General features: G+C 47.2%; 2 protein-coding genes across 4 annotated transcripts; one reads left to right on the forward strand and one right to left on the reverse strand.

Moving 5' to 3' along the window:
* Positions 1-14,867: 14,867 nt before the first annotated feature.
* LOC121602380 (hemicentin-1-like) lies at positions 14,868-106,963 on the forward strand. Of its 3 annotated transcripts, none has more exons than XM_041931157.1 (11): positions 14,868-15,127; positions 49,569-50,448; positions 75,061-75,177; positions 82,569-82,769; positions 95,453-95,593; positions 95,728-95,859; positions 102,035-102,132; positions 102,665-103,045; positions 103,885-104,093; positions 105,483-105,541; positions 105,980-106,963. In XM_041931157.1, the coding sequence occupies exons 2-11, from the start codon at positions 50,085-50,087 to the stop codon at positions 106,108-106,110; spliced, it is 1,833 nt and encodes a 610-aa protein (XP_041787091.1). In that variant the 5' UTR covers positions 14,868-15,127; positions 49,569-50,084; the 3' UTR covers positions 106,111-106,963. The 3 variants fall into 3 exon arrangements, with proteins under 3 accessions (XP_041787091.1, XP_041787103.1, XP_041787095.1); XM_041931169.1 differs by having other exon boundaries at positions 102,668-103,045; XM_041931161.1 differs by having other exon boundaries at positions 14,868-14,982.
* On the reverse strand, positions 37,190-39,773 carry LOC121602371 (retinitis pigmentosa 1-like 1 protein). The gene is made up of 3 exons (XM_041931148.1): positions 39,644-39,773; positions 39,312-39,561; positions 37,190-39,242 (listed from the first exon to the last, which is right to left on the reverse strand). Exons 1-3 carry the CDS (start codon positions 39,686-39,688, stop codon positions 37,279-37,281), a joined length of 2,259 nt encoding a protein of 752 aa, XP_041787082.1. The 5' UTR covers positions 39,689-39,773; the 3' UTR covers positions 37,190-37,278.
* Positions 106,964-144,179: the final 37,216 nt, after the last annotated feature.

Below are 144,179 nucleotides of genomic sequence, written 5' to 3' on the forward strand. Positions count from 1 at the left end.
CTACAAGATTTGATGCATGGCTGAGTTCTGCTCTTTCGCCCAATCAGTTTGTGTCTTTGATGTTTTCCATCCCATCTTCCCCTTCCATCCCCTTCCTGGCCGGTTGTGCCGAATCACGCCACAAGCAGAGGGCAGGGGACAAACGGGCTAGATGGACAGGGAACACTTCTGCCGATTCCCGCTCTACCGATGTTCTGGGCAATTAGATTAATTATACATTCCTCGGTGGTATCGGGTTTCCTTCCGGTCCGGAGAGCACATCGATCGAGCGCTACTAGTTGGAAAATTCCGATGAAAATGCATCAGCATCTGTAGATTCGCACAGTAATACAGGCAGTGTGAGGGTTTTGTCTTCTGGTTATAAAATGAGTTATAATTTTCAGCTGAAATCGCTAATAAATTTGGTTTGATATTCTCTATAAATGTATATATTTAGAAACGTAATTTAATTTACCGAATGGATGTTGGAGAATGAATAATGTTCAGCTAATTCAGGCCATGAACTATTCGATCATTCTGAGATGCGTTGCTGTTGCCATGCATGTGACGATGGCTGCATTATTCAGAAGCCAAAGAAAACTTGCCAGAAGAACTCGGTGCGGAGCAGTCCGTGGTGCATCGTTCACGTTCCGCTTCGTGCCAGCAAACATGACGCATCTGCACTGAAGTGTTGCTAGTTTGCAGCAACAAACGAGAAGAACACTCACTCACACGGGTGGACAAATTTCTTGCATACACACCCACAACGCTTTCGTAGAAGAAGCAACGAGAGAATAGGAGAGAATGGCTGTAAAATGGCACTAAATAATGTTTTCCATTCGTTTCCTCCCCGGAACAAGCGACAACGCGCTTCGAGGGGGGTTGCGCCGAGGTTGCCTGCCTGATGACTGATGACGACGACAACAACGACGACGACCAGAACGATGTTGATGCCGCCGCTGGTCGGTGGGAAAGCGTGCAGATGCAAGTGTGAGATAAATTTCTATTTACATGGGGCAGCGATTGCAGTGCCTTGTGTTGTGTGTTGTGTTGCACCGATTCATTCTAAAGTGGGGGGGAACGAAATTGAACAAACGAGGTTTGATGTGGGGCGGTGAGGTGGCATTTGAATGGACAATAAAATTATTTACAGCGTTAATGAAGTGTGGCGTGATTTGTTTTTATTCGGCATCATTAAGTATCGGTAAGTGATGATTATTACGTGCCGTGTTTTGATTGCACCAAGCATCGTCGAGTGAGGTTGCAAGCGTAGCTATTAAAAATCTGTCATGTAATTGATATATGTTACGATATCGAGAAAACATGCATTCCAGTCGTGGTTTATGGTTTTTAACAATAAAAACGAAAATCTGTTTTGGCCGTTCAATCGCAACGGCCACGGCTAAAAAGTCTTTCGATGTAATGCAAATTGCATAGCTTTGGGCGTTATGTTCAGGAAACTGCCTAGTCGTAAAACATATTCGAATCGTTTTCAGGATACTGTTAACAGCTTGTTCATCCCATCCCGTTGCGCGCGATCGAAACAATAGAATGCCATAAAAACGCCATCGTCAAAATATGATTCTACACGTATTGACCGCAATAAAACCGTCCGTATTTCAATCACCGACCATCATCGGTCCGGGGTGCTTTACGACGTTGTGTTGTTGTGTTGTTTAAGATTAACTCTCCGCGCACCGATTGTCCCGATCAAATCGTCAATCACTGTGTTCGATCGTTGTAACGCCTGACCTTCGTATATATTGTACCCTTGTTGATTTATTTACCTCGCCAGCTAAACCATGAAGGATCCGTTGCTTGCAAAAGCAGGCTTTATGGGGCTCCACGGCAATAATGGGACCGCTCATGTTTGACGAACCAATCCTACACTTGTTAGTGCAACTTCACTCAACGTCAGCAGAAGCTTTCATGCGCCAGCGTCTCAGCCGTGCCTCTCGTGGTAGTCATCTAGCCGGGATATAGTTATCTATTCATTCGGGATGTATTTCCCCGAAGGACACTTCCTTAACTGACCGTCATCTTGAATGATGTCCTAATAAAGCTCACTGCAGCGAAAGGACATTTGAGAAAGAAAGCAAAAAAAAACCCTCGCCAAGCTAATGTAGCGCGCACGATGATGGTGTCCTTTTGGTGCGAAGAGAAAATTATTACCCCAATCCGTTCGTCCTGCACCGCACTTTTCTCCCGCCGGCATCTCGGTCACCATTCGCGTTCCGAGGGGAAGGAGCCAGAAGCTGACACCGGACTAATGGCAGGACAGGAAAATGAGCCATACACGGGTGACGCCATGGTGATCGTGATTTATTGCATTCTTTTCGCACGACAGATCGTTTCCCTTTCCGTTCATCGACACACGCACACATACACCCATTCCGAGAGTTTCGCAAGCATTCGCAAAACTTAATTTGTCGTTTGCCGTCTGTGGCTTCACTCCCGCTCCGGAAATTGGCCACCGATTAGTTGGATGTCACACAGCTTCCGTCCAGCGCTCGCTCGGCACAACTTCAAACACTCGTTACGACAAATCAAATACGCGCTGCTTCTTTCTCTCTGGGTGTGTGTGTCCTTGGATTCCTTCTTCTAGGCGCTAATGACTACCGTAAAGCGAGCTGGGTTGCAAAGTTCCGACGCCGTAAAATATGCGGCCAACTTTCATTAATGCAGCCACTCGTCACTGTCAAACCGAAAGGGACCCGCTCCCGGCAATGGTCATTGTAAATTATGCATCTCGTTGAATGGCTGTGTATGTGCGGACGGGTGCGTGAGGCTGTCCCGCCATCAAATGGTTTCGATACGTTGCCGTGACTTTTCACCGTTCAAGGCTCATTAAAATCCTTCTCGTCCCGGCTCGAACCGGCGTAAGTCGCGCGAAAAGCTTGATGGGAAAATGGAAAATGGCTCGTTTCCCTTGACGACACGACAGCCTCTGCCCGAGCGCGGTCGGACGAACACGGGGGAGCAAAGAACGATCATTATCATTGCTTGTGTTATCTCATTAGGGCCCCCCTCTTTGCGCGAACGCTCCGATAGTTCCCAGCGCGTACGGTGGAAAAGCGCACCCAGTGGGTTGGGAGCCCGAGCGTTGGGGCAAAGAAGGGCAGTAGATTTCTTAAAAACCTCGTCCCTTCTTTCACTGGCTGATGGGGAAAGGGGAAGGCAACGGAAGGGAAATCGAGAAGAAAATCAAGTACGGAAAAAGTCGTAACTAACGACGAACTATCGTCGCACGCGCAAGACATTGTGTGAGCTTTGGTAGATAAGGGTGGGAGACAAAAAATCGCTGGAAACTGGCAAAAAAAAAAAAACACGTATCGTTTCATGGCGCACAGAGAGAGGATTTTATCAGCGCCCTTCGCCATTGCTACACCGCCGTTCCCCTCGTACCAATGTCGACGGAAGCTCAACCATTTCTTGAAACTTCACTTTACACGCAAGGTATGGTAGAAACGAGCACGAACGTTGCCTCATTTCTACAGCGATACAACGAACCGTTGCCCCTATTTCTATAGACACCAGCACATTACAGGATTCTATTTCCCTCTGTACAGACAGTAACTATCTTGCTGCACACTGCTGGGTGGTGAAAGCTGCATCGCACCCGGTTGCACCCGGGCAGAAACTGCTGCAAGCGATTACGAGTAATTATCTTCCTGTTGTGAAAGGATTCCGGGATTTTCTGTTTGCATCCCACGGCTAGTCTGGGGCGGCGAACGCCTCCTCCCCACGCCTGTACGAGCAATCCAGGGGTGCAGAAAAGCTGCACTTGCCGATCGATGGCGCACGGTGCGGGAAAAATCCGGTGCAAATTTAGCTGCGCTTCGGTTGTCACCCAAGGCAGGATTTATGCTCGACCAGGTGCTCAAATGAAGCACCTGATGAATCACACTCACTCACACACATCAAATGGGCGTAATAAATCAACCCGAAGTGAGCTGATGAAATGGAGCCTTTGTCGAGGGAAATCGAATAAAATGCTGTTTTTACTTGTAGAGAGGCACTGTAGACACTGTAAATGATTTATTCACTCTTTTAACAAGTTTAAGAACGTTGAAAATGCAGTAAAAGACGGCAATCCGTTTCTATATTGACTGAAGCAAACTGCTAAACGCCTAAAGGTATGCAAATTGCTGCTTTTTGCTGCTGCTTGTTGCTGCTGCTGTTATGCCTTCCGATATGATTTTTGAACAATTATTAAAAAGGTTCGACTCGAACCTACCATAACTTAACCATTCAAAGTAATGCATTCCAAGCAACGTTTTGCATGTTGTACATTAATCTCCACACTGTTGTTGCCGCATCCCTTTAAGCCTTAAGCCGTAACAACGTGCTTTGCATTGCTCGATTTCCTTCCAACAGTGGTAATCTCGCTGAACCTGAACACGTCGCCTCCATCGAACGGTTCTGGCAGGTGAAACTGAACCATCAACCTGCCCAAGGAGTGTACATGGTATTGTATTTTTTGCAGTAGTTTTCCGAACGCCGGAACCGATTCGATCGCATGCAGCCGCACAGAAAACTCGCAACGGTCACGGGGTAGTTTTTTTTTTCCTGCTCATCGGAGCTTCTTTTCGCGTCCTGGACAGATGATGCCGTGTGCGACCATTGCCATTGCACGGACAGGAGTAAGGAGCATTTAACCGGTACAACGACCGCTGTTCCATTGTTTTGAAGCACACGGACGCCCTGTTCGATTTGCCGTTGTGGGATGCCGTTGGGCACGGATTAGCATCGGATTAGTCCCGCCCTACTTCTCTCCCGGCTTTATCGGTGTCCATTTTCTCGTGGTTGTTTTTTGTTTTTCTGCACACCATCGATCAATTTTCTCAGCATTTTCTCGGTTGACCAGGGGCTGTTGTACGCGCGCCGGAAGCGAAACATGCCAAAAGTGGGAAATGAATTGACGTTAAATCGAATCGGTTAGCGGTAGCCGTTGCCCATCCGCGTGGTCATTTGTCACAATCCGATTAGTTTGTTGGCAAACTGGGCTCGGCTAACCACTGGCGGCTGTGGTTTTGCTTGGCTCTCTTTCTCTCTCTCTCTCTCTCTCTTTTTCTCTCTCTCTCTCTCTCTCTCCCCCTCTCTCTCCAATTAAAGGGCACGCGAACCGTCATCCTGCACTAAGCTTGTCATGTACAACATCGGATCGCTTCTTGTTTAACTTGCAACCGATTCTTTGGCGGTTTGTATGAAGCATTGCCTTCATTCAACTTTCCCATACGTACGAAACAGATATTTCAAAATTGCCTTACACATTGACACGGGCCTTTGTGTGCGTGTGTGGCGTAACCAGCCGGAATCCGGCATAATGGGTGCATGCTCGGGCGCAACGATTGTTCCCACCTGCCGGGAGCTTTTGTGTGAAACGGCATCGCCGAACAATTATGATTGAATTTTGCAGCCCTCAAAAGGATCCCATCGCCTCGCCAACTCGAAGAAAGACTTCTCCTCCACAAAGCGATCGAGGGCTTGCCAGTTAGCTACAATGCGAGCAGCGGACAAAAGCTCGACTTGATTGAGAAAATGCAGTGTTGGAGGAAAAATAGGCGAACAGCCGTACCCCCGAGGGGACACGTGCGGGCTTGCTCGGTAGCAAGTGGTTGGGAAGGAAAGGAGCAGAGGAGCAGAGGTGGGTCTTCCCCTCCCCCCCCGCTTCCCGCCCAATCGAACCAGCTTTTCTTTAATAACTTTCGCGGAACGTGCTTCATCAGCAGCGAGCCGGTAAGGTGACGTTCGCGCATTGGGTAGCGAACAAAGTTGCACATTTTAGCATAATACCTGTATTGTGTAGCTGGTGTAGAGCGAAACTTTGCCGCGGAAATGGTGTGACGCCGAGGCTTGGAGCGCGCGTCATCGGGGCCACACGATGACGATGGGGCAAAAAATTGACTGCTCCGTGGTGACCAATGCGAACTTTGTAACGAGTGGTTAAAATATTAAGTAATGCATTGCAAAAATTAGCCATTAGATCGTTGGCCTTGTTTTTCGAAGCTGAGGCTTTTGTGACTCTCCATGTTGCGGGACTTTCAACGGGCATTCTTTGGCAGCTGCCAACTTTTTCCGGTATTGGGAAATGATCGATTCAAACCGTGTACTTCGGTGCTGTTGATTTGGGAAGGAGGCAGCGACGCGATGAGTTGGCAAAAAGAAGGCTCGCCATTCAGCTGCTTCACCCTCACAGTGGGGGAAACAAGTTTTTCCTTGCTTTTTCTGCTGCAACACAATCACACCCTGACGGGAACTCTTTCCCGTATTTTATTATGTTTCGAATTTTGTTTTTCCGCTTCAAAGAAATTGTTTAAGTTTCGTTTCCACCGAAAAACGATGCTGAGTTGAGCATTATGTGAACAGTTCTTAGAAGCTCGTTGGTAAAATACTTCTAACGATTGGGGTGAATGTATGCTTTAACCTCGTTGCAGCTAAACGAGAAGCTTCGCCCGTTTTCGATTCACGACCAATCGGTTGCGGGACAACGCCGCGGTAAAGACGCGTATTTATGGTCTCCTAATTCTGGCGTGATTTTTATTACAGCTGATTTATTCATGACACTTTTGCTGCCCTACCGTTCGGTCAACTCGAGAGTGAAAATAGCGAAAGTGCAATTTTTCCCCCAGCCAAAAGGGAAAACATTGATGAAACACCGAACGAGAGACGCCATGAAACTCCATCACTTTGCGCTCATAAAATATACACACTGCACACTGTGTCTCGGTAGAATAAATCTCGATTTGATGATTGACGAGATTTATGTAGCGTTCTGGCTGGTTCGTTGTTTGGTTGGTTGGGTGGCATTGAAGCAGCGATTTGTTCCGTTTGCGAAGTAATGGCTGTAAAATTTTCAATCTGCACCCCAGTCTAGTTCGGTTGCCATTTCGCTGGAACCGAATCACCGAGCATTTAATGTGGCGTTGGCACGCATTCACTGTCTAGTTGCGGCTTGTTTTGCAGCAGTCGTTTGCTATGCTTAAAAAGCAAAACGCTAAACTTCAGACTGATTTGCATAATCCTTTTGATTGGGAGCGGGGTGGAAATACAAACAGCAAATCAATGAACACGAATAAATCCATCAAAATAAAATTCCTTGCCAGGAGCTTTGCAGGGATGAAAGCGACAAATAATAGTCGAACGTTGTTGGATTCAAACCTATGGATGGGTTTCGTAAGGAAATTGGAAAAACAAGAAAGAAAATGCTCGCTGCAAATACCACTAACCACCGACGCTAATGGAATGCGACAAGCAAATTAACTGCTTTTTATTTGAATGAGGATGAGATACATCAGTGAAGCGAAAAAACATCGAATAAAGGCTACGCGTTGGTTGGTGGATATTCTATTCAGGACTCGCAATAGTGTTAAAATAAAAACTATTTTTACAGCAAGTCACCTTCCAGCATAGACAGTATAGTCAGTCGGAGCAAACCGCCATCAATGTATAGCTTTTAACCATATATTTTGCTCCAATGTCTATCAGCTTACCAGGCGCTGAGATAGAAGCCGCTCAGGCAGGCACAAACTGGAAACCTGTTCGACGTATTATGCTTCCATTGCATCCATTAGCGAGCTATTGTTGCTCTGAAGGACTTGTAACAGTGTACTGAAATGGGATAAAATAGATTTCCGATACATTTTTTAATCCCATTTTGCATTTGTTTTATACGACGCTGTGGGCTCTGAGGTATACCTTACCTTTTCGCATTGTACTACGCTTTCTGGAATGCATTCATTTGAATGTTCCAACGTAAGTGCGTTGTTGCTAATTCTTGTGTTTGTTTATAGCATAAAACAGTGGCAGCTTGTTGATACGGTTTTACTATATCAAACTACGTCTGAGAATATGAATTAATTTAGGAGTGAAACAATTATTTGTAACTACATTAATAAGACGCTTCCACCGCTGCAGCTCGGAGCTCAAGTTGTTTTCCGCAAACATCACAAATGCATCTGGCTTCCTGTCTTCAAAGGATTTATACTGACTTTGGTCCATATGGACTCCTCGTCATTGGCACTAGGTACTTTTTCCAATTAGATTCCAGTATTTATCTTTTCCATTCTAGAAATGAGAAGTAAGGCCTACATGGATCGGTAGGGATGGGATGGCAAACTCATCACAAGATGATATAGCAAACTAGGATCTTTTTTGCTTTAAACATCGCATTAACAATAATGTAAGTTGCTCTTGCTCTTGAATGTAGAATAGTTGCTGCATTGATACCAATTTTAAAAATATATATGTTTCCCTTGCACGATGTAAACAAAATACGGAGGACAGATCGGCTGCCGGATAGGGGCAAGTACAATAATAAAATTGATATCTAGGTCATTTTGACAATTTGAATCGCTGACAGTACCGTTAAAACACGAGCTTAGCAAACCATTTTGCCAAGATCTAGCCGATTTCGGAATTATTTTTAACCTATCTTGTGAAACTTTTTTAAGTTTGTATGAATCCAAACACATAGCGTGACAACTAGACATTACATCAGCTAGTTTTACACAATACTTATCTGTGCAGCTTTATCAAATTGTAGCTCACCAAAGGAACTATCCATCATTTGTTGTCCCATTTTTGCTGTAAGCACCAAAACAGTCGCGATACTACACGCTTTCAGCGGGGCGATTCAAATCCGCCCAAACCGTTCTGTCACGGTGTCATGTTTTTAGCGCAAAATGGATGTAAAATAGACCACCAGAAACGATCGATTTGATCCCGAGATATTGTTTTTACGTGACGAGATTTCTATCTTCTTCCCCCTAGCATTTGTCCCCACTCAAGTCGTCGCCGTACAGAGCAGCTTCCCTCAAACCCTGCCATCTAACCATTTACCTTACCTGAAATCGATCTGTGAACATCATGCACTTACCTGAAACGGCTATTACGACCCTCACGTAAAAATTACACCGTCCACGAATGTGTGTGTGTGTGTGTGTCGCGGTTTCAAATGACTGCCAAAATAGAGGGAAAGGAGAGAGAGAGAGCGAAAAAAGAAAGAAACATAACGAAAGTTGCACACCAAAACAACGCAACCGAAGCAAACCGATGCTGAACGGAGCACTTATGTGGTTGAAGAAGGCACCGACCCCTATAACCACAGGCAACACTCCCTCCCCCCCCCCCCTTCCACCACCAGTTCGCATCGGGTGATGTGGAAAATATTGAAAATTCATGTACTAAACAACTTTACCGACGGGAGTTTATTGTCGTCACTTTCGATGCAATAAAGTGTGCGAAAACGGTGGGCTGGGTGAGTGGAAGTGATGTGTCACACGGTGGTGTGGGGAGGGGGGGGAGGGGGGATGGGATGGGCGTTGCGAGTGTGTTAGCATAATAATAACAATGATAATAAAATAACACACCAACAACGTGCCCCATTCGGGGCGTAACATAACCATTGAACGAGGGAAGCATGAGGGGAGAGGCAGCATGAACGGAGTGGGGCAAGGTGGCAAAAATAATAGTAATAATACTAAAAAGTATGTGTAGCACACTCGCGTGCACCGTTTGCGTCACGCGGGGCAGGCGGTACAAGAACGCGCCGTTTCTCGGGGATGGTTTTCAATTTTTATAGGTTATGTTTAAGCTCTATTTCCGCCCAGTGCTTGGTTTATTTTCTCTCACTCGCTCGTTTTCGGCTCGTTCTTCTTGGTGGTTGGTGTTTTCGTTCTTAGCGACAATAAAGCGTCTTCTACATGGTGTTTTTCTTTCTGCCAGTACTGTATTTAAGCACTTGTTTTGAGCACTTTACCTTTTCCCGGATCTATAGTGAAGTCGTTCCATTGGAGGAAAAAATTAAAAAGACGAAAAAACAAAACACACACACTCTCAAAACCTACGCAAACAAACAAACACACACACGCACACCGCACCGGAAGATAAGGCCGCCCCAAATCCATCCCATCGGAACGGTTTTACGGTAGGTGAAACATTAATGGCTCATTTGCAATGACTTTATCATTATGGCGAAGCAGCGAAGTCGATTTAAACTTTGCACCAGCCGGATGTTAAGGAACAAAAAAACTCCCCGGAATAAAAAAAAAAAACACACAGACGACAAGTTATTTGTTCAGTTCGAGCAGTCGCGACAAAATTGGACAAGCGGGCGGTGCTGCAAACAAAAAATGGATAATAAAAAAATAACACCAGCAAGATCGCAGCCCAAACTTCATTATGTAGCGTTGAATTTGGGTGTCCGACTGGGTGGGAAATTTGTAAATGAGATTTAGGTGTTGTTGTTGTTGTTGCTGTCGGTACTTTTTTGAATTTGAAACTTTCCCATAACTTTACTTGTTGCGCCATAAGAGTTGTGTCATCTTCCGGACACTGTAAAGCGCTACACGGCGCGGTTGCCATATCACATCAAACACCATCGAGCGATGACAAATTGTCGTAAACAGCAACGGAATTGTGCCGCTCCAAGCTCCAGGACCGCAGATAGGAGAACGTTTCACAAACATTCAACAGCAGCAGCTAAGGAGTAAAACTTTTGCAAAAACAAACAAGCAAAAGAGAGGATTTATGTAAAGCACCTAAAGGGGAGGCGCATTTTTTCATCTTCGGTTAAATAAAACCCTCCAAGCAAAGAGTGCAAACGGAATGTCGGTCTGTGTGCGTGTGTGTGTGTTTGTGTGTGTGAGAGAGCGCATAATGTGTTTATTGCATCATAAAAATAAATTGGTAATTGCTGGCGGAAAGAAAAACGGCTCCGAAAGGAAATGTTTTGAGACAATGACACCCTGCAATGAGGAGAAAAGGCGGCAAACGCGGTACGCGCGGCTGAAAGGGGATTACCGTTTGTCGCGATTGTCTCTGCGTTGGAGAGGCTAGATTGGAGACGATCTGTAACTGTGTGTTGCTTCGACGAATGATACGGCGTCGCTAACGAGCCTGGAGGGGCAGCAAATGGTGGAAGCAACAGCAACAACTCAAATTTCGCTTTGCCGCTGCTTAGCTGGATTGTTGGGGCGTTTCGGAATCGATGGAAACAAATTCCACCGCTCCACCGCACTCTTCCCCATTTTCAGGCCACCACCAGCATTCAATCATTTCTTTGCACGCACTTTCGAAGAGTTATGCTTTGGCAGCAACAGCAGCAGCATTAAAAAAAAAGTACACATTTTATTGTTTTACTACCTTTTTTGGCCTACCAGCCAAAACCATTCAAACGTTCCTTTGGCGGTGAATTTTTCACTCGCCCCTTTCGCCTTTGCTTTTATGGATTAAGACGAAGCATACCGATGGGCGCATTTGGGTAGATGAAGATGGCGAGCAGCCGAAAAAGGAAAACTGGGGCGGGTGCAGAAGGGGCAGTAAAAATGAAATCGAAAGTTGCTTATGATTCATGTTGGCAGTGAAAATTTGTTCGGCTAAACATAAAGCCACGGTACGATTAGCGGCGGCGGTGCAGAGCCCTTGCCCTGGGGAGGAACGGGCTTGGAAATAAAAGACGAAATAACAAGAAAGAGAAGAAAAAAACAATCATACACACCAAACCGAAAAAAGAACGCTAGCAGCCGAAATGTTTCGCATGTTTTAAGGCTTTGTTTTGCGGGCGTGATTTATCCCGCTTAGCCGCTAGTTCCGTTTCCCGTCCGGGCGCATTTTTGAGGTGAAATCAAAGCCGAAAATCATTGACGCTTGCCGTAAAGCCGGTTGGTGTTTGTTGGCCAGTTTTTCCACCCACCACTCGAGGGGGAGGGGAGGGAAAAATTGGGAGAGCGCTGGGAGAGGGAAGAAAACGCTAGCTATTAAACGATTTCGGATAGAGGCAAGAATTTATTGCTCCGGGTACTGTTAGCATTCCGGACGAGATATCCGTTAGCCGGGGAGCGAGAAAGCGACCGAGGATTGAGAAGGAATTTTAGAAAAAGTTTTCCCCCAAAAGCCCGTTGATTCGTGCGAGCCAGCTTCGGGGGGGTTTTGTTTTATTTCAAGCCAAAGCGGACGGAGCGGCATCGGATTCGGGCAGGAGTTGATAATGTTAACGCGTTTATTGCCGGTCGGCAGGAGCCGGTGGATGATAAACTCGAGCGCCCATCTTATCCGATCGGGATAGAGCTCAGCAGGATAAGTCAGGTTCTGATTTTCTGATCCCGGCCCTGCAAATTATGTTGTGTTGTGTTGTATGTTCAATAATAAACTAAACCAACTGTGTGAAGACAACAATGACTCTTGAACGTGTAAAATGAGGTTGAAAACACTGCCCATTTACTTTTCATGCAAAAACCACAACCATCATCGATTACGCACACACACATCATGCGCGTTGTAGAATCGTTTAGGCACAGGCCAAACCTGAAACCACCGTTTCCAATACTCCGTCCAATCGACCGAACAATGTTTCGACAGTGAAATTGACTGTGGAAAATATTATTTGCCCAAACAATAATACCCAGCCGCACCGTTTCCTTGCGCGGCGGTGGGGCGCCAGAATTGGTGTTTGATTTCGCGTGTAACTTTGCAACTGCCGCACTTCAAACCATTGCATCAACCCGTCGTCGGTAAAACAAAGCGTGTCAAACAAGAAAGAGCACACAAAAAGTACGGTTCGAATAAACAAAACCCATCGCCCATCAACGGGTGCCGGGGTTGTTTCCATCGGATGGTGGTGTGCCTTCGGTGCGTTTGCTGCCGCTTTGTTTGCGCGCGTTTTATTTAGCCAACATCGCTCAGCGGGTAGCACGCGTTAACGCACCGATTTATGCTGTAGTGAGTGATTGAAAGCGTGTGTGTGTGTGTGTGTTTTTTTTTTTTGTTGGTAGCACCGTGTTGTGAACAATGCTCGCCATTTGTGGTTTCGCCGCCACTGTGGTTGGAGTTGATTCTCTAATGCTGGGCACGTTAGGCGGTTAGGTGCGCGGCAAACCAAGCTCATCGATGTCAGTCAGTGGGTTTAGTTTGGTAAACATCGTGCGGAAGAGAGAAAAATAAAGAACGCGATAGTGTTTCGGTGCGGGCGTGCGAGTTGTGTGCAGCTCGAGCCACAATATTAACGTTCGCCGGACGCTGTCGGTCGGCGCTTTGTTTGCGATGCAATTTAAACTAAATTCAATTTCTAGCAGTGCTTCGGAATTTGGTTGAATATATTGAGCAAGTAGGAAAACCCATGCATTTATGGAGTACATGTACGAGGGCGAAGAGGAAAAATATTATTTTGATGAAGCGCAAAAGCAAATCTCGAAAATACGCCCAAATGTATGCAATGAAATATGATTACAACTCGTTAAGCACAAACGTGCGTAATTTTATCTACCATCACTTGGGGGGCCAACATTTTACATCTTTTTCAAACACTTCGCTCAGATATAAACACAGCACCGATTGATTGTTCAAGCTTCGAGCAGTTTTTGTTTGGCTCCATAAAACACCAGGCTGCTCCATCGCGCGCCGTCGCCGCGCCTGTAGAATGTGACACGGGGTACATTACCAATCTACTTGTGCGATGATCAAACAAAGCTTTATCGCATGCAAAATGGCAATAAAAAGCGGCCACCAATCAGCACCAGCGAGGGAGGGAGGGAGGGAGGACGGTGGATGCTGGATGCCACCCTGCCAATGAAAATCCACCGATAATGATCAATGTGTGATCGGCGTTAGCTCACCAAAAAACCGACGCGTTAAGTACCGCTGGCGGCGGCGTGGAGAGACACGCAGAAAAAGGACAGCGAAAACACCTCTCCCCTTCCCACTCCCCCGGAGCTTACACTATGCAGGGATTTAAAGCTTATTTATTGAATTATAAAATATATGATGCATGCGTTTGCGTTTGCACTGCACCGATGGTGGTGGGCGCGCGCGCGTGTGTGTGTGTTTGCTTTCGTCGCGTGTTTTATGGCCGCTGTTGGCACGGCGATAGCTGCAGTGTGGTACGCAAGCAGCGGGTGAAAGGAGGCGACGGCTTGTTTGCTTTATCAGATTGCAAGCTGTGATTGAAATTATTTACTCGTGTTCGTAAAAAAAAAGTCCCACTCCACGCTTCGTCCGGCTGAGCGATAAGCCGCGAAAGCCGGCGGGGATGAGCGAATATCATTTAAAGGAATGGGGTAGTATGGGAAATTCTTTTTTTTGCGACGCCCAGCTGTGATGCGGATGCTTTCTTTCGCTGCCGGCTCAGTGTTGATGGGAGGATTTGCGGTATGTTCAATGGGAACATCGGATTAAGAGAGAAAGGGAGAGCGCACCGAGTGGCGTCAGATGCTGTTCTTAACCGCACGCACGGTGGCTATAATGATGCTGAGCTGCAGATAAAAGTGGGAGATTAATTTAAATTAAATGTTACCTCGAAAGAATACCGCGAGCATTCCGCATTCATGTACATTAACGGCGTATTATTTCAACTCTTTACGATTCTCTGGCTTTCGTACAAAGCTATTCCATTTTACACACCACAGAACCAAAGATAATGATGCAAGGGTTCAAGATTGATGCAACCCTTATCAAAATCGACCGTTCACTTTCCCCTTTTTCGAACAGCAAGGAATGAATCGTTCCGTCCCGAAATGAATCGTTCACCATTCCGATTCTTCTTCCTACACCTTGCGGATGAACCAAAACAAGCGAAGGACAGGCAAACGCTTCCCGAACGGCATGCGCACATTTTCCGAAGCGCTCAGTTTTCCGCACGCCTCGCCATTCCGGCTTCGGCTTTCGCAGAAGCAAAATTCCAGCGCGTGAAGCGTTTCGCTCTCTCGCGTGCTCCGTTTTCACCGCGACAAGTGGACTCTCACGTCACACGCGTGAGCCACACACACACGCACAGCACATCGTGCCGTGTTCGGAAAAATCTCTTCCCTTCGGGTAAAAAAAAAACACGCACCCGACACGGGCCACTGGCAGTGGGTTGTTTTTCCTCCACCAGCTGTCAGTTGACGTCGAAACGTTCGCCGATACGGTTCCGCCCGCGTCAGTGCGGTCAGTGCACAGCGAAAGCCATTTTTTCCAGACGGCCCCGTTCTGGCCCCCCCTTCGGACACGGTCCACTGTTGGCTAACGGTGTGGTACGCGTTCCTCGCCATAAAGTGCGCCCGCTGTGGCGTCTCATCCTCTATCCTTTGCTCGTTCTAATGTATCATCGCTCTTGCTAGGGCAGCTAGTAAGCCGATTTTCTCCGAACACGGTAACGAGCTGTGCAGTGCCGGTAAGTGTGTGTGTGTGTGTGGTAAACGGTGAAAAGAGTGTGTGCGATACAGCGAACAACCCTAGCCCAAAAGTCGCATGCTAGCAAACGCTAACACCACAAACGGACACGGCAGGCAACAGGGCGCAAGGGTGGTGAGCGGTACTCTCTACTCGGGCACAGGAATAATACGGATTAAGTGATTAAGCAAAGTGTTGCTTCGGTTTGGCAAAGCAAGGTGGGCGGGGGGGGGGGATTTGTTTTGCCTTTCACCCGAAAAAATGGTACCGTTTGCGTGCACGAATGAGGGCTGGGCACTTACGGGGTAAAATAGGAGAGAAAAAAACACGCAGAAAGGTAGTTGCTTCGCGCCAAAGAAAAGTGGAATATTTACGGATGGAAATCGAGTCTGAAGTGGCGATGAAAATCATTTTCTTTGTACCGTATTCCTTACTTTATTGTGCATGTGTGTGTGAGTTTGCGAGTGCGAGAGTGTGTAAATCTGTGTCTGCTAGTGCTTTTCCGGTAGTTCATAATTCATCTGCTCCGTGCGCTTTCTGCTAACAAAAACACAGCCAGTGCGAAAGCCTCCGAGGAAAACGCGTTACGCGCAATGCGAGAGAGGGCCAGGGCCGCAAGACCCTTTTTTGCAACGGAAACCAAATTTATCAGGATGTGTAGCGGTATGTGCGGGAGAGAGATTGTGTGTGTGTGTGTTTGTGCTGTGCGTGATTTATGGAAGGAACGTGTCCTGCGGTCGCCGACCATGCATCGGTGGTGTTGACGACGAGCGTGGGACCCGTCGCGTGAAGTGAATAAGTGAACCCCATTTTCCAACGCACGTGGAAAAATCTGTCAACACTCCAGCTCCACTGCCGGCGGCGGCCTTCGCACCGTGCACCCGCTCGTGTAAAGCAATTTTCATATAAATCAGTCCCAGGACCTGCTGCAGGACCGGGAAGAAGAACCACCTTCCTTCCAAGTTTGCTTTGTCGAGGTGGGGCATGATACGGGCATGATATTACAATAAATTTCCGACAAAACAACAAGCTTCCAACTGGCGGGTGAATAAAACATGCATCGGCAGAACATTCAACGCAACCAAGCGCGAGGTGAGCATTCCCAGTGCGTGTGGAACCCAGGGAACAAAATGCCTCTGGAAAAAAAAAACACTGGAAAACAGCCGTGCCTTGGCGCGGTTTGCACGGCAAAGTGAAAGCAAATAACTTGCCGAAAACCATTAAGCACACTTAAAACGACACCATCCGTTTTGGAGAAGAACACAGTACACCCGCGCGCCTCGCTGTGCCTGTGCGCTGTTGCGCCGTTGCTCCGTAATGATGATAATAACTTGCCGCACGGACCATTTGTGGTGGTGGGAGTAAACCAAAAAAAAAACAAAAGAAATGTTTGAAGTGAAAAGTGGAACCGAAATTAAAAGAAAACAGCTCAAACAGGGACCCGAGTCCCCAGCCCTCTCTCTCTCTCTCTCTTGTGTGCGGTCGCGTGCCTTCGCGTCGGCCCCGCAGCGCACAACAAAAAAACAGAAACGTTCGAAACGGGCGAAAACTGTAAGACACGCAGTGGAGTGTAAAATTTCATCGCAGTAAAGCGGTTGCTGTTGCTTGCAAGCTGCCAACCTCTCCCCTCAACTAACGCGCACAAATTGTTGCGCGAGCGACTGTGCCATTTTGCGTGTGGCTCTGTGTGGCTCGGTCATCAAGATCGTTAGCATAAACAAAAGTGCCCCCCCCCCGTTTAGTGCGTGTGCGCGCGGGTGAAATTTGCGAGCCGAGCCGGTTCCACCCCATCTCCCTCCTATCGTCCTCGTTGAATTCGAAAGCCTCAAGGAAAAGGGGGAAAACAACCTCAAGCTTCCTTTCCCATCCCCAACGATTTGCTGCCCAAAAGCGCTGTTCGTTAGTGCGTGGCACTTTCTTTCACGCTTGTGTTTGTGTTTCGGTCGCGTTTACGGTCCGTTGCGTTTTTGTTTTAGTTTAGTATACGTACCGTCAAGTTTGCGTTCCTTCATCCCCTGCTCGGAGCGTTTTTGCACTGTTGAAGCCAGCCAGCCTGCGTTCGATAGCGCTTCAGCCGGGGGGGGGCGATCGATGCGATATGCCAGCGGCAGCGTTTTCCTCGAGAGCAGGGGGACAATCCGTAGCGCGGAGATTTGATTTCCGGTGCTCCAGCGACAAAAAGTCATCACCATCGGCAGACCGCAGGGTGGAAAAGTGCAAGCAAAAAAAAAGGTTAGTATACAAAAAGCGTGAGCTGTTCGATTGAATGAACGGGCAGAAACAATTTTCTCATTACAAGATCGGTCAAATATGCGTCTCAAAATAGCTTGCGCATGGTTCGAAGCAATGGGTATGGGGGTGACACTTTTCCTAAAACTTTCAACAAAGTTTCAAAAACTGGTTCCAATCGGGTTTATTTTCTTTTGATTTGTGTCGTTGCTCTGCTGCACAATGATTCGCGGAAGGTTAGGCTAAAATTACACCGCTTTCCACTCAACTCAACCGGAAGCGGTGCGTTAAAATAGATATTTGTTTTTTTTTTAAGGGGGCGGTCGTTTTAACTGGAGCAATGAAAACGTGAGAGCGCGTGGTGCGGATTGCATACCTCAATCTGGCACCTGTTGTTGGCTGCACGCTTGGGGCACGTGAAAATGGTTCTATTTTCGTAGATACTCCACCAACCTGCTTGACACGTTACGGAAACTGTCTTCATTAGCATCAAACGGGAAAGACTTCTCTTTATCTCTCTCTCTTTCTCTGCTTTTCTCTCGTGACACAAACCCGCTTGTTTACAAAGCGACGCTGTGCGCCGAGCCAAAGTCAATTCGTTACTGGCATGTTCCGATCCTCCTCCACTAATCGCTCAATTTCACTTTCAAAGCGGCTTCCCGAAGCGCTGAACAACAAACAAACAGGCGCACGTACAAAAAAAAACAGAGAAGGAGAAAATAACTTTGCTCCATCATTGCGCGCCTTGATTGTTGTGGGCAATGGGGGGAAAGGCAAAAGTTTAAACAGATTGCCTTTAAGTCGGATACACAGCCGGTACGTCGGGACAGATAGCGATGGCGGTCCGGTTGGTGGAGAAGAAAGGGCCAAAAAGTTCACCTGAGCAAGCAGCGAAAATGCCAAATGCGGGACACACACAGGCACACACACACACACACAAAGCACTCCTACACAGTGTTGAGTCGCTGAAAAATCAAAAAGCCATCGGCTACGGGCTAAGCGAGGAGGCGCGCTTGAGATGATGATTGCTCCGCTTGCAACTTGTTGTTTTGTTGCCTCGCGACGACCGAGGAAGCCATCAACTTTGGCCGTAAAATCAACAGAACACCACAGGCAGCTCAGTGTGCTCACGGATTGGCTTCACCGGTGACCGATTTGCCGTTTGCTTTCGCCATTTTTGCTGTCCCTCAACGCTGAACAATGATTGGATTGACGTGCGTTTTTGGGTATGGACGCGAGGGCCATAAAATGTTGTACTCTTTTCGTTGGAGCGCACTTTAGTGTCCGGGCTGTGTAGGAAGGCTTTTAAGGATAAATTTATGCGAGCAAGTTACTTTGGTCTGCTTTCGGTTGCGTATTGTTTTATGTAACCACTTTCGCAAGACGAAAAGCGCCCACTTTGCATAAGCTTTTAAACAAATTGAAGTATGATTTGAAGGAATCAACATTTCTTACTTTTTACATTGGTACCTTCACTTGCCACCGGATTTCGCTACAGGTGAACAATAATTAGAGACAAACAGTGTCTTGAGCCTCGACACGCATCATTACCGCCGGTACAAGGGCATGCTCCGACACCGATATCTATCATGGCGCTGCTGGCATCAAATCTAAGGCACGTGTAGTTGTAATGGGAACGAAGGCATCACAGTTCACCCCCCCCCCCCATCCCACCTACCATTCGTGTCGTGTTATCTCGCGAGCAGAACGTGAGAAAATGGGTTTTCTTACCCAACCCACTCCGCAACTGCGCAAAGATAACACGCCGAGTGTAGACGGCGCCCTGACGGCTCAACGAGGGAAGCCTGAGCAGGCTGCGAGGATGCTAATTGAAAATTGACATTTAAAATCATCAGCCTTCGTGAATCAACAAACTGCCAAGCATCCGGCCACCGCACGCCGTGTGCTTCGTAGCGAACGTTTTCGGTCGCAGGGACGTAATCGGGAAAAAGTGCCACGCAAGTGCTGGAGGCTGTATTTGGGAGCGGTGAGGAGTGTGGGCGACCTAGGTTGCGCCCAAGTGGGGCGGACATGTTGAGAATATATACGCGCAGGGCTACGTTGCTTGTAGGCGAGCTTCGGCGAAAGTTGTCGTCTGCCGTGCTGCTTCATCGCGTGCGGCATGGCGCGATGGCTCGAGGCTTTCTGTGAGGAGTGTTCTTGTGCCTTCTCACTACTTGCAGGGTGAAGTGGTACGGTGTAACAACTATGACGCTGCCTCCAGACGGCCGGGATGACGTACGGGAGTGATTTTGTTGTTTTTGTTTTGGAGTTGCGATGGGTTAGTTTGCACGCAACACAAAGAGAACGGTGGTGCTGGTGCTTGCTTAAATCAAGCATAAAGACGCTCAACCGGTTATACTGAGAATGGCAGCATGGTTATGGTACAATTTCGGTAGAGATTCTTCGCCACAGTTCCGATTCAATCGAGGCTAGGGCAGGAGGTGTGTTGAAGGAAGCGGTTTTTGGCAGCATGACAAAACTCCAAAACCCGCCAGGCGCGAGTGTAACCTGTGCCGTGTATGAATATTATGATGACGTGGCTGGTATGTTGTGGCATGCTGTTGCGCGCTTTATCGTACATGGGCATCCGATTCAACCATGCTTATGTTACTTGTATCTTCCATATTCTCTTGTTTTCGAGGCATTGAAAGCATTGATGAAAACATTTCCCTTCAGGGCAGACTGTGTTTAGTTATGGAGGGAAAGAAAATGAATGAATTTACAGAGAGTTTTAAACTACGATGGATTTTGTTTCAATTGGCACATTGCTCAACACAACAATAGAAAACAATTGGCAATATTTTGATGGGATTAATGTATGGTGCAATTTGTTTAATTCAATACAATGCTTCTTCTTCTTCTTCTTTGGCACAACAACCGCTGTCGGTCAAGGCCTGCCTGTACCCACTAGTGAAGTGAGCTTGGTTTTCAGTGACTTATTGTTACCATAGCAGGATAGTCAGTCCTACGTATGGGGGCACGGTCTATTCGGGACTTGAACCCATGACGGGCATGTTTTTACGTCGTACGAGTTGACGACTGTACCACCAGGCCGGCCCAATACAATGCTTAACAAAAGAAAAAAGGAATGCATACATCACCATATTGCGATTGAAATGAAATATGCATTTCCAAACACTTCCCGTTTTACTACTGAATGCTTCTCATTAACGAAAACCATACATTTTTCCTGACAGCTCTGACGTAGCCATAATTATGGTATTGCTTCGTTAGTTAAGGTATTGTACTTCTACATTGATAGTAGTCATGTAAACAGGGCGCAATTCGAATGGAACTGAGTTGAAAAGCCTGTATGAATTGAGCTGCATTGCTTACTGCCATGATATCGAATTTTTAAGTTACTTACTTGTCAGATTTTCATGATTTTGATTGATGATAATGCTGAATGCAGTGCTGAATTTTTATGATGACTTCAGGCTATTGTGATTTTACGTCGTTTTTTTTTGAAACTCAGGTAGGCAGGAAGATTTTGGCCCTTTGGTGGTAAAATGATAACATTGAATGTATTTCTGGTGCTTGTTTATGTGAAAACAATACGAGTGCTCAAACATACAATGAAATATTTTTTTTTTATTTATGGTGATGTGTACTGATTTCATGACTATTGCCACTGCAAAAGCGTACATGTTTTCCGAATCTTTTATGCTGCCATAAAAAGGATAAAATACAGACATGTGCCAATCAGGTACATTTCATTTGGGAAGAAAGTAAATTGATGTAGCTTATTGCAATACATTTACAGTGTTTATAAAACATGTGTTCTATTTCCATAAAATCTAAGCACACATTAAACAACAGACTGTCGTGTTTTCGGTCGTGTATTAACAGTACATAGAATGCACTTGATTCGTCATGGGTTCAAGCCGCGAGTTTACCGTACCTCCAATACGTAGGACTGGCTATCCTGCTATGAGTAATTAATGAGACACTGAAAGGCAAGCTCACTAGTGATATAAGCAGGCCTTCACCAACAATATTTGTTGTGCCAAAGAAGAGAATACTAATAATAATAATAATAATAATAATAATAATAATAATAATAATAATAATAATAATAATAATAATAATAATAATAATAATAATAATAATAATAATAATAATAATAAGAAGAAGAAGAAGAAGAAAAAGAGAGGAATTTAACTGTAAAATTTAAACAAATAATCGTGCGGCAAGTTCTTTTTATGAATTACAAATCACCATTGTTATGTTAACCTCGGATTGTTGAACACCCAAGCACAAAAACAAATAATAATTTCAAGCGACAATACATTCAATATGAAGCATGAACTCTAAGGCTCTCTTAGAGTCTTGTGACATAAATTCCGAAACAAAATTTGCTAGTTTGTTACAGGCAATGCCACGAATTCCAAAGGTTTGCAGGTTTATTTTGTATTTTCTCTGAATATCTTCGACAAAACATTCCTTCGTGGTCAAAAGGATATCAACAAAACTGTTGTTTCAATCAAAATTCTCACAACGCCCCGTCGATGTGCTTCTGGGAAAATGTGGAAACTAAGTAACTAAACTACATTACGGTAGCATTTTTACGTATAATCCTACGGGTTTACATTATTTGGTTGTGGTTGTGGTTCTGTGCGTAATAGTGTAACAATTTCTAATCGCAATAAATTGAAACAACGTTTCCTACATTCTACCCCAGTCCGCCCTCACGCATCTGTAATCGCTCATCGGCCGCATAATCCTGGCGCCGCACAGCTCCCGTCTATTGCAGAAGGTGCTGCAAAAACCGCCCGACAAATATTTTGCATTTAATCCCCATTCGTATGAAATCTCAATCAGCGGCCGGAACACCAATGAGCACCTAGTTTTGCCAGCTGGCACCGGATAAATAGCACCGTCCAGGCGATGGGGGAAACAATTTCGCATGTTAAAACTTCCCCACCAACGCTTCCCTGGCCACGGGGCCGCACAACCTCCCTTTACTTCGGTTCCTTTAATATTTTTTGTTTTGCTTGTTTGGTGCATCCCTCACACAAACACATATACTCTGACGCATTCCATATTTCCGGACAAAGCGCAGTTGCAGCGATTTACTCACCAGCCCGGCGATTAAACACGAACCGGCATTACGATTCGGTTCTGTTTGTTCGCCAGATAATGCGAGCGTGTGTACACACGGCCGCAACAGCGGCTGGATGCCCGCAGCGCGATGTGTCGCTGGCGGATGTAACCGGGCTTAAAACGCAACTGAGCAAAACGCGGATCGGCTGTGATCGACACTGCTGTGCCTGTTCCTGTTCCACGCTGGTCAACAGGCACATGCATCAACAGGCCCCCATCGGCGCAGGTGCAGCGTGTCGCTGCGTTGCCGTTCCTGGCCGCTTTCCGTTCGCGTCTAGAAACAGAGAGGGAGAGATGTCATCGTATATCAAACATAAATATCACCCTATCCGGTGGTTTTCCGCGGAGTGGAGCGATGGCTAGTGGAAGTGTGCATGTGTATGTTTCCGGATGAGAAAAACATTCACACATCGCACCATGAACGTTGTACCATCTACATGCGTGCCGTGCGTTTTTTTTTCTTTTCTCCAACCCACATCCGATCGTTAGGGCGGCAGAATCGTTCTTTAACGGGTGGTACATTTTTTAAAACATTCGGTTTTTTTGCTCCTCTTGCAAGGGGGCTGTGTTCAGATTGGACAAAAATGTTTGTTGTGATCGATAACGTCCCGCCTTGGTGGGGTTGTGTTTTTCCATCCTTCATCCGTACAACAGCGACACCGCAAACACGCACAGACAAAAAAGGGCGAACATCAAGCCAAACAGCGACAGAAAACATAAAACATCACACTGGTGGGCGTAGAAACCCGCTTCGGAGGAAGGGACGTAGAGGATGAGATGAGGGAACTTCTGCCGGGGAAGTTGCTATTTTCCCATCAACCATCAACAATCAGGCAGGCATCTTCCTCGTTGCGTCCGTTTCCCCTTGCGAACAAGCATCAGCCGGTGTCCTCGACTCTCGCCCTTTTTTTTGCGTGGCATGTTGCGCTTGTGGTTGAGGAAAGCACAAGCTCGGGAACATTGTGCTACCCATGTAGTCAATTGCGGCACATGCCTTGTGCGAGCTTTTTACAGCTTTTGCCGTTCCTTGCCCTTCTTTGCCGGTCTTTCCCGCCCAAAACGCTGCCGGCGATGTTTGATGTAATCAATCAATTTTAATTTTATATATAAATTTACAGCACCGTACCTCATTAATCATTCGATGCTGGGACCCGAAAATGTATCGCAGGAAGCAGGCAAAAGCGATGGGGCGGTAGACCGACGAAAGAAAAGTGCGAAAAGACACGGGGAAAAGGAAAAACAACCACGTAACGCGTGTTGTAGCGCGGTTCAATGTGTTCGGCAGCGATACATCGATTAGTGTGAAACTTTTTACCGTACCTTTTTGTCCGTTTCATGTGTTTCCCTGTTACCGAATAACCGAAACGGAAAGCTTCCCAGTTTGTTTTACCTTTTTTAAACACACCACCCTATTTGGGGTGGAAAATTTTGTGGGGGAGGAAGCCAATCCATCCAATATCGATGTCGAACTTCGCTCCCCCCCCCCCCCAAAAAAAAACAGTGGGAGCAAACGAAACGGGAGGCTGGAAAATATATTCAATTAACACGCACCGTAAAGCAATCAGCTTGGGGCCGGCCAGTAGCTCATCAACGTTGTTTCGGGGGTGTCGGAAATGTGTTGATCGGTGTGTGTGGGGTACACATTTACCCAGTGATGTCGATTGGAAGTTGATTGGAAAGTACACCTGTTGTAGGGTAACGCAGCGAATCAACAAGAGTGCTTTTCTCCCCGGGTCCTATCAACACACAAACTCTGTACACGTTGATTGATCGATTCGATTTGGTTCGAGTGTGGGGTGGAAGCTTCTCTGCAATATATATATATATATATATATATATATATATATATATATATATATATATATATATATATATATATATATATTTTGCTGCTTCCGGTCATTATGTTTCTTGGAATTCATCTTCTCACCTGCGATCTCCAAAAAAAAAAAACGATACACAATCTTACCAGCGAAGCCAACTTTATCAAAAAGCACCCTAGACGCCCACGAGCTAATCGTCTGGACGATGGGGCAGAAAAAAAAGCACACAGCAAAATTCGCTTTAAATTGCTAGCCCAGATGGAGCCACGTCTATCGGGGCCGATTCTGTGCTTGATTGATCGACGCACCGTTCGAAGCTGGTTCGGAAAACAGGATAGACGGAGGGTTTGGGTGTGAGTCGGTAGATAAGAACATTCGATGGCCAAAAACCCCAGCTAGTTTGCTTCGTGAAGGCAAGTCTGTTGAACTATTTTTTCCCCCTCTAGAGTGTGTGAGTGGCTACTTTGGTGAAGCAAAAATTCAAATTAATTTCAAACCATGGTCGATGGTACAGCAGGTGGAAAATGCAGGTGTAGGAGGGCGAGAGAGGGAGCAGAAAAGAGCGCTTGTTTCAAAGCGAAAAGTTCCCAAGACAGGCGCCACCAGCAAACAACCAACGCGTCTCGGGGGAAGGTGCTGTGTACGGAGCTTTGTCCTGTAAGTGAGGGAGGACCAAGTTTTGCTGCGTCCAGCACCGACCAGCTCGGACTTTATTGAATCGTAACGAAATGAATATCCCACCACCATATTGCCGCGTCGGAGCAAAGTGGTCGGCAAGCAGCGGTTAGTCGCTCTTCGTCGGGGTCTTGCTTACCGGGGAGGGGAAGGTCTGCTGCTCCACCGTCCCCAATCGTTCGTAGCGGTGGTGGCTAAAAAGGGCATGACAACTTTCGGAGACCCCGAACGCCCCGAACTAATAAGCAAGAATTTTAGTGAATGCTTAAGTTGAGCCAGTTGTGCAACAAATTAGGAAAGTTTCAACCGATACGGTGGTGCTGGGAGGGAAGCAGTAGTGGCGGCGGTCTGGCAACGGGGCAGCAGAAAGTGAGAAGCGGTGGTTTTTTCAGTGGTCAAATTGGTAGTTCGTTTGAATCTTTTCTCTCTCTTTTCTCCGTCGGTAAAGCATTTTCCACTTTCGAAGTACTCTGGGCGCAGGACGTGAAGTGGTCAAGCATAGTTGTGGGGGAAAGTTTCGCAAACGTTCGATTGAAGTGTGTGAAAGATTCGGAAATACTGAAAGCACTACAGTACGAGCTGTATTTCGTTTATCAAAAGTTTCTAGTAATAAGATTTCTTCAGCGCTCCTCGCAGGAATGGTCTCTAATGCGCCTCAAAGTATGCAAACTGCCAAACATACATCTCCTTGGGCAATAGCAAAGCCTGTTTCCATTTCATAACTGCACCGTTCGCATTCTGAACGACTTTATTATTATTTTTATTATATTTCCTTTCTCTTGCTTCTTTCTGTATCATTTCTATGAACTGAAAGATTCTACAACAGTGATAAAAAATGTTCCTCACTCGAATGGTATTATATTTGCCTCGGGAAAAATGGCACGGTAAAGCTTCGTTACCCAACCGCCGCCAGCCGACGGCCATTAACGCCAATGTTGATTTAGGAACCGGAGAATGGAAATGAATCGTACCGTGCGCGGGCCCAAGAAAAAATTACCCAAAATGTATACATGTTGTCCGCTCCTCTTCTTCCTGCAAGCTCAGCCGAGTGATTCATCTCGTTCTTTTCATCGTGCAGAATTTTAGGTGAGTGACTCATGCATATTTTTTCCACTGTTGTTTGCTGGCATTATGCATTATGAAATAGACAAAACAAACTCAGAAAGCGTACCGCAGCAAAGGGAGTGAAATAAACGACGAAGCCACTACGCCCGCCGCTTTTGCCTGGTTTATTAATTAATCTCGAGAAGATGCAGCCATGGCCATCTTGCTCGTTCGGGCAGGTTTCGTCGTACGTATGTGTGTGCTTCTGTGTGGCCATAAGCATGGCCGGATCGTACGAAACAATGCACCGAGTTGGGTTACATCACGGTCACGGGACGCTATCCTGCCTTTTTGTATGTATGTGCATGTGTATGTACAGCAAAAAGTTTCCAAAGCTGCACGAAAACCAGCCACGGTGAAAGCCATTAGCCCGGTAAGCCTTGCTTGCCGCGGACCCCGGTTCGGAAAAGCCCGAGCGGGGGCCGAGCACGGAAAAGCTTAAGCCTTAAACAGCAGAGTTTTGCGGTTCAGCAAGTTTCGTACACTTTGTTCCGCCCGGCTTGTGGTGCAAAATTCTTTTTCCTTCCTGCTGCTGATGGTGGTAGCAAATCTCCCGACCAGAGCAAAGCTGCACGAAGAAACAAAGTAAAAGCACTGCCAGGGAGAAGGGATCTCACGTTAGCTTTAATACAACGCGGAAAGCCTTCACGCCTCCGTGGTCTGCTACTATTGCTGCTGCCGGCGGCGATGATAATGATGATGATGAAGACGGTTCCAATGCCGTGCCGTACCGTGGTGTCATCCGTTATCAGCGCCGGTGTCTTTGAGCGCGAGGCACGACCGGCGGCCCCAGTAAATCAATCAAAGTTCGGCTAATGAACGAACGATGAACTGACAGACAGATGCGCGCAGCCCAGTCGTCTGCATTATGAAATATTAATTACCGTCCCGAGCGCGTCGGCCAGCGTGCGTCGTGCGCGTCAACGCGACGGTTGGGCTCCATTAAGGGGTTCCCTGGGCGGCTGGGCTGATGATAGATGGATGGCATTTGCGATCGCACCGTCCTGCCGTCGTCCGATAATGACTTCGCTTATCAAGGTGCGTTCGGTTTTGGGAGGGACACATGTTCGGGAAATGCCGCGGAGCACTCGAAGCTCATTAATGCTGCTTCATTGTTTGCCCGCTGCAGAGGGCTCTGATTTGTGATGCGCGCGCGTGTGCGTGTGTGTGTGTGCGCGTCAGAAGTGAATGCCTTTAGGGATTTGCGAAACGCAATGTTCGGAATCTCGTACCCATTTCGGTGCTCGTACCCATTGTACAAATAGAAAAAAAAAAACAGCGCGCTCTCGTCTCCACTGTCAGTGGATTAGAAAGGCAAAAACGATGGAAATCATATAGCCGCACAGCAACAGGTCCAACACGGACCTGCTCTACCTTGCGGGCAGCGCTAGCAAGCGCTCCTTTTAGCACGAAACAAAGCCGATAAGTATAGATTCCATTTATGCTGAGCCTCCCGTGAGCAGCAGTTGCAGTTGAATGTGAAACGAAATTTTCGAAATCGTACTCGAACGATGAGCGTATTATCGCCGCCATCGCTCGAAGCAAATCTGCGGCTGACCCAAAAGTGAAGTGAGCAGCCTGTGCAGCCTTAAACTCCCACTCAGAGGATCTGATTATCACGCCATTAAGCTGAGCTGGCTGAGGTGGAGTCGCTTTTAAGCTTTATCTTGAAGCGATTTTCCAACGCCAGCACGGCCGATTACTGCTTTGGCGGGGTATTTTTCCACTCTAAAGCCGATTTTCCCACCTCCCAATGGCACTCGAAGCGCGTAATCGGGTTTTCGCAAAAACCGAACTCCAAATCGATCTGATTTCGTGTGCGAGCCTTTTCTTACAACCGCTGATTACATTTTGTTGTCAAGTTTTTTGGAGGGTCACAGCTTCCTTTTGGACCAACAATCATACAAACACAGTAACGCACGCGTGTGTATAGCTGTACCGTGTGGGGCCCGGTGGAGGCCACTTAGTCGTAAAATGCCCACGCCGAAATCTAATTTCCTTCCATCAGTTAGATCACGCCCGTGTCGTCCTTCGGGATGTGAACCGAGAATTGTGGCCCTGTGTGTGTGTGTGTGTGTGTATGTTTGTGTACCGAATCGTACTCACACGCGCGTCGTAAACGTACAGGCAAACGTAGGCGAAAATATTGGCGCAAAGGGGGGGCTGTACGTACGTTCACCCCAGGGAAGGGTAAAATTCAATCAATAAAACCATCCCCCACCATATCGGTTCGGCCACCCGGTTGCTCGGGCGGCTTTATACTGTAGCCCATATAAAGTAATTCCATTTTATTTTATAGCAAAGCCACCAACCCAATAGAACCAGCCCGCTAGCCCGAGCTGTGTGTTTGTGCGTGGGGTGGTTTGTTGTCGTTGTTGTTGCTTTTCTTTCCTTTCACGGCAAACCGGGCCGGGCAATGGACCGGAAGTCAAAATATCGTTCCGTTCGGAAGGAAACGAATTCATAAAGTGAAAATGTGAATAAAATAAAAGACCCTTTGCTTTCCCGTTTTCGCACACGGCACAACACAGGGGAAGGGGAACGGGAAGCAAAAGGAAAGAAAAAAAATACCGTCACCCCACAACACACAAAGCCGCCTCAGCCGAAACGGGGCGCAAACCCGGCTCGCACGGACCTTCGCACGAAATAGGAACGTTCGAATCGAACGGCATCTTGGGATGCCATTTCGGCGTGAAAATGAAACGCTCGGCTGCTGAAACTGCTGATCCAAGCGAAGAATGTCGCACCATCCCAGTCGAAGGCGGCTATATCGATGGCCGCACGACAGCAGTGACGACGACGGGGACGGACTGCACAAAGCTCTCGAATTGCTGCTGCAAGAAACGGATTCGAAATCCGAGCCATCCTTCACAGTACAGCGCACCTCCTCATTCGTGCTGCCGCAGCCCGCAACCGGTGGCACGTTGAATGGCAAAGTGCGAAAATCTAGACAGCAAATTTATGGTAATGCTCGCTCTCCCTCCATTTCGTTGGCGTTCGGTCAGTGCGTTCCGTTCCGGCGTGGTAGTGGATTACTCGCCCGCCGATGGCGCAAGTGGATCGGGTTCGCAGTTGTTTTATCTCGAGATTGCATCGCATTTCCGGGAAGCATTTCGTGTTTTTTTTTTTTTGCACCAGCCGGGCTTACTGGCGCACTGGGGCATCGGGTCGATATGTGTTGTGCCGGGGATTTTGGACCGTACGCATACAGCTCACCGCCAACCAGTCCAGTCCACAGCGACGCTGTGCGCAGTTCATTTTATATCGCACTAACTTACCAAACCCACAAACCCACACATGGGAGGGATTTTCCGACACACATGCGGCACTAGCGAGGGGAAAACCCATCGCTGTGGAAATGGTGGAGGGTGACCAGAATGTAGCCCTCGCTGTCCCCTGTTCCTCTGTTGCCACTCTCGTCAACCCGCTTTTGTTTCTACCCAGCGCCGACCGGGACGGAAAATCGTACAGAAAATATTTACGAGCGTGTATATTGGCAACATAAACATATTTGCCGGTCTGGTTGTTTTCCGGTTAGTGCTACGCGCAGTGATGGTTGCTTTTTCGGTGTTCATCCTAGGGCCCGGCTACCCCGGATCTTCGCTCCCTGTTGCCCATTGGTTCACCGCTGACCATTTCTCATCGTTTGTCGGTAAAACCCGCTAAAGTCAGTGCCGAGCCTCGAGAATCGGCGTGGAAATGGAACGGAACCAGCACGTTTTCCCTATCAGCCGCATTCCCGGCCCGGCGTCGTGCAAAGAGCAGTGAACTTTTGACCCCTCCCGTGGGGCGCTGGGGGAGTTCCGGGCACTCCGGGGGGGGAATGGAAAGAAAAAGAAACCGCCCTTCCCTTCGGGAGCGTTGCACGCCGTTTTCTTGCGTCCGGAATGTGGCATCAACGAGCAGAGCGATTGCTTTCTTGCATCGATGGTGAACTTCTGCTGTCCCTCCCCTTATCCGGCAGAGGAATTGGTAAAAAGGGGTGCTAAATGTAAGGTCCCCATTGCTGGCTGGCCAGGACATGTCCTAGCGCTCTACCGAACGCAACTATGTGCGTAATTTCACCGTGCCGTGGACAGCGGGCAAATGGGGTTTAATTTATGATGATTTCGGCATCACTCGCGTATAATTTGATTGATGGAAGCAATTTCGGGCAACCGATAAGATGATACGACTCCGCGTCCTCTGTTGCCTTTCGATCTCATTTCGTCGTGCCGGATAGGTTCGGACCTCCGTTCGAAAAAACGGTCGCATCCGGCTGCCGCATGTCTAAACGTTTCATTTCACCCTAATGACCGAAATTGAATAAGTTTTGATGGATGGTGGGGAGGGTTGCAAGTCACAGGGAACGATTGATCGTGTGGTGTTGGCTGCAAAGGGACGGCGTTAGTGCTGAGTACTGAGTGACGAAGGAGACTAACACTGCCGAGAAATAGCCCGTCCATGGAGGAGGCGACACGTACTCTACATCGACAAAAGGATATCGGGTGTGTGTTGATCTAGCTTTGTCTAATCGGAGAGATACATGTTTTCGAGATGTTATGACTCAAGTAATGTGATCTTTTTTCTTTGATTCAGTCGTAAATGCACGGCATACATTCAGGCGCTTGGAAGTGAATATGTAAAATATGCGGAATAAATACGGATGAAACCTAAAGCGCTTGAATTATTTGGCTCAGGCAGTGGAAAATTCGCTGAAAACACTACCTCAAGTATGATGGAATTGAACACAAACACACATACCCATGAATAATTGAAATCGTGATCAAATATGATAAGACACTTAACCACACCTGCTTGCCAAAATGCACCCCCCCCCCCCCCCTTTCTGCATTCACACATGGAAACATTCGGAGAAACACAGCCAACCGTTCGCTGTTGGGTAACCTCGATTCCGTTTCGGAATGGCTTTGCAGCCACAAACTTTTCCCGCTTGGGTGGTAAGCCATTTTCGCCCTACCCAAACGACACTCACACGCGCACACCTTTTTGCATCACAAACTTTCCACCATCGTGTTACTCGCCCGGCACCAAAGCTCATCAAACTTCGCAGCCACTAGCCTACCGCTTGCTGCTCCTTCTCGACTGACCGTCGCTGCTATTCTGCTTCTTCCGGGAAGTGTGTGACCCCATAAGTGCCCTCGACCCCTTTTCGACGTGGCAAATGTGACAAATTTTGCGGTTTGCTCCAGCTCCTGCTTCCACAACGTTCCAAAACAACCCGAAAACCTCCGCCCCTGCTATCCTATTCCCTATGGTAGCTGGAAAACTCGTTCAGCTACTAAGCCGTTTTCCAACTCGTACGCTCAGTTTCTGTGCGTGTGTGTGTGTTTGTATCGAAGGGGCGGAAATAAAATTATATTTTCATACTCCCAGTCCATGCATTATTCAGGCGTTCGGAAGCGACGGGTCACTCTGGGTTGGGGGTAGTGGCCTACCAGCGAGCGAACCGAGTGGGCCTGCAAGTGCCAGGGCGGGAGTCCTTCACCATAATCCAATTTCAGTTACACATCGCTGAATTTGAGAGGCACTCACTAAACAAACAATGAAGCACAATGCCTTAGACACACACGCGCGCGCGCCTGCATGGGGACCGTATGCCTGTTGCCCTGCAGGGAATGGCTTCCGCTCCGACCCGCACCATCGGGTGTGACCGTGCGAGTGTATCATTTTTACTTCGTCCTTTTTTTCATTGCTTGCGCCCTGGCTTGGGGGACACCACCATCACCACCGGAAGACAGGTTTTCCGCTTATGTATCCGTTTCCGCTTCCGCTCGGTCGACCGTTCCCCACCGGCAGATGATTGGCGTATCCATCGGGAGGCGCCCAGGGAAGCGAAATGCGTTTCTAATCAAGCTGACGGTCGCTAGGGTGCCGCCGCACAGCCGGATGATTGTGTCCTGCTTCCAGGAATAGAAAGAACACACAGCCCAAGGCCGCACCAAGTGCCACCGAGTGGCGTACGGTGTGTAATCCAGTGTGTGAAAAATTCTAAAAGAGGACCAAAAGCCACACACACACGCGCGCGCACAGCTACGGAGAAAAGTGAGAACAAGAAAAAAATCCCGAGAAAAGCAAATACCCTCCGACGGAAACGGTGCCGCGCATCTCCGTTTTGTGACTGTGGTTTCAGGCCGTGACCGCATTCGGGAGCGTCTTCAATCGTCGTTCGCATTGTTGACTTATGCTCGCGCTTTTGCCCCGATGTGTGTGTGTGTGTGTGCGTTGGTGCGTGTGCTAAGCAAATCCGCCTATTTGTTGTTCCACTTTGTGCGGTATGCGGTGTCACTTCGACCGCTTCTTGCTCGGCTTTTTCCCCATCCCGTAGCACGTTTTGTTTGCTTTGGCAACTGGGAACAGCTTTTCTCTGGTGCCGTCCCCGCGGCCACTGATTCGTGTCCGTGCATCCCTCGTGCCCCTGCAAGACGACACAGGCTCTTGGGTGATAGGATAGCACTGCTGACGCAAGCAGACACGCCGGCATATCGATCGGTAGCCGCTGAAACATCATCGGATTCCTGTTACTGAACCGTAAGGAAGGGCATTCAAATAAGACAAAGTGTTCCGCGGAAAGGTCAACTGGCTCTTGTAGTGTCACGCACGACGTCACAACGCATGAATTTAAAATGTATTGATGATACTTCTCCTCGGAGTTTCCTGCGGTCGGCTACATAGTGCGTTGCTGCACCGTTTGTGTTATTTTAAATCATTTCCAACTTAACTATCGTACAAAGGATCAAACGATTTTCCCGAAATAATTACGATTGGAAAGGGCATTCGTGTTATCCTTTGGGGAAGGGATTTGCTTGCGTTAACCGTTGTCTTTCAATTAGATTTTATGCCCCACCCCCATATTCATGACCTTTTTGTCGTAGTGGCTTACAAACAAAGAGCCACCACGGGTGCACTCGCACAAACAAATCATATTTCATGGCTGACGGGTAGGAAAACACGGAACGATGGTTATGCCGCTAGCTACACCACCGTAACTAGCATTATCCGGGGATTTCCTGTGGACGCTCGGTGAAAGATAACACAAACCCTTCGGCAACCGTTTCGCTTTACCACGGTATCGTTTTGCTATCATGCAAAAAAAAAACGATGCGCACAGTGAGATAGGTTTCAGAAAAATCAACCGGTTGGGTACAGTGGCCGGCAAAATAAAGTGGCCACTACATACAATTTAACATGTTTTAATTTTTTTTCTGGCAAAAATGAAGTTATTGTACTGCTTTATTTTTTGAAACATTGTTTGTGATATGCTTAAGAATGCGCAGTACCATAGCATGACAAAAATGAGAAGTTTGCTTCAAGAAAAAATATTTTTTTCAAAATTGATCGAAATCATTGTGCCAAAATAAAGTGCCCACTTTATTCATTCTACAGAAAATATTTTTATGAACAAATATAACACCAATTTTATAATTTATATGCATTTCTCTCGCATTATTTACATGTTCGAGGATCTTTGACGTAATTTATTTTTTTTTATCTGCACATATTTGGCATTGGTTCTTCTTAAGAGCATTTCAGAGCTTTAACATATTTGGTATTTCTTAATCACGTCATTTTCACCACATTTGGATCAAAATGTGCACACTAAATCTCGATAGGATTAAATTTAAGACTAAGTGAGAGCGATTAAAGGAGTTTTATTCGATATGATTAAAAAAAAAATCTTCGTGTATAACTTGAGTCGTCTTCTTGTTGTAACATCAATTTATTTACTGACTCCGTATTTTTCACAGAAAACAGATAAATTCACATAGTATGCTTATATAGGTATTAGCTTTCATTACGCCGTCGATTTAAACCATGCTCCCCACTTCTCGTATAGGAATCCCTCCCTGGTCATCACATTGCACTTTTCATACATATTGGTTTGTTGGATCGCGTCTAGATATTTTTGAACATCAGTTCTAATTTGGACTCATCTGTCCAAATATCAGTTTTTCAACAATTTAACGATATATCTGCATGTTCTTGATCATATTGAAGCCAATTGGCTTTGTTAGTCTTGCTGTAGATCGGAAGAGGACCTTGAAGGACGCCACATCTAACGGACAGTAAATTACGAAAATGGCAATGTGATAACTAGGGGGTGTTCATCTTTAGGAGTAGCGGGAAAACTGGTATGAATCGAAAATACAACTATGGCTGATAACTATTTTAACATTCTTCATCAATACTTTGGGAAAAATGGGTTTTGGAAACTAAAAACATGTTCCTACAGGCTAACATCTCAACACACATAATCAATACAAAAAACATTTCTCAACTAGTATCGTAACAAACACCTTGCATGTCCTCCATAAAGTCTAAATCTTGGTGCCATCGAGAATTTGTGGCAGATTATAGGTGCGAAGGTGGATAAAACTGGTGTAACAAACAAATAACTTTAAATTTAACACACTTGATAACGCTTGAGAAGAATCTGCTGCAAAAACTAGATGCAGAACTAGATAAACCATTAGAAATGGAAAAAAAATACGCCAAAGATCCTCGAACATGTAAATAATGCGAGAGGAACGCATATAAATTATAAGTTGGGTGTTATATTTGTTCAGAAAAATATTTTCTGTAGAATGAATAAAGTGGGCACTTTATTTTGGCATAGTGATTTTTATCAATTTTGGAAAAAATATATTTTCTTGAAGCAAACTTGTCATTTTTGTTATGCTATGGTACTGCGCATTCTTAAGCATATCACAAACAATGTTTCAAAAAAATAAGGCAGTACAATTACTTCATTTTTGCCAGAAAAAAATTAAAAAATGTAAAATTGTAAGTAGTGGCCACTTTATTTTGCCGGCCACTGTATATGCTCATTGTTGAAATAAGTTTCAGTGGTTTAGCTGGGAAGGTAGTACATGTTGAACAAAATTCAGCACACAATAGTATGAAAAAGGGCTGTATAATCAAGCATATAACCGTTTGCGCCTAAATGCAGGCAATGGTTAATACTTTTTGCAGTTTTTAAACCCAACAAGCATGCTTTATATATTTAGTTTGATCGTGTTTTATATTATAAGTAATCCTAAATACGATCCAATCCTGTTAAAAAAGCAAAAATCTATGTGGTTTAAATAATACTAAACAATGATGGCTGGAATCAAATGGAAAAGGGTAAAAGCTCTAGTACTTCCACGAAAGTGATGTAAAATATTATTTATTTTCATCAATCCCACCCTCTTCGCCTTATCTGCCTTCACATTGCGATGGCAAAACACCTCGCCGGATTGCTTCATCCCACCTTGTGTGTGTAAAAGTGATTGTGTCCCCGAGATGAATCGTAATTGAATTTCACCGTCGCTAAAGTTTGAATGATTTATTTAACATTTGTATTTTGGCTTGCCCGTGTGCGCACCGGTACACCGCAATTGTCCCTTCGTTGATCCTTTTAAGCAGGGATGTAACCGGGCAACCGAGAACCGGAAAAGGGTGGTGGTGGTGGTGTTTTTTTTTCGTACGACGTACGGCGCGTGCACGGTTGAACGGTTCGTTCTTTCAATCCTTCATCAGAAATCCCTAGCCCCAGCGCGCGGAGATACGATTCGGTGTGCCAAAGTTTCGTCGCGTTCCTTTGGTCGTGTGGGATTATATGGCCCCGTACATCACCTCCTTACACCACTCCCTGCCCTTTACCGTGGGATGGTCTATTCGGGAGAAGGCAAAAACAATTCCAACGCGAGCTCTACCCACGCCGGAGGATGGATTCGGCAGGACGCGAATTATGATGTTTTGATTGGATTTTGTTTTTCCCAGACAAAGCACAACCGCAGGGACAGTAGCGTGCGCGATGGTGTCGATGGGTAGTTGATTTGATGGAACCATATGTAGTACACTGTGGAGTGGAGTTTCGGGTGTCCCGCAGGTGTCGGGGACAATCAACGCGCATCCCTTCGCAGTGCCGCGGATGTGGTGTGTGTGTGTGTATGCTGGCGGCAGTACGATAACACCAGTGCAGTAAACATGAACTTTACAATCGCGCCGTGGGAAAATGTTTACCGAGCATCTAATTGGCTGTTGGGGGCTTTTTTATTCGTTATAACGGGGGGTTTTTATGCTTAATTTCACCTTCGCTATGCATATGCGTTGCGTGATTATTGTAGGCAATCAATTTAACGTTTTATTGTTCGTTTTAAATTCCAACGCACGCTGATGGGCTTGTCTGATAAAAAAAAAAACACACACACACATAAACAAAAAGAAAGTTATCGGAGAGAGCAGCGATTGGGGCGATAAGAAAAAACTGACACAAAACGGGTGAACAAACTGAGCAGCGGGAAACATATTAAAACAACAGCGCTACAACAGGCGACGGGAACAAGCGTAAGCATCGAGTCCGCCACGGCGATAAAATACACAATCAATCGTGAGGGCGGGTGAGAACGAAACAGAAAAAAACACATCACCCACACGAACAACCGGTCCAATAATTGTCATCCGATAGATTGAGGTTATTTTGTTTCCATTAAAATTAATTAAAAACACGCTTCATCAAATATTTATCCACTGCACGCGGTGGCGCTGACACTGCGCCTGAATGTTTGCACACCGCTAGAACTTTGAACGCGTGGAGCACGGTGCACGATTTTTGTTTCCCATCGCCCGCGCACATACCGTGAGTACACACGTTCACACGCTCGTTGGTGGCAACACTTCCGGGTGAGTGATTGCAATTGTGGTGTCATTTGCAAGTGCACTTTTATCACACCATATTCTCCCGGGTGGGGGTTTACGAGGGGTTGGGCTGGGTGGGGATTAGAAGTGTTTGAAGTTTTATCACTTTTATCTAACACTCTAACCTCAGGCATTGGTTGCCGCTCCATTCGCTCTCAATCAGTCGCAAATGTGGCGTAAAATTAATGTTTGCCATTTGCGCGTAATCACCTGACGAAATTGTTGCACTCGACACATACCCTCGGTCGGATAATCGATTAATTGAGGCGAACAGTTACAAATTGAGTTGTTCGGCACATCTGCTTGTTTACGGTGAGCAACAACAATGCGCTCAATTCACGGCCGAATGCCCTCCAAACGGCAACACCCCGTCATCAAGTGGTTTGCGGCAATCAGTCAAACAATCAGATTTGTCGCTGTTTTTTTTTTCTAACTTGCCTGGGTTGAAAATAAATTGATAAATACTTTATTCGTGTACGAAACCATTGCCACTACACCGTGCGTTTAACTGGAGCTGCCATCCGCTTGCGAACTACTCGCACAACGCATCTAGGTCGGGAACGCACATGCCCATCAGCGGATCGAACCGCTCGCCGGCAGCGCACTTGAACTTGCTCTTCTTGAACTTGTCCAGCTTCTTGAGCGTGCAGACGAAGTAGCGGCCGCAGTTGTTCGGATCGGCAAAGGTGCCCTCCTCCAGACACTGGAACTTTACCTTCAGCTTCGGTTGCTCCTCGGCTACCGGGGTGACGGGCTCAGCCTCCGGTTCCACCGGCTCCACCGCACTATCGACTTCCGCTGGGTGCGACTGCTCGGCATCTTCAGCCGCCGCTAGCTCGTCGTCCAGCTCGTCAAACGGCAGCGAACGTCCGGCCACCGCAAAGGCACACCGTCCGCGGAACGCATTGTACACCTGGCCCATCGGGCACTGCATCTTGTACTGCAGGTAGCCACCGAACATGTTCCACACGCACCAGAAGTACGAGGTCGGATCGGCCGGATCGGGGAACCGACCCGGGCCCATGCACGTGAACTGTCCGGGGAAGCAAACGCTCTGGTCGGCCGTGCAGCGTTCCAGCGACGGATTGTACGCGTACCCGGCTAAACAGTTCTGCTCGAGACTGTACAGTCCGAAGGGCAGCCAGAAGCAGACGTAGTATTTGTGACAGTCGGTCGGATTGGCGAAGCGACCGGCAGCCGGACACACAAACTCGCCCGATCCGGGTGCTTGCGGGTGGACGGTGCTAGCCTCGTTCGATTCCGCGCCCGATTCGGCCGACGGGGCCTCGGTAGAGTCTGGCGATGCGTTGGAGCCTTCGTTCGAGCCCGACTCCCCTCCGTTGGACGCTGAGTTGTCCTCCTCGGTGCCGGTTGTGGTGGGTGCGGTTGACGTTGTTTCGGTCTCGGTTACGGCTGCAGTTGTTTCGGGTGCGGAGGTGACTTCAGGAGTCTCTGGTGCCTCGGTGCCCGTGGGTTCAGTAGCCTCTGGCTCCTCCGATGGTACGACGGGGGATTCAGGAGTCTCCGATTCCTCAGCCGGTTGAGAAGTGGGCTCAGACGCTTCGGGCTCTACCGATGGTTCGGAGCTAACTTCCGGAGCCTCAGTCTCCCCAGGCGATGCTGGTGTCGATTCCGAAGCTTCAGGTTCCACGGATGCTTCCGAGGTTACTTCCTCAACTTCAGCTTCCACCTCAGGCTCTGATGGTACCGTTTCGGAACCCGTTTCCTCTTCTGCCTCTGGGAGAACTGGTGCTTCGGTTTCTTCCGGAACTTCCTCCGGTGTCTCTGTTTCACCCTGCTCTGTTGCTTCTGGAACTGCGGCTGTAGAAGCGTCCTGCGAGACTTCGGTCTCAGCAGCTACGCCCTCCGTCGATTGTTCGGACTGTACACTTTCTTCCGTCGTGACAGCTTCAGAAGCGTCCGTGGACGATTGTTCTTCGCCTTGCTGCTGAGTAGTCAAGTCCGGTTCCGAAGCTTCCGTCTGTTCCGTCGCTACAGCCGATTCCGTGTTTCCGCTAGCTTCTACCTCGGCTGCTTCCGTTGCCACTGATTCCATTCCGGATACGCCTTCCGATGGTGGCGCTAAGGTGGTTGATTCTTCTACTGCCGGCGAATTGTTTTCTTCCGGCTCGAACGGTGCCACCGTTTCGGCGGGGGACTGTTCCTCTTCCGCATTGGTTGATTGCGCCGTTGTCTCTGCTTGGGGGTCCGATGTTGACGGTGCAGCTTCTTCCGTCGGTACGGTTGTTTCCGACTGTTCCGGTAATTCAGTGTCTTCCGATGGTGCAGCTGCTTCTTCTTGCGGTACCTCATTAGTCTCCACTTCTACGGCTGCCGTTGACGGTTCGGGTGCAACCGTTGTGTTTTGTTCCTCCACTGGTTCGTTTGCTGCTGGCTCGCTCGCTGGTGCGTTTGCCTCTTCTGGTTCTTCTGGCTCCTCTTCTACTACCACTGGTTCATTTGTAACGAGCTCTTCATCCTCTGGCTGTGCCGTAGCTGATGTTAAAACAAAATATCAATCAAATGGTTTCTTCTGTGCTGAATTTGCAAGCCCTCTCCACCTACCTTCCACTTCCACATTAACGTGCGGCTCAGCAGTGGTCGACAGTGCTACGAACGAGTCGCACTCAAACTGTCCACTGTTGCTGCAGAACGTCCCGGCCGGGCAGAGCTGCACCTCATCGTTAACGGTCGTCGGTTTCCCGTCACCATAGTCTACACAAAGTTGAAATCGGACATCGTCCAAACACAGGTAGTCCTTGCCGTGGCAGTCGGTTCCTCCGGTTTGCGGTCGTACACCTGACACCAGCAATCCCTGTAGCAGATAAACAGAGAGCAGCAGAAACTGCCTATAGTTCAAGACACTAACACGCCATCCCGCCCCACCGAACACTTACGAATAGAACGAACTGCAAAAAGAACACCCTGAACACAAAATCCATTCTGCACGCGGTCGTTGTTGAGGTCCAGATCCCAAAGACTTGACTGTGGGCTCGGGGTCGTTTCGTTACTGATGCTGGCCGGGTCTAGGTCGTGCTTATTTAAGCGCGCTGTTGCAACTTCCTGCCACCGCAATCGCTGCGCCGTCTTCTCGGAAGCTTAATCCAGGGCCATCCACGCGGGCTTAACTTGGTGGCAGATAAGGGCCTGGTGATAGTTTGCTGCACGAACCTTGCTGCTACTACTAGCGAGATAAAACGCTCCAGTTGGTGCAACCGAACGGAACTATCCATTGTTTGGTTGTGGAATCTTTCCTCTAATCTCTCTGCAGGTGTTCGAGAACAGATGACTCAATTGCCGAGCCCAAGACTGATGGAAACTGCCACCGGGCCGGTATGGCTTTCAAGATGAGATGTGTCTGATATTGGAAAGTAGAATTCTGCCTTCTTATCGACTATCATTTCTGAAGAGTATACAGAAAATAAGCCATTATGCTAGATCGGCTTTCATCCCCAACTGCTCCATTCCAAGAAAGTGGCACACTCACACAATAATCTCCTAATCTCTAGCCGTGCATCTTCTCATCCGGTGACGGAAGGTAATGAATTGGATGTGAGAACCGCCTCTGAAAGCTTATAATCAAATCATAACAAATCTGTTTCACTAGAAAGGAAGATGAAATCAATTTCGTCGGTATTTTTGATTATCTACGCATTGTAAAAGGGGTCCGTATTCGAATTGCTTGGGACACAATCTTATTAGGAATTCTTAAATGCTTGAGAGCAAAGAAATGAGTCTTGCGCTATCTGATCCCCGCTCCCCAATGCGAGTATAACGTAAATAAGTGACAATCGCTTCGGATCTTTGCTTTGGAGCGGAAAAATACGCCCAGCAGCCGGTGAAGCAGAACCGGGGGAGTCTAGAAATCGATTTCCTTTCACTCCATTTCATCGGAATCGGTTGCAAAAACCCGAGGACAAACGGTACCAGGCTTTCTGCTCACGGCAGTCAACCCGTTCTTCGCCTTGGTAGAGCAGCTTTTTTTTCCTCTGCCACTACAGTTCCCACACTTTGCCAATAGTTTAATGGAAGTGCTCCGTTTAGCAGTTGGCGAAACGGTAAAAATAGACCGTTCCGTACATCCGACCGGGGGTTTCCAACCCATTCGGAGCGCTGTAACTATTCGATTGTCCTACCCAAACCGGCCTGAAACGCATCGTTGGCGTCTGTGTCTATGAAACCCCTGTAAAACACCTCGAACCCCCAGGGCGGTGGATTCCGGGTTTGAAGGGTTTCGGGTCCACTGTCGACCAGAATCAACGCAGTGGAAAATATCGATGATGAGCAAGTTAAATAAACTGCCCCGAGAACCGAGAACCGGGACTGCTTTCGAAAGCCGGTGCAAACGACACGCTCGAGTGGAAAGTATTTTAGCTGAGTAAGCGAAAATCGGTCCCTTCTTTTTTCGTTCACATCGGGGCGCTCGCGAAGACCGGCAAAAAAGCGGAAAGTGTCTTACCCTTTTTGTGGGGCGGGTTTTTGAGTAATGATGCGAGAAAAGTTTTCCGCAAAGAAATTCCAAATGCGACACTTGCAGGAATGTTTCGCGAGTATTAAAGTGGAAATATGGAAGGAGGAGGGAAGGAGCGATTGTGCCTTACTATTGGTTGCTGAAACTGATGTTGCTGAGCAATTGGACTGCAATCGTGTTTAAGGTGTGTCAGAAAATGATTTAAACGGATCTTAAAGCCTTCGGGAATAAATTGAGCGAATGCGAATGGAATGAAACTGAAGAGCATGATCAAGGAAAACACAAGCAGAAGAAGGTTAAAGAATCACTCCTCCCTTATGCCCCTCAGTCATGAAACTCATCTGGCAAAATCCAATTCAAACAATCGCTTGTCATTCGATCTAATTTGAAATTCAGCTCTATTCCGGCGCGTCACTCCTTCTTGTATCACATTCCTAGTAAACTGGTACGGGTTGAAATGCCACCCGGAGATGTTGTTGGGCGGTTTCGAACGCTCGTCAGACAATTTAAGCTTGTCTTTTTACTTGTTTTTCCTACCTTTTCTCTATCGTGTCTCACGATGGGGATTGATTATGTGTCCTTACAAGCACCAACGACTCAAAACGGGGCTTACCTAACTCGACTCTACACCAACTCGCCCACAAAACGTGTACCGAGCACTTACATTCAGGTGCATGATACTTCCGATGAGTAAACGAACCGCCATCGTAACAGTTTATCCCACTAGAGCTGGAGGAATCAGGACGGAACGAGAAATCCGAAATCACAACCCTTTTTTACTATTTCCACCAACCTGTCGACACGATTCTTCATCGTGAACAGTGAACCAGCTCGTGATTGCCGTCCTACCAATTGCACACCGTTCGATTTCTCAGACTGTGATCCCCGCTAGATGAGTGTAAAGTTTACCTGATGCATTGGTTGTGCAGCATCTCTGCAGCACGTCTGTGCAAATGCAACCGCTCGCAGGAAGTAGCTGTAGTAGCTGCTGAACAGAAGTTTACTGTTTGAGTGCAATCAACGATCGATCGGGCTATCGCTTCGGAATCGGTGTCTCTTTGGCGGTTTGTTTGAATGTGCTGCACACGCTGCACACACATACACACCCGGCATGGTCGGCTCTTGTTCTCGGATGTTCTTTGTAATTCAGAACCTGGTTCGAAAACATGATGATTGAATTACGGTCCGCTGCTTGTCTAGCTGCACCCAACATAACGAGCAAATCAATACCAGAACTGTTCGGTGCGTTTGAAACATGAGTTGCATACCATGTGGGGCAGATTCCCAGGAGTTACTTTGCTTTTCTGCTTATAATAGCGAAATCACATCGTTTTGAAAGTTTGAGCACTTCCTTCGCAATGGAACCACATGTAAAGTTTGAAAAAGCACGAAAAGAACGTTTTGTTGTGCGTTGTGCAGACTTTTAGGCGCTCAGCTCTACGGTACATTCGGAATTATGGGTTTTTCACAAATGAGATGTTAAAATAGAAATATTGATTGATCTTACATCCGAGAACTACCACCAAAACCTAGACAGTGAAAATAAACAGTAAATTTCATTTCGATTCAAGTCGAAAGGGATATATTTCTTCAGAAAAGGTCACTAAACAAACAAACGATTCATATCCACAGAAACCTCATGTATCGATTGGAACCTTCTGTAACTCCTTTCCGAGCCGATATTCGGTCCGAGCTGAGAAAACCTCGATGAGTGAAATTATGGTTCATCTGACTCAAGCTGCCAGCAGGCTCTTGCGATACATCCAACCCATTTCGTAACCAGCCCCATGTTCCTCGAAGGCTACATTTGCCTCACTCAGCATAAATGATGGAAGAAAAATGCACTTAAAAAAATTACTTACACCTCTCCAACCGCTTCTTTTGTTGCACTCTCCTTGCCGAAAATGGGGTCTTCTCTTCCTATCTGTCTTTGTCTCTCGGCTTGGCAAACTCGTTCCAAAATTTTCGAACATGAAAATGGCATAAAACTGTCGTCCTCGATCTCCAACACACACACACACACACGCTTACCAGACAATGGAAAAGTTATGGTTGTTGCGGTTTATCGGTAAACAATAAAATTTTACGAATTTGCTGCTTGCGAAGCAGTTTACGTTTCGAAACGACTGTCCCATTTTGCGAGCGTAACGGCAATGGAACGTCTTTTACTGGATCGGATAAAAACAACGGATCCCTTTTTTGCTTGTTGCCTTCCCGAAGCCACAGCTGGGTCAAGAAGGGCTTTAAGGTTTTAAAATGCCCTTTTCACTCACTTCTTTTCCCTACATATAACCTCACCCGCAAGGGCAACAGATTCTTGTATTGGCATTTTGTCGTATTTCCTCTAACACGCTCAATGGATGCCACGGTGTTGGTTATTCCAGGAGGCTTCCATAATGCGGCTTGTCAAAACCCATGCTCAGAAGAATTGTTTTTCATATGCGGATTTTGTAAAAATAAGACACCGTGTGTGATTGCGTCGGAGACGGAAAGTGGCTGGGAAGGAAGCGAAAAAGTTTGCAATTAATAAGTGCTAATGGAAATTCCAACGTTAGAATGTTCAATCGAGGCTGTAATTTGAGAAATTCCATCATGGTGCAAACCGCTAACCCTTTCAAATACCATCTATTTTATTGAATAATTTACAATTAACGTACACAAAAGCGGTCTCTGTATGTACGTCTGTTTGTGTTTGTGAAATTGGTCAACGGATTTTACATAACTGAGTGCCAAATGGGGCAAATAATCAACATTCCAATAGGATTTCCACACACAATCACAATCCGGTCGATAGCCCCATTTTTGTCGGTAAAGCATGCTTTTTAGGAATGCACAAAGTGTGCGATCGTTTGTGTTTGCGTATGGTCTACACTAGTGTGTGTGTGTGTGTGTGTGTGTGTGTGTGTGTGTGTGTGTGTGTGTGTGTGTGTGTGTGTGTGTGTGTGTGTGTGTGTGTGTGTGTGTGTGTGTGTGTGTGTGTGTGTGTGTGTGTGTGTGTGTGTGTGTGTGTGTGTGTGTGTGTGTGTGTGTGTGTGTGTGAGTATGTGTGAGGAAGGATTTTGCAAGCGCATACCAAAACCGCACGCTTTGGATCATATTTTTATTTTGCGCTCCACTTCACACCGTAATGTAATTAGTTCTCGGGGGAAATCAAGCTAATGCTGGGGTTGGGCTCGCCAGCAAACTTCACCACGATGGCTTTAGGGGAAGGGAAAATCCTGCCAAACGCTTACAACGCAACTAGCGATGCTTTATTCCGTGATATTCGTCAATACCTCGAGGGAAAATAACACTTCACCAGGGTTTTGTCTTATGGTTGCCTACTGGGAACGACTATGCACGGACAATGGAGTATGTGGATGCATTTTCCCTGTAATTTATTGCCTTTAAATTAAATCTGTGAAACTTTTGAAACTTGCCGAACGTTATTCAAGATGAACTCATGATCGTTTTGTTACAAAGATCCCTAAAAACATAAACATAGGTAATAGACTATAAATCGGGTCAAGAAACCCCAGACGAACACTTCACACAATAAAAGAGAAGGATATAATCTACATAAAACTAATCACTGAATCTTATTTTTTATCGCTCCTCACTAATGATGCTTCCGTCAGTAACCCCTTAAAATCCCCTAAAAGATTTCCCCTTCAACTCTATCCCGTTTCAGTATATTAGTATTTCCGCTTATAACAAAAACCAACACAAAATGATTATTACGCAAACATTAACAAAAGCGAGAGGAAAATAAAAAAAAAAAACGTTCCACTTCACGGTACAATTTTTCCATCCCGTGTAGTGTACTAGCGTGAAAACACTAGCACTTCGAGCAGCTCGATGAGCGAGATCCGGATTCGCTCGAGAGAAGGAAACCGACCAAACAAAAAAAAAAAAAACGGAAAAATTCGACCGAGCGGAAGTTGAAGAACAAAAAAACCCCTCAGCACAAAAACATCCATTTGAACAAAAGCGCTTTTCCGCTTTAACAAATTCAATTAATTATAAGCCGCTCTCCCACGCTTCCGTGGCCATATTTGTGACGTCGTCTGTGGCTGCTGCTGCTGCTGCTGTATGCTGTATACTGACCCGTACTGAGCCCGAGATCGAAGCGAGGCGGAAAGCAGCGGAAAATGAAACATTAGAACGATGGACCCACGCCATCTTCTGCTGCTGCTTGTGCCACCCCCTTTCCGATCCTTCCCGCAGGTCCGTGAGATTCTTGACCTACTAATTTTTGTTTGCAATTATCCTTCGTCCGGTGCGCGTCAGGCGTCGGAAACCTTCGATTTTGATGTTCGCCCTGTTTTGCAGCATGTTTTGTGGCGGAACACGGCTTCTTAAAGGAGCATGTTTTGCGTGGAATTTTTGTTTTTATTTCTGTCTCTCTGTATGTGCACGCTTTTTTTGGAAGCAACAAAATGAAAAATGACGTCGTGCGCCCGCACAGAAGGGGTTAATATTGAACCGACAGCAAAAAGCGAAGAAAAGATTTGCGTCATCATGGCCCGTTTTGTTCGCATTTTGCTGTGGGGATTTTTATTATGTGACGGGAGAAGTAAATGAAATAAATATCAATCAAAGAGGGGTTTTTTTCTTTCATCTTGCTCTCGGTAACATCATCCCACGGAGAGGGTTTATTTTAGAAAAATTGCTGCAAGTGAGCTACCAGCTGCGGCAAGGGTTCTTGCAAGCAGCGCGCTTGTCTTTGAAGCTGCTTTATGGTCACAAATTTCCAGCATGAAAATATACCCATCCGTCCAATAGGGGCCGGGCAACCGCCGGGCTGGGTACGAACGAATGGCTCCCTGGTGGGTACAATTATGCTGACCCTTTCGTGCAAGCATGTGTGCTGGTCAGCTTCATCCTTCCGAAAGTGGCTCCGACTGTAGATGTAGAGCCGGCTAGAAAGCGAACGCCTCCGAGCGAGCGTCAGCGCCGAACCGTTTCTTTTTTATTGACACAAATTAATCCCCATCGTAAGATAACGACCTTCTTCCAGTACATAAATCACGAACCTTCGGTTCGGTGCCATATCATGGCGTGTGTGTGATCTTCCATTTTATTTTTGAAATGGCTTTTTCAGCACACACACACGCACACACACCAAGACACGTAGACACATGTATGCCAGCAGGACACGCTGCTACTTCGGTGAAGCCAAAGTGTGGAATAAATCTGACCACCACTTCCCGGGCCATCTGGTAAGCGGGGATCATAAAACCTTCCAACCGGATAACTTTCGAGAATGTTTCACAAGTTTAGAATGCGTTGCTTTTCCGGCTTATCAAAACATTCGTCAGCCGTCGCTTTCCTGCCTTCATTCCGCCTCAGCGTGCTGGTGTGCTCTTCTGTCCTGCCTGGTGCGAGTGTATCATTTCCTCCAAAAACATTGTCACACGCCTCAAACGACCCGGGCATGTATATGTGCATGTGTATGCGAGTGTCACAATAAAAGCGACGATACAAACGATACAAAAACGATCTGCTCCACCATTTGTTGAAGTGTTTTTGTTTTGCCAAAAACATTAGACGGTCGGTTTCATTGCTCGTGAGCAAACGCTACCGTAATGAGACGTAGCCGTATCACGAGAAGCTGCACACTTTCCCCGGAGGTTGTTGATACCCCAGCTGTACGCTCTGTGCAAACGTTCTGCTGGTGGTGTGCGCTGGCCGAACCGGAAGCGACAACAAAATATTTATCATCACAACAAGTGCAGCTAGCAACGTCTTAGCACAACGGGAAGGAGAGATAGGCCACAGTTCAACGCTTTGTGCTTCCGAAAGGTGGGCCACTGGTCCCGGGTAGGGAGGGAAGAGAGGAAGAAACCCATCGGTGAGTGGCTGCAGTGCAGTCTGCTGCTGCCAGTTCTAAGACCCAACTTTGCACAGGCATCAGTGGGCAGGCTTACGAAGCGGAAGCGTTGTACAACAACAACCTGCATGACGACGACGACAACGGCGACGACGACAACGGCGACGACGACGTCATTGAGCGATGGTTGAGTGGATGTTGCACTGTTACTAAGAAGAGGGAGGCTGACGGGAACACCCGGTGCAACCGAATCCTCCATTAACCCTTCGGTCGGGATGCGGCAAGATGCTCTGGCCCTGGGCTGATACGAGAAAGTTCGAGCCGTTGTGCGTGTGTATGGGTGTGTTGTTCTCTGACGCTTGAAAGGTGTTTGTTGATGTTGCTTTCAAACACCAGGCACAGGAACATCGCTCGCAACTGAGACGGCAAAGGTTGAGATGAGTGTGTGTGTATGCTTGTGTGTGTTTATGTGCCTGTATGTATTTTGTTGGGTGCTGAAGCACGCTGAAAGGCGCTCTAGAGAAAATCGATGAGCCAGGACACGGTGATCGATCTAAAGCATAAATCCAAACGAAAGTGCAGCTACGAGTTATAATGAAAATGTTCTATCCTACTGCTTGGTTCATTCATGAAAGGCCTTTTGTTATTAGAATAGCATACTTCTAGGCGTTTACCCTAACATGCATGATGTTGCGTACCAAAAACGCCTAGAACGTATGCTAATAGAAAACAAAACCTGACTTCTTAGTAGGCGTCCACACACTAAAAATTTCAAATTGTGCAAAAAACGTGATTTGATCTAAAAATTATCGCTAATACCAACAGCACGGCCGGTCACCTGCGCCCGCAAGAGGGTGGGTTGCGGGTTTCATCTTAAAGTTGACAAATTTAATCACTGACCCTTGTCACCGTCACGTACCCTCGTAATCGCTTTTCGGTGGTTTCCCTTTCAGTGATTTCTACAGGTTTGTGAAGGAAGGAAACGCAAACCTTGTTCTCCGACACATTCTCGTACCAAAATTGAAGCTAGAAAACACGCACGCAAAATAGAAAGCTAAAAAGAGAGAGAGAGAGATGAAAAAAGCAAGCTCGATCCAATCCTTGTGGCAAGCCGTCACGAGCATGGATAAAAATTGAATTTCAATTTTCATCGCTCTTCCTTTGGTGCGGGATTGCATTCTCGGTTCCCGGCACTGAACTTTGATGGTGAAAAATAGACCCATCGTGCTTTTTTGGTGGGCAAGGTGGCAAAGACGAGGATCGGGTAGAGAAGTTTTGCTTCCTGCTTCCTCCAGCTTCCTCATCGATACGGAACGGAGAATGTATTTTGCTTTCTCTACCAGTTTTTGAAACTTTTATTCTACCTTTTTTTTTGTTTGTTCAAAGACGGATGTTTTGTTCAGCTTGGTTTCATTCTTTCGGCGCTTTTTTGTGTGCATGTATGTGTGTGCTGCTCATACGCTTTTCAACTCATCTATTCTATTCTACCCTCTTACTCTTTCTTACATTCCAGACCATTTGCGCTAGAACGTTCAGCGGTTGATATGAGCGGGTCGATCTGCAACCGGGCACTAACAGCGAGTTGCAGCCAACGTGAAGAAGCAGAGCACCAAACACAAGCTCAGCCTTCCCATCGACCAGGCCCCGCGCAACCCGAAAGCAAACCGAGGAAAACCAATTATGATGTGAGAAAAATCTAGACCGGGTTGGCTGATTTCCTTTCGCTCGCCATTTTCTAGTTTTGTTTTTCGGTGGTTTGTTCCACTCCGTTTTGTTTTCCGTGTGGCCTGCGGAAAAATCGCGCACGAATGAAATTTTCAACCAAAAATGATCTCATTTTTTGTGCGCAGTGCACTGTGCTGAAGGGTGGAAAAATCGCACAGCCAGCGCAAGCTTCAGCCGGCTACAGCGAGCAACGAAGCGACGGAAGGCAAATAAGGACGAAAGGATCCAAAACGGAGAAGGGCTCAAAAATGCTGAAGCAAAAACCTTTTGTTTTTTGTTCGTTTTTTGGTTTGTACTTTTCTTCCCACTCCCACTCCCTTTGCTAGCACAGTCATTGTGTTCCCTTTTCCTGCTCCCCGCATCAACAATTTCCACCTTGCCGCGGCGAAACTTTATGTAAAATGGATTGTAACGAGTAGAGCAATTAGATTTGCTGGCTCGTGAATAACATCACCAAAACCCTTCACAGTGCTGAAGAGAGGGAGAAACGGGCAGCAGGGACGACAAATGCGCCAACGCCCTCGCCACGACCGTCGCACACAGAAACATTAATTCTTGGTCGTTAAACTCGTGGTCCGGAGCGGCAAACGGCGGTTTGGCGCAGTGCCTTCAGCGCCAGCGGAGATTTGTTGTTACCCTTGTTGCCGACGGATTGTCCGTGTGCGTGAGTAGTTTGTTTAAGGCTAAAACAAACCTCAACCCCCATCAACCGCTGGCGAATAGTGTTTATGTGCGGAATTCACCTTGAATTACAAGCCCGAGGCTGTGTGCCATTCACACCCCATTTGGATTATCAACGTCTTTCTTTTTCCAGCTGATGGTGATGGATTTCCAGTTCGATGTTGCGACGGGCTTCGGAAGTAGCGGGCCAAAGCGCTAGCTGATTTGTGTTTCTGTGTGTGTGTGTGTGTTTGTGGGTGTGCAGTGAGTGGGAATGTTGATTTGCTAGGCCAAAATAGAAGTGTTACACAGTGATTGAAGTGTTTGCTGATTGTTCTCCCCCCAGCGCGTGTGACGACGATAGGCTAAAAGTGTACCGGGCACAAAACGATTTCCCTCGTGCCGCTCGCAGTTAGTAAGTTTTATGACCGTTTGAGCCGGTCTCCCTCCTTTCTCCCCGCCATTCACAGCACGTCACAACAAATGCTTACATTTACATTAGTGGCGAGCGGCAAAACGCACCAAATCAGTGGGTGAAAAAGGTAACAAATCACGGACCCCGTTAATAGCCGAGGTGCGGCGACGTTCGCCGGTCGTGCAGGTAAACCGAAAGCAGGTGCGCAGCATAAATAATCCATTCTCGGCAAGTCGGGGCGTGGCACGCGGCAGGATGGAAGTTTACAACCGCCGGCGGTTCGGGGCCGCTTCCGCCGCGCCGGCAGTGTGCGAACCAGTGGAGGAAGACCCGACGGCTCGGGATGGGCGCGGGGCGGCACCGGCAGCAACGGACAACGGATGGAGCGGAGCGCAGAGCAGAATCAACGGCAGTGCTGGTGAGGAGATGGAGGACGAACAGGCACCCGAACATGGCACACGCAGTACGAAGCCTTCCGCACCCGAGCCGGCCTGCACAGACAGTGCGGCGAGCCGGTGGAAAATTCGCGGAAGGACCATCTACCATCCCCGGTCCCACCTGCACCTGTTGCTAGTCGCTGCCGTGCTGCTGACACACATGCTTGTAAATATTAGAATAGGTAAGTGGCATCTTTCTACGCCGGTGTATGATTAAATGATGTACACGGTGGCTGGCTTGTTTGTTCGGCCGGTTGGATGTACGGTGTAATTGGCAAACCGTATGCGAGCAGCTCAAGCTATACGGGTTAGGGCGGGGGGGGGGGGGGGGGGCAGTAACTGACGGGTTAGTTGATGGAACAACGTTCATAGACGATCATTAATAGATACACTCGACGGTTTGTTAACACTGGCTCGTGCAACGGACGGTATTAACATCAAACACGGTAAAGAAACTTTTAACAAGCTTAAACAGCTGCAACGGTCGAGTTGGTTGCATAGATTCAGGCGCACATCAGTACCAGCTGATACACCTCTACCAGCTGTAAGGGATTTGTTTAACTTTTTAGTCTTTAAATCCCTGTTGAAGGCTTCCAACGCTTACAATTCCTCAACTTATATCCCATTTAATAGAAAAAAGCTGCCATCCAATTAAGTCCATCAACTCATCCACACCGAATCCAATCGAATCGACAAACAGCCCCATATCACTTGCCGACATGCAAAAGCAATTATTGTGCCGTACAAAAAAAACGTGCCCCATCACCCATCATCGCGCCACATCAAAATTAACCAGCTTTGACACATGCCAAAAAGCGACCGCCACAAACGGTTTGCCATCAATTTTGACACGATGCCACCCTCGAGACTCCCAATCGTGCTGGCTGGCCCGATGCCACCGACGCCATTCATCGCACTAATTCGCGCTTGGCTCGTTTGCATCAAAACTGTCATCACATGCCGTTTAACCGGGCCGCACCGGGCCGGACGGGGGAGGTGGTTGAACAAACGCTAGTACGACGTGAGTGATGCGATCACGAGGGAGTCCTTTGAATTCACATTCATAACCCTTTCAGGCGGAATGTTATACACCCTTCCACTTCGATCTCCCACCACTCGGACCAAACCGAGTGTTGGTTGTGGCGATGAATTGGGTCGGTTGGGCAAGTGATTTCGCGCCCTGACACCTTGATGGACGTGAATTTGTCCCGAATATTTTATGACAGTGTCGTTAGTGATATCAGCCGCGGCGCTATCTCGTGCCATCCGGTGACTAATATTCAATTCAACATCGCTCATTCACGTGGCCGCTGCTGTCGTGATTTTGCACCACCCGGCTGGGAAGGAAGCGTCTGTCTGGTTGAGCGGTGTAAAATGGAGGTTGAAGAGTACGAGTCACGAGAGGCTGCCTTTGTATTAACATAGTTTATAGGTGTGTTTGTGTGTGTATGGGTGTGTGTGTGTGTGTGTGTGTGTGTGTGTGTGTGTGTGAGTGTGTGTGTGTGTGTGTGTGTGTGTGTGTGTGTGTGTGTGTGTGTGTATGTGTGTGTGTGTGTGTTAGGTGGCGTATTAGAACCAGCTCGGCAACAAATGTCCTTTCCTAAGCTTTTCTCCGCACATGCAGACGCGCCTTTTTGCCGACGCCCATCCATCATGCTGCGCCATCTCCAGGCGGCCTACCGAAGCATCTTTACGCGCATACGTTGCGCACAAGGAAACTGTGCACATTCAATTAGGAGATTGATGGGTATGATCACAGCGAAGATATTTAATGAGTTTTTAATTTTACCTCTCCGGTCGTGACGGAGCCCCCACGGGACCGGTGCCAATCTGGCAACCGGTCTCGGTAAAGCAAGCGTGAAAAGTTAATCTAGTTTCTGGCACCGTACCCACCGACGACGACACGTTTTAATCGTCACGTTGCATGTACTGCTGTAACCCAACTTTTCGCTGCAAATCGTTACGGTTCGTTTCGCGGGGTGCAATTAAATGGCGCTGCGTTTTCAGTGCCTTCCAGCTACCGCGGCTGCTGTCTACAGTTTGCAGACTCTCCTTCTTTTCTGCCAATGTTCACGCTCAGTGCAAGTTTTCTTTGAACTTTACCAAGTGTGTGTGTGTGTGTGTGTGTGTGTGTGTGTGTGTGTGTGTGTGTGTGTGTGTGTGTGTGTGTGTGTGTGTGTGTGTGTGTGTGTGTGTGTGTGTGTGTGTGTGTGTGTGTGTGTGTGTGTGTGTGTGAGCATTAAACTTCTCCCAAGTGGGTTGTTCGGATCCGGCGAATTAGTTTTATGCCCTTAGTACGTGGGCAGAAACTTACCCTAGCAGAATCAGCGTTCCATGCCCATCCTGGAAATGATTGTTGATGACGCAAGATTGAATCTTTACTTAAAGCAGAACAGCACACCATTTACAGATCGTTTGACGAAAGAGATGATCTAGATTTAAGTTAACAACTTACTGCTTTATCGTTTAAACTATTTAACAAAATGCAATGTTATAATACATCATTTCTTGGGTACTGTAGTTTGTGAGAACCATTTTAGTAATGCATGTACACGCAATATATGAAATTAACGTACTCGAACAATAAAGATGTTGTATTTGATCAGCTAATTATTGCATCTGATTGTTTGTTTGATTGTTTATATAAAATATAGTGCATTTATCCTGTCATACACAACAATTCTGTTCAACGTTGTTATTTTTTCGTCGACGACTAATTAATTATCATACACGCAAGATTAACATACAGGATCATATCAAAAATTTGTTATAACATTTATTTTAAAAGCTTTGAAGTTCGAAGTTTTAAGTCTTCATTGTGAACCTTGAACAGTTTCATCTTCACCATCTTCTCAATACCTCTGGAAGACTACTTTCATACTTCTGGAAGACTTCTCAATACTTCTGGAAAACTTTGCTAATGAGCTATTGGAGCTATTTGCAAACTATCCGTATCGCTCACGTCGTCAACTGTCAGCCAACCAAGTCCTCAAAAGAGTCACACACACACACCAGTCCAGGACATGTGTGTTCACGTGGGTTTCGTGCCAGCATCCAAAGTGTGAGATTTACGACCGGGTAATTATTCACCGCCTCAAACACCGTTTGCAATATTGATGCGTGCCAAAACGCACCCGACCCATTATCTGGCAGGCGATCATCCACGCTGCAGCAGACAAACACCGCACACATTCACACGCATCCCTACACTCCAGCGTCCCGGGTAAGAAGAAGGAAAGCGGGCAGATCTGCTCCCGCAGCAAAGGTTCGCAACGTTGATTGATGCTGACGTTTTGTAAAAGCATCCGAAGCGGGACGGGGAAACCTCCCCCCCCCCCCCCCATCCGAGTAGCAGATTAGCGACCGTTTCGGGAATATGGAATGTGCTTTTAATTGATTCCTTTCCGTGCTGGATGCTGAGTATTCACCGCAGTGAGTAGTGCTGCATCACGTTTCACGGGGGCTGGTATGCGCTCCTGGGCGGAGCAGCAACCGAAATGCCTTCAAAAACGCATCCTGCCCGGTAGCGGCGAAAGCTAAACCGGTGGACCATGCTGCATCCCCGGGAATGAAGCGAGACGGGATGAAATGCCGGCAAATGAATGGTTTGCTACCGTTACTTAATTGCATATGAATATTTTATGCCGTGCTGGGCTGCAGAACGGTGAAGCTGCGGCTTCCGTAATTACCGGTTGCCCCTTGGACTCCCACTCTGCCCCCCAGTACCCGGAAATTTGTTCTACCGGTGAGCGTCCATTTTAGGGCCGTGCTGAATGGTTTCGGGCTGGTGCTGAAAGGTCTATCTGTGGAAGGGAATGGTAAACCTTACGGACCATCCTGAAGCTTCATGCATGTGCCGCGATGAAAGGAAGCGCTCTTTCTAGCGGGATTTAAAACGTATTTCAAGGTCGCTTTGAAGAAGAAAAAAAAAGCATATCAAAACATCAACTATCACAATCGGTTGCTTTACAGTCTGCTGGCTAAGAGGCTACTCACTGTCGCACAGGATTAAAGTGCATTCAATAAACAACCAAGCGCGTTGCTCGCATGGCAGCTGCCTGAGCATGGCTGCAATCAATGCATCGAACCGTAAACCACCGCTCACGGTGTAGATGTGTATGTGTGTCAATACTGTCGCACGGTACACACGCAGCCCTAAGGTGCAGCTTGCACTGCTACGATAACGCATTTTGCAGCACCCAGAGTAATCCGTTTCACTTCCTCGTTATCGTCAACCGTCGACGTCGTCGTCATCGTCGTGGCTGTGGTCAGCTATGCCTGCAGCGCTTGCGATAAGGAAGATGCGATAAGAGATGCAAATGCGACCCACTCCCAACCGCCCAACACCCACGCAGGTACGCGGGAATGGGAAATTTACACCTACCGATCGAGCACACGGTCAACACACGACACGACCGTGTGGGAAGTGGATAATTGCATTTCACCTTGCGCATAATCAACATCTCACAAGACGTCAACTAGTTTGCTGTTTCAGCGCGTGTGTGTGTGTGTGTTTGTGTGTTGATCGAGGATATTGATCGGTGTTAGCATGAACCTGCCTTTAATACATTTAATTATACCGAACCGTTAGAGCGGCAGCGAGTGCCCGAAATTCGCACTCCGAGCAAATGTGATTTCGTCGCGGAATTTATGCTACCGAAGGTTACTTTGATAATTTAATTGTAATGAGCAATATGTTTAACGACACACAAACTTGCCTGCACGGTGTAGCGTACGCCTGCACAAGGGGGAGGATGTAGGCGAAGCACCTTCGCATAAATGGTTTGCATTGTAATTTACGCTTAAAATGCCATTGCTTTAAACATTCGCCCCTCCCCCCACTGCGAACCATTTCCGGAAGAATGCTGACGCGTGTGCGTGCGCGTATCGCGAAGCAAGTGGACCGATTTATGTTACGCCTAACCGCTTATCATGTCGCCGGAGGAACGGGGGAACATTGGTGCTTAAAATATTTCCAAACATTTTGTGTGTAGCTTTTTTTCTTATTTCTTTATCGCTTCACTCCACGCCGCTTCGGCCGCCGTTACCCGAGACGGCAAAGTGTAAAGGTGTGTCGGCGGTGGAGATTTCTTCTTTTTCTTCTTCCTCTTCAACGTAGAGAAAGCTTTTTAGCTCACCTTTACCCCTGGGAGAAAGCGGCGGTGGCGACACTCCCATATGCTTTATGTGTTCGGTGTCACCCTTCGCGCGAATCATTTTCGCGTACGTGCCCGCCCGGAGCATGATGGTTTTTAATGTGCACAGGACAGCCACGGTGCCACAGCGTCCCGCACGAACCTTCCCTTTGGCACCCTCCCATCTCATTAAAAATAAAGCAGTAAAAGCGGTCCCGCCCCACTGCCAACCGAAAAGCGAATCACGTACCACCGGTTATGTTTCATTGGCGAAAGTTTATTAGGAAATAAAACGTGAAAACCATCCTTCCCATTTTCCCATTTTCGGGCTGTTGGTCCTACGTTGGCCTCTCCCTCCCCCCCTTCCCCTCCACGCGTGTACGTGTGTGCGTGAATGTGAGTGCAGCAAAGCAAGGTGGCCTCATGGGAATGCTGTATCTGTGGTAGCTCTCATGGCAACCCGAGAAACGATCACTTTCCTTCACTCAAGGGAGAAGATACTACAAAAAAAGAAATAAAAACGAAACACAAACAGAGAGAAACCTATCCCTCTGCTACCTCTTCGTTGGGTTGGCCAAAAACGAATGATGATGATTGGGACGGCGTTCCATTTCCATTCGGTGGCTCGGGTGGCTGAAGATGTTCTCATTTATTTTTTCGCCAATTTTGGGACGTTTTTCGACGACAAACACGGACGCACGAAAAGGAAATAAAGCACACGCTCGGTAGCCGTGGTCAGGTAGGTACTCCATGGGGGGAAGGTTCTTCGCTTCGTGTCACATTCCTTGCCGTGGCTAACATAAATTAATGTAGCGAAGGGGCTTGCTTTCTTTCCTTTTTTTGTTGTTGGCACGGTTAGCTTTTTCCTGCCGGACGTTCGCCGCCTGCCCAAGCGAACCCTTCGAGCGATGACGGATGATTTCCGCCCCGGAGCGCTGCTAGGCACGTGCGGGTCGCACAAACCATATTGTCAAGCGCTAAGGATACCATGGAGCGAGAGACACAGAGAAAGAAAGAGAGAACGGCGAGGAAGGGGGAGCAAAAAAGATGTTTGCTACCCCGCCCCGGCTTTCGCAGTGGAAATGTCATTTTCATGGCGACTTGAACAAATTGACCGGCCGGGTTTGCTGTTGTTTCACGGTCCAGCATTTTTCCACTATTTTCTCCGCCCCCAAGCAGCCGGAAAAAATCTTTTCCCAAAAAACATCGCATTTACGGTGAACGATAATTACATAAGTAGCGAAAGGTGGCCAACAATCTGCTCCCTGCTCTCCCTGTCTTACCCCCTGGACCGCCCGCACACAAGGGCCCGTGTCCTAGTCAAACAAATTCGTGAGCAAATTGTGTAGCCCACGCCTCATGGGAGTCGTCCCGGGACGTACCGGTTACCGGTGCCAGTGTGGAAAGTTTGCTTTTCACCGTTTTATTTTTACGCCTTGAGCACAATTTTTTTTTTTTTTTGCTTTCCTGTATTCTTTTCACCCTTCGCCAACGCGTCCAATTTTGAGCCAAAGTGGTTGACAAAATGCTACAACGCTACCGAAACCCCCTGTACGGCGCTACGGTAACAGTAATGACACCGAGCCAGATTGAAGGCAAACAGGGGGAAAGTGCAGTGGAACGAAAGAGAGAAAACACACACACACACATACACTCGAATCCAGAGGAGCAAAAGCAGCACTGCGGATTGTTGCAATCATGCCAATGATAATGATAATGGTGATGATGATGAAAATGTGAAACTTTTGCTGCTGGGAAAGCGAATACGGAGCGAAGCGAAAACTCGCTCCCAGCCCGAGCTAAACCGATGGTTCCGATAGTGGTGACTGCTTTAAGGTACTCATACATGCGGATAACCACATACACGCACACACACATACACCCGCTGTCCCATACAAGGGAACGCGGAACCGACTCCAACCGGAAGGACCGGCGGAGTTAATAAATGAATCATTACAAGCGTGTCCGACGGTTTCATGTCTTGATATCCCTTACGACATTTGGCCAGCTCGGTTGGGGATATTGCAATGCCACCATGTCGTTGTCGTTTTCCGTTTTCTTTGCTTTTTTTTGTTGTATTTATCCCTCCCCGATGGTATCGTACACAAGGGCTAGTAGGCCGGTCTCGTGTCATCCGATACGATTATCGTCGTAATGATGATGTTTACACGCCGCTGGTATGGCCCGGGAAGTTTGAGGCCGTGCACGATTAGCGACCGGGTCCGACCGGTCAAGCAAAAAGCTGTCCACCAAACCACACAATCACCGACGCGATGAGAAACTTCTCAATGGGAAGAGATGACCGGCCGGACAGAGTGGACAGGGACAAGAGAGGGCTCGGATTTCGCTCGCGGACACACACACACAGATACTGTGGTTAAGTGAGATGAAAAATGATCCACCATTTAGCGCGTAATCTTTGGTGTGGGATTACACTTTCGGGGCCGGGTGGACGGAACCGTGGTGCCATCTTGCGGACCATAATTCAATTTATTGTGTCCCCGATGCCGGATGTGGCTTGTGCTACCGGAAATGTTATCCCCACGCCGTTGTCCTTCGGATGTCTTAGTGAGGAAGATGATAAAGTGGAATTTGTGGCCCATTATAAGCAGGATGAAGTGGTCAAGCGCGAATGTTGTTTGCGGCGCCGGACGAATTCGTTTTGTAATCTTTGGCCGGCTGGGAGTGGGAAGATTCGCGTAATGAAAATACTAATTTAAAAGCAAAAGCGACTACAGCGCTGCTTGTGAGAGCGAACTTGCGTTGATAAAACTGAACAAGAAAATTCAAACACTAACGTAGCGTTAAGAGGTGAAACAAAGCGTAAGCGTTGAATGTTTCTTCAGAAAAACGAAAACAAAACGAACAAACGACAGCCAAAGATAAACAGCTTTATGGAAGAATTATGCAATAGAGAAACTGAAGTTCGGTCGGTGTAACGTTTCGTTATCTAATCATGCTCCAATGTCGCTACGGTCGTCACAAGTTGATCATCAGCAACAGCAGCAGCACCATCAACCAAAGACAGCGAATGGAAGATGTTGCAAAGGGCGAGAGCGGGCGAAAACTTTAGATTGCAGATAGTGTCGGGGCGAAAGTTTGCATCGAAACGAGTTATTTTATACACGGGGACTAGTTCGCCCGTCCGGTTCTAGTTTCTCAGCATTGGTCGTTGTCCTAAGTCGACACTAATATCCTTAATATTGAAAAAAGAAAAGTTTTACAGACACAAATACTTTCGCTTCAACCTTGGTTCATCTGAAGACACATCTGAACCAGCAAGCTGATGGGAAATAATGATTTATTGAGCGTTGTTTTAATAGACGGGCCTGTAGTATGACAGCTTACAAATGTTTAATGTTGCCTTTTGCCCTTTGCAAGATGGATGAGTTTTTTCATTAGGATACTTTCTTCCCCATCTGTCAACACACGGCTGCAAACAGGCTCGTTGTTTGATCAATTACAACATTCTGCCGAATACAACTGTCAATCTCTTCAGCTGCTGCGGCGTGAAATGAACACAGACTGACCGACGAATAAATAGTGCCCCTCCTCGATTTTCCTGGAACGCCTCTGATAAGGTTACAGATCGTCGGACGGTGGGAAACTGACAGATTTCACACGCTTTTTTCCACTTAACGTGCCCAGTAACTGTTGACCAGCGAACAGATCTCTTGATGGTGGAGATGTAGTTACAGAGAAGTAGACATTGTGATGAAGACATCACAATCATCGAGATCGACAACGGATTTAGACAGGACGAGGAAGATGAGCATGATTTGCGCGGCGTAACGAGAATTTAATCCCGCTTTAGCTGAATGCACTGTGTGAAGGCTGTCAATCACAGTTTTCTACGCCGATGTGCTAAATTTAGACGTGCTGACAACGGTGCATGTAAGGGAAAGATAATTTGTAACATTATCCTTCTTTGTGCTTTCCACAGCTCATACTTCGATGATTGTTTGCTGTTCGTAAATACTTCAAACTACCATATAACGCTACGTGGCGCGGAAAACCCTTTAAAAATGACAATCCAATCCAAGTGCACCCTTCACACCCTGGCTCAATAGCGTTTGCCCGGAACACACCCATTCCCATCGGGAACCAAAGTCGAGCGAATCCAAGTACCTGCCACCTTTGGCAACGCCTGCAACCGGCAAGTAGTCCGAAGAAACACACTGTGCTCTCGCTTGTACGATTGCCTGTTATGAAGGCACATCGTATCCCTTCACTCGAGCACACACAACAAAAGAAGCAAGTAGCGCCTTGCCAACGGGAACCCATTTCGAGCCCGTTCGCATGATGTCCGGTTCAATGATTTCCTTTCCTTCCCGTTTCCCTCACTGGAGGGTTGGTTTTAGGTTTTGCTGTTCACCGGCGAAAGACAAAAATAAAACGGCAAAACTTCTACACCGATCTTAAGGAACCCCATTTGCAGGACATTGCAATAGCTGGCGACTCCGTCCGCGTTCAACCCCGTTGACTCGCGTTGCCGTTGACAGATTGTGCTTTGTTGCCGAAATCTTCAGCATGCCAGCGTGATTGTGTCACCGAACGCGGGCGTGCGCGTGTGTATGTGTGCTGTGGAATCATTTTCCTTCAGCTCGTGGAAAAATACATTTTCGGGCATCTCGCCAATCGTCAGTTCGGTCAGATGACCACGACCCACCCCCCGACTCACCATCTTTGTGGTGAAGTAGTTTTCTTTTTCGCTCCTTTCTAGTTTCGCTCCCATCCCCGCGGTGCTTTCCATCTTATCTGTTAAATGCGAGTGGAATTTAATTTAAAATGCTTCTCTCGCCTCGTTCGGCACATTGCGCCGCCCGCCGGCAGTGGCCATCATCGCTGTGACCCGTCGTCAAACGGACCGGTCGAACGGTGTTCTTTCTTTTTTCCTTTACTCCTTCCTGCCCTGCCACACTCGCTGCGCTCCACCCAGGTCGTCCATTTATGATCTTAATTAAGTGATAAAGCATTTTTTCATTCACTTCAGCTGGGACCGCTCGTTTATTGCAGTTCCCTGCACACGGGTTTTGCGACCTAGCTCCGGGGAACATTGACAAAGGCGACTACCAGCAACTGCTAAAGACGGGAGACGGCGACCGCTTGCGTCCTATCTTTCGATCATCCATTTTCCGAACCGCTTTCCTTGACCAAGTCTTTATCCTTTTCGATTCCTACTTTTCCCTGTGCTCCATTTGGATGTGCTTCTTCTTTTTTAGTTTTTGCTGCTGCTGTTATTGTTGTTGCCCTTGGACTTCCGCTGCCAGCTGTCCGGTCGGCCTCGGGAACATCAATCTTCGTTGCCATTTTCTACTCCTGTTTATGTGTGTGTGTGTGTGTGTGTGTGCTTCACAATTTATCACGATCACGTGTACTTCCATTCGCGAACTCCTTCCAAAGAGCTCGATTGGAATGACGGCCCCGGCGTTTCAAGCAATATGACCATTCTTCTGAATAGTTTTCATCACCTTCCACCATCCCCTGATCGATGGGCAAGGGTCTTCATTGTTGTATCGTATCGGCCGAGTCTTGGCGGGAATTGGTCTTTGGACTGCCACTAGGGAATTGTTGGCATTATTTGGTGCGATGGAATTTTTCGCTCTTTCCCACTGTTTGAAATTCTTGACGCGAGCCGATTGGGACTGGAGGGAGGAGCAGCTGAGCATTTCCTTTTTCAACTTCAGGACTGTAGACGTGCTTTGCGGTTTAGATTGCAGGTCTCGTCCGCATCTTAGCTCATCGTCAATTATTATCAGCATTACCAACAACACCCTCATCGCCTCGCAACGGCTACGGCCCTTCTGTGCAAACGGTACGAAAAGGATCTTCTAAGTCGTGCTCCTGTCCCCAGAAGGCACCCAATTTCGATTGATCCATGATACTAGGAGGAAGAATTGGAATTACATGCAAATTGGCCCACCCGAATCCCTTTTGCGATAGTGAGCATTCACACGATGAACCCTTCCATCTTTGACCTTATTACGGTGTCATGGAATGAGACTTCATACTGACCGATGCCCTTTTGTGGTGCAACGAGCAACCATCGTCGTCGTCGTCGTCGTGTGCACTTTGATGCTACCGTCCTTTTGACTATTGCTAGTACACAGACGCACGCATTTGCATAAAATATCAAATTTAGTATGTAAATATGTTTTTGTTTGTCCGGAAGCAGTTGTAATTCAATTTTTGCCTTCCCCTGAAGGGAACCGCCCGTACCTGCACCGGGATGGATTACGAAACGAAAAGTTCGACAATGTTTTAAGCTCCGCATCCCGAGGCCGACATAAATAGTTGAGGGTTTGGTACTAAATCCTCGCCACCAGCTGGGAGGGAACCATGAACCAAGAAGAAGAGATGTAACCGTGGAAGTGGATGCAGATTTCCCATATCTTGAACATATTTTCTGGCTCGCTTGCTTAAGAGGTATTATGTGCTCAGGGAAATTGAAAACCGAAGCAAGTGCGAGTGGAAAGTCATCAGGATGATGCATTTTCGGAGAACACTCCGTCCCACGGTGGTGAAGCCAAACTGCAGCAACATTCTTGACATATCTACCCCGTACTACGCTTGCTAATGCTAACTTTGTAATCCAACTTTGTCAAAGCCCGTACCGTGCGGGAATGGGGAAGGGAAAGAGATGAGCGAACTCGATGGGGGATAAAATTTATGAGCCCGGTATGGAGGGGCATAACTATTTGGAAAATGAAAAATAACTCATCCCCAAAAGGCACGACAAGCAATGGCACGGCGCACTGCCAAGTTCTCTGCCGCTCGGTGGTATAAAACAAAAAAGCCAGCACAAAAAAACACGAACCCTGCACGGTCGGGGAATAAATGAGAACAAATTCGTTTATCAATTATGAGATCACTTGAAACTTGCGCAAGCAGGGGCAAATTCTTGGGCCCTCATTTTTCCCATTAACTGCTAACTTCAGATGTGCAGAGGAGAGGATCCCTCCCTGGCGTCCTCTTTCTCAGATCTACACACTACGGCTGCCAAAACAATTGGGCAAAGTTTCGCGCAAAGATTGTGCACCATTAAACATAACAATGAAATTGCACCCCAAGGCCCACTCAGCTGGTGGGCTGTGGACGAAGCGGGTAGCTGCTTGCTGATTTTAGCGCTATTTAGCATCGATTGTTTCGTGTACCCGACCATGTCGGGTGGCGTTAAAACATCTGCAAATGGGCCACGGCTCTACGCCCTTTGCCCTTTTCGTTGCGTTGGACGGACGGAGGAATGCCTAAGGCTGGGGGGAAGTGTTCCCGTTGGTTGTTAAAATTCTTGAAATTGTGAAACAATGGGCTGCGAAAGTCGGAGTGGCAGAGGGAAACCCTACTGCTGGGTGACCTCTGGTGAAGCTTTTGAATAAGCGATTGACATTTACGGTGACATTTTGTGCCCTCGGATGTGAAGTAGAGAAGTTTTGATTAATTTTATAATTTTGTTCCAGTTTAGTTTGGCTTGGCAATATCTTTTTTTTTGTTATGCTACTTCTTCGTGGTTGAAAACAATCTCGTAAAAAGCTCAAAGTGAACCTATAACAAATATAAAAAGCTCATATTTTCGCTTTTTTTACGGTAGCAAGTTATTTCTGCAAAAGTAATAGATCAACAGATACTTAAATGGTTCATTGAACTCCCTATAACCTCATGTTCGCTAGAATTGGACGTGATGAAAATAATTCATTAGAAGCTGAAATACACATTCCTGGGAAAATCATACCTGCGCTAATGATGGCTCTTATTAATGATAAGCCCATCCTCACGCCTTACCATTTCCAGCAAACTGGCTGCTGTGTTGCAGATAAATGACCAATAATTAGCATCGATCACACCATGCAAAAGCAAAGCGGAACCCTCCCTCCAGCAGAGTGGAAGGGACCGAGCATAGAAAGAGATGGAGCGATAACCTGTGTGCAAAAATAAATAACGGCCCATTGAAAGCTGTGTTCGAGAAAGTTTCCCCCACGCGCCTCAATCGGTCCGAAGATCGAAGATGCTGGAAGGACGTAAAGTAATCGAGTCTTTCAGCAAGTTGCCGCTGGTGCCACGTTGCCACGGCCAGCACGAGCCGTAAACTTCGAGCAGTAATCGTCTCCGTCCCACATGTAGCTCGAGTCGAATGCGGTCCGCTTAAGTAGTCGGAACCGGATAGACAAGTCGAACAAAACTTCCACTCATCGGTTGCTTGCGGCTTTGGCTCGGTCCAGTGTTGCAGCTGCTGGACGAACCGAGATGCCAGGGCGATGGCAATTTCTCTGCTCGGTTCGATTGCCGAACGAACAACAACTGGCGAGAAACGGTATCAGATGTAGTTGCCGCTTCGCGTCGCACACTGTTACTCTTTTTTTCTTCTGCTTCTTGCTGTCCATTGTTGCTTGATGCTGCCATTTCACTCCACTTTGCTACCGTTTTTCTTTATTGGAAAAGTTTTAACAAGGCATCAAGCGATACAGGAGATTGTGAAGATTGCTTTTCCCTGCCCTCCCCTTTACACGAGGCTTTTTTTTTACTGGACGCACAATGGTGCGAGCCAGCGCTGGACGGGTGAAAGTATTTATGAAGTAAACTTAATCTATCGCTGGTAGCGTGCCGTTAGCTAACGGCCAGAGAAGGAGGTGCTCGACCCGAGCCCGACAAAGCAGCGGCCATATTGTAGCACTTGTTTGCCGCGATCTGGTAAGCTGTGATTGCCTGGCGAGTGCAATTGCTACAACTGCAGCTCCATTGTGGTCGCTATGAAACTGGAGAGAAATCAATTAATTTATTTCCTTCTCTTTACAAAGAAATATAAGTATTATAAATTCCTTCTTCACCTGCTATCCGACCGGTACGAATCACAACAAAAAACGAAAAAAAAAGTCAAAACTAATAAACTTTTAAAGAACCTTTCTCCAGCACCACTTGGTATGATGATAAATTGAACATTATGACGTTGTGGGATTATGGGTGTGAGACGCATTGGCCGTTCACTACCTTGGCCGTACTGGAGCGCAAGAGAAGAAAGCAACCCACTGCTCCTACCTCAGCAGAGATAAACAGAAGCAACTGATGCAGAAGCAATACCCTCGACCGAGGAGCCTGAGCTCCATCGCTAGATTGAATTGCAGAATCAAAGATGCGAAAGTGATTGCGGGCAAATAATCCTCCAGCCAACGACGCAGAATGCCGAGCGCGCTCGATCGAAACGAACCGCTGCGCGATGCTGAAACGATCGAGTCTCGTGGTGGGTTTTGTTTCGCTGGCACGCAAGACAACGCTTCCAACACGGGTTGGATGATGTTCAACCCTAATCCATACTGCAGCAAAGCAGGCTCTGCAAGCTTTCCGTTACCGGGGTGGTGATTTGTTTCACGGTTTCTTCGTTACTTTAAGTGCCACATGTTTTGAAGTAGCTTATAAGCGAGAATACTCTTCCTCTGAACTGAGAGAAAGGCGGCGAGCGAGCAAGGACCAGCAGCAAAAGGAGCGGACGGGCGGATGAGTGAAAACGAAAACCGAACGCACTTGGGCTAGCTCCCGATAGTGAAGCTGGCCTTATCTGCACAACCACTCCTCGCAGCAGTTGGGTTAGTGTGGTCGTGGGTGTTGTCGGTCGTCCTTTTTTGCTTACACAAACCCGCCAGAACCAAATTGAATTGTCGTCAGATGGGACTTGTATGTGTGTATGTGTGTGCGGTGTTTGGCTGGTAATAGAATTTTCGCAACCAGTGTTTGCCGGTTTCCATTTCGTGATTTGGGTTGTCACATTGAACGTGTCCCGACCATTTTTGCACTTCCTATTCTTTCGCTACCATTCACCGCCCAATCGAACTCGCTCAAAGTGAATAGCAGCAGTACTTTTGTTGATTCAACTCTTCAGTCTACTATTGCCGATGGCACGATGGACCAGCGGTTGTCCCTTGCTGTAACTGGATTGATAGCTCGCCAGAACCAGCGAGTTTACCATTAACCCATTTGGGAAGATTAAAACGTCCCACAAACACTCTACGTTTGAAATAAGTCGGTAATGTGCACTGATGCGCAGCCAATTGTCCATGGAGCGTAGGGTGATGGTGTGTGAGTAGAAGGCCAATGAAAAAAATATTAATTGCTATAATTATCACAACGTGTGGTAGGACCGCGCAAGCCGTGCATCATAAATTGATTAAATGCCATGAATATGCATGATTTATCGCTGATGTTACTGTGCAAATGAAAGAGCAAAAAAATACACCGGTCAACCACCTCTCACCCCGAAATCACGGTGCATACATTTCCGTTGCAGTGTTTGTGCGATTTTCTTTTCACCTTTTGGCCTTTCCAGGCCAATTTTAATGCCCGGTCCCTTTTCGCTGGGTGGGATTTTTTTTCCCCCCACTCTTGCACTCTGCCCTCTGTGATGCCCTGTTGTCGTTGCCCTTTCCGAAACATGCCACGGATGTGGGGGATGGTAAATTAAATTTACTCCTCTACTTTGCCCCGCTCAATCCACCCGCACCGATCTGCTGACCCGTGGCGTGAATATAAATATTTCATTGCGTTTAAATTTCTTCCCGACTGGTGGCCGGGTGCCGGCGAGCGGAGTGGAAGGATGCATCCCGCAATGCAATCAGTAAGCCACGAAGAATTTAATACTGAAACATTCATGGTTTGCAGTGGGGCATAAACAGCGGGAAACATGGTGAGGGGGGAGAGTGTCTTAAATCGATGCGAACGATTGTGGTTTCACTTCGGTAAGGCAGGTTTTGGATGTTTAACGAAGTGTTTTGGTTGTTTTGGTTCAGTTTGTTGTGCAAACACACCATGAGCGTGGTGTGCAACGGGCAGGATATGTTTTATGCGACAATTATAATAGTTTTATTTTATCATTACGGTGTTTGCTCTTATTCCTGCATGTTGGGTTTGTTTGTGAAAGGAAATTAACAAAAACAAAAAACTACCATAACGAATCGCAGATTCAGCAGCTAGTATGCGAACGAAGCATGTTCAGCAATTTAATTTATATTAAAAACACACCCACCAGCATTGCCCTGGTTTATTTTTTCCTCCCCGCTAAGAAGATTCCTCTCAAAGCAATCCAAATTAGCATACCGTATGAGTGTCTGTGTACGCGTGTGCGTCTGGGAAAAAGTGGTTGCTTCATTTGAATATTTTGTTTCAATTAGCACGTGACACGGTTTTGCCTACCGGGCACCGGCACCGTAACATGCGATTAAAATTAGTCCACTTGTATTTGATTTGCCTGTGTGGTCTCCTTTTTTTCACTCCCTTCCCCCCGGGCTACTGCTGTTTCCCCGCTTCCCACCCTAACGGAGTCACCTCATTCTTATGATCTCCATTTTCGGATGTTTGGGAGTCGAGCGTTCGTAGCCCGGTCGCGTTCGGGTGGAGAGAATAGCGCAACAGCGAAGAACAGCAAATGTGTGAAATAAATAATGAATAATGAAATGGGGTATTTCAAATTCATTGCCTGCTCGCAGTTTGTGGGAAACGGTGAGATAATTATACTGCTGACAGCGCGGGTCACGGAAGCTTAGGCGAAAGGTTTAACCGCTGACAGTGCGTGAATTTAGAAGGAAATTAACATGTTTAATTAAAACACTTGCTTTGACAGAGTGAGCGCGAATAAAACAAAGACCCGCGCGTCTCGTTTCCATTTGAAGGGGTGCTGATATACAGATTTTAAATCACATATATTGCCAAATGAAACATTACATATCACAAAACGTCAAAGAATTTATTTAAAGAGCTTTGAATGCTTGTTACTCTTCAGTTTGGAAAAGGCTCTAATTTTGAAACATAGTTAGCCTCAAACACCAAACGTTCCATGAATCGGTTCAATACTGATAACGGAATAATGGAACACTATTGCTCCTTTTTGAATATTTCAATGATCGAATACTTCATAGTTTTTCTACTCACCTAAACAAATATGAGTTTTGTCGTTCAAACGGATTAAATACTAAGGACAAGACATGTTTTCTTGCATACGTTTGCAATTGCCATCTGATGCTTGTGGAACATCTCTAATCCAATCCGTATTTTCCCAAACCCAACATTTCCTACGACTGCTTCCTCATGATGCGAACAAGCAAGCAACAAAAAACCAACAAGCAAAAACCTTTGATTTGATTCAACTCATGAAACGTTGATGCGAAAGCTGCATCAGAAATCAGCCACACAAAAACCCAAGTGCCTGCAGTTGAAGGACCAATTCCAATTTAGTCAAACGTTATTTTGCTGCCGTGTTTGCTGAGTGAGCTTCAACTCCAGCAAGCTTTTGATCGGATCTTCCCGAATCGATGCGGGTTAGTACTGCGGGTGGATTCTGCTGCCGAGCTTCAATTCTGCTCGATTCACCTTGCCGTAAGTCACCATTGCCGTCCGTTTGGGTTCGAGATCTGTACAACCAGCAGAAGTGAAATCACTTGTTGTAGAATTGATTGTTACAATACTTCAAGAAGATCGTTTCTTTTTGAAGCGAACTCTTGCTAGTGAACTATTCTCAGTTCATTTCAAGAAATCATCTCACGTCCATTCACAGTCTACTGATGAAGACGAAACGATTTTCGACCGAACGGGAAACGGGATAAGTGCCAGGTATGGGTGGCCTCTTCCCGGGAACCCGGGTTTGCTAGGTCGGCACTCACTTCGAGCGTGTTGTCGTCGATGATTCATTATTGAAGAATATCGCCCGCAATACAAGCACGAGCCGCTTCGCAACGGTAGAGCAATTATTGTTGTTCCGCAAACTATGCTCCACTTTCGTCGATTTTTCGAAATCCTACTTAAAACAATCCCTCTCCTACCACCAGCGAAGGGTGGCAGAAGGCCACCCGGCACCAAAAAGGCCATTAAAGCGCTCATTGTAACCGCCACCAAGACGCTCTTTGATATCGCTTGATCCACCCTTGGCTTTACATCGCATTTGGTCCGGGCTTAAGCGCTTCCGATGGGCTGTTATTGTTTTACATTCAGAATTCTGAAGTCGAGATACCACAACAGGGGAGAAGGGAGAGCGGGAGGTGGTGGTTTGGTGCTTTGACTTCATTTTCACGTCGGCAATCCGGCTAATCCGCAGCTTTGCACAGTTTGCGTCTGTTTCCATTTTCCATTTGAATAGACAACTTTCGGCAATGACGCTGTTGCCACACTATCTATCTTGACCCAGCAGATAGGAGCGGGGGTTGGAGGGGAGGTGGGAAAGTGTTTGGAAAACTGGAAATAAATAACGTTAATGGTACACCGGTAAGTGGAAGAAGCAACGGCAATATGATTCGTGCAATTAATGGTCACTTGTCCGATTCCGTTCTTATAGAATGGTTGTTTATGCAAGTTTTGTGGCCTACTTTTAAGTTAATATGTTTATTTGCTAATTCTTTTATGATAAGAACCTTAAGGTTTTTCTTTTAATAATCATTTTTTATACTTTACTTATCTTACAATCGCAGTCCAGAATAACTTCATCAGTCACTAATCCTAGACTGATCGCGCAACACTAATCACACTTTTCTTATCAACCAACTTCACAACACGCTCGCAGTGCGGCTCGAGCGCGTTCAGCACCATTCTGCTCCCAGCCCAACGCTCACAGCCACAGATTTAAATATTCATTCACTTTTACACAAATCAGCGACTCGGGCGAGGATTAAGCGGCTTGAGCAGGCGCCGGCCTGCGGGAAGCAGCATGCAAACGGACCGTTTTCCGGCTGTCCCATCTCCATCTGGCCGGAAGAGATTTTCGGGGCGGCCCGGAAGATTTAAAATATAATGAAGTTAGGCAATTCATACCGCATGGCAGCGGAGCTCGCGGCATGGCCCGAAAGTACCCCAGACGGGCGTGGGAGTTGGCACGGGAAACGGAACCTATCATTACGGTCACCCCCCACCGGCAGCATTCGCCGTGCTTCACAGCATCCCATTCCAGAGCGCGGTGCTACGTGTTTTGTCCGGAAAAACCACACCTGCCAGAATAAGGAAAAGCAGAGGTGGGTGTGTGTATGGGTGTGAGTCAAGGAGGCATAAAAATATGCTTCATGCGCGTACAAAAGGCCCGTCGCTCGTCTCTGCTTAACGGGAAAGAAAAAGAGCAGAAAAATCGCGCGCATACACACAACGGTTCTGCTGCCATCTTTTTTGTGGGTGCGGGGAGGGAACGATTTTCGCGCTTCTTATTATTATTATATCGTAGAATTTATGAGATAATTAAACTTTGTGAACGATAACCACATTTTGCGGAATCCGGCTACTGCCATCGGCATCGTCTCGTCCTTCGCCACCGAATGTGCGAAACTCGGAATAAACTCCTCACGCTTCTCCCGATGTTTTGCCACGCCATGCCAGCGTCTTATCCGGTGATAAGGGGTGGGGATGATTTCCGGCTGCCACTGAACAATATTGCACGACGAATGGGATGGGCTGGGCTGGGAGCAAGCGCCAAGAAACAGGCTCGTTTACGGGCTGATTTATCGTTGACACGACCCGTCACGCCAGACGGGTGCAGCGACTGTACATGAACCTGACAGTTCTTTCAGTTTTTCGACCCCCGGCGCTCTACCCTGCGCTGCCTTCGCATTAATTTGGTTACGCTAAAATGGGAAGGAAAATAACTTTTCCCTCGGAACCGTGCTTGTGTGTGTGTGTGTTTGTGTGTTTTAAGATATAGAAAACTCGCTATTTTTACGACGCACTAGCACCCAACCGCTGGCAAAATGCATTACACCCCACCCGGCTGAGCTCATTTTTTGCGACTCATTAACAACTTCCATCGAATTAGTTGCTGGCGGAAAAATGTTGATCGCTTTTCGCGATTCGACCCCCCCCCCCCCCAACGGCAATCGGTGGGTGGAACAAGCTTTAATCCAGGCGTTTTCATCGCTACGGCTGAAGCTGATAATCGCCAGCATAAACCGTCGTATTAATGCAATTAAAATCCACTCTCGCGAGCATCTGAAACAGCGCCCGTGTTTGCATCGGCCGCTTCGCGCAGCTTTTATCTTAATTGCACCTCTAGATGCCTCGTGTGTCCTCAACTCGGTGTGTATGTGTGTGTGTGAGAGTTTTAAGCGGTTAATAAAATTTTCATAATTCCAGACATGATTCAATTCGCAGTCGGGGCCTGAGATTCCTTCCGGGCGACTGATTCGGACGTGTGGCACACAAGGCTATGGCGGCCATATGCCTGCGCGTTACGGTCTGCTAACTTTGTGCAAATTCAATCCGCTTGCCATGCCGGCTGGCCTTAGGAGACACATCACGAGAGAGAGAGAGAGAGAGAAAGAGAGAGAGTTGGAGGATAACGCGCAAAAAGGGGTGCTCGGGAATTGTCGCGCACAATATTGCCCATCAGCCCAATGACAGCGTGTCTCACGACTGGAGGAATGTGCCCGCGCAGATGAGGGTAATAATACTGATGATGCTGATGATGATGATGGGCTTTGGAGTTGGCGTATGGGCCGCAGGCGACACTTTTTAAATGTCAGACGGTTGCGGTGGTGAAAGCTGGTAGGAAATGGTTGTGCAAGAGGTAGAAGTAAAAAAAAGAAAAAGAACGAACGCGAACGAAAGCCATTTCCCGTCACTGAAGTGATGTAGCATCGTTTGATGTTGCAGAGCGCTTGTGCCGCTTATGGATTTCTATCCCCCTCTGGCAACATTCCCGTAATGGTGAAGCGAGGAAAATGTCTCATTACGAATGGTTATGTCAGCTTTCGGGTTCGTTAAAAGCTTAATTCTCTCCATGCCATGCCTCGGTAAGTGTGTGTGTATCTCCCTGCCATCGCTAGCCTGGCTGGAACGCTTTCCTATGGCTTTCGGAGGGTGGACAACGATCTGGTTGATTAAAATCGAATGGCCAACGGCATCGCCGCGCGGACGAAGCAACACAGCAAAAATTCAATAGCGAAAAGCTTTTAAAATGTTCACACACACATTAAAGCGTACTGGTGCACACACACACACACCCAGGCACACATACACACGTGTTGGTAATGTTTGCTTTTGTAATTAGAAAACTATTTTCCGTTCTCCTCCCCCTGTTTGACCGGACAGGCACGCTAATCCCTTGCCTCGCAGTGTCAGTGTCTTCTTCCACCCACCCAGAAATACTCTGAAGCGCTCTCACTCCTTCCCACCCACCGTGGACCGACGGTGTATGGTTTTCCCATTTTAAAAGCAGCTTCAATCGACAGCAGATGGTGAAAGCGATAGCGCCCGGGCCCATATGGCTGTGCGAGCAAACGATGTTAAAGCGCTCTTTTCAGGACATAATAAGACGCAGCGAAGGCAAATGGTTTTGGTGGGATGCTTTTCCGCCGTGCGTTACGATTGTGTGGCACAGTATGGGTGTGTGTGTGTGTGTGTTTATTTTTAGAGCTCGCTTTGCATAATTTCGCAAACAACCAGCCGGGGGACACATGAGCGGGATTGTTTCGCTGGGAGCCGTGTTTTCCCTCGGAACTGTCGGTTAAACGATTACAATTAAGGGCGAAATGATTATTGCCTACGGATTGTTCATGTGGAGCCCGGGAAGAGGCAGCTAATGGTTGTCACTGTTTTTTGCGTCTATTGTACGAGCCGACACAATCAGTACGGTACGGTGGATCGTTTGAACGAGGCTGAGCTTGATGTGCTGTCTTATGAACGATGGAAAACGAAGAATTTTCATTTTTAATTGCCCGAAAAGCTATTTTCAACTGCATTGGAGCACTTGTTGGTAGACAAATGGCAGGGATTACCGTTCCATGTGTGACTGAAAGCAAACAGCAATTGGATTACCTTCTCGTTCGTTTTTTTTTTACGAAACAGAATGACACCAAATTAGCTCACGAACAACTCCTCCCAAGGGGAGTGCAGAAGGCATGATGAAAGTGAAAACGATTTCACATTCTTCGTGGCTCATTTGCTTCTTGCGGTTAGCATGGTTCTCCCTTGAACTCAACAAACACCATCCGGGCTGTGCGTGGCTGTGGTATAACTTCAAAAACCTCCATCCTAAAAAAAATCGACACCGACCGACTCGGTGCCAATTCCCCAAGGGCACCAACTGGGACGGCTCTGGGTACGGGAGCTCGGAAATTTATGACACTCATTTCATATGCTACCGGCGTACCGACGCGATGGCCCTGCCCCATTTCAGCCTGATGGGAAATGATGCCCGCTGGCTACGGGCTGTGGAGTGAAGGAATTCTGCGAAAAAAAACTCTGAACTCTGCAATCTTCGGCATCGAGGCAAGAAACCAAACACGGCAAGCAGAAGGGGAGCAAATCTCTTCACACGGTTCGCAATACCCTTAAGGAAAGGGAATCCATGAAGTTAGCCGAGTGGAGCTGTCTCAAGCAAATAGAAAAGAAAGGGGTTTGAAGCACCATACATCATACGGTCCTTTGGGAGATAGTTTGTTGAATGGGAGTTTGTTTCGGTTAGGTTATGGATTTTATAGAATCAAAAGTAAGATAAATCATCACACATAAGCACACTATTATGCAATAGTTTCAAACCCGTTGCAACACGATGACGTCTGCTTTATAGATATTGTTATGCCTTCAATTCTTCCACCCTGAAACTGTCATTAATCATGCACCTACTGAGCGTGAGTAAGCATTCTAAGCCACTGAAAAAAAAGAAGCTTTCGTTCCAAATTCCCTAAATTCGAATGAGCGAACCTTTTGAACCTGCAGGCTTAGCGCCCTGCTGTTGAAATCCGTTAACGATGTATGCGGTGCAAGCCACTGTAAAGTAATTTGTGCGCTTACCACTACTGCCACCAACGCCTGATAACAGCCGGGGCTAGGTTGAGGACGCATTTAGGACACGCTCTGAAAGCGACGTTTTTCACAGACAGGCAGTTTCGCAAAACTCTTCCCGAACAGGTACATCCGCAGGTACCCGCAGTAATGGTGCTGCCTGATGCTGCCACAACGGAGCATAGCTCCACACGCCACTCACCGGCGTGCGGCGTTTTCTCTTCAAAGCGATGAACCTGATCCCGGTGCCTTCGTGAGCAACCCGATACCCCTGGGTGCGTCAAACCGGGTGGAAAACTCCACCTGTCATGGCATGGCAAACACAATTATAATCCACACTCGCCTGCCAAGGCCAACGAAGTGTTGTGCTTCGCGTCGTGTCTTCTTGCCGCTCTGGAGGAAGCATCTGTTGTGCGGTTTCGGGCGAAGCTCACCGAGTGCTCGGCACGACTCGGCCACACATTAGACGGTGTGGTGTTGCTGGCCGTATGCGAGACTGTGGTTGTGGAACCAGGGCCGACCGGGATGTTTTACAAAATCAACCAACTTAAACGGGTTATAAATAGATTTATCTTTTGCAAATGTCTCGACGAAGGGTGTCTGTGTGGCGTAAGACAGTGCGAGGATTCCACATTTCCTGTGGGTTCCCGCATCAGGTGTCCTTGGATACTATGGGATACGAAGCTCCGCTTTGGGATGGTGTTAAATGGTATTCATTTTGTGGTTTTTTTTATACACGTGTCACCAATATTTTCTAAGAAATTAGTTCAAATTAAACTCGACTGCAAAAGAACTTTAACTTGCTTTTATTGAATTAAACGTGAAACTTTAAGTCCTACAGGACACGCTGAAAGAGATGCATAAAGCGGTATCAGTTTTTTCTGCCTAACTCCACAAAGCAAGCAGCTAAATCTTGCTCATGCTTCCCACCAATCATCTCCGACCTGAGCTAAGCCAACCGGGCACCAAACTAAGCCGGCCAATTAATATGAGAGCCCAAAACTTTCCCGGCGGAGGGAGTATGCGCTCGGATGAATAATTTTCACCAAGTGCCATTTATTATTCACCCTCTAGCTCTAGCTTTTCCTTCTGGCCGGACTGCCGGACAGCTGGCTACCGGCTCTGGTGCATGTGGGCCGATACCGGTGGCAAAGGATATTGCATCAGATTTCAGAGCCTCACCGAAAGCTTTACTGTTTCGGGGAGAAAGAAAAGGAAAAGTTTTCCAGTTTTCTCGTGCCCATTTCTTTCTTCCATCGCTTCGCCACCACCTCCAGAACGTCGTCCAGCAACGATGACCACCTTCGTTAGTGCAGCTCCGGTTTTGTGCATAAGTTGGAAAAACTATCTTTGTGCGATTGGGATTGGGGATTGAGGGAAACGCCAAAACGGAGCTAAGAATAGAAGCGATAGAAGAACGATAATTCTGATGGCCTGATTCTGTTCGGGGAAGTATCACCAGACAGAACCGTGGAGCGAGTGTGCTTGAGTTGGGCAGAAAGAAAACGGAAAACGAAAAACGACACGACCGTGGAGAGCTTTTCAAGCTCAATTGCAAGCTATTCAGAGCCTCTTATATCACCAATTAAAAATGTGTATAAATTATTCAGCAAGAGAGTGCAAAGGAAGCGAAGTTTTTCCCACCGAGCAAGCCAATCTGAGGAAAAGCATCCCTCTCTCTCTTTCTATCTCAACCTTAGGATCACGCAAACTGCAGCGTGTGGTTAACTTGAATATCTGTTCGTTATATTAAAAATGCAATGATAAGTTTTGTTCCAATCCTGACTTGAAAGAAGCAAAAAGAACTCACACACACACGCCTGCAAGTGAAGCAGGTGCCTTAAACCATGCACACGAACTTTAAGCACCGACGCCTTCAATCACGTTCTAATGGGTTTCCCCCACTCTTCCCGATGTCTTTCGCAGGTGAAGCAGCTAGTCAGATACTCAACAAAGCGGAACCACTATTCATCTCCAGATCGGAAGCATTCAAGTTCGCTGTCGGCGATACGATTACACTGCCCTGCGAAGTAGCCTCTCCAGGTAAGGAGCAGACCAGACCAGAAACCTGAACCTCCAGCCGCAGCCACACTGACATTGCTCACACTTCAAGCACCGAGCCGATAGCTTCTCGAGCAGTCGTTGCGCCCAAAACAATCCCTCACCAACGGGCTCTCGCCTACGCGGCACACCAATCGCCCCGACGAACGGCGATTCATTTCTTAGATTATTTTTTATTCCACTACGGGCGGGAGACCTCCCCAGGGGAGCCATAACTATGTGGAAATTATCCACAGGAGTGCTCGGTTGGCCCGGATCTTGTCCGTGTTTGAAAGGGCGGAAAAGAACCACCGAGAAAGAAGCAAAAAAGCGATCAACCACCAAACAGCTTATTGAGGGCTGAGGCCCTACCTTCGTCCTTTCAAACCGCCTAATTTGTACCAGAACTCTTCCACGGGCTATGCTGCCCAGCGCGTTCACGTAGGGTTTTATGAGACCTGCAGTGGTCAAGCGAACCCATATGCGGGGTACACCAAGCCAAGGGTATGTGCTGTGAGGCTTAGAATTGAGCCAAATAAAACACAAATTGATTTATCCCTCTTTTTTGTGGGTTGCTCCTGCTGTGCCGTTTGTTCTCGTAGGCGCACATTCGCTCTGGAGGATAAGGGACAACCATCCCAAGGGAGATTGGGAAGGGGTAAATCCTTTTTTTTTTCTGTTGGTGCTGGTAGTGCGTTGATGTTACGTGCGGTACACTAAAGCAAGGTGAGCACAATCCAGACATACAAAAAAATCGCAATCTCCCACAAACAAGATCAAACGGGGCAAAAAGGGCTGGCCGAAAGCGGAGGGTACGCGGACTGTCCGTGCTAGAGGTTTTATTACATTATGAAACATATTTTTCTTGCGATCCAAGCCCGAAAAGGGGCCGTATTTGTAAATGGGATTTCCACTCCAAAGGCATTCATTCTTGGGGTTGGCTTTTGTTTTTGCGTTTTTGTGTGCGGCTGGACTGAAACAAAGAGTGGGTTTAAACCATTTTTTGGCAAGGATATCTTTTGATCCCTTTCTGTTTGCCCTCAAACAGGTTATTTAGCCATTTTTTGAACCAAGAATTCACTTCTTTTACGGGGCTCATTCAGGTTTTACGCAAAAAAGCAAAGCCAATTGCTCGAAAACACAGCAAGGAAATGTCGAATCCTGGTTGGCTAAAGCGTTGTTTATTAATCGACCAAGGGGGCTGGGGAAATTGAGAAACCAAAACCCATCCCTATGCCACAGTTTCACCTTTCAGCAGCTCAAAGCTCACAGCTCATTGTGCTAGCTTTAAAGCCGCAGTCACAAAACTGTTGCCAAAATTGGTCTGCCCCACACCAGCAGTCACAAAAGCAAACACAGCGCAACCCGACTGTCAATAAAACAAAGCAATTGCTGGGGCAGTAAATCAATCGGGCAATCGGGTCGAGGCTCCAACCCCAAACCCCACCGCTGCATTGTTTGAGCATTATAAGTTTAAACCCTTTTGCCCCAGCAAACAGCGCCATGCCATTGAACTGTTTATGGTGCAGTTAAATGGAAAATAAATTACAACTCTTCTCAGCTATCTGCGACGTTCCGGGGACGTTGAAGACGCGCGTCCCGTTCGGTGCGGTGTGAGCGTGAGAAATGTCCACGGGTCCGGGCGGAAAAGCCACAGCACTTCGACACACAAATCTAAAACCTCGCCCAGCACCGCGGGCGGGATCCTGCGGGAACCGATCAATATTTAATGTCATCGTTATGGATGGCAAATTTATAGCGACGGTGGAATTCAAAACCACGGTCAACCTTCACCTCCCTGTTTCATCGGCTTCAAGCTGTGCAAGAATGGTTTCGTTTGATTTTGTTTGGTTTCCACTGGCGGAAAGGACCGACCGACCGGGCCCCGGTTTGTGCGGTTTGTCGTCCGTGCGGTGGGTGGGATGGTGAAATTTGTCATATTTTTGAATTCATAGCTGTCGTTGGCTTCTGACTGGTGACGAAGGATGGCGTTGACGGGAGGCGGCGGGACAGTGCGGGAGTCTACTGCAACATTGATGAGGTGGAGATATTTGTTTTTTTCCTTTTGTACGTTGTTGTACAAAACATTCAGTCCGCTGCCGCGTTCTACCCCAGCTAAAAACAGCGCTCTCCTGCATCAAGCGGCCTCACCCATACAAGGTACCGCTGCCGTTGCTTTAGACTCAAAGGAAAACGGGCCAGGCGGGGGGAAAAATTATTCATTGACCAGCGCAAACCAAAGCAACGGTGCCAACCAGTGAAATCGATCGAATCCGCTGTTTGTGCTGGTGTCTGGAGGCAATAAATTTTCCCTCGCACACAACGCTAATATGCAACAATACACCGTTGTGCGCTTGTTGGGCTGGCGGGCGGGTTGCCTTTGTTGTGCCCGGTTGACCATTGGGCAAAACAAGCAAAATAAAGAGCTACGGAACGATACAGGGCACGCGGTACGATGGTGGAACGGTTTGCTGTAACGCGCTGAACCGGTGGGAAAGCGGGAAGTGAAAATTTGTTTGCGGTCAAGCGTAACAAAATAGAAAGCGCCGTTCGCGATCAATAAGTAAGGACGGGGTTTGGCTTTTTTTTTTCAAGCGAAACAATATGTTGGCAGCACCGCAACATATTGATCAGTGGCGGAATGTTGGTGCTTTTTGTGGAATTTTCATAATGAAAAGCAGAGAGTCCAATTGGCGTGAGGAGTCAGTTGCAGCGTTCATTTTAATTTTGGCGATTGAAATTCTGACAATCTTTCGTTATTTCTACCTAAAGAGCTTTAGAATAGTATGAGTAGTGACATGTTAGAATTGCATCTAATGTACATTAAACGCATAACGCTACAGCCCTTTCAAACTTTTTCCCGATCCGAATGATAAGAATCGAAGCTTACCGCACCTTTTTTTCTCACTGAAGGAAATTCGATAGCCACTGTGTCTATGACAAACCATTCTCGTCGTCCTATTTGTAACATTCTGGCTCGTGAACGTCCCCCACCATGTGTGCGCTGTGTTTGTGCAAAATTACAATACAACAATGTTGAGCCTGCTAACCTATCTAACCTCCGAGCCCATCTATTATCATCGACCAGGCGTACCATGGCCGTATAATAATATTAATTTGCCCTGCTTGTTTTCGTTTGCAATGCGAGCACCGTCCCCGACTTATTAGACGAGAATAAATCAGTGCTCTACAGGTGATGTACGATCTAGGGCCGTACCAAGAACTCACGGTATGTTCTGCATGACCGATACATGGTTACACCTGTGTGCCGGGCGAGATAGAGAATGCGAATGATACAGTGAGAGCGAGAGAGAGAAAGAGAGAGATGCACACTTTATAAATGGCAGCGTGTGCCAAAGGTCAGCCGAACCGGTCGACACTTCAACCATCCGCATGCCCAGTAATCAGCGGCCATTCATCAAATCCCCGCAACGGGCAAACACGGCCCAAGCCACAGCCGGGCCAGCGGAAAGATACACATCCGATTGCATAGCCCGAGGCGAACCGCTTCCTGTTGCCTTCCACGAACGCTCCCCCTTACCGTCCGAGCAGAATCCGATCCTGACGCGCCCTGATCCTGACCTATTGCTAACGACATTAATCGATTTGCTTTGACAGTTGGACATCGAGCGCACACAGAAGGCGATAACGGTCGTGGAATCGAATGGTCGACCCAACCCGGGGTGGGAAGTGTTTCCGACCCTGTGGCCGAGTTTATTTTGATTGCAAATTCAATCAATATCCCGCTGCGAGGGGGCTGGACGCGTGGTTGCCACAGGCCAGATCGACACACATTCGGTGAAAAGGTGCAACAACCGAGCACGGACGGGATGAAGTGAAAATGGTAATGATGGGTTAAGCAGCCATCGGCACCAGCACAATTGTGCGACAAAACTGTGTGGCGAACTGTCATAGACACTATAACTTGCTGGATTAGAATGGAGTTACTTGAACTGCAAAACGATGTCTTCTTGGGAGCGGTGAATTGATCGAAAGTGAAAGTCCATTACTATATTATTACTTTGCAATAAATGTATCAACCTCAGTAATTCCTGTCCAATCCAGTAACTGCAAGAAATGACAAGGATGGATCGCATCCGCACATCACCATCAGGCCACCATCAAGTTGACGCATCGAAAAGGTCCATTTCAAACGTATCCACGATCAGTCCAATTTAATAATCCCTTTTTAATAAACCCACGTTCCTTGCCGCTCCCCGAGCGCATCCTTGGCCAACCTTGCGCGTTACCGTGACGTCAACGGCAGTACCGTGCGCTCCGTTCATAATTCAAAAGGACACTGTCCCTCCTGCTGGCACTGCACAGTGCCAGCGCGAAATTGGAATGACCTTTTTTATCGATTCTGCCCGGTGCCGGTCAAAACGACGACGACGACGACGACGACCGTGCGCAACCCCTAGCTCGTGGTACAATTATTTATGACAATCAATCAACGACAGGCACAGCCAAACCGCACCGTCAATAACACCGATGACGCCGATGAGCTACATGCGAACGTACGGGGGCTGGATTGACGGCTGAACATGTAGCTTTGAAATTTTATCGATTCGGTTCGGGCAGCTCGAGCGAGAGTTTGGGACGCGTGTGGACCCCGGTTACAGCGACCAACTCCGGATCAACGGTAGCTTGAGACGCAATTTGAATTGTGTCAAAAGCAGATCCCTTATTGGATGTGTTGTACACGCGGTGCAGTGTCTGGTCGGCGCTCCAGTGCCGATTCCAGTGCCACCGTACCGTTTTCCATTGCGTGGTGCAGCACACATTTCTTCACATCCACAGGTGTAGCTCCCAATGGTACCTCCCAAATGGGACGGATACTAACAGGACGTGCGACGTCTCCTCAATCTGATTGCGTCGTATCGACCGACCGCTTACCACGGACACGACAGCTACGGGACGTTCGGCAAGCTTTCCCATGCACACTTTCCAGCAAAAACGAGATGAAGAGAGAGCGAGCGAGAAACAGTAAAGAGAAATGGCAGCTGAAAAAATCCGAATGACCTCACATTACTCTGCTAGAGAGCCTGTCTTACGCGCACGGTGGTGCCACAGCAAGACTGCACGCTGAAGCCACTGGTAGGCAAACCGGAAAATGATAGCCAGCCGTTTGCAGTTTGCGAGGAAGTCAGGTCCGTTTTCCCCGCCGCTCGGCTGACGCTGACAAGCTTGGCGAACTGTGAAAGAACCGCAAAAATGACAGGCGTGCAAAACAACGGTGCGCAACGGTACGCAACCGTGCCATGGCCCATTCCATCGCCCAGTGGGAAAAGAGCGGCGGGAAAATAGAAGACGATGGACGGCAGCGTCCATCCGAGCGTGTACATTTGTTTCCGAGCCGGCAACTCATCCGACCGCCGTTCGTTTGATGCACGCCGGCTTGTCGAAGGGACAAGCGCGTGGTAACGTGGGCACGTATCGATTTCTTCACATGCACAGACAATATGCCAGCATGAAAGGCTACGAGCAGGGATGAAATCAAAGGCCCGGACAACAATAAAGACTCGCCGGCTTTGGGTGATATGACAAACGAGCGGGAATTATGCGGTGTGATGATTGATTGGGAGGACAGGTGCAGATGACTTCGGGCATGATCTTGGAGCTAAAGTTACGTTTCTAGCTTCAGTTTGACCACTTGCAGTGAGTTTCGTAAATATAAACCATTTCCTAAGCGCAATAGAACATGTTGAAAACTCTCAAACAACATTTTAATTTGTGAAAACTCGAATCAAACATGTTTGGATTTCCAGATGGCACTAAAAGATGTATCATTACTTCCATTTCAAAATATACACTATCAGGCGAAACAAACACAGCATTATGACACCGTTTAATGACTCGTTAAAGTCTCTGGACTAAACTTGCTTTCCCGAAAGCCTACCCAAAACCCATTCATCTTTACCCGGTTAACAGCGCAAACCAACTTCAACTCACATAACCGCTTCGATAAGCTACACCGTGCTCCACGGCTATTTGATAGCATTTACGTACCTCGCCCGATTCCGTTACGCACTTTCCCAAAAAGCACTTTCCCGCCATCAGTTCTGCTTCTGTTGGGTTTCTGTTCTACCACCATCAGCCCAAATGCCACCCAAGAACGGTCGGTCGACCACGGTAGGCCGGATTGACCATAAAAGCGGGGAGCAATAAAATAAAATTTGTCTCAACTGAGTAAACATTTAGATTATCGCGCGAACTGCCGGACGAGTTAGCGGGTGATTGGTCCGCGGCGCTGCGTGACTTGCAGTGGGAGAACTCCTCCCAGTATGGCCACCACCCGGTACTGGACAGCTATCACAAAAGCCGTGGGTGACCCACCGAAGAAACGCGAACCGACGAAATTACCTATTCCAAAACATCGTCAGCTGCTAGAACACTCTGGCAACGAGCTGGCTACAATAATGAACCATCGCTGCATCACTCCACTGTATGCCCCCTCAAGCTCGCTATGCCCGTTTAACAAACAACTCGAACATTGGTGTGTTCTAGTACCCGCTGGCAATAGCATTTCATCGACCAGTTGGGTCCAGTTTTCCCTTTTTTGCCACTTTGGATCTTCCAGTTTTTGTCCGTCCCCGGTACGAACATTCATTTAACGACCCGATGGAACAAGCGTTAGCCGATGCGGGTGGAAAAGAAAAAGGCCTCCTCCACATCCTACCCATCCCCACCGCCAACACAAGACGTCGACACTTTGGGTTTTCGGATCAATTTTGCATGTAATTTTATAGCGAAAGACTTCATTAATTTTAATTAGGTTCGTTTTTCGCGTCAAGGGATTTACGGTTTTTCGCGAGCGGCCCTTGTCCGACGGGCCCTTTGCCGGTGCACGCGAGTGGCCGATACCGTTTGATGTTTTGGGACGCGGGTACGGGCCAACCAACGTGATCTCAATGTCCGATGCGTAGTCGCCGTTGTTTCGCTAGCATTTGATCACCGTCCGATCGGGGCGGAAATCCGAGCAGTTTGGCTGGTAGGGCTGTAACAATCAGGAAGGAGAATAATCATCAGAAAGGACCCACGAACAATAATCGAAACAAGGCGACCGTCTTCTCAGTTTTATCAGTTTTATTGCTAACAAGAACTCATAAAAACTTACACTTTATTGCCGTCCTTCGATAACGCTTCGAAGCACTGGAGCGGGAGGAATGGGTAGGCCGCGTAGGCCGATCCGGTTAATGGTGTTCGTGCAGTGTGTTGTAGCTGAGATTTTTGGGGGCTAGGCTATATTAAACAACGGAACTCATCACATGTATCATCGGTCACCTGCAGTAGATCACGTTTCCAGTGACCCAAACGCACTAAAGTACGCTAATCAAATTTCTGTTTACTCACGCTTTCACCCCTTTCACTCTCCTCCCCTTTCGTTCTTGCAGGTACGTACGTGCTGGCCTGGAAGCGAGGCATCGCGATCCTGACCGCCGGTTCGGTCAAAGTCACTCCCGATCCGCGCGTGCGGCTGGTGAACGGCTACTCGCTGCAGATACGTGACGCGGTGCCGCAGGATGCAGGCGACTACATCTGCCAGATAGCGATGCTGGATCCACGGGAAATTACGCACAGTGTGGAAATTCTCGGTAAGTAACGGCAAGACTGTTTCGCATCGATGAATGCCGCCCGGGGAGGGAAGTTTCAACTCTGGAGCTTAGACTGTAAGCCTTTCTCTCAAGTGCGGCCAATGTAGCGGCGGTTCACGTTCATCAAGTCTTTTACAGGGAAGTCTAACGAGTGGTTTTGTTTGGTGGTACCACTCAACAAGGAGAAGATAGGTTTGTCAATCGAGTAGGATTTGTAAGGTGATTGCAACCATGAATTTTGTGAATAATGTGATTGCAACCACTGTCAACTGGAATTCTTGGTATTTTCCCCACAATGGTTTGCTAAGCACTCATGTGAACTTTAATTAACTGTTTTGCCATTGGAAATAAAATGAATGATTTGTTAGGGATACAAATTACACTAAAAATCACATAGTGTATCATGTTGCATACCTTCAGGCGCTTAGTAAGACCATTGGCGGATAAACCGTACCTGCAGCAGTAATTATTTTTCTTTAGCGATGCTATGCTTCAAACCGTGACTTTTTATCACCCCCTTCCACCATTTTAACAAAATGTATCCACTTTCACGGACACGTTCCGCACGATATCAAATCTACCGCCCATTCCTATCGGCGATTATCAGCCTGCTACAACAGCTTTTGCCGCTCTTTGCCGCCACACAAACACACACACAGTGTAACAGTTGGATGAAAAAGTTGCTGCTCTTTTGTGAGTTGTTTGAACAAATCGCCGATAAGCTCTTCCGATCATCTTTACAACACATCATCTCTCGCACACCCCTCCATTCCGCTTAACTTCTCTACGTCCTTCTACCGCACGATACGCCCATTATTATCATTGCCTGCGTGTCAGTAGCACTTGTTCGCTTTGGCCCAACAAACTTTCTTCCCAGCGAAGCCCCAACATGGCACAGCCCTCGTGATGAATCATCGATCGTTTTCGTGCCCGAAGGGGCAAAACTGTTTCCCATTTTCCAATCCAGCACCAGGCAGATCCTTCGCGCTCGCGTTCGATCCACCAATCGTGCCCCACCACCGTTACTGTGCCATTTTGAAGCATCCCCATACGACCGCTAAGCACACCGCCGTGCACCCATCGCAGTGGCTCCGGGGGAGGGTGGACGGTACAAAATCTTTTCGCAAAGAAACTCGCTGTCTCGCATGCTGATTTATGGCGGGTTTTTCCTGTTCGCCGGCGTCACCGATTTTCTCCCTCGTGTGCACATCCTTATCTTTGCCACCAGCATGGTTGTTGGCTTCCGCGTGCTGCCGTCGCGGGGAAGGAGCAAATTTTGGGTCCTTTATCGACCCGGGTATGCTTTTCCCCGAGAGTTGGTGATGGGAAAAGGAATGTGAAGCGAAAAGAAAGACACACAAAACGACGGCGGCAGCGGTATGGCCATGGAAAGAAAAAAGAAAAAAAAGGAAGAAAACTGTCAAGATCAGAAAAATCCGGAGACAACCTTTCAACTTTCACCGCACGTACCGGCACAATCGTAGGTTATTAAATCTTTTTGAGTGATTTCATTTGGCAAAGTGAACGCTTAGAAGGTGTCACGTGGTGGAACAACTTTAGCTTCAGGGTAAAGAGGGTTATCTCCAGTGAACGGGGGGAGCTGAGGAAGAGGAGGATCGATCGGAGGATAGAATGTGAGATGTAACAATGAAAAAACTTTCCCCTCTCCGCACACTCCACAAACAGTGGTCGCAGTGGTCGGGGCCCCGGAGCAGAACCATCCTGTGTCAGGATTTATTGGTCGAGTTCCGGTTGGGTTGATTCCGCGCGTAAAGCAGCGAGGGAGCTATGGTGGGCATCGGCACAGGGGGATTTACAATTTCCTGGAAACAGTTGGTGGGATTGGAAACTTCAAGGATGTTGCGGGAAAAGCATCCGCCTTAGGGTTGAAGGATGTTCTTTGCATTTGATTTACTCGCCTTGAAACGCTGCTTTTATCAAAGCATACTTTCAGGCGTAATTCAAAATCCGATTAGCTCAATCCACAGACAGTTTGAATTGCACCGATCATACAAATTTGATCGATTCGCTTTGCCAATTAATCGACCAGAGAAGGTAAATCAACTTTAACTTTCTTCTTTTTTTTGGCTCAATAACCGTTGTCGGTCAAGGCCTGCCTGTACCCACTTGTGGGGTTGACTTTCGGTGTCTTATGGGTTACCCCCCGTACTACGTATGGCGGCACGGTTAATTTGGGGCTTGAACCCATGATGGACATGTTGTTAAATCGTACGAGTTGACGACTGTACCGGCTAGTAGTAACCTTAACCTTCACGATGTCATAATTGCACGACTGCTCGTTACCGTTATCGATCGTACGCTAACGAACGATATGAAAATCTCATTTACTTTCATGCAATTCCTCCTCAGTGCAAACCATTGCATCCGTTTTCGACTGTGGGCAAATCATTCTAGTACCATTCATCATTTGCATCGTTATTTTTCTATCAATTAGCGAACGACTGCAGTGGTTTCATTGGTGAAATTACGTCGTACGTTGCATGGTAACAAAAATGACCACACACACATATATACATAAAAAGCTCAACTATAGTGGGTAACCTTTGAGGGATTTGTTTTTACCGCCACCAATCAACCAGGCAACAGCTTGTATGATGCTGATGTTAAGAGGAAAATTTCTAGAGAATTGATTTTAAGCAGTCTTCAATTAAAAAGAAAAAAAATCATTTTATCCATTTCAATACGAAATCACCGATCGATCCCGCCCCGTGCGGCAACGTGCAGCTCTAGCAAAACGTGTACGGATCAACTACTAGCAACCGACACAGGCGTACCTTTCATAACGAAGTCAAATCTCGCAGCAATTGGAGTTTTGCTACAGAGTCAAATCAATGCACCCGTTCAAAGCGTTCCGCATTGCCGTTTCTATGAAAACGCTGCATCATTAGTCAGCCATTCGTCCAAAGTCAGCTCAAAAGCGGGCAGCTCCGATTCGAGTACCGATTGCTGCAATGCACCCACCCTTGCTGTCCACCCGTGACAGGTCGTGGGTATCAAAGGATCTAAGTTTGAGCCAAATTTGGCCGGTAGAGCAGTTTCGATTGAAAGCAAGCGGTGATGCTGTTGATGCTCCTGCCACACGGCGATCGGAAAACGGATCGCTTTTATGGCTGCTGCGAGCATGTTTGACCAGCGTGAGCGTTGTGTATGTCCGGGAAAATGATGCCCAAACGGTTATGGCTGGTTGGCATTAATTAACCCGCTAATACGGTTCAATTAGGCAAAGCTCTGGCCCGTGACTGCACCTTCTCCAAAATGCATTGACGAGGGCTTAAATTTGAGTACGTCACAGCGTCAATGTCATGGATTAAATCTTTCCAGTGAACTTTGATACGCTTTAAGAAACCGGGGTCAATGCTTTAATGTTTTTTTTGTATTGCCACCCACCAAGCATCCATTTATTTCCCAATCGTAACAAATTGGCAAAACCAAACCCTCGTCGGTCAACAGTTGACGACCAAACCGCCTGGAAGTAGCGCGAGCAAGTGGGACGGGAAATGAGACGAAATTTCGTTTCCCGCCTGCGCCTTGCCCGACCGACGTGGGTTGAGGTGTTTCCTCCCTTCCTTTGACAGTCCGTTGTCACATCGTTTTTTTTTTTCGTATCAGAGTTTGTTTTCTTTTTTTGGGAAATAATTTTGTTTTTCTCCGTTCACCTTTCCTGCGACACACTAACTTGGCGACGTACTTGACGCATGTATGTGTGCACGTTCGCTTTGCTCACACTGCTGACCGCATTTTCGCACCCAGCACCTAACCGTCCGTCCCCGTTACCGTCGCAGGAAGCCGTTTTCCGCAATGCGCTACCATTCGGACTCTCCTCGCAGCCCGCACCCACGTGGCGAAAGTGGTCGATTGGGCCACGGAGAGAACGGAAGTCAGCAGGAAAATGAACTTCCACACGAGAGTAGATTTCCGCCGGCTCAGGAAGCGACGGAGAGGACATTCGCTCACACACACATACACACGTACGAACGTACTGTGGGACGTGTGGGACGGAAAAGTTTGACTACTCAGTTCCGTGCTCCCTTGCTCCCTTGCTTGCTTCTGTCCGTGCCAGGCAAGTGGATGAGCGGTTTAAGGACTTTTTTGCTGGTGCAAAAAGGGCCAATACACATACGGGTCGCCTATATCATCCCAGCAGAAGCGCACCCATATCGGCGCACCCACAGGCGCTGGGGGTTTATTTTATTTTCAGTGCCTTTAGTGCTTCGGAAAAGTACAAACGGTTTGGCAATTGGTGGAGAAGGAAGCCACAGTGCGTCTCTGTTGTGGCGGGAAATTCTTCGCGGGTAAGATTGGGCTGGCGGTGGTAGAGAGTGGCTCTCCCCTCGGCGATGCCACGAGTCAACCGGAATGACTTATGCCGCACTGCCGCCCGGGACCGTGGCAGTAGTGTTGTTGAAAACGGAAAAGCGGACGACATTTTGCGATTTCAGCTGAGCTGTGCCGTGCCAAAACAAGCCCGGGAATGCCTTTGCAACGGAATTCGTCCCACCCGCACCGGTTCCGGGGGGAGGCAGCGAGGTGGCGTGGAAACTTTCTGCGCTGTAACGCGGCGAAGCTTTATGTGCTTTTTGCTCAGCTTGAGCCGAACCTCCCTTGGCTGAGGCTTTTTGCCCAGCACCAACGTGACAACAGTTCCTTTGGGATTTGCGGAACGCGTTTTAGTTGTGTGTGTGTGTGTTGAGTGTGTTAGTGTTTCTCCGTCCTGTGGGAGTACCGGTACTGGGGTGGAAGGGAATGTGTTTCCCGTACGAATTCTGTTGCTGCTTCCAGTTTTTTTCTTTTCACGCGTGCCGAAACTATGCTCGATGGGTTGATGCCGGAAATAATAAACTTTTCAGAACACAAGTGTCGTACGCTGTACGTGTGTGTGTGTGTCTGTATGAATGTCTGCGTTTGCACGATTACGATTCAGAATGCTGAGATGGCCGTGAAATGTGGCTGTACGAGAGAGCAGTTGGAGGTGGGAGAGGTGGGCAGGAAAAGTAGGGAGGATGGTCCCAGATCGCTCCGGGATAGTTGGAAATGGATAAAAGTGGAATTTATTTCCGCCCCAGAACAATCCAACTACGTGACGTGTCACATGCGTCGCTTCTGCGGGGGAGGGAAAAGGGGAGTTGAGCAATAAAGAGTGAAACCTCCCTCACAGTTTTGTGCGGAAATTCGCAGTACAGTTCATTGAGGCGAATAATTGTGCCATCAGGGATCGAGCCACCTCTCCTAGCACCCACCTTCCCATCCAGCAGCAGCGCCGTGGGGTTAAGTAAAATCTGATAAAAGTAATTAGCAGCAACTTTCTTTGGTCGGCTTACTGTCATTTTGGAGATTGTGTTTAAATGACAGCGGGAACGAAGGCTTTCAGTCAGTGTGTGTGTGGGTGTGTATCACGATGCAAAGCAGCAGTTGATGGGGGGAAATGAAATAGAGTTATTACCAAAGTTATGGCGAGGCAAAAATTTGTTTAACGTGAGCATGACTGGGAAAGGTTGAAACTCTTCAAATAAGACAAGAATTATTAACTTCTGCCAAGGTACTTTGAGGATCAATTATTAACAAACATTTGAGTGCTGTAAAATTGAATCAAATTTTGACAAATCGTTTCATGTTGTTCAAATTGTAATTTTAAAGCAAATTGATATTTAAACAGCAAAGCAAAATCTTGCCACCTCAGTTTGGGCCTCCGCTGTCCTTGTGGACAGCCTAAAAATACTTTGAGGTCGTGGTTGTCTGTTTTCATGCGTAAAACATGGCCAGTCCAACGTAAACTGCCGTCACAATATAAAACTTATATTTAAATCAAATATAAGAGCTATTCGTCAGTTCTAAAAGCTAAGGATAAGCTTAGTTAGCAAAGCATATCCTGAAAAGGAAAATATATAAAAATGTCATTTTTCCAGTGACTATTTCAGTATCGATGTAGCTCAAATCCAGTGTGTCACAGGATCGATAACTCCTCCAAGAACAATTGTTCGCCCTTCAAACCAATGTCTAACGCATTTCCATCCCATCCCAAAACCGGGGCACATCCGCACTAAAACAATAAATTGCTTCGACATCTAATCCACACTCGCAATCGATTTTCACCGAGGCCACAGAATAAACTAAATACACCAGCTGGAAAGCAACAATAAAAAAACACTCACACACCCTCAGCTATCGCGCACACAATCACATTGCTCAATTCGTGTCAAATCAACTGATCCCCGGTAACGCGCGACGAATGGACGAAAAATTGTATCTGCACCGGAAATCGGCCGGCCACTCTCCTGTGGAACGGCGGGTGCTTGAGAGGGCTTGAGCAGAAAATTGCATCTCCGTTCAAACGCTTCCAACCAGTCACGCTCGATTGCCGAGACCGTGACAGTTGCAGCGCTTTCCACCGATGTTCCGCTATTCATATTTCTCCTGCCACTCTGCCTCCACGCCCTGCTTCGCGTTTGAGCGAATCGTGCAAAACAAATGTCCTCGGAAAAGTCGGAAATAAACGACCAGCGTTTTTTTGTCTAGCTTTTTTTGCGCTACCCTGTTTCTCTAAAAGATAGTCAGGTGGCAGCGGTCCTACCGCGCTAGTCCAATCTGTATGCTTTTCCCCAATGGCGGGAGCAAATAATGGTCACTCACCAAGCGGAAAGGAGCATTGTACAAAACAAACGCACACACTCACACAACGCAACAAGCAACACAAAACACGGATCACACACATGCGAACAGCGGGGTGGAAACAATGGGAAAATTTAGACTCATTCCGAACATACCCCTCCGCATGCATACGGACCCCCCGGGGCACTCCGGAAGCCCTTTCGCCTCGGTTTCGTTCTTCACACATTTCAAGAGCGAGAAAAGGAACGAAAAAGAGCACCCAAATGCAGTGCAATTGTCACTGCCAGCTTCAACTTCAGCTCGTTTGCATTTGTCAGCGCCCCACTAACTACCAGGGCAGGCAAGCAAGGAGAGTCAGATGGTCAGCTGCGCCACACGAATGTCCGACGCCGCAAGAGGCTCCAAATCAAGCGACACGGGAACACGGGATACCATCACAAGCGCACACACACAAAAACGAACGAATTAAAAGTTCAAATCCATTCCCTGATCGTGCAAGCACCCCGTCCCGGATTTTATGCAGCCAACCGGTGCACGGTTAGGACCTGCAGCGAAAATTCGAAACGTGCCGCCAGCCGGAAAGTCAATCGCTCGAAATGGTCGGAAAAAAAAACGGGAGCAGCGCTGTCACTTCGCTCACTCAGCGCACAGGGAAGGGATAAAACTTGCGCTCAACAATAGAAACAGGACTTAACAAAACAAGCAAAACGGGAAATGAGAGGAAGAAAGAGCAGAAAACGCAGAAACCAACAAAAAAAGGGCACATCCTCCCGCGCCCGGAATGTACGGGCTGCAGCCGGTTCCCCGCTGGGAGGTTCACATGTGACACATCGTGCCATCGTTGTTCACGCTCCGATTGTTCACTTCCGTGGCGCGCTCAGTGCGGCACAAAAATATGCGCGCACCATTCTTACGGCTGCCACATAAAGCTTGCAGCAATTTCAGCTGTCGTTTTTCCTTCTCTGTTTGAGTTTGTGTCACCGAGTGAAACCAGTGCAAGAGCATAAAAATTTACATTTTGATAAACTAATTGGAGATATAACTGGCCGCTTTCATGCGAATGCAAATGTTTGCGTTTTAAAAAAAAAAAAAGATAGCAGCAGTACCGTCTGTCACACAAACCAAGGGGGCAAATGCTGTAGCAAATGAAACAAAGCGCAAAGTTTGAAAAGCATTAGCAATGCAATAGTGGACACCGAAGGCAAATATTTGCCACCCCGATAGGGTGGATCAGTTTCCCGCCTTCCCCTAACGATAATGGAGATTAAATTTGCTCACTCACATGCCATTGCCGCCCGCACGGCGGAGGAAGGTGGGGAAACATATGTTTTGCGCTGGGGCCGTTTGTTTCTGTGGCCATGATTTTTATTGCAATCAACGGAACTTTGGGCACGGGCACTTTACAATACACATGTAAAAGGGAAGGGAGGTGAATCAATTTTATCGTCATTCGTACACCACCACCATCCCGAGAAACCAGTTGTTCATTCTGGAGGAGAGTTGTAAAAGATTAATGTGTTGGGCGATATTTTTCCCCCCCTATTCGGGACGGGGCAACTGGTTCCGGGCCGGTCGTTGCGGCTAAAACAATCTCTCCAGCAAGCTCACCCTCCAAACCAGAGCACTGCATAGGGTGCGCCTAGAGCAGCGGTGAGTTTTATTGGCTCACATTAGGGACACCCAATCAGCCAATAAAGCCACCGCCGGTCGCTAAACTGCACTGCCATCTCCCCAGGTTTATGGATGCCATTCTAATCAATAATAAACAAGGTACTACCTGTTAGGCGAGGGAACGGGCAAGAAAAAGGACTCTTAATTTTCCAATAAAATACCACTCACCCAAGCAGCAACAGTCAGCCGGGAACGGTACGGTACGGTAAGGGAGGCTACAGGGCAGGCAATGCGGGGAGGGGCAAGAAAGCAAGTAATGAAACGTATCGAAGCATATGAAGAAAAATCTCATCCCTAACCGGTTGAGAGAGGCGGGTTTTCTTGATAGCGACGGTTAGGAGAAAGCAATCTCAACCGTCCTACCGACGGGTGAGCCAGCCCGTTTGTGTGGGCAATGTTTATGCTCTGCATGCTTTGCCGTACCGTATCTCCTGCACGGTACACAGTGTCCCTCTCGATGCTGAGGAGCAGGGACCGTACAGGACCGTGGACACATAAATACACCCACCCTTACCTGGCTCGGGGCTGGCTTTGGCTGGCAGTGCAGGGGCCCGTGACAGGAGTGCCAGATAGCCCGGCAACCGGTGCAAAGAAAATCATGAAGCCCCCGAGGCTCTGGGGGAACGAGATTTATGTGACTGCAAAACTAATCCCAAACTCCTCGCTGCCAATAAATCACCATACCGGGGAAGCTAATAAATAAAACATTTCCAAAAACGGAACGATTCATCCCGCGCGGGTTTGGTGCAAACGGTTGCTGGACGCTAACGATCCGTCCAAAATTTCACGAACCGGTACTTCAGGTCCGATCGAGCGAGTGAGAGAGACAGAGAGCGAGAGAGACAGTGAGAGGAGCGGTGCAAACGTTTCGGAGAATTCCGTCAATTCATCGTAAAGTTGGAATTTTTCGGCCCTTCTTTATCGGTTTCGGCCCAGTGGCCGGTTTGGGGGGTGGACGTTCGCACCTTTACCACCGCTTTACTGACCCATGAAAACATAGGGGCATCGGGGGTGGAAGCTCAGCTCCTGTTCTTTGATTATCTCGTTATCAGTTGCGGTTGGAGAAGCGCTCGTTATTTGTTCTGCATATTCAACTGCGCGGGTCGAACACGGTAAAAGGAGCTCGCAAACCCAACCAATAAAAGCTACTTCGTAACGCTGTAACGCTTTAATCCCGCACGGGTTCGGTACGTGCCGTTTCAATCCCGCACCCGATTTTGGATCATTATTATCGGATCGGCAGTGGCATGAAATATTTGTTGCATTGCAGTCACTGCTCCTGCCCGTGTATGTTTGTTTTTTTTTTTCGTTTTCAACCAGGGACGGACAATTGGGGCTCGGACGGGATGTAAAAAGGGGGAGAAAACCGTATAAATTATCTACAATCGTGCGGGCGCTGTCTAACGCAGACCGCCCAGCCCTCTCCTAGCAGGCTGAACCGAAGAGGGAGAGAAATGCAGGGAGCATTGAGGTGGCACTAAAGTCATGTAATGGATATAAATTTCCCACCACCACATGGCCCCACAGTTCCTCGCACCCGCTCGGGTCGGTTTGCGTAAGCGTTTGGGGAGTCAATGAAAAATCGACAAAATATGTTTTGCGGCTTGTGGGACAAACAAGTGATACAGTGTGGTTGACCCTCGGGGCAATATTACAGCCCGACTGGGTAGATGGAGCTGTGTGTTTGCTTTGAGGTTACGCTACTTTTAGTTGAATTAAAACGTCATTATCTATTTATGATTATCAGGAACAAAGGCACCTGGAAAGTGATGGAACGAATGATTGTTATTGAATATTTTACGCTCCAAAGCAGGGAGACACAGCTCGCGCAAACGGGAGGCGCAATGAGTAAACCCACGTAGATGATATCTCGGTTTTTATTGAACTCAATCAATTTACTAATGGAAATGCAGAGTATAAACTTTACACCATTGTTCATCAAGCATTTTGGATGGTATTGACTTTGTACAGGAGTGTCCGGCCATTGATTGTGGACCAACCACCATATCCAGACCATCTTGGTTTAATCCAATCCTCATGAAGATTAGGATCTAGATGTTTCAGCTATATTCTGAGGCTAATCTACTGTAAATCTTAGTGCTTTTTAAAGAATATCAGTGGCTTAGCTCAAACATTTCACTTGAGAACTTTCTCTTGTGAAGCTATCTTTAAGATCAGATACGGATCATTGTTTAAAGGATTTGGCAAGAAAATGTCTAAGTAAGAAGATTCTTCCTAAGCTTCACGTTGATCCAAAAGGGTACCTTGAAGGGGTCGAAAACACTGACAGCCCCTTAATTGCGGATTTAATTTCAATAATTATTGAATATTGTTTAAACTACGATCGATTAACCTCAAAATTGTAACACACAGCGTGTCATCAAGTTAGTAAGATGCCATCAACAACAAAATTCCTTACACCAGAAAATAGCTAATAATAACCCCATATGTCCTTTGACTAGGATGGATAACATAGTCCACAATAGATAAATTCACAGAAGCATCTTAGTACAAAAAGAAAGCTCATACCATGCTGCAGTTATGTGTTCCAAGCTACACAACTAAACATTTGAGAGACACACATTCTCCAACATTGGAATCTCGACAACATTTGCGATGAAATACCTGTATCATGCATTTCTGTGGTTTTTCAGCAACAGCTCCATTAACGCAAGAAAACCTCAAACCCTGCTCGTTTGGAAAATGAACCATAAAGTTTGCCCTTCCCTCTCGAATGCCAAAGCCGAACTCTGCCACAGTCTGTCACGCCAGTACGCTGCTCTTTCGCACCTTTTATCACCGACAGTCCCGCATTTTGGCACGGTTTCTTCATTAAATGTACCGATAAAAACACGACCATGTCGACCTGCTAGGTGTTACATTAATATCAAGAACGGCGGTAGAAGCGGAAACAAAAGAAAGCAACAACATTCACTTCGCGCACAAACACATTGCAACACATAAAGCAGCGAGCAATGGAGGCACCATCATCGTCATAATGTTACCTCCCTTGGAAGCTGGTTGCAGGACAAATAAAATCAACGATCCTGTTTATTCTCTACCAACATCGTAACGCTACTTGGCGCTGCTCTTGGAAATAAACACGAGCGCGCGCACACACACTCCCAAATTCGCGTTTGTAAATGTTGCTCGTTACATTTTATTTTAAAACTGTGCCAGGCTCGTGAAATGTTCGCTCGGTAAAGCTGAACACAAATTATGTCTCTGGCACACTCTTCACACCGCCAAAGATGCTAGCCGAACTACGGCGTAGAAAGAAACCGATCGGGGCTGGGAAGGGAGCAACACACTGTTCAGGTCTGCAGCCCTCCGCTCGGAGCGCCAAACATTACAACCAACAGTGCGAATGAATTACGAAACAAAAGGTTATTAATAGAACAAATTGCACTGACACTGGAGCGCTACACTTGGCAGCAGGCAAACAGGAAACAGTTGGCCAGCGGGGAAAACCTCCTCGCACGTTTCAGAATAGTTGCCGAACCGGCGATTGCTACTGGCGAAGGCCGCGAACCAAAGTCACAAAACGAACTACAAACGGCCAATGCGGCGCACGGACGCCAAACCAAACCCAACACCACGCAGCTGGAAAATGTTCGACAAAGCCTTTGAAAGCTTTCCCCGCACGACGGTTGGCTGGTTGGTTGGTGTGTTGTTTTTCAGCCTTTCAGCATTCTCCCGCCAACATCACCCCGCCACCACCACCGGCAGATAGACCACGCAGCCGGGCAGCCGGGGCCAAACCCAAACACTCTTTAATTTGAAATTAATTACTTGAAAACTCAACTCGAGCGGCATGGCGAACCGGCAGGAAATGAAAAGTCGTCCGGTCGATGGGAAGGAAATTACGCGCTTTTTGACTTTCGCCGGTCGGGTCCGACCGATGGATGGCCGACTTTTCCGAATGGTGTAAATGTTTTCCACCCAATGCCCCCCCCCCCCCTGCCCCTCCCCCAGGATCGATGGCCCCGCATGGGCAGTAGTGGCTCGAACAGGGGGCAGGAAGCAAATTTATTCAACTCTTAATTTAATTACACTTTAATTGATTTCCACTTTCGTGGCCACCCGGACGGCCAGGGTGTGGTGGATGTGGCCGGCCGGGTGGAAGGGTAAGCGTTCCGGATGTCTAGGCACCCGGAACCATCGAACGGTAACGGGGGAAGGATTGCGTTTTTGATCAAAAGATTAAAAACGTTTGCCATGCAAACGTTCAGCCCGACCAGTGGAACGCCATCGGAGGGATGCGTCTGTTAAAGCGTTGTACAAATTAGTAAAAACTCTTTCCTTATCATTCCTGTTGCTATTACAATGTACATTTCAACGTTTTCTAACCTTGTTTTGTTGTGCTCTATGTTTGTGTATTTCAGTTCCACCGAAAATTACGCACGTCACATCCGGGGGACATCTGCAGGTCCGGAAGGGTTCCCCGGTACGGCTCGAGTGCTCCGCCACCGGCAACCCGATGCCCAACATCACCTGGACCCGGAAAAACAATCTGTTGCCGAACGGTAAGGCTTCTGATGGTTTATGTTTTGCCTGAACCCTTTTGACCTTTCCCGAGACGGCGAGGAAATCTTAACGTTGCGTGTGCTTTTCTCTCTTTTCTTTGCCGATCCGGCGCATAAATCTGACACCACCGTAGGCGAGGAACAGTTCACCAATCCCGTGTACGTCATCGAAAACATGGACCGGCACAAGGGCGGAACGTACATCTGCACCGCAAACAATGGCGTCGGGCAGGTGGCAACTAGCCAAATTATTCTGCATGTACTTTGTAAGTAATGTCTAAAAAGTTGTTCCATGTCAAACCTCCAAAGCGTTGTTTTAATGGGAAAAAAAAGTTTAAATTACTATTGTCAGATATTAGTGGCCAATTGTTCAAACATTTCACTGATTTCTCTTGCACTATGCATCAGATAAAACTTTTGTTTAGTCAACTGTACTCCATCTGTTCACAGCGAAACAGCACTGCAGACTAGTCGTGTCAATTACCGCCCACAAACTTCATCAACTATTTTCATGGCAACCGACATACCTGTGGTACAAAAAAACACCCCTAGCCAACCTATTTTTGGAAACTAAAATAACTCGCCAAATACCCAGAGCTAACCTTATGTTCCGGTAGTTCCGCGAAACAATCTCATCATCGCCCTTGAACGTTCGGACAGTGGACGTTCGCTGGACCGTCGATGACGTTGCATTGATATTGGTTGTGTGTTGAGAATGAATGTCCTGCTCTTTTTTGTAATAGTCAACGTGCCATCTTCGTGACAGAGCACGTGGCAACTTGCAATATCGTCATCGCGCTTCCAACGAGAGCAATCTACGATGGGACTATTTTTTTCATGCTCTGACCTGACGTGTTCCAGGCAAGACTACAGTTTGGCCTTTGTTTGTCAGTGCTTTTAGAACCTCCGATCGCTACTGCTGCTACTCATTTCTGTGAAAGCTTTTGTAGCTATTTCGCTCACTTTGATGAAAGGAAAGTTTTCCAGCGCGAAAAAGTCGAGAAAAGATTTGCTATTAGACGAACGGGCCATGTCTCCACGAAAAAGCAAACATTGTAAACATGTTGCGTTATTGCGTTGCGTTTGAGCAGCTCCCCAGCACCTTGCGATGTAGCCCGCCGCCTCTATACCAAATAGAGTCATGACGATACATTTCCCATCCATTATCGCACACGAAACAAACAAGACGCTGGTTAGAGTGATTGCCGTTGCAACGTCAACCGGGAGTGTGCCAAGCAACCATTAAGCTTCTAACGCGTCCAGCTACGCGTGATGTGCCCGTTCGTGCGCTTGTTACTCCGTCCGGTGCAATGCAAAAACCACGCGCTCGTTAAAATCATACCTTCGGCCGGATCCGGAAGAGTGCCGCGTCCTATGGGCACTTGACAAACGACCTCGAACGGCTCCGCGTGCCCGATAGCGTGTCGTTGCGTGTTGCGTGCGCCAAAAAAAAAGTCAGAATTTAAATGTTTAGCTAGCAGTTGTTTCTTTCGTTGCATTTTGTTCCCCTCCCTCGTATAAGAGTGAGTGAGTACAGTGTCGACGACTGTCAGAGCTATCGGACGGTACCAGTTCGGGCACACTGTCGGAAAGTTTTGAAGACACACGGCCACAAGTACAAATCAGCCCCGCGGCGTGCCTAACAAGGTGCTCCCCCGAGGGGGGATCCGTGCAGTGCCCGCAAGCATCATTGACTGCAGGTATGGCGTTCCGTATTAATCTGCATATGCAAATGCTACCGGCCGGGGCAGCAATTTTCGTCCAGCCCCGGGTGGAAGATGACCCGAACCCACAACCCCTTGCGCTCTGTCGAAGGAGTCCCGGGCTCGGAACAAAACCGTGCATTTATCACATAATCAGACCGTACCACGCACGCACACACACACACACACACACACACTCACACTCACACACACACACACACACAGCGAGGGAACTAACCACTTTGATAAAACCCTTTCATTATTTTTGCTCCCCAGTGACCGGAGGGGCACCGGGGGGTCAGTTCGTGTGCGGAAGGTGCGGAAAGGCATTCGTGATAAATGAGATTCCATTCCCAAGGGTGTACTGTTCGCAATACTGCACCCGGAATGGGCTCTGGTCACACAAACCCCGCACGGAGACATTCCCGGGCGCCGGGGGCCGACGGGTTGGGAGCGGTAGAACGCCAAAGTATGGGTCGAAATTTTTCCCCTTACCTCGCGTACACAAAGAAGCACACACACACACACACACACACACACACACACACACACACACACGAACAGGCCGATTCGATCTTCAACCCGTTCTCGTCGGTGAACGTGACGCCGGGAAAACCAAACACATACATACAAAAAATCTACTTCTCACGCAGGTCGTTCGCGTCGTACACCGGCACCGGTCGAATGGGCGTGAGGGCATGAGCATAGCCCTCCGCAGGGTGGTGGACAACTAGAAAAGGATCGTCTACACACACTCACACAAACAGACAGAAAGGTGGTAAAAAAAACGTTGCAGCGTCGAAGATAAATAAGGTGAAAATAAATTGGAATTTCCACCGACCTGGATGCGGGGCAAAGGGGGGCTGGAAAATGCTCGCGGCATTGTGCTGCCTAAGTGAGCCCCTAACTGCAAAGCCCTGGGGGTGCGGGGAGGCGGTGAAGCCACATGATGACAGATTATGGCGGCACGTACCGAGTTCAAACGAGTGTTCAAGCGAGTGTGGGGTGGAGCGATAATCATCCGACAGTTTGACCCTTCATCGTCTTCGTTCGTGCGGTTCAATTGGACCCGTGTCCCTTTTTTAAAGCTCTCCTAAGCTGGGGGAACAAAACCAAAACAACAACAAAATAAGCAAGTTCACATTCAGTTGCACATAAAAAAAGAAGAACACTTTTCAGTGGCACGTTGCATTACTGGAGGCTTTTATTTTACGCCTCGCGAGACACGTTTAATGAATGGCCTTTAGCCGGCTTTGGCGTGTGTAAGCGACGGTGTGTGGTCCCTGCACATCTGCACACAGCTGCACAGCATTTATTCCAATCACGCTCGCCCCTCAAGTGGACGGTCTCACCACTACACCGCTGTGCAATATCCGAATGGCTGACGAGCTGGGGGAAAAGCCGGTTGAAATGCGACTTTCATGATGAAACAACAAATAATTGTAATTTTTATGGGCTTTCCGTGCGGGCGAGTCGTTTATTTCGACCCCAGCCCCAAACCCCCAAACCGGTATGGTCTCTGTCAGTGGTTGGCTTTTTTTTTTGCACACCATTCCTCTGTCCACGGTGCTGCTTTTGTGTGAAATCGAGCCTGTGTGAAAATAGGCTTTACGTTCGCAAACCGGAGCGCTCGGCGAGGTGCTCCGCCATTTAACTACGTCAAGGTGAAAAGACAGCAATTTCCCGACATTCCCCTGGGGATGTCGCCGTACACCACACGGAAGAAGCGCCCGAAGCAGAGGAAAGTATTTGACGGTGACCTTGTTCGTGACGAAGGAACTTTTGTTTTTGTTTTTTTTCTAGCTCCGTTTCTGTCTTAGGTTTTTGGTTTTTTCCTGCCCGTCAGTCTCAATCATTCCCACAAGTCTGCTCCGTCTGCAGCACCCAGGGGAACCAGGTGTAGATTTGAATTATAGCACAAGCGTAAAATTAAGCGCTGAAATCCGAGTGACAGCTGCTACCTTTTTTCCGCCTTTCTATTGCTCCTTTGCCCCACAATGGTTTCGCCTCTTCCTCCTCCCATTCATTTGAAGGAAGGGAAAAGGCTGTGATGGGACTTATAAGCAGGGAGTCAATTTTTAGGAACAGATCTAGCATGGATCGCTCCGTTCGGTGCGTGGTAACGAGCTCTTGGCACGGAAAGTCAACTTCACTGTGTGCTGCTCCCCTTTTGCACGTCCAAGGCAAGACGGTCGGGTGTCTATGTGCCGGCCCGCATACGGTCTAAGCTGCTGCGAGTGCGTGAGTAAGCGTTTTATTTTATTCACATTTTATTATTTCGCCTCCATGATTCCGGCCCCGTAATGTGATGATGGGTTCACAGCGATAAGCAATTAAGATAAAAATCAGACTGGCTCTTTTGGGGCGATGGGAAAGGTTCGGCACGATATGGTGGAAGCCAGGTAGGGTAAAGTTTCACACCCTCAACGTTTGTTTGTGTTTGGCCAACCCAGGGGATGGGCGTGTGGGATCGTTTCTCGGTGCCTGGAATCTCTATTCATGCTGAATACTTTGAATTGCTTTCGGCACGAATTGATGTGGGTTTTCAACGCATTTGCATACACTGTTATCTGAATACGCACGAACGAGAGAGTGAAAGTGCAGTGAGAGGAATTAAACTATCATGCTCTTAGGGACGATGGTCAGCACACGTGTGTAAATCAATCGTTCATTGTTCTGCCACCGAGAGGACAATAATGGTTACTTTGTCGAACGACGGCTTGCCGGCAGCTGCTTCGCTGCATTGAAAAGAGCTTACTGCCCATTAATGTAACTTTAATTTAGTTTATGGTACAGCGCGTGTTATAAAACCGTCATAAACCCGACGCTACTTAATGCTGCAAACAAAAGCCATGCAGGAAATTTCTACAAATCACTTCCTATTCGAATAAAATTTACATTCATTCTACCCATAAAGGCTACCACTCGACTTTTTCACTCAAAATAAAGCAGATTTATCGCATCGCTGGATACAGTGGCAGCAGGCAAAAGCGAGCGAGCAAGTTTGGCACTGATCCAGCATGAGTTTTTGCTTCCGGCCAGCGTGAACCCTTTTGCTTTTAAAGAGCTATTTCTTAACCGAAACCGGTGCCGCCGTCGGTGACCATTTTCTCGGCCTTCATCCATCAAACGCAGCACAGGCGCTTTATTTCGCCGAGCCACGCACTTCCTGTTGGCACGCACTCGTACACTCTAATTATAATACTCCTTTTTTTGGGGTGTTTTTTTTTTGCCTCGTTTTGTTTGGAAAGATTTACGGGCCGGGAGCCTTTGTCTATGTCTGTTCTGCTTTAAGGTTAACTTTAACCCGCTCCTCGCATAAGAGGGGGAAGAAATTTAAGCAAGGGTGCGAATGAAGGCAAAAAAAAAAACAAACAGAAAATTAAGCGCCCCGGGGTGGAAAAGAGGCACAGAAGGCACCGAGAACAAGTCCATTACCTTTATGGAGCAGCAAAAAATTATGCTATTTCCTATTCGTATTTACCCGTGCGTGGGAAGTCGTGTCGGGACCTACACTATTGTTCTCTTTCACTCTGGGACTGGTATGGAAAACAAACTATAAAGACGAGCGAGTGAGAAAATGTGGAAAACCTCCAAACGTGCACGTACTATACGTCGAATAGACACGCCGAGTGAAACTTATTGACCACGGGCTCATTGTGAAAACCTACCACGGACTACGTGGCCATTTCGAAACAACGGGGTGGGCGAGCGAACCCCACAGGGGGGTCGAAAGCAGGATGAAACTTTTACGAGCATTAGGTTGCCGTCCCGTTAATAGGCAACTAACACACGCGTTACCTTCACCCCGATCGTCCCTCTGCACGCTGAAGCTCACTCTATGCTGCGGTTTTGTCCGCCCGGCCTCGCCTGTTTGGGGTTTTAGTTTCGGCCAATTAGCCATGCAATGGTCTCGTATTTCCTCCACCGATGGCGACGTCGACGACGGAAACCCTGCCAGCGGCTTAGCTTAGTTTGGGGAGAGAAATGAGCGAAAGTGAGCGTGAGGTGTTAGCGTCATTTGACATTTGACTTCCTGATGATGCCACTTGGCGAGCGGTACTGCCGCCGCACGAACTTCCGGAAACTTCATGGAACTCCCCAACGGCGCACACACACACACACATACATAGATACACCCGCGGGCATGGCTTCCGTATGAGGTACGCAGTCCGGTAGAGGTGCAGTACAGTCACAAGTTTAGAATTAATTTAATTATACACCAGTGGTAAGGTTGATTGTTTCCACCTTTTCCGTTTCTGCTCCCGTGGCGGTTTGTGAAGTTTCTTACTGTGCTGCCCCCCTTACCGCCGGTTGGCCATTTGCATTTTCGTGCATTAAATTCAATTTTCCTTCACTGACTGCTGCTGCTGCTGTTTGTCGTTGCGGTTTAAGTGCGCATTTCGTTTGAAGTAGTCCGGAAAACTCGACACCAGCTACCCGCAACCGACACAGGGAGCGAGGGCCCGCTTTAATGCTTCATAAAAGCGACTAAAAGCCATAATAGGGGGAAAGGGGAGTGTTTGTGTGTGGTTCAATTGAAGGCAAACAAGCGTTTATTATAGCAGTAGTTTTCGTGAATGTGTTCGCGTTGCAGCATGATCGTTTCACTCTTGAACCAAAACCACACCGTTCAATGTGGTATTTTAATGTTGTTCGTTTTTTCTTCTCTTTCTCTCTCTCTCTCTCTCTCTCTCTCTCTCTCTCTCTCTCTCCTCTCCCTGTCTCACCATTCCAGATCCACCCGAGATAAGCGTCGAGAATCCGACCGTATACTCGGGCGAGGGCCAGGAAGCGATGCTCGTGTGTATCGTGCACGGTGAATCTCAACCGGAAGTAAGTAGTTTTCCGCGCCCGCTCTGGTGCGTCACCAAGTGCTTTGGTGCGCTTGCTGTTTTCCGTTAACTAGCTTACATGGTTCTTGTAAGGCATTAACGCTTATCGGCAGGATTTATTATTTCCTTTTCAGTTATGTTTCTCGAAACGCGAGCTCTTACGTTTGTTTACTTTTTCTGTGAAAGTGTGCATGCTTTTATAGTAGACGGGCCCAGTGTTGAGTACCCCGTTAATGAGTAACGCTGCAGGTCTTTGTGTTGAGCTTTATCACACTTTACTTTTATTTTAGTTTCAAATTTACCACAATCTCTTGCCCGTTGTGTACGCTTCCCAACGCTAGCTAAACCACTGTTTTTACTATTTTTACTTTTTTTATTCTTCTTCTCCCACCATCTCTCTTTGCTATCTGTTTCTCTCTCCTTTCTCTCTCTCTCTCTCTCTCTTTCTCTCTCTCTTCCTCTCTTTTTCCTACCTTTTCTGTGTCACTGCCTCTTGGCCACCACTCACAACATGGTCCTTTCTAACCACGCTGAAGGTACTGTGGCACAAGGACACGATGCAGATCGATCAAACCGAGCGGCACGTGATCGAGAACCGGGGCGCCCGCCACACGCTCATCATCCGGAAGGTGCACCCGCAGGACTTTGGCAACTACTCCTGCATCGCGGACAACCAGCTGGGCAAGACGCGCAAAACGGTGACGCTGACGGGCAAACCGAAGACGGCCGTCTTCCGCTCCGTACCGAACAGCCAGTGGAAGGACAAGTACAACATCTCCTGGATCGTCGACTCGCACTCGCCGATCGAGGAGTTCAAGCTGTACTACCGGCAGGTGGACGGGGATACGCTGCAAGCGCACGACGGCATCTTTCTGGACAACCGGAAACTGCACCACAGCTATGCGGGTGATAATGTAAGTACGCAGCCAGTCGGTGGTAATTCACTTGAAATCAAAGAGGCAGGCTTGTTTGGATTTGACCAGAACTCGTCCTTTTTGTGCACGTGATTGCCTACACCGTAGGCGCTTTCCAGCTCTTACTAGCTGAGCTGTCATATTCAATAATACTGTCATCATAAATGTCAGTTCAATTTGCTTTCCAATCGTTATCGGATTGTGTTTGTGTACGGTCTGTCTCGCTGGTTCCTTCCCTTCTCTCTCTCTCTCTCTCTGTGCGACTCATCTTGTTCGAAGTTGGCTCCCGCTGCTATCTACCATTGGAGATGACATTTTCCATAGGCCAACTCCAACCGCTCCAAGTGCCTCCTCAAGCCAATCCACACTCATCCCCACAACCGCAAAGGGCATGGAAGCGAAAGAATTAATTCAATCCCATCTGGTTCATTCCTTTTTCTCGTTCTCGGTGCGATTCCATTGTGCCTCACATTCATCTTTCGGGGATCCTGCCGGCTGGAATCGGGGCACTGTGATGCTGCCCATGGAACGACCCTGCTACCGCACTGCCATTGGATGGAAATTTGCGGTTGAATGTGGCCTCCGAAACGTGGCACAAAATGAACGGCACCAAAAAAAAAACCCGCTTCACACTCACTCACACCAACGTCACCATGACAACCTTCATCTTGCCATCAAATCCCGCAATTTGTACGCACGGAATACCAATCGAAAAACGATGTCACTTCTGCACGTTGCGGTTGGCCTTGCTGTACCAATACACACACACACATTCACACACACAAAAACATGGAACTACGGCTATCTACACACAATAATGCCAACTAACGCCCGCGCAGATGCTAGACTACAACCGGAAAATCAACTCGTACGATAGCTACTCGTACAACAATGGCTACCACAATCTGCACCACAAGTGGTCCAAGACGGACTGGCGGGACATTGTGCTGCCGGCCTTTCCCTACTCGCACCACTACACGCAGGGCATGAGCTACCTGATACGGGGCCTCGAGCCGGACCAGCAGTACGAGGCACGGGTACAATCCAGGTAATTATTGATGAGTGATCATCCAGATTTCCCGGGCTCGGCTCGGTCCTTCGGGACACACTAGAGTGGAGTGCACCTTTACAAGCCGCACCGTCTAACCCTCCGGCGCCCCCCTGCACCTCCCGTGGGCTTGCAATTTTTCGAAACCGTTTCGAAACCTGAGCCTTGGTAAGAACCTTTCTTGGTAAATCTTCCTTCGAGGGGCCTCTGTCGTGCGGAGCTTTAGCTTTTATAATCCGATTCCTGCCACAACGCACCACAGCGGGACACACGACTCGATATGGCAGAAAATTAATGGTTTCTGCTTTCAGACATTACCCACCACTGCAAATACTCTTCCTGTAGCAGCGATAGTAGCTCCAAGCTTCTCAATTTCTCAAAGCCTCGCACCGCCCGAGCGCATCACGGCACACAAAAATTGACAATTGAAGACTGCTTCATTGGGCTTGCAGGCTCACCCAAAAAAAAAAACACGCCGCTCCAATGATCTCGTCCCGCAGCTTAAGCCTCTGTGCACGAGCTGTTGCTTGCACATCGAAAATCCAATCTTGTCGTACGAAAACAGGAGAACATAATTCTCGCTCTCCCATCGGCCCCTTCTCTTGCCTCGTTGCTGTGAATCCTGCGGGCAATATTCATGTTTGCGTTTGGTACCAGCTAGCTTCTTAAGCTTGAGAGATATCATACCGTGTCCGAACACGTGATCGAGTGACATCGGTACGAAGATGCTAATCTTCTTACTCCTGTAGGGTAGAAAAAGCCACCTATCCAGCCTGCGGGAGATTGGATGTTGCTCTGCATGTGAATAAAATTGATTGCTTCTAATCGATTTTTAATAATGGTGTCACTCCTGCGGGACTCCTTTGACGTCGATACAAAGCCGGGCCGGGACGGGCGAAACGTTCTGTACGATTGACGATGCAGATGCACTTTCGAGTCGGAATGGTTTGCCCCCGGGAGGCTAGCCCTAGAATCCTTATGTTTCCAGACTTACCCACCCAACATCTAACGCGGTTGCCGGTGGGAATCTGTTCCAGACTTCCCAGTGGCTCGTAAGCGGATAAAGCACTCCACGCCGCGATGGGGCGTGGGCGGCCGGGTGACATATTCTTAAATTGAAATTTAAATTAAATTTATTTTAATCAACTCACATCCCGGTAAATCCATCGTTTTCTCTGTGTTTTATTTTCCCCCTTTATTCGCTTGCTCTTGCTACGAAATCGGGATGCTGGCTGAAACCGATTTTCCACCGTGATTAAAACCCATTACCTACCGGGTGTGCTGGTGATGGTGGAAAATCGCACTTTGCCTTTGCCTCGACGACTCGGCTCTGCGGTGGACATCTTGCCGACTCATCCCGCACGGTTGCATCTCGCACGGCGTCGATAGGAACCGGTACGGTTGGAGCGACTTTTCCGAGAGCTTTCTGTTCACCACGTCAAACACAGGTAAGTGGATTGGGCAATGTTGCACGAACCCGGGGTACAGTACACCGTACACTGAGGGATGAGGCGTTCCCTTTAGTCGATGCAAACACTTGAGATTTTCGTACGAAAAACGAACTTACGACAGGAGGTACCCCTTCTTACAAGTGTTTACAGTGCGCTTCAGTGCCATTGATTATGGTTGGTTTGTTCGCCTGCGAAGAAGTTTGTTGGTCTGTAAGCGTGCTGGGTAATTTCCCGTACAGTAAACACACCGGCGAAAGCCTTTGTGTTTAATTTAAAAATGCAAAATACTTCACCCATTTCCAATGGAAACTGATTACAATTTCGCCGTAAAAAAGGGAAGGAGCCCTTCAAGAAAGGACACCAAAGCAAATCACTTAATTAATTTGTACATTTTACTCTTTCTCTGGCTCTCTCTCTCTCTCTCTCTTATTGCAGACACCGAAATACGTGATCTGAGTGTCACCCACTACAGCTCCTCCAGAGCGTCCGTCATCTTTGCGAGTGAAATACGATGCCTGCTGGGCGCGCTGGCGCTCGTTGCCGTGTGCCGTTTGGTAAGCTTTTGAAGTTGACCCTCCTTCTCCTAATTGACGTATCACCGGCGCACGCAACATCACGGCGAAAGGTGCCCCGCTGGGATGGTGAGAAGGGTTGATTTGTGATTGCGTAGCCAATTCAGTTATCGTCAACACTTCAAGCACGAATTAGGTTCCCTTTTTTCGGTACAGTTGCTAGAGAACATCCCCTGAACGATGAGCTCCGTTTTTTGGAGAATCATTATGAATTTATACGTTCGATCGAGCGCAGCGAGCTCATTCACCGCCTCCTTTTGTCAGCAGAGAAGAGAAAAGTTTGGTAGAAGGAAGGTAGGTTTTTTTTTTTGTGTAGCAAAAACCATACCATACGTTACCTTACGCCCGGCAACAAGCAACATTATATAGCAGAATAGGCTCAATGAAAAAAAAAAAAATAGAAGAGGTATGAACGCAAAGAACAACAAACCCCCGGACTCCCAGCACGAAAACGCCGAAAGCGGGCTGAAATTGATTAAGCTGGAAGGACTATATTTTTGGATGAAATTTAATTTACCCTGATAAAATAAACAACCACTCAAATTAAACCTCCGGCCACGCCACCGGGCAAAGAAGGCAATTTTAACGATTACGCGATGACGACGATGATGGCAATGATGATCATGGTGACGATCGTGGTCAGGACCTTTTGCACACCGCGAGCACTGAGTGCACACAGGTGGCCATAATTTATTACGATTCGCCTGCCCCTGCGGGAACGGGCAAGAGGACGCGCAAAAAAAGAATAAGTAGGTTAAAGAAAAAAAACACACACACACACACACCCACACACTTCTCCGCACGGCTATCGAATGAAAAATTCAACAAAAAGCACTCCAAAAAATAGCAAAAAACCTCTGAAATGATGAACTACCAGACGGGTGAGCCAGAATGACAAACGAAGGGGAAAGACAACAACAGCGAGAAGCAAAACATGCCAACCATTGCGCGCGATGAACAAAAGTAAGGAGCAAAAATTAAATTAATTTAATTGAAATCACACTCCCGTTGGTGTGCGTGCGCTGGCTCCTCTTTCCCAGTCGCCGCAGCCGTGGGACAAGGGCAATGTGCTGCTCGTTGGGCTTTTATTACGTGAGAATGATTGCTGCGTTTGGAAAAGTGAAAAGCTGCCATTTCAGATCTGGCGCTTACAGTGCCACGCGAATCACATTGAGCGCAACAAAAGGGCACGCTATGGTGCAGGTGTACAATTATTTAAACGTCGTTAGGGTAAAAAGTGACTATTGATATGCCCCAGGCCAACAAGCTGCATACAACTTTCGAATGGACGCCGTTCTGAATCGTGTCAAAACATTGCATACATTCGGGCGTCCAATTAAAGGATATGCATGCCATTAAACGGAGGACATAATTCCTAAGCATTGTTTGTAACACACACACACACACCACATCCTCCTGTAGGGGTCAATAGAATGGTGCCTGGCCAAGGGGTTTTTTTTCTACTGTTATGATGCTCCATTTCAAATGCTGTCCAACAAAACTAGCCCCCTCCTGGCACTCATTTGCGGATGCAAACCATTATGAGCTTATCAATATGGAAATAGTCATCTGTATCGCTGCGTTTTTTTGTTTTTGTTGTTGTGACCGTTTCGGTCTCCCCGGCTCCATTTGCAGCCCAAGCATATTTAGTGGCCGGCAATTAAAGGTGCATAAAATACAATCATTCCTATACTGCCGGTCAGGAACGCGGCCGGCAGGGGGTTGGCCACCGCAAATCGACCCAGCAGTTGACCCCAAAAAGGATGCTAAATATGCTTCACGCGCTTGTGTCGATTGCACCCACCTTCCCCCTTGCTGATTGGGGTGGATTTTGTAATTAAATTCAACGAAACGAACTTCAACTAATACTCTTTTGTCGCAGCTCCGACCGCACGGGGGACTGGGACCGTTCCCGCCGGAATGGAAAGGCGCATCCAGCTGTGTTGCTGTGCTTACGCCGTACGCTGGTGCGGTACATTACTTTTATCGTGCTGGTAGGGAAATAACCATCCGGGCGGACCTGTTCATGCGACAGCCGGCCAACAGTCGGTGTAATTGGTAAAACTGTGCAACTTTATGACGGTGCGGCATTTGCGCTCGTAAAAATAAATCGGCGAAAAAAAGTGTTTGTACCGTTTGTAAGTTTACAGTTTTTTTTGTTTGAGTGTAAAACGAATTGTAAAACGGGCCGGTCTGGTGGTACAGTCGTCAACTCGTACGACGTAACAACATGCCCGTCATGGGTTCAAGTCCCGAATAGACCGTGCCCCCATACGTAGGACTGACTATCCTGTTATGGTAACAATAAGTCACTGAAAGCCAAGCTCTCTTCATTAGTGGGTACTGGCAGGCCTTGACCGACAGCGGTTGTTGTGCCAAAGAAGAAGAAGTAAAACGAATTTTACACATTTAAGATGACTTCAGCTGTCTCAGTTGGGTCCACTGCTTATTCCGAATCCCCAATGTAACAAACAGGAGTGAAACTTTCCTTCAAAGCTATATCAACAATCATTCAAAGGTGTTGATTTTACCAGTTTGCCCGTCAAATACGTCAAACTCGTTTCAAATATCTTGCACCATTAATGTCTTCCCCACGATCGTTCATTGCGTTGCACGACCCATCTTCCCAACTGGGAATAGACTAGAAGGCTACAACTCAGACAGCTTGTTCGCCGACGGTCAGCAGCAGCTGTTCGTATCCTCAGGTCCCAAATGAGTTTCGCAGCGGGCTTACCACTCACATCTGGAAGTCAAACAAAACCGTTCCCCTTCCCGCAGGACAGCTGTGCTCAGTGGCATAAAACTTTGCCGACCTTTCTTTGCGAACCATCTTCTGTTAACGCCACTAGTAAGCGTCACTGGCGTGAAGCTGGCGTTCCGGAAGCGCTTTGTTCGGGCCCCATTTTCCACCCCAGCTTTTGATGACTCCAAATTGGAATGGTTGATAGGAGCATGCATTCGCCGTTTCTTTCAACCCACGGGTTGACTCCCCCTTTAGACAGTTCAATCCGCAACGCTATCCGATTGTACGAGCCAGTCAAGCAACAGGCCTTACCGACCAAACGTATGTGTGTGTGTGTGTTTGTGTGCGCGTTTGCGTTTCGGCTTAACCGAGATACAAGACAGCCCCGCACGGGATTGACTTCCCTTTGCCCCTTTGTGTGTTCCGTTTCGGTTTTCCTTATGCGGTGTGAGTTTATCTTGAAGCCCACATTGATTAGAGCGAGCGGTGTAGCACTTGCGGAGGCGAAGGCCGAGCGGAAAGTTTCACCAACATTCAGCTCGACTCGGGCCCGACAAGCAACAGCTCCCTTGAGTGGTCTTCAGGCTGGTGCGCCGTTTACGGTGAAGGCAAACTAAAGCGAATCGGGAAGTGGAAAAAGCGGCAAAACATCCTCCAAAATAAGGAAGAAAACCTGACAAAACTTCATCCACTTCTAATCCACTGGTGGTGGTGGTGGTGGTGGTGGTGGTGGTGGTGGTGGTGGTGGTGGTGGGTTTCATTTGCTCTAACCACACAAAAACGGCACCAAAGCGGGTGGTCAGAGCATTGAGTTTTATGGTGAAGTGTTGTCGTTTTGTTTTGTGCTTAAAATATATGCCACCAATCGAAGAAAAGCGTCTGGCGGTGGTGATAAAGGAAACAACAACATCATCATCGTGCTGCCTGCATCTCATCGTGCACATCATCGTCGCGTTTCGTAATCTTGTTGTGGGCGAGGGTGAATGTGCAAAGTTTTCAAGCACACACTTTTCACAAACCACATGCACCGAAAATGCAACTGCCAAATCCCGCACCGTCAGCTGGCACCGAGGAATGGGAGCCTAAGCTTTCTTTGCGCAAAGTTTTGACTGGCGGAAGGCGGAAGCTTTGCGGTGATGCTGGTTCACCATTTGCATACCGATTGGCAGGGTACGCGGGAGGGTGGGGCCCCCGGGAAGCAACTGTTTGTAAAGTATTTGTTTCTGGTTTTGCGCCCCGATCGTTCGAGCCGGGCAAATGGGTATCGTTTGTTTCCGCGTACGATTGAGTTTATCTTGCATGGGTTGTTTCATAGTTTTCACAGCAGCTCACTGACATGCGGGAAACACTTACTGTAAATATGGATGTGAATGTGCTGCAGAATATGTTCCACAACTCGGACCGGTGCGGGCGTCCAGTTCGAGTGGAACTTTTCGCGGAAGCGTGTGTAATACCCTGCTAGAGGATGGTATTTAATGGGCAAAATGTGTGCAGAAGTTAGGACAAGCCGTTTACATGAACCAAAGCGGCACAGTGCTAACGAACGGAAACCATCTTCTTCTACGAGCGGAATATGGTATAGTTTAATGAAGAGAATGCAGCAAGCAAACACTAGGAAAAATGAAACTGAATTTGTTGTAAGTCATAGCACGGCCCCCCAAACACCGTTTCGCCCTACCTGTTTCTGTACATTTGCTAGCGCCTTAGATGTGTATCCTGTCTGTGTTGATCCTGCTTGACCATCGCCCACCAGAGTGGGTGAACATAAGCACCTCCCCCCCAAAAAGAGAGTCGTGTTACTATTTGTGAAAGAATATTTATTTACCCCCACGGAAGGGATGAGAAAATGTATTTTATTTACTTTCCCTAGCAAATGCATAGGAGTCGTAGCAGGTTATGTAGTTGACACGCATTAGCAAAACTGTGCATTAGCGGTGCAGAAAGAACGCAGGCAACATCCTTACCTTATCGAATGCTCCCCTGCCCACACCCAGGGCAGAATAGGAAGCAAACCGTGAACCGGTTCACACTCTCTCCAGCTCAATCGCGCTCGATCGCGTCTGTCTCGCGTCTTTTCCCTCCCCTGCTGCGTGCAGTTTGCTGTGCTAGTAAATGTAAATGTTTAGAGTGTAATAGCAAAACCGAGGAAAAACACATGATCGACAACAACACACTCCATTAGCACCCGGGCTGGCTGACTCTCGGACTGCTAGTCAAACAAAAAAAAAATGGGCGCCTGCAGTGCTTCTGTTTCCCGGCATAGGTTAAGATGATCCAAAATTAAAGTGAAGCGGCGTACTTCTTAAAATCAGATCCTCCTAAGTGTATTTAGTGTGTGTAAAGAAACCAGTCCGGGGCGTCATGTTAGCTTAATCACATGGTGTCACCCCTAGCATACAACGAGATTCATTGCAGCAAACAAGACTCAATCACGTGGCGCTAGAGTAGATCGTGCGATAGGGGGAGGAAACCAGAAATCAATGGATTATTCCCTTTCCCAACTTAACAGTCGCCCAGGATACGCTTCACCATGCCAAGAACATTTCATTTCCCACTGCAGAGAGTAGGAAAAGGGAATGAAATCATACTATGTATGGGGCATGGTGCAGCCGATTCCAGCAAAATCATGCGAACAAAAGTAGTGGGCGAAAAAAAGCGGGGAAAAGGACGGCAAAACTTACATGCGTAAAATGATACAAAACAAACAACTCTTTATATGATGACTTATACTTTTTATGATACCTATTAAAATAAAGCGAAAACAAAACCGAAACATAATTCCGCTGCGGTGTGTGCGATGCAAGGAACAGCCCCAATCGCACATACTCGAGGAGGAATGGAAAACAAAACGTAACGTAAATTGAAACAAAACAAAGACAGACACAAATGTAGCAAATAGCTGAGCCGAAGGATAAGCTGGTGAACTTCTAGATGCACTTTTTGTATATATCTACACACACAAACACATACACACTCACTGACATACCTAAACCCAGGCCAGCTATCCTTGCAAAGTGCGGCAGGTGTACGACAGCTGTAAGCTGTAAGCACAGCTCCTGTAAGATCGAAGTCGAACATACGCTCACTGCGTACATTTGCAAAGCTTATCGAATGTGTCGAATAGTTTATTCAAAACCCAAAACCAACAGTACGAGATGTATGTTACACGGGAATGCAAACGGCGTAGTCTTCAAGGGACGGGTCATAGGGGAGGAGCAAGTAGAAAGGGAAAATATTTTCATGGGCAGCATAAATAAACCAGATAGAGAAGCAAGCATACGGCAAAGGCAACCAGAGAACAGAACTCTGTACACACATACACTCCTTCTCTCTGTTTCGTTCGAGCTCGAACGTTCTTCAATGATATTCGCACACAACTAAAAGCACAGGTGTAGAGATTAAGTATGAAACCAATCCCAGCAGATAGCCAACCGACAAGCTCAAGGTAACGATGATGGTGCAGTGCAGTCAGCGTGTAAGAGAAATAAAAAACCATACACAGGATAGCTTCCCTGCGGCGGTTGCGTTCACCTATCAACAGCATTCATGCAATAAAAAAAATCATACTGCAATGCCAAAACGAGCGCAGCAAAAATGGTTTAAAAAAACAGCATGAAAGCGAAAGCAAACACATGAATACCGAGTAATTGATAACACTTTATCTCAGTGCAGAGTAAGCGCCGTAAGCGAGTTTGGGGCAAGAAGAAAGTCAAAACAGTTTATGAAAGTATTTGTCAAAAAAAGAAGGATAAAGGAATACAAAAAATCGTACATTTAAAAACAAACAAACCCACAAACGAACAAACAGAACAACCCATTAATGTGTAACAGAAGAAGAAGCAGATGAAAAAACAACAAAACACAACTACACTTTGTCCAGCAGATGAAATAAAGTAAATTCAATAAAAACTAATAAAAACAACATGATATTTGTTATGTCTCTTCGTATTGGTTCAATCCTGTTTACAATTTTTTTGAGACGTCGATTATGTTTATTTATATTTCTTTTTTATTCGCTTGTTCTTGTTTATATTTCTTTCATTGCTCTGCCTTTCTTTGTTCTATTCATTGGTAATTTTCTCCACTATTTTGTGTAAAAGCTGTAAAGTTTTATTCAAGTTTCGTATCGTATCGTAACATCGTTTGCACTAAATTTACAATCTTTTATTGCTTTCCATTCTTTATGGATTACTCATTTCACTAAACACAAAAGCTTTATGTGACCGTTTTTTTATATTCCACTTCCGTGTAAACAAACGTTCGTGCTCCAACGGACTTGGTTGAGAAACTTATTTGCATGTGGCATATCGGATGAAAATATCTTCACAATTAATTATGCACGACAGCCATCGGACCGGGTATGGTATTGGTGCAGGTAGGTAAAGGCAGGCACGATGAAAAAGCATGATTTTAGCACCGAAAACCATTTGCCGTTGGCGGAGAGCGCAAAGATTGCGCGTCGATCAATTAGCCAAAAAGACGAAAACTGCCAAAACTAATCAAACGCACGCCTCACGCACCATTTCATTAGAACGCCGGCTTCCTATTTTATTTAATTCACTCCCCTCTCTCTATTCTCAAACCGGCACTCATCACGAACCCTGCAATCCATTACTCATATGGTGTGCGCTACAGTCCGCACGTCAAAAAGTGCCCCAAAATTAGCAATTCAATTCGGAAAGCTAGTGGTGGCTGCACGGGTGACTGGAGGGCCAAAAAAAATCTACGCTCACACTTGAAACGCAACTTCCGTTCCGTCCAACAGCAGGTAAACCGTTCCAAAACAGGGACGCCAAAGCCATCGTGCGACGGGTAGCGTGCGATCGCGTCGTTTGGCGCGTGGAGAGAACGCACGGCACGACGCGCGCTGGAAGATGCGCGGCTGCCAGTCGGTTTGGGTTCGGGTTCGCAAATTAAAACAAACGAAACCGCCCAATCCCAACATCGGCGTTGTGTTCTGGAGCCTTTTTGGCGCGTAATGGAGGTCTTGCGTTAGCTCGATAAATTTACGCCATATGTTGCCGCAACGCCGTTGATGATTGCGGTTTACAAATAAAACGCAATCACTACCCGAGATCCCGCACGCTTGGTGCAGGTGCGGTTTAGTGTTGCTTGAAAAAGAAAAGAGAGATTTCAGTGGAGAAAGGAACCGTTCCAAACACTAAGACACTCCAACCGCGAACTGTTGGTATGCATACGGGGGAAAAAGCCACTACTAAGTTTGTCCATCATCAGTAACCCTACTTAACATCGGCGTACCCGGGGGTTAATCGGTCTTTAAGCACGAAAGACCTGTGCCACTGTTTCTTCAAGCGCTCTCGCCTGGTACAAAGTATTAGAAGCGCTTGTTTCACGTTCACCTTCTGATCTCGGTTTCAAGTTTCTGCGCGCGACACCACCAAGCAAAAGACAATTTATGAACAGTTGGCTGCTTTTTTTTTTCGTTGTGCTACTTCGCTCCACAAAAAGGCATGTTTTTTACGCCTTCCTTTGCTGCCTCCTTCCAACGACCTGGTGTCGGTGCACCCCGGAGAAATGTGATCCATGGCACACTGGATTGTCGTGAATTTTTTCAAGGGTGATAACGACTGGCAGGAAACGAAACGCTTCAACAACCGCAACCACCTTCTGGTGGGCGAACCGGCAACAAAGGAATGAGTGGAACGTAATGCTGGTTTTTGAACCCACACGCGCACACATACACTGACAATCTCATCCTGGTTCGCATGTTTTTTTCGTTCACCTTCCACGCACACACCATCATCCCCTGGCACATGGTGCTAGCATCGGGCCCGCAAGCATACGCGTCGCATCGTAAAGACTGTCACATTTCAGCAAATTATTTAAGAGATTACCGTTCTTTACAATGCAGAGCGGCCCGAGCGCTTTATCGCCCGTGCGTTGCTGTGCTGCTCCGTGTACTTCCCGTCTGCGCTCGTTTACCTCGGATTTTACCGTGTCTGTACCGCTGCCCGGTTCCCTTGCATTGCTGCCGTTCACCCCAGCCTCTTGCACATTATTATGGATTATGCTCGCCAAGGTGTTGGAGGGGCCAGGTAGGGCCCGGTAGCGATAAACGGCGTACCGAGTTTTCGCTTTCGTTTTTTCGGTTTTCTGGGTTTGAAAATTTTATAAACCACTTCGTTGCAGAGGGGGGAGAGAACAACCGCCCACGGAAGCTCCGCTGGTAATCTACGGCTGATAAATGCGAGCTTCCAGTTTCATTCATTTTCATAAGCGCCGTCGAGAGTGAAATTGAAAATATGAAATACGAAAGCCCGTGGAGTGCTTACGCGGGCGTGTAAGGATTGCGCCGGTATCATTTGTTTTCATTTGGACAAATGTCTAGAACGCACTTGCAGGGCTGGAACGGTGTTTCGGCTGTAGCGGCAACACGAATACAACAATGTGTTCAATCGAATTAGTTTCTGTTTTAATGCTATTCAATTGAAAAAACGAAAATGTAGCATTAGAGAGTGTAGTTTTGATCGTCAACTACAGCCTAAAAAGCACTAAAATGCACACTCAATTGCATAACTTTAGGCGTTTATTAGTACGAATATCACCTTAAATCGTACAGTTTACGGCAGGATTCTGCTTTTGAGTGCTATAATACGTTAGATATTGGCTCAGGTTTGCATAAACTTTGATACACGGTACTCTGGCTCGGACATGACCTTAATTACCTCTCAGACTTATACACGTACGTCACCAACGGTGATAGCTCATCCATAGTACCGAACAGCCCATACAACCCATCCCCAGCTAATCTCACCATTTCATCGAAATTCAAATTGATCTCACCGGACCGTACTTCCACGTCCGGGTATCGGCACACTTCCGCAGCAACGGTTCATCACGCCCAGCTCCAACCGCACAAACTAGCCGTGCCAGGCTGCAGCGGCCACAACGCACCAGGTACCGAGGCCGCTTTTCCACTGGCGAATGAAAAATTAAGCGCTCATAAAAAAGAAACTCCAGCCTCACCTTACCAACGCAAAAGCACACGGTCCGGCACGTAAAACGTGTAAGATCTGTTTCCTGCCGCGTACGCGCACTTGAGCGCGTTTCATCTCGAGAATTTATGGGTCCTCTTCGCTGTACCCTCGTTGCTGTTTCACCCCGCTAAGAAGCCTACGAGTTCCCAGGGACTCTTTTCTACCACCCCGCCACGGCGGCAGGTTTTGCTTCCAGCCTCGGTGTGCAAAGTATGACGAAATAAAATAAAGCCCACGGTAGAAATGTTGGGATGTGGCGCGTTTCCAGCCGAAGAGATCGGGGCCCCGAGATCAAGGTAAGCCGACCGAGAGGGTGGTGCGTGACGCGGGCACTGTAAAGACGACCGTGGTGAAACCACTTAGAGCACATCTTATGCGCTGGTGCTCTTAGTGAGTCCCGGGCAACAGTATGGAATCTTCCTTCGGCACGCAACAAAAAGCCGGCACCGGAAGCAGACCGTCACGGTTTGGTACACACATACACAGCGAGTGGGAGGGGGGAAGATAACGGAAGAACAGGGGACGAATGAAATCCTGCTTCGCCTCCCACAGCTTACGGCATGGCGAGTGAAAGTACACTGGCCGGAAAGCACGTAAGCTCGATGCGAAAGCGGATCATAAATGAAAATAGCACGTTGCCTGACGCGCATTGGCTCGGGAGGTTCCAGAATTTATGTCCGCCGAGTTAATTGTGTTCTTGTGATTGAGAGGACACGAAAGTGACATTCTTCGCTATTCCCTCGACCGCACTGTATCTCCTGCTTCACCGTGCACTGGAGCTCTTTCTGCTAAACAACTCACACATATGTCACACACACGTGGGAAAGTGTGTAGCGCACTTGCTTTCCGGCTGCAAATGCCATAAGCTCGGTTTGTGGTTTGCGGGTCAGTAGCAAAGGCACATGACCTCACGGTTGTGGCGCAGTTTGATGGCATACTAGCTCTTGCCCCGCAGCATTCCGGGTATGGTTAATGGACGTATTTTGATGTGTGCATCCTATCAACTATCGTCTGCTACGAGTGGTTGCGTTTGACCGGTTCGGTAGCGCGAATCTGAAAACTTCCGGCGAAACTCGGGCCAGCACACGAACAATGAGCGGGGATTTGTTGGCATCCCAATTTTCAGTCGACGAACTTGGATGACCCGTCCCGTCCTTGGTGCCGCACCAATGGTCTCAAGTGACAGATTTGAGGTTAGGATTGCGTGCATGAACAATCGGATAAGGCAGTGTGCTAGTGTGATGGCTTCGACAAGCACAAACGCTGCATTGACGGGATTTTGAGGATTGCAAAGGATTTTGAAGGAAATATTGAATGAAACTGAACGAGTTGAAACGCCTGTTAATCTCACGGTTGAATGGTTACTGATGAAACAATTGAGATACTTAACATAAAGTGCAACTCATTGGTTCGATACAGCAGTATTTCGCAGAGCTTTTATCTAAAGCTCTATTCCCGACACTTTACTATTGAAATAAGACTTTTTGTAGCCCATTATCAAAGCAGCTTCCGCAACATTTCTTGGCCCAAAAATCAAACCAAAGCTTCTAAGATGTAAAGCTGATCTATCTTGCGCTTCCTGCATACTAGCCACCTTCATTACTCATTGCCTCCCTGGCTAGATATCCCCACAAACTTAATGCCCGTACACCAAAGGCTGCAGGATGGAGGTAAACCTTCATTTAAAAAAAAAGCTTCACACGAAAACAAAGACCGTTGTTTAACAGCGCCAGCCTCACAGCAACACCATAAGCCACCGTTCACCGTTTGCACAATCCGGGCATCGTCCGCACGTCTGAAGTGACCAAGAAAACCACCACCGAGATGCAAACCATCCCGGTTTCGGGATGGAGAGACCATCCCGTTAGTCGGGCGCTGGCTTCTGCATGCCTGCAAGTGCGGCACTCCCCGCATCGTGCACGGAATTGCTTAAGAAACCGAAACCACACACCGTCAGCGCTACTGCTCAGCAGGGAGAAATTGAATATCTTATAGCATTAGCATATGCTTATGTGTGGAGGCGTGTGCGTCTGCTGCCTGCTTGGCTGTGCAGCACAAAACGTCCTCGTTGCATGTTTACCATCCAGCAGCATCCAAACGCGCCAGCCCCTTGCTCGATCGTTTTATCGTTTTTGGAAAGAACCAACTACCTAGCGAGAAAGAGAGAAAGAAGAAAACAGCACGCAAACCAAGCCCGCACGGGGTAAAACTTTATCCGAACGCACTTTTCCCGGTGCCCGGTCGGTTGGTTGTTGAGAAGGGCCCGGAGGATTGACGAACCCCGGGCGCTGAGATGCATCCAGCTCGTGCTCGGCCCACAGCATATCGGCGGGCGGATTCGCTTATCATTCTCGACTCACATGCACAACCGACACAAACTCCAAAACTCATGTTAACGAAACTTTGCGGCGGACAGGTGTGCAAAGGGAATGTGTTTGCACACATGGAAAGTGATCCTACCCGTAGTCCCCATCGTCCCACCCAGCCCGGGTTCAATGAAGGATGAAGAGATGGCCATAAAATTTAACATAATTTGAAGCGTTTTACCAACTTGCTCCCGTTCAACCTTTCGAACCAGCCCTACGCCTGCCCCGGTGTACCGAGGAGTGTTCGAACACTGCCAGAGTTCTGTTGCCCCATTTCCCCGGGTCCCGGGCAATGCTCATAAATAGTACCGTTCCCGATGGTGCCATTGTTTCTGGCAGCGCAGCGAAGTTCGAAGGACGAACATCGTACCGGCACACGTTCATCGGTTCACTTTTATCGACGAAAAACTTCAATCCACTGCTCTGTGGGGTGTCGTTTCTTGAAGTTTTTTTTGTCTGTGTGTGTGTGTGTGTGTGTGTGTGTGTGTGTGTGTGCTTGTTTCTTACGCAAAACTCAACTAGAAAGCACAACCTTTATGCGCTGTACATTATCCAAATGTGTGTAAACGAAAAGCACACATTAGACGGAGCGAGCGAGAGCGAGTGGGTGGGTGGGTGGGTGTGTGTGTGTGTGTGTGTGCGGGTGGTTGCCATAAAGCGGGTGGAGCAGATCGCCCTGTCCCCCGGATCATCTTCAGCGCTCGGTATCGTCTTTCCGCTCGGTTTATCCTTGCGCACCCCGCCACATTCAGGTTGATGATGTTATGAAATGTTTCACGCTTTCGCACCACAGGAAACACCCCCGTGTTGATGAAATGTTGAATATTTCTGCGAAAACAACATTACCTTACCACCCCGACCATCGGCACAACCGAAACGATGGTGGATTCACGAAAGACAACTTCATATTTCGGCTGGCTGGCGCTGGTGACGGATCCGGGCTTTCAGGGCGTCGATTCGATCCGACCAACAACACGCGAAGCGCAACGGAACGCTCTTTCTTCTCGGGGAGTGTTGATTCTTGTTGCTGCGCTTCGGAACGTGCCCTGCCCGTGGGTGGATGTTGTCTTTGACGGCATATCAATTTCCGAAAACGCAGCGGGCGCCTGCAAGATGGATGCGCGATGGCTGCTGCGGAGTGGCTGCCGCGATCCGAAGATGGAGAGCACTTTTGATGTGGTAGTTTCGCGTTAACTTTTTGCACGCTTCTTTTTTGCTTCGTTCTGTTTTGCTACATTTGCTACGAGAGTCAAACAAATGCATTCCATCTGCACCGGTGGCTGGGTGGTTTATGCTGCGCCCCAAATGGAACGGCGCTATCAGCTGAAAAACTATGAAATGGGCTAGTGAAACATCTTACAAGCGACTGGAATATGAAGTATCGTCTTTAGAAAGTTTTTTTTCTTTCTTTTCTTTTATACAGCTTATACCTTGAGTTCCTTTTGTGATATCTTTGCTCCACTCGGGAGTGAGACGTTTGGGAAAGTCATCTATTTCGCTAAAAGGATTTGCACCATAGCTGTTGGTTCGTACATCAGCGTGCCAAGCGATGCATCAAACAGAACGAAATGGAAATTGAATTGTTACCACAGGTTTTGGTATGTTCTTGCTGCCAATAAAGTATTCTCAGTAGCTATTTGTATTTCAACACCTACTACATGCATAGTTCACACGTAGCAAACCTAGAGAAATGTTCAGCAATTTGTTTGATCCCTTGGTGTATCAATGCGCCCTATAATATGCAATCCGCATCACAACGAATTACTTGAAACCATTTAATACTAGACAAACATCGTTCTTGTGCTGATAGATAATAATTTCCGCAATTGTTGCTCGTACTTCTTTTTGTATAGCTTATTTAAGATAATCTTCATCACAATACAGCACAACACTTCAATTACAACGTTAAAGCTTGGTGAAATGTATCCGTTTAGATCGCTGTAATTTAAAGCCATTGCGGTTGCCGACACCATAACGAAGCTCTTTTTAAAGGTGACCTTTTTCCTGTCTTCTCGCATGCTTGTCATTGTCAGTTCATTTATCCATCTGCTGCGGTATGATAAACTAGCACACCAAGCTGACGTCACCCGAAACAGCAATAGTGGCACGACTCCAACGAGAAGAAATTAGACACTTCCCGAGCCGCCCCACTCTCCTGCACCCCTGGGCATGGAATTCAAATATGTAAGGGCACGGTCCCATCATATTCATATACACTCATGTATAGATATTGCCGATGTTCAAATATAAATAGATTACTACTCCGGACGCACACTGCCTTCTAGCGCTCCGCCAACCCAGCTTCACCCAGCTCCGGCTCTATAGATCACAGTCCACAGCGTCGAGCCATGTTTGAACAGCCGAGTGAACTTTAACGATCCTTTAGACGCCTTGCCTTCGGACACAAAGCGCTCACGGAAACCATTCCCATTCGCTCATTCCGCCTCCGTAACGAGGCACCGAAAACGGCTCCACAGACACGGGGTGGAAGAATTGTGTGCGTGTGTATGTGTGTGTGTGTGTGTGTTAGATACAGAGAGCAACGGTAAGGGTGAATGTGCAATCATGTGGACATTTTTCCAGCGGAAGAGAATCCCGCTCCCTCTACCGGCCCGCACGCTCGCTGTGCAAGGAATTCAGCACCACCACGGGTAAGACGTTGCGACCCGGTTGCGTGAAAATGATGATACGATGAAATGGTGCAGAAATTGCATCGGATGCCTTTCGTTGCTGAAATGGGACAAAGAAAACAGCAGTGCCGAGGGAAAAGCAAAGAAATTCCGAAAGCTGGTCCGTCCCGAAAACGGAAACCATTTCCGAGATCGACCCACTTGCAGCGCTGGAAGCGTATTTGTGTGGAGAAATGGATGGAAGGTGGGCTGGGATTGAACTTGTTGAAGATAATACTTCTCCGATACACAAGCATCGGGCCCGGCCCGATAGTGTTGCCGAATGGGATGAAAGGGTTTTAAAATATTCATACAAATCCCCGGGAATCATAGTTTGTGCAGCTTCGTGTATGGCACTTGCAACGGCCATGGCCTTACTGCAAGGTTCCTGTGAATCATTTTTCCACTCTCCTTCACTTCTAGCAATCGGATGCACTTGACTCACGTCTTGAGCGTGTTACGAAAGTGGTTGTTCGGTAATACAAAATCGGACACTGAGCAAGTGCTACAGCACTTGAAGCTGAACTTGATACAAACTTGCCAGGAGGTTCTTATTTACCATGCAGAAACTCTCAAACATTTTCCAACACTAGCACGACCGGTTTCAAGGGGAAAAACAAACAATCTAAACCAAGTACCGAGCACACATTCTGGACATTGATGCCCATTTTCATGATAAATCCTAATGCTTTATGTACCAAGCACTCTTCCCTGCGCCTGCTCTTGCCCGCAATACGCTCGAAATTAACTTGCACGCGCTACATTTCCTAGCGAAAAGCCCCAGCCCCAAACAAGCCACGAGCTGACGAGCCAACTCGACTCCATCTTTCGTTAATCATCCAGCACAATCCACCCTAATCCGTTCTATTTGAGCTGAAAGTCCATCAACCGAAACCGCGTCCAGACATGCAGCAGAATGCTGCACGGTGCAGTGCATCCGCCATCTGCATGAGTGGGTCGTGCGCGCTGTGTCATATACACAAGTTTTAATAAATTCACCCAATCTTCCCTTTTTGCCTCTTCTTCCTCCTCTCGCCCTTGGTTGGCACCGTATGGATGATGATGGAGCTGCAGCCAGGTTCGCCAGCCGCCCCAAGCCATCCCGGCAAGTTCAAACGAAGGACATCTCTGGGGCGGGCGTCATATTGGGAAAGCTTCACGTGCAGTTTTTGAAGTTGACGTTACGGCGGTAGCGCTGCATCCAATCCGGGATCCGCTCGGTTGACACTAACAAGAAAATGGCTCGGTTCGCCCAGGACGCGCCCTGAGCTGACAGCGACATTCATGCGAACGGCACCAACACGCAGGCACGGAGGACACGGCAGCAGGGAAGGCCGCCCAGAAGACGCCCTGACATTCTGGCGACATGGTGTGAGTGCTGTGCGCGATGGTACGCGATGAATAATGTTAGGAAATTATGATTAACTGCATACTGTGTGTGCGCGCGCGCTCAGTTGCGTCCGCTTACCCGTGCCGTACTGTCCCCTTCCCAGCCACCGCAGTGCATCAAAATCCTGTCTTTTATACTTCAAATATCCGTCCGGAATTCCCGTTCCCACACACACACTACCGGGGTTGCTGGCTCCATCATGTGCGATATTTGTTTGCGCTACCGAAACGCTGTCGCTAAACTCGCTCCCCGCTAACTGGTCCGCGGAAAGCTTGGCACTGTGATGGGGTAGTTGTTTTTTTGTTCTTTTTTTTTTTTGCTGCTCCATCCATGTCCATTTTGTGGCTTACCCCTTCGATTCCTCTCCTAACAATGCAGTGCAGCGGCGTGGCTTCACCATCCTACAAAAAGGGCATATCATTCACATCCGTCCGTCCGGGCGTGGACCTCTTGCTCCACCACCGAACGGTGACCGACCGCACGGAACGCGCACAGAATGTCCTTTGTAATGATGAATAAATTATAGCGTATTACAAATGGCGCACGAGGGTAGCGCAACCTGCAGGTGGGATAATGAGTGACGAAGGGCGCGTAGCAGCAACAAAAAAGCATACATTTTCCACCGACTTCTCACCGGTTGATGGCGGACGAACGAGTGCTAGTGTCGCTAGGGTCAGTCAAATGACCGAGGGTGACATTTTCCGGTTCCGTTTAGCCCCATTGAGGTGCCGGGTGGTGTGATGTGACTGTGGTGCGGAGCGTGATGGTTGAACGTCATTTACGCGGCTTGTGATGCCTCTGTACTGTCGACCATCGGTCTGGACTGTGTTTTTCCTCCACACCAGGTCGGATGAATGACGAATGTCCGGACTGCGCTGTTTGACTTGCAGTGTGGGTTACGAGCGACAACAATGAATGGAAAAACTTTGTGCAATCTGAAGATTTTTTTTCCAATGTTTAAAAAAAGTGTCCTTTAAAAAAAAGTGTTCTTAAACGCACAGCTACTATAGAAAGTAAAGCTTTACCGTGAATATAGTATAACTTTAGGAGCGTGCTAAATATTTCTTCCTAACACCTAACTCTCCAATTCGCCTTAAAGTATGCAATCCACACAACACAGCTTTGTCTTTCTTCCTCTGAATGGGCTCAGTCTCCGGCAGCTAATTTACCTCCTCCACGCCTGAAACCGCTTACCAAGCAGGGAGTTTATGTTTCATACCACAACCCCTTTTGCAGCTCTTCCCACCTACCCATCCACACACTCACACACCCACACACGCACTTACACAAAAGACATCAAGCAACCCACGTTGACGCGAACGCGTCCCCAGTGTGCTGAGGTGGTCGTTTGTCGACGCCCATCTCCCACAAGCATGTACACACGTACGGGGGCAGCAGCAGGTGCGTGTGCCAGGACATCAGGGCTTCCGTCACCCATCACGGGCCCACGGGCGCATGGTTTGCGGTCGTCTGCTGTCGCTTTTTGATAAGAATGATTAAATAACGGTAATGATAATGCTAATATTGCATGCCGCCGTCACATTTGCTTACGGCTGCTTGTCGGCTGTCCCGAAAGCCATCCCTGCGTTTCGCGGGCGTATGATGGAGGATTCATGGGATTTTTTTTTTCGCTCCCTGTTTTTGCTCCCCCACTCACTGTTTGCTCGCTCGGCATATTAACGCTAATGGGACGGTTCGTGTTTCAGTCAATACTATCAGCGAGTAATGGGCAAAAGTGGTTCGAAACGGTTTACAGCCGCGTCTCTGCGCCACCGTCACCTAACCGGAAGGTGTGAAAAGTGAGCAAGCAAATAGGTAATGGTTTGTTGGATTTATTAAACTGTTGAATTTATTTTTCCTCTTCTTCGCTGTGTTTTGCATTGCATTTCGGTAGCATATCATCGCGCGCTATGCTGCCAAAGCTCAACAACGCTCATCTGCTTCCGAAATTAATCTGGTGCAAATTATCGCGTGGACATTCCTTCCAATAAGACAGGCAAGACCGATGCCTTTTTTAACGAACCGATAGAGCAATTTATTTTCTACTACGCCTAACACTCTCACACACACACCCAACCTATGTCACCTGTTCAGTTGGCCTCGATGCGATGCAACCGCCTCTCTACGGGAAGATGTTTCCCTCACTCACAGTAGCGAACGGTTTTGCTGGCTCAAATTGAATTTTATTTTAATTAAAATCTCAGACAACAGCCAATTAAAATTCAATTATTTCTGAAAGATAGGATTTTGTGCATACCTTTCCGTACCCCTCGCTGACGTTCCAACGCCCACCAGCCGCCTTGGAGATGGTCGTCGAGTGTGGAGTGCAGCAGCTGCAGCGTTCGACGCTCAAGTTGGCACCAGCAACCTACTGCCAGGGATTGCCCATTCGCTTTGATAGTTGTGCCCGGGTGGGGGCGACCAGCTCGAGCACATTTCCGTGCCCACATTTGCTGCATGTCACTCGATCCGGCAACGAGGGCATAGCATCTTCGCTTTTCTTTCCCAGCCAACGGACGTTCAATTCAGCCCAGGCCCGGTTCCGTTTCCGCCTGCACAGTGTTTAGCGAGCTGCCCCGGCTGCTGTCGGGAAAAAGGCATCAACCCGTTCAGATTATTGCCACTGCTTTCGAGTGTCACAAAGCTTTCAAATCGTTTCGTGCCGGTGTGCGGCACCTCCCCTGGACGCTCACCGAGACGATAGGGTCGGTACGGTTCTGGCTTCTTCGGTCAGCTGCTCCTTCGCCGTAGGCCTACCGCCGTTGACAGCTTACAATTTTGGATTTCACCCCCCAGTGTCTCAATCGTATCTCCGGGACCTTTTCCGGTGCTCTTAAAACGAAAATTAAATTTATTTTAGCTTTCCATTTTCCACTCTCATCGTGCCCCGATGTGGGCAGGCGCAAAAGCGGCATGCAAAGAGAGACAGTAAGGCGACAAACGAAGCGAAGTGGACCCCCATCTACACCACATGAGGATGAGAACGGTTTGTGGGCTTTTATTGAAACGCTCAGTTCGGGCGCTCGTTGTTCGCTGAAACCGCTGTCTAGTTAGCGAAGCGGTGGCAGGAGCGCAAATGAATTCTCATCATCACCCAAGTGGAACAGGGCGGCGCGCCTTTCGAACTGGCAAAAAAAAACAGAAAAAACGTTTTCACACACATAAAAAACAATTTTCCACCTTCACGGGGCACTGCAATAGTTAGGAGCTCGCGAGGGAATGTTCAAGTGAGCTTTCAGTTTTCATCAAATTGGAAAAAGGGAAACCATGTCCTTGCTTTCAATTGGACGGGTAGTGCGAAATGCAAATAAGCGGCTGGAAATAAGCGAAATGCAAATCAGCGAGAGCTGGGCGGGAATTTTCGATAGTTCCTGCTTGAATGCAGGGGATGGAAAAGGTTAATATTAAATTGCACAATTAAACTGTAAAGCGTAGGACGTCATTTAATGTTCAGTTGTAATAAATATAATTAGAGACAATGCAAGAGATGAATGTAGGCAGAGGGCTTTCATTACAAGCAAATAAATCATTTTTTCCATACAACGCACTTAACAACATTACTTAACAACGTGATGTAAGTAGCCTAGCGGTTGGTTCCATTCATCGTATAAAATATAATTGCTTTTATACATACAGTCCACTTTCCACTGACGGTGATGAAAATCGTAAGGTAAGGTACAAATCGTGCTAATCATCACAACATCTAAAGTGATTTGATTTTTATTTCAAACAAATAATTCTTAATTTTAATTGTTCTATTTCTAAGCATGTGGAATATTTTATATTTTAAATATAAATAAAACACACACATAAAATGCATTGCTAAAAACACTTTCGTTTGATCGCGCTTTTAAGAATTGTTTAAAAAACATATTTTCTTACAAATAATCCTAATAAAATGTGAAAATTCAGGTACACTTCACCTTACCTATATGTTAAACACAGTGTATGCAGCAAATAAGGCAAACTGCAAGCATAAACACACGTTCCCATTCTACCAGCCCTTAGCTTTGCTTAAAGTTAGCCTAGTAGTAGGTTTAACTATTTTCGGCTTCATTTGCGAAAACATCACCTCCCCCGAATCACGATCTGCAACAAGTTTCCCTTTCGGCACAAGCGGGTCTGATGCCACCGTCTAAACATCGTGCAGCATATTCCACCTAAAAACCATTAGCCATTCTCAGACAGCTTCGCGAAAGTTTCGATGCGAGCCCGACATGCCGGCACACATGCCAGCGAGCCTCGCACAGGTGTACGCCGGCAGAGCAGACGGCCACACGGCTTCGGCTTCGTAACACTTTTACCCGCGAGTGTGTTGATTGGATAACTCAATTTAGCGTAGAGGTAGAATTTTGCCTCATCTTAAAATGTTCAATTTAGCGTGCGCTTCAAACGCCCCCCGAAACCCACCTCCCTTTAGATGCTTCGGATGCATTTCGCGAATCCTTTCGCGAGCGCGCTTTGGGAAGCAAAGTTGCGGCCGTCGTACGAAGCAGGAGCGTGTGTGTTTTGCGCGTCCTTATTTGTAGCGCTGTGGGTGCTGCCTGTTCAAAAGCATTTCGTACCCATTGCCGTTTCGCCCTACCCTTCACCGGAGGACGGTGAGGGTTGGGGCCATCGAGTAAATGCCCGGTAAGCCGGCGAACACATCCTATGCCCACGGTTCTGACGCGGGAGATGAAATCCATAATTTATGCTTTCATTACCCCCATAACTAATGCAAATCCCGTGTAACGGTGCGAACGAAGCGCCCGCGCCAGTGTATCTTTAACTGTATTTTCTCCATATTTTAGCACGTAATAAGTTTGCCGTTTCATGGGCTCAGCGATTTTCGACCAGGCGCCTCGCTCGAGTGTACGGAAGCTTTCGAGCGATATTTATATCCGATACTGGTTGCCGGAGTTTATATGGGTGTGTATGTTTTTTTTTTTCTCTACCTTCTCATGAGCGGTGTGGCAGCGTGCAAAGGAAACCCCGCCAGAAAGATAGGAGATCCGTGTGCTGAAAATCCGCATACTCCGAACCCGAACCCACTCAACGCAAAACAGTCAGCCCACTGGACCGGATACACGGTTTATCGGGCCAATGATGGTGAATGGTTTCCGCAAGCAGTACATGCGTTCCGGTGAGTCTGTGTATGTGTGGTTGCGATACTCAGTTCGAATAAGTTCGCGGTTTTCATGCATGCATTACGGTGCGCGTTGCACTGACATCCTGCTGGAGGCGCCTGGTAGAACAGCTGTAGAACGAACCTTTACGGAGCACGTGATTGACGAAGTTTTTTCGTCTTTTTTTTCTGCTGTTGATTGCATCTCACCTTGTTCACCTGGCTCGCTTTCAAACCGCAGACCATGCGGAGCGCTCATCGAAATGAACAAGTTTAGTAACTGATAGGAGCTAACTTTCTTTTAGCAAAACCTCAGGGCTTTTCACGTGCTTACTGCCGTCCCTGCTCATGTCGCATCCATCATTACCACCTTTCATCGCAAAACTTTTCCCCAGTGCTCTCCTGCATCATCCTTCCACTGCAACTCGATGCACGTGCTGACACTGAGGTCAAACGTTTGGCTCGTGGCTTACCGGTTCAATGGAGGCGCCTGGTCCGTTGTACCTTTCGAACCTTTGATTTGGCCGGGAAATACACATTTTTAGCAGGTAAAACCTAACACTTGAACATAATTAAGCGTATCTCACTACCCTCTCACTATTTCTCTCAATTAACTGGAGCGTCAGCTCACTTTATTTGTTTTTGCACTCGCAGATGAATTTAATGATTTCATTTGTACTAACTAAGCCACCCTTGCCAAGCTTCCAGGGAAACAGACAACTTTTTGCCGGCCGCATCTCGATACGCTAGCTTCACTTAATTTAGCTAAACTGATAACAGATTCTGCCAAAGCATTGCCTCGGAACAAGCAGATTGACTGTATCTGCACAGTGCTTTACGGTGGCGCCCGGTACCAGCAAAAGCAGCAATTCAATTTTGCAACCCAGATAAAACAATTTCACCATTGAAGTCAAACTTTTCCTCTTTCACTAAGCGGGGCACCCGGGGTGAGGGAATGGAATGGTCCAAGTATTTCACCAGCCTGAAAGTGTGTTTGTGTGTGTGTGTCTGTGCTCTTTGCCTTCCCCCGGGTTCAGCCCCGATTCAGTGCCGATGCCAAAAGGGCACAATAATTCTAGCAAATATTCTACCCCGTAATGAACCCACCTAAATTGCATTATCCTAAAGAAAACCAAACAGCAGCAGCAGCAATAGCAGTGAGCAGAGCAATACGACACTGAAGTCGAACAGAAATTTACTGTCATCCCGGGCAAGACACAGTCAGCGTATCAAAGATGAGCGAACTTTTTAGCAAATTAATTCCATTAGCACAAGTGATGCAGCAGCTCGGGATGCTGATGAACGTACCAAGGTGGATACAACCGATGGAACGTGAAAACACTACCAGGCATACACACACAGATACATTGCTCTTTTGTTTGTGCGTCGGCAAGCAACAAAAACGCTTCACTTACGGCCGGCTGCCCCCATTGTCTTCCTATTTATAGGAGTTGATTGTTCATTCGGCTACATGCTGATTTCATTCACCCGAGTGTAGGGTCAGCGTGTCTGTTGGTGCTCAAAAGCACGATACGCTGGGTTCTCTTAGCTAGATGTGTGCGTTTGAATTCACAGACAAATTTGTCACCCGTAAACAACATCCGAAATGTGAAACAAACACTACAAGTCAGCATCACGACCAAAACACTATTTTGTAATGAAATTGTGAGAATTGTCTATTTCTTAGGTCATTTCATAGCAAACGGAGGAACTCCAATTCACTCTACGGATTGCTTCTGGTGAACGGTGTTTAAAGAGCACTGTTTACTCAGCATTGTTACTTTAGATAACAATCGGAACGAGTTTTAAAAGCGTTGATTTATACTCTCTCGAAGAAGCGCCGTGCAGTCAGTAACCTCTTCACATTCGAATGCACCCCATTCACTGTCCTTTTCCAACCCTCATCTCCTTCTCTTTCGGTTGAAAAACTTTCATGCAGAGGTATTTCAAACCAGTTTTAAACCCATCTGCCCCCTTGCCTAAGGAGTCTTGCGAAACAATCTGTTCCTTTCGGCAAACTTTCACCCACAGCAGCAGATTCCCCGAAACAGATATTAATTTTTCGCTATCCACTACTAACGACTAAAAAGTGAGCAAACGGTTAACAAATCTTTCAGCTTTTGTATTGTGTGCTGTTTTTTTTGTTTTGTTTAATTGAGCTAGACGAGAGAGAAAAAAACGACACAGTTTATCACTGCCTCTTCTCCTCACCTTTAAACCCGAGCATCCAAAATTTGCTTACAGCTCTGGCAGCACAAATCGCCAAAAGACCTTTTGACACGAGAAACTTCTCAGACGGGCGGCTTTTCCGGCGTGCCGGTGCGATACCAAAACCTTTGCTTTTTCTTTTCTTTTGCAGATTTTTATTTTACACTTTTTCATATTTTCCCCGCAACAATGCTACCAGTGAGCGAGAAGTAACAAATAAAGGAGGAGGAAAGAAAAAAACGCCCGAGGAAAACGCAAACATGAGCCTGCCAAATGGTAGGATTATTGCTAAAGTCTCTCCGTAGCCACGAGATGCCGCATTTGGGTAGATTCAAGATAGGCTGCACCAATGTTGCCATTTTAAGGGGATGGAATAGGCTTGCTCTCTCACTCTCTGCTTATCCGGCGTAAGACCGTCGGTTTGCTGACTTATTTTACTCCTCCCTTGCCAACGATCCAGTGCCGATGATTAATGTAGCTTTCGCGGCAGTCGTCGATTTGTGTATGGTGGAAGCATCGTGAGCGGTAGCTTCATGGCTTGTTTTATGATAATGCAATCGCAACACAAAAGGGATTGTTTTGAAATTAAATGAATGAAAGAAAACAAAACTTTTACCTAATTTATGCATAAGAAGTTAATAAATTAGTTCATTCAAATAGTTCCTCGAACAACTTGTAGTGTTGATTCCAGTATAAAAAATTGATTGAAAAAGGAATTAACACACCGAACCCACAAACAAAGAAACTGAAAAAAACCCTGCCACAGATTTTCGCTTATTGGAGTTGTTCATCCAAAACGCAATATGCTATCGATAGCCAATTTATCGGATTCTTCCATCTACCGCCACATTATCCAGCACTGGTGCCCACTCACACCCACCAGTAAGAGGCAAATGAACTGAAACGAAACATCCCTTAAATTATTATGCATTGCGGGCTCTTCCCTATCAAGCTTAGAATGCGGAAGCCGTGCTCTTCTTAAATGGACTCGCTGATCCTTGCTGGTGACATTTGTTCCCTGCCTCCCAGTTCCCGTGAAACAACTTCCAAAGCCACCCAGGGACAAATCCTTCCATCCTCGTCCGCCTCGATCAGCATCACAGGCAAGCGGGATTAACGTTAATTTGTATCCATGTTTTTTTTCTTGTGCTCTCTATCTTTTGCGTGTGCTTTGTGTTTCCCAGGCACCGGCGGATCGTTTTCTCGTACGAAATTAGTCAGCACTGTGCGGAGAGGAAGGAAAAAATCTCTTTCGGTTGTATCATCGAAGAAATGCTTATTATGTCTACGTTTCCTTCTTGAGGCAGCTATTGAGAAGAGCAAAAAAAAAAACAACAACCCATAGCTAAAATGAAAATGAAAAGAATACACGCCCATCAGGGTGAGCTTTCAAACGAACGACAAACAACGGCAGTCAGATTGGTGCTTCAAGTAGCCCTTCCTTCGACCCCGTGCCAATGGTGGGAGGAGGGAGCGGTGGGGGTGAAAAGTAATCCTGCGCTTCAGTACGATACGTACGCAACACGGATTTCACTTCATCTCGCTCCCACTCGCGTCCTTTCCACCAAACGATTGCTACCGTATGATAAGCTTGCCGCGTGACTCGTTGCTGAAGCGTTGCGGTAAACAAAATCCTCCACAAAATGTACAAACTCACACAATCACACGGAAGCACACCTCTCTCATGCTCTTGCTCCCTCTCTCTCTTTCTCTCTCTTAAGCTCCCTCTCGTTCCGTTAAGCATATCAAATATGTGTGGTATTGTAGAGGACTTTCCCTGTTGGTGTAAAGAATTAGTACGCAGGCAAGAAAAATTCAGCCCCTTGGTACCGCTTGCAAATAGGGTGGGGAAGGAAACCGAAATAACTTTTCATCCACAGTTACGCATTACTTACTTTTGCAACCGACGGGAGAGCATTCCGCGAGTGATTAAGGAATGTTGAGCTCGAAGCTTCAAGCTCACGAGCGCTAAAGCACCACTTTCTGAAGCGCTGTTCCGTTTCATCCTTTCCTGTTTGTGTGTGTGTGTGTGTATGGGGTAATGTGGGGGGAGAGGCTAGTAGGTGGAGGATTCGGGAAATATTTTTGTTATAAATGTTGTTCACCTGTTTCGCCCATCCCTTACCGCCCAGCATACCCCATTAGCTCATCTTCATCATCAGCGGCAAGCCTCCGCCGGGACGAATAATCACCGAGAGTATTCGATTTGTAGAATCACGTCTCTTTTTTGGGTTTAAAAGGAAGAAGAAAAATAGAGGTAAAGGTGTAGCCCTCGCACACACACACATACACCTTCATGTCGCCTGATTTCCCTAAAAGTTTCACCGACCGTGTCCGGTGGAAGAGAGAGCAGTGGGACAAACACTCGGTGGAAAGCTTTTGAAGAAGATCCGGTTAAGAAATTCCATCGTTGCAACATTTGTTCCATTCTTTTCCTTCTCGCCTTCGGGGATTTTGATTCCCTGCGCAACCCTTTACCTGGCACAAGCCCCCCACACACACACAAACACACACAACCAAACAAAATCCCCCACCTCACCGAACCCCAACCTCGAACGTTGGTCAGGGCTAAAAGTACACCTTCGTATAAAGCATGCCAAAGAATTGCTGCCAAAGGGGGGGAAAAACAAGGAAATATGTGAATTTTGAATAAGGTATAAGTGTTACCAGGGGATTTATCTTGGCCATCCCACCACCTACCACCCCACCCAGAGCCCGCCCACCTCTTGGTCCTTTTCTCCGGCCAGGCAGATAAAACAAGCCGAAAGGGTTAAGCGATACCACGAAACGAGCGCAGTGGAGGGCTCTCCGAAGCTCCATGCCGCTTTTATCTTGCCCCGTTTCGGTATTTTTATTCTTCCATAACTACAATTTCATCTTTTTTTTGCATCGGACCAAACGCAAATTGTGAACGTCTCCTTTTTTTTTGCTCGATCTCAACGGAATTGGCCTAAAAGGGGGCTTACACTGCGAGGGCTGTCCGGAGAGAAATATGAAAGGTAACGAACCGACGTAAATCGATTGAGTTTACATTTTTCCCAAATATGGATGACCAATCGGGTGAAGGTATGGTGCGCCATGGCCACTCCCGTGCAGATGTCACCTTACCATCGGTACGGTCGTTTGGTCAATACACGAAGGAATTCGAAGGACGGAAAGAAAGAGGCAACACCACAGCGGGCAAGATCAATCGATGCTTACGGTCCAATTTGGAGGGGCAAAGGAAGGCTTTTGAAATTTGTTTACATAAAACTCAGCTCACACACGCACACACACACACACACACACACACACATACTTGAATTCTTCTCTCATCCCCTCTCGAAAAGGAAGGATCACACGTTGCCTTTTGTCACATTTTATTTACAGCTATTCGTTTCAACTGCTCAACCTTTCCCTTTCGCATTTGCCATTGCCATTAGTTTGCATAAAGGGGGCCACGGGAGCGGCTGCTTTGCTGGCAGCCGTGGTCAGCACGGTCAAAGGTTCCATTTGGAATTGACCAAAAAGGCTTGCTCGGTGATGATTTGTAAATATTGAACGTGGGTGAGTGGGTTTGTGGGTTGCTGTGCGGGTGGGTATGCGTTATTATCGAATCTCCCACTCAGTGGGGTGACCCACAAGCATTCAATTCTATTTGGGTGGTAATTTGTCTTCGGCAACAAACGGAACCCTTTCGGCAACAATTCCCATAGAAAAATTCTTGCTGGAAAGGGTTGGTAGAAAAACAGGTAGAAAGGAAAGAAAAATAGATTCAATTTATTGCTCCATAATGATTCGACACATTTTTCATTTTTATTTTCCATTTTCATGCACACGCACACGCTTGCCAGAAAACTTTGCATTTCATTGCAAGTTGCCAGCGTGATTGTACACAAATTTCACCCGATAAGGTTACACTAGCTCGTCGTTAGCATATTACAAATTGGAACAAACGCACTGACAAGAAAAAGCTTTCTTTTTTGCTTTGGTATAGTTCAATAAAATTTAATTTCACGCACATTACAAAGCAATTACTTGCGGATGCTCCACCAGCGCATATCTGCCAGCGCCAGCTCGACCAACAAGCATGACGATTGCACATCGCCCAGGTTTTATTTTTACTACCGGAAATATTATCCAATAAAAAGTCCCCCCCCCCCCCTCGACTCACAAAACAACCGAACCAAACAATGCGACAAGCAACAATTCACCCCTGCCCGACACGCAACAGAAATCACGACGCGCTGGAACTCACGTAAAAAGTTCAAAAGTCCTTCCCGTCCTTTCGCGGGCCATTTGCGGGACCATGCCGGGGTCGATGTCGGGGTGCCATCTTCGGCAAACGAAATATATTCGCGGCTCTTCAATTTATCATCGCTATCACGCAATTATCGTAAATCAGCACCAATCAGCCAGCCGAAAATCCTTACCTCATACTGCACATAAATCATTCCGTTTGCCGGCCGTCGGAGGGCAAAACGAGAGGAGCGGGAGAGTGGGAAAAAGAAATTGATAGAGGTTTCTGGTTGGCGTACACAAAGATGGCTTCCTTCTTGAACGGTAGCGGCGGGATAAGCAAATTCCGTTGCCTTGTATCGAGCTGTGAATTGTGAAAAGTCAAACCAATCGAAAACATTCACCGCCATTCCCTCCAGAACCGATATCTTTGTGAGTCCCGTAAATCCCGGGAACAGCAGCTTTGAACCGCCTGCTTACCAGGTGGAAAAAGCTTCATTCGTTTTGCACCTGACAAGACCAACAAGCCTAAGTTGCTGTGCCTTTTTTTCTCTCTCTCGGACAGGAAGAGTGTTAATGCTTCTCGTACTTTTTTTTTTGTTTTGTTTGCTCACTTTGAGAACTGTTTTTCGAACCTTTATTTTCACACGGCAGCAATTGGTTTCCGGCAATGGGGTTCGATGGGATTTTTTTCCCAAGACTTTCACCTTCGCCAACGCATCGAACGCGAAACGAGCTTCGCCCGCAGCATATAAGCTCGGGAAAGATAAAGAAACCAGGCTTTTCTCTTGTTTAGCCGCCGGTCGCTTTCCCCCACAATCTGATCGAAACGATGAACAATGCGAGGGAAACGTGGCGAAATAAAAAGCTCACGCCCAACATACACACACACACACACACACACAGCAGTACACCTATACGGGGTTGAATGCTTGTACAGAAATAATACAACTCGAAACCGTTCGCCGAGCACCGCCAACACCCGTTGAACCCGCCCGCCCTACCGAGGGCATTAACTGCGCAAAACGCGTTAAAAGAAAACTAATCGTTAGCTGGAAAAGCACGTACAAGATATTCAAATAAAATATTCCTCCAGGGTGTACGAACCTGACGATAACCGAAACCATCTTTTACCTGTTCTTGATGTGTTTTTCCTTCTCTCTCTCTCTCTCTCTCTCTCTCTCTCTCTCTCACTCTTCCTTTTTCTCGACGGATCAAGTCTTTGGCCAGTAAAGAGAAAAAACGTCAGCAAAGGGATAGGGAAATTGAGCGAAGAAAAGCGAAAGGGAAAGAATTTAAATCTCCATCCTTTTTTTGCACACCAAATGGTTCGTTTCTTTTTCTCTCTTTATCCCCCCCCCCCTCCACCCTTTTTAAAGGTAAGAACTGCCAAGTGGCCAATCGGTGGAAACCGGGGAAAGACATTTCACTGAAGCGCTTCATGCGGAAAGTGTGCTTGCGTTACTGCCGAAACACCTCGCCGCACTAGTCTTGGGAGTGAAAGTGATACCCAGTTCTGCTTACACCGCGAGCGACCTGCTGGCTTGCGTTTAGGCTCTGTACCGGTGGGTGCTTTTCTTTATTACTCCCACACGCGGGCTGCAAACAATTGAGTGAGATTGTGATCACCTGAAGCGGTGTAAAAAAGATCCCGCAGGGTGAGCGAAGTGCGAGCTGCCGGCAAGTTGGTCAAGATGGTTTCTTTTACAGTTTTTTTTTGTGTGCCTTACATCCCAATGCCCCACGGGGAATTATACCCTTCAGTCATGAAGGTGAGCGATGGACAGATTGAAAGAAGCTAGAGAAACACGGGTACGCTTTTCCGATTTGCTGTTTGCATCGGTTGAATACATCATTAAAATTAAAACGCTCTTAGCCTAATCCTGGAAGCCCTTCTCGACCCACACAGGTGGGTCACACAGCCTGGTGTCTCGTGCGTTAAGGTCAGTACATTGGTGATTATGGACACTTTAAAACTAACAAAATACAATGCATTGCAAAAGGAATTAAATCCAGAGAATATGAGCTTTGCTCAAAGTTTTTCTTTAGACAACGCATTCACAACGCATTTGAAGGGCGAATAGAATATAAAATACAAGTTCATTTGGTATATTTTTTGGTATACCTTTACTAAATCGGACCTCTGGACAAATCAACTTTTGTAATTTACAAAGGTACAACATTCTTCTTATAAATCGTACGTAAAATTTTACGTGAAGTTTCAGTAAACTGTTCAATTCAAACTCTCTAAACATGGCTCTGTGCGTAGGGGAAGGGGTCGTCTTGAACTATTCTACTATATACAATAACGATAGTCTGGCCTTCTGAGGCACAATGGTGGAGACTTTGGGAGCCTTCTTCTATAAGTGAAGTCACTCTAATAATCTTTGGTCTACGACACTCCTATGTAGCTCATGCTTTCTAAGTGGCAGAGAAGCTCGGAATCCAGATAATCGAGACTAAGAGCAACTGATGGTTTGACAAAGACCCTACAAACAAGTCAAGACCTACGTAAGACTGATAGCTAAGGATAGGTAAACGCACTTTTGAAGCCGTCCAGGATTTCACCTATCTCGAGTCAAAGGTCACCATTAACAACAACATGGTAGTGGAGGTTCTGTTAGCTGCCAATCGGTCATTCAGGTTATGCCTGAGGAAGCAGTTCGCCTCAAAGAAGCTGTCGTGACGGTTGAAGTAAATATTATACCGTAATGCGATATAGTATCAGCACTAATATACTCCTCTAAGATATTGAAACTGTTCAAATTTCACGAAACCTCTCTAAGTCGTGCTTGAGAGTAAAATGCTTGAAAGGATTGTTAGTAGGCCATGAGTACCATATGTGTGGAAGGTGCCGCTACAATATCCATAGGGCCAGCCATGGAGCAGCTCACAAGTGCAGAAAGGACGAAATAATCCCAAATGGAGGTGCCAATAGATGTCCACCATTAAAACTAGCAAAATGGATTTGCAGTCGAAGGATACTCCTAGGGCAATAATCGTCAAATAAGTAAGCATTCAAATGAGTACTCTAAAGATGATTTTTTTTATTTGCCATAATTTTTACTCCAATAGGTTGGGAAACATTTTTGGCTAATTTCATTATTAGTTGAAGGCTCTCTTTATTTCCTCCATTTACCAACTTAACACTTCCGAGTGTGAGCTTTAACTGTAATTTCGGAAACGTGTTAATTTTCCTTCATCATGCCAAGCCCAATTAGCAAGTTCAAATTCCGTATTCCACACGCGTTGCAAAAGCACCGTGGTTCGTACTTCATAGCTATGCTTGAATTTAATACGTGGATGAGTGTACGATTTATCCTTAAATACAACTCCTGCCCTCCTGCCTTCCATTCTCCTAGCTCCGAGCTAACGAGAATCAAGTCATCCAACCATCTTGAAGACCGATCGGCATCGCTACCGCCATCGTCGAGCCACTTCATCGGAACAATTTCCTGCCGACAGCCATTTCAGGGCGGCTTACGCGACGCAACAAGAACTCTTCAAAATCCCGGAACACGTTTATGAATAGGATCAAAATTTATTGCCGCTATCATGCCGCCGCTAATGTTGACGCTTTCCGCCTCCCGGCGCCACTGTGCTGTGATCGATTCGTCTTGAGCCGGCGCCAACCAGCCCGAGCGCTCGGCAAAACTGGTGGCAAATTCATAATTTTACGGCTTTTCCGCACCAGTGGCGGCAGTGCCCTGCTGCTGCTCACCAATCGTTTCGGGAAAAGTGAACGTCCCACATCCGCCGTTGTGTAATTTCTTCCTCCCATCCTTGGTCCTCCCGGTCCTCACACCAGAGATTAGGCGCAGCGCAGCACGGCTGGTTCGATGCTGCACGGTGAGGAAGCTTTTCACGTTGAGGATGTGCAGGAAAAATCAAACACTACTGCTGTAGGGGAAAAGCACCCCTAAAACCTGCTACAAGACACCGTCTTCGGGTGGTTGCTTCGCCGAATTCGAGCCAACACAGCAACATCGCAACCGATGAATACTTTACATAATTACAATCTAACAACTCGGAGCGCACTCTTGGAAAATCGGATCGAAACTACAATTCTTCACCTTCTTCGTCGTTCTTCGTCTTGAGTAAAGGATTGCTGTTGCTTTCCAGCCACCCTGGAGGCTGGGACTTGCCCTGCTGTTCGTGCTTGCACCACTCGCCGGCACCATCGCCACCACCGTCACCAGTTCGTCATCTGCTGACGGTTGAAGTGATTTCTTGGAGCTTGGCGATATTGGCTACGAAACTAATTGGTAAAATTAAATTCCTCGCCTAATTAACTTCTCAAGTGTACGCACACAGCTGAAACGCTTTTTGCCTAATGCAAAAGAGCCGACCCTCGAGGGATGGAGGGGAGGCAGGGGAGAAGGGGGGGGGGGTTGTTTTCGATGGAAGCACTTGCCAATTGCCGCGATCTGGGCACGAGCCTTTCCCATGCTGCTGGCAAACACTTCAAGTGTTTCAATTAAAGGTCGCAAACGACAGTCCCCAAAACCACACTCCCTGTTGCCAGCCGTTTGACTCGCAAACATCCTGCTGGATATGTCACAAACACACATACATGCACAGATGGGTTCTTCGTGGAAAATGATGGTCAGTCATGCCTATTTTAAATTTTATATTTCGCTACCCAATATCATAACAGCTGATATTGTTGGTGGTGGTGCTGCAAGTGATTTCGTTTAAACTCCACAGTCAAGATACACCGAAGAAAGGGCCTTGCAGCACAAACGAAGGACAAACATTCTGGTTTGAAGAGAAAAAGTCAAATCATCCCAATTAGATGGTCGGAAAAGTCACCAACGCAACCGTATGGCTTCAAGCGAAAACTGCTTTCGCTAATTATATTAAACAAAATTGGAGCCTTGTTTATCGTGGCCATTTTTAATATCCAGCGCAATGAACTTTCATCTTGGTATTCCGCCGCTGAAACTGTGTGGAGAGGTTGGAAGTCGATCATTAATTAAAAATGTCCCCTTAACGTTTTGACAAAAGAGAGCACACAGGCTTTAGTTGAGATTGGTTTACAAGGCTTATTGTAATCACGTTGTCCGAAAGTCCAATAGATGTCCAGGAAGATATTGCATTGAAGAGGCGTTTTTATACAGTATTAAATACGATCATCAAAGCAAGTAGACCAACAAAATAATCTAAAACAAATATAAACTTCACATTCAAATATTATGTTTCATTTGTATCAAGTGTTTGCCATTTTACAACAGAAACCGTCATAAAAATATTCTTATCAAGAAACTAGAGTAGAAAATGTGCACACTAATTTTTCACTGCTCGGCTGTCGACCCTTACCGTAACACGACCCATCATAACCTAAACGGACCAGCCATAACATCAAACACTACTACGGATAATCGCATCTGCGTAGCCATCCCTTCTAACTGCCATCGGATCGGCCAACGATTCCACGGCTAATCTGTTGCTTAAATATGCCCAAACAGCTATCACTGCCTTCAGGGCAGCTACTCAAGCATCAAACGCATCCAAAAAGAGGGAACATCATCCGAACGATCCATCGAGCAAGCACGCAACAAATTGCGCTCCTAATGATATCAAAGGTCCCGCTGCTTTCCCTGCCACGTAGCCACGTTGGACTGTTTATGGTATAATAAATTTTAATCGCATTTAAGCCACTTTTTCCTCCTCTCCTTCCTTGCCGGTGGGTCCAAATCGGTCAGTTCGGTCAATGGCAATCTCCTAAATAGCGTAGAATACAAACAAAAAACTACCAGCGCTAACTTCTTTCCTTTTTCCCACTCACACGAAGAAAGTGTTTCACCGGTGGCTAAACAAACGGTACTTCCATCAACTGAAACATAGCTTACTGTGTGACTTCAGCCGGAGCTACCCTTGGCGAGAAAAGAGCACCCCTTACGCCATTTCAGAAAGGAAATATCGGAGCACCTTGCAGCATTCATTCCGCGCTAGAAGAAAAACAGGGTACAACGAAAGCACTGAGCTACATCCAACACTGCTCACTCAGCCACAGCTCCTCGACCGGGATCAACAAACCCATTCAATTGCAAACCGAACAAGTAAAACTGGCGCGGAAAAGGACACAAAGAAAAACGGCTTCGGAGCTAAAAACAAAACACACACGCTCAACAGTAAGGTGCAAAAAATGGCATCACAATCCAATGTTAAAATTTCCACCTCACTGAGCTCGGGGCTCGTGTTGCTCGAAGCGATTGATTTTTATCGCTTTTTACTTGTGTGTAAGTGTGTGCATTTCTTAAATCTTTTCCCCTGCTCCGTGTGGTGGAGCAGCTGCGGCAAAGTAAAATTCTTCCATCCCGTTTCATCCCCATCCCCCAGTCCGAAAGATCCACCTTTCTATCCGTTCCTTCGCAGGACTCACCCGTCATGGAAACGTGTCCCAAAAAAAGGTTCTTGATTTCAGCTCTCGCTCCTCGCTGGGAAAAACCACCCCATAATATAGATTACTGAAGGGATCGGTCCTGAACTATACTCCTAATTTAATTATATCGTTCGGTCACTTCGATTCGCTGGAATATCCTGGACTTGGGTATTTATGTGACCAGCGTACATGCCTGCCGGTGGCAGTGGGTGGAAGCGCTCGAAGAAGAAACATACCAAAAAAAAACAGAATAAAACGATCGAGATAACGATCCTGCGTGTGGTACGGTCAGTTGGAACACGGCCGAGATGGATAATGTGCTGCGCGTCCACCCGTCCCACGAACGGCTTTGCTGATTGGTCAGCAAAACTGGCCCATTTCCAGTAGAAAAGACACACGGGCACAGCGCTCGAAGATGGAACAAAATCCACCTACACCTACAGCCTGCACCTCAACACGGCATCTGTACAAGTGAAAGATAATCGTGTAGAAATTTAATTAATTTAAGTGTACCAAAAAGGTTTCGCCAAAGTGATAGCTCAATTTATTGCTAACCGTTTCCTACTGGGGCGATGTTTCGGTCTCTTTTTTTTTTCTCTGCGCCCGTTTCTTTATGTTCGTTTAATTTTCCTGCACAAGCAGGAAAATCCAACACATTCACGGAACTCATCATTTTGCAGCTCGTTGCAATAAAAACGACAAACCAGATCAGGTAGCAGAATTGTAAAGCGTCAAGTTATGTGCCTTGCGCCTGCTCGAGGGCAAATGAAAAGGGCAACAACTTCCTGGGAATTTATTTCTCGATGCCACTCGTCCCTTCTCTTCAGACGTAATTCCGATTGCAAACCGATAGCTGAAGATTGGTTTTCTGATTTTATTGCTACCACCCTTGGTGCAGGTGAAAAAGTTGCCTTCATCCTATTCCAATGTTCGATATGATATCGGTGTTCATGATGTAAGTGCTTCCATTAGCTGCTCAATTCCAGTGATAATTACTTACACGAGAAACAAAGCGTACCTTCTCAAAGGCAACAGAAGCAGAGTGAAGTCTGTTACATATAATAAATAAATTGATTTGCGATTGAGGAGATTTTCTACCGAAATCTTAGATTAAGATTGCTTTAATGCTTTTATATTGAAATCTAGCCATCCTTCTTTAAGAGCAGTTGTAACAAAATAATTGAAAATTACATTATTATAGATACATCTCATTATGATGTTTCATAGCACAATGAAAACCGCCTCTTTTATTTTTTGCAAGCAACGCTGCTTACATGACTCTCTAAAGCCATCGAACGGAATGCGGAGGCAAAAACTCTCGACACACATTTTTAATACCTTTTAATTTATTTTCTGACATTAACACCGGTTCCTGTCAATTACCTTGTCACGGTTGTCAACAGTGCTGTCCCACGCTCCCATCGTTCGACCGCTGCTCGCACATTTTGCTGTGGTTTCCATGTTCCCCCCTCTCACACGGCTCGCGGCTTGCTTATAAACTTCGATTCCTTTCAACGATTTTCCATCGCCATTCTTTTGCGCTCGCCTTCCTTCAGCGCGCCAGCGACGCGACATTGTTGATGTTGTCTATTCTGGCTGAGAAACACGCCAACACGCCGAAACCTGTGAAGCTTCTGGTCTGTACAAACCAAGCCAACCAGCGAAAAAAAAAAACAATGAACCACAACACCTTTCCCCGTGCTTTTCGTCGATGGTTGGTTGAATTTTGCAAACAATAGCATTACACGGCGAACGCTGTGAGTGTGTGTGAGAGAAAGAGGGGTGAAAATATTGTCATAAAGCATATTAAATTACCGAACCCGAGCCAACCCTCCATCCGGGTGGACGGGTGGGCGTTCATTAAAAAAATGTTTTTCTTGTTTGCCGCACCTTAACCTTACATCCGGTGCGAAGAAAAATAACCCACAGAAATGCTGGCTCATACAGCTCCGTTTACTTTTGCAGCCAACGGCCAAGTGGTAGGGAACTGTGGTTAGCCCCCTCTCCAACCGCTCCGCTTGTAATCGAACCGAACCGCAAAACGATCCTAGAATTCAAGGATTATCCACAGTATCTACTAGCTTCGGGAGGAATGAAAGAGAACGTAAGAGAAAGCGAAGGAGAGAGTGTGAAGCAAAAAAAAAACGCATGCCACAGCCAATAGATGATGGATGGTACCGAGAGCAGCAGCCCTAGCGAATGGACCAGCGCTGATGAGGCAGACACGGCACAAAGTGAGCTTTTTCGCATAATCAGAAAGGATAATGAAGATCTGTCCAAAGAAAACAACCCATTAAGTGTGGGCAGAGAGAGAGAGAGAGCAGGCAAAATGGGCGTACAAACGGGAAAAAGCGTTCGTGCTAGTGGTCACACTGGGCACTGAACGCGCGAAGGCATGACAGCAGAAGCGGGAGGAAAGCGGTGGCCTGGAGTGTGAGGTGAGAAGCATTTTCTTCTTGCTTTTTATTATTTCCGGAAACATCATCTCAAGCACGGTTGTAACACGTTAATCAACACGGGCAGAAATGTTGGAGGCAATCAAGTCCTTGTACTTTATTAAAAGTTTATTAGCAATCAAGACATAACTTTCGCAAGATTTCTGACTCAATTTCCAAAACCGTACAGCGCAGTAAAAGCTATTGAATACGTAGGTGTTTCTTCAAATTTAAAACATTTAACTAACTAAACTAAACTAATCTATCTAATCTAATCTACTAAACTAACTAAAAATCATGTTTATCCCAAAGGAAAGGTTGAACCTTACAAGAATCGAGTAAATAACATTCAGATTCCAAAATGTGCACAAAATTCTGAAACCTCATGTTTCACGCTTCGAAAATCATACCCACGCTGTGCAAACCGTGCTTATCCGGGCAGGCCTCTCCATTCGATTGCGCTCCTCTTATCCGTACGGGTAAGAATATTCCCACGAACATCAGACAAAAACCACAAACCATGCTTGGCGAGTTCTTCCGCTCCCAAACACGCAGGCCTGCAAATGAGTGTCCACCAGCAGTGTCACAAGCGAACCGTTCCGATTTCTCAGCTTCATTCCGAAGGGAGCCGGCGGTACGGTACCGGCGCGGAAACGGAAGCGACTCCCAGTGGTGAGGCAAATCGGGCACGGCAAAAGCTCGTCCGAACCGACGGTGTCTGGTGGTTTTGTGGATGATACGGCTGTCATGTCGACTAAATGAATTTTGACACTAATGTTTCCCTTTTGTGAAACAACGTCCGGTTCGACGTTTCGTTACGCCTCGGGCCGCCGTCTTGCCAACGGTTGCTTGTCTTGGGCTTGGTTTGAGCTTTGCATGTCCATTTGCGAATGGCAGACCACCACCAGCTCCATCCACCAGCCGCGCTCATCCCACCCCAACCGGAAGGATGAAATGAAATGGATTAAAATCATCGCCGCCACCAGCACGGGAACGGCACCACCAGCCCGGGAGTCGATCGATCATTGCTATGCAATAATTATTCTGCCCGAAATCACCGCCACACATCGTAGCACGAGCGCGCTTAGCCGGATCAATTAGTTCGATTTGTCAGGCGACTGCTTCGTCTGTCTGCCCCCGGCTCTCTGGCGATTTGGGTGGACGGGACCGTCAGGGGAGATGATAAAATTATCATCCTTGATTATGGTGGGATCTGATAATATTTATCAAAAACAAGGATCCCTTCCCTACAGCGCACAGAACAAACTTTCCACCCCTCTTCTCCACTCCCTAAAACGGCGTGTCCTCGTGCCCGAAACCACTCTCGCTCGCTCGGAAACTTGTTTTCCCTCGCTTTAATATTCACGAGCAAACTTTGACTGCCACCAAAACACCACCGGCCGGGCTTCCCGGGCTCAACCGACCACTTGGACGGGGCGGTTCCAGCACCCGCCGGGAATATTCTCGGTCGGACTCGGACGGCGCCCTTTTCGGCTGCGGGCCGGTACCGTCACCGAAAGCACGAGAGACAACCACACGGTTGT

Source organism: Anopheles merus, chromosome 2R (genome assembly GCF_017562075.2).
Source record: "Anopheles merus strain MAF chromosome 2R, AmerM5.1, whole genome shotgun sequence".
NCBI lineage: Eukaryota > Metazoa > Arthropoda > Insecta > Diptera > Culicidae > Anopheles > Anopheles merus.

Bases quoted from the DNA above. Each gene is read 5' to 3' on its own strand.
- LOC121602371 (XM_041931148.1), bottom strand. From the start codon at position 39,688: ATGGATTTTGTGTTCAGGGTGTTCTTTTTGCAGTTCGTTCTATTC. The intron at 39,562-39,643 runs GTAAGTGTTCGG...TATCTGCTACAG, and splicing joins TTTTGCAGTTCGTTCTATTC to GGATTGCTGGTGTCAGGTGT. The intron at 39,243-39,311 runs GTAGGTGGAGAG...TTTTAACATCAG, and splicing joins CGTTAATGTGGAAGTGGAAG to CTACGGCACAGCCAGAGGAT.
- LOC121602380 (XM_041931157.1), top strand. From the start codon at position 50,085: ATGGAAGTTTACAACCGCCGGCGGTTCGGGGCCGCTTCCGCCGCGCCG. The intron at 75,178-82,568 runs GTAAGGAGCAGA...TCGTTCTTGCAG, and splicing joins CTGCGAAGTAGCCTCTCCAG to GTACGTACGTGCTGGCCTGG. The intron at 105,542-105,979 runs GTAAGTGGATTG...CTCTTATTGCAG, and splicing joins GTTCACCACGTCAAACACAG to ACACCGAAATACGTGATCTG.